Raw genomic sequence first — 144179 nt, forward strand, 5'->3', positions numbered from 1 at the left:
CACATTCCTCGGAATAAAAAAACGCTTTACTGTAATATTTTTGGACCATAAGTATTACCCATTACTTCATCTTTTAGCTCAATGTCAACACTAACTTTGAAACTGTTACTAAGTCCCTTAGTTTTAAGTTACTCAGCTGTAAAGCTTTTATGCTTAGGAAACGTCTTTCCCAGAAAATTAATGACATCCTCTGGAACGGTTTCACTTCTAACTCTGCTCAGGCGAAACCAAACCTTTTTTTCACCACAAAGCTGTCCTTATCTTGTACCAACTATTGCTTTAGCCATACTTTTATGAGTAGTTTTGGCATTTCTAGATGCAACCAATTTCTGTGATGGTGAGTTTGCATCCTAGAATATTTCACCACCAAGCTGTCCTTCTCTTGTACCAACTATTGCTTTAGCCATACTTTTGTGAGTAGTTTTGGCATTTCTAGATGCAACCAAATTCTGTGATGGCGAGTTTGCACCCTAGAATATTACTCAATTCTGTAGGACCTGTACGAAATAATGGGCGCTAAACATATACAAAGAGGGGCAAGATGTATAGCCACAAGGTTATTTGCCCATTGGGAGAGCATCAAAGAGATGCTGAAACACCTGAAGTGGCAGATTTTAATATTTTGTTTGTTGGATCTAAAATTTAAAAATACTTCTCTCACACCGGCCTGATTTAGCTTCACTGACCAGGATAGTAAAAACATGTGTATATTAAGGGAATTTGCATTCACAAAGAAAGCTTATCACATTCACACAGTTCAATACTGTTCTGTCCTGATTAAATTTAGCTTAACTTAAATTCCATAAGGCAGTGAAGCAATTTCGAAGTCTCGGTGCGACGAAAATTGTCAGTCGATCTCCTGAAAACATTTGTAATAATTATTGACTTTCGGTGATCACATGGGGAAGACCGGAGATCTATCGGTAAGACCGTGTTAGCCTATTTATTTGAACTGGACATCTTGAGCATACAAAACGGCTGGTTCGTCCAGTGTAAATCAGACGTTCTGCACTGATCCCGTGCAACACAGCGTAGTAAGCAGACACTGTCAATAATAATCAGTTAAATAATACGCGAACACCCTTACTTTAGTTTAGTTCATGTATTAAGTTCCTTCTCATACAGAATCTCATCAAGATGGCGACTAGCTCAACAATACATACATATACATCCTCCTTCTTCCACGGCTAATCTGCAAGAACTCCTTCATTCCTTTCATAAGAGGAAACATAGATAGCAGAGAAGCTATTCCATGGAGTAAATGGACGCTCCAAGGAATAATAGGACTTGAAACCACTTTGTATTGATAATCATCGTATATTAATGTTTAGGAATCTGTAAGATAAGAAGAGATATTTCGAGATATGTACTGAGTTATATAATTTATAAAATTTCTGAAAATATCACGGAGAGACTGCTGCAAGAGACATTACAAGATGCTTCAAGATAGACACAAATAATCATGCAAAAATCTGTTTACATGGTTTCAAGAACTAGCTTTAAGTGAAAAATATATGAATAATCTGTAACCTCCCTACATAGGGGGGAGGAAGGGGGCGAAAAGAGAAGTTTAGACTAATTACATGATACTCAGAGCTGTTTAAGCACTCTTCCTTCCTGTGCTCCATATGCAAATCGTATGGGATGATGCTCCAATAAAATGAGAAGTACAGTCTGCAAGACATTTCACAGTAGTTTGCAGAGTATAGCAGTAAATATAAGTATTATACAGCTCTCAGATGATTTAGATTCTCCATTCATGAATCTCAAAATGAAACAGTTTGTCTGAACTCTGTCACATGTGCACCAGACACTTTTCACGCAATTTATCATAAACATTCTCTGCAGAAAAATCATACAATTACATTAAAGCAAACGATACCCACCAAAGCGATGAACAGTATCAGACAGTGCAGAAAGACAATCTCTGCATTGTGGAAATACCTGGGTCGCTACTGGTGCCCAATATCTGAAAAGTCCCGGAGATCACTGGAGTATGAGATAGTCAAGAGATGGACAACCGCCAAGAATTCTATTAAGAAAAATGTATTGGGCATGCCTGATATTTTTAGTGTGTCAGAAAGTGAAGTATATTGTGGCAGCTCAGTTATTAATCATATCTTTTAACATGGAGACAAAATAAAAAAAAATTGCATTGTACTCTTAAGGCCATTTCACACTAGAACCATCAGCCTCAGTTTATACAGTTTTGTATCTTCACGATCCAGTGTCCTTCAGACCAGCTTTATGTTTGAAAGATCTGTCAATAATATATAACCCCCTCACATAAGAGGGACTAAAAAGAGAAGATTAGACTATTTATAATGCACTCAGAAGTATTTAAGCAATCCCAATTCCCATGCTCCACATACAAATGAAGAATAATGTTTTGTGTAGATAGAGAGAGTGTATACACACAAACATTGTAGCCATCATTCGCTTGACAGAGAAAAATGATGGTACCATATTTGTCTCCCTGTGCAGGAATCGCGAACTGTGCTAGTGTAAGGATACTGACTACTGACATATGGTAGTTTTGACTAGTCCTGGAGGCATGCTCGCATAGCTGAAGTGGTTAAGGTGCCTGCTTACAATAAATGAAAAATCCGGGTTCGAGTCCTGGTCTGGCACAAAGTGTTATTTGTCGCAAACAGCTGACATCAATGCATTGTCGCAAAATGCGTTTCTATTTCGTAATATCACAATGGACCAACACATCATTTCACTTCAACTTTAGGGTGTATTCACACTTGGTATCACTTCGTGGCAAGTCAATTCGTTTAGCCCAGTACTGAATAGTGTAAGTGAGATTGTGAGTTAACATCCGTAATGCAAAAGTTCGAACATAGTGGCAGAACTAACAATGATTTATTAATAGCAAAAGTGAGCTTCATATGTATGCTTTTGATTCGTTTTCTATGGTAAAGTGGAGAGAAGTGTCGCCAACACATCCAGTCATCGACATTTGTTTGGTAGCGAAATTTTGTACTTACAAGCCCATAAATAATTTAAATAATGGAATACAGTCAGACTGTTTACCTTATCCACGACGTTTATTTTTCTTATGTAACTAATAAAGTCATAAACGACTGCATTAATCTTCTTAATTAGAGATCACTTTTTCGGTTAAAGAGGTATTTGATGAAAATTCCTTCAACTTATGTTCTTATTTATATACAGTGTAGGTGTCAGCTCTGTTCCGTTATTATAAAATATAAGCATTTTTTTCGCTTTCAGATATCTAATCTCACTTGTGGAAGATTATTCAAGAAAAAATACCCAAGTCCTCATGGAACTACTGCAATTTGCCACCAAAATAAAGCAAAATAAAGATTAAAAAGACATAAAAGTACAAAATCGAAATCGGAACATCACAGAGCACGACGAAAACAGGTTAACTTCAGATGGCGACAGACAGCGATAAGTCAGAACTTCCTTCCTGAGATACCTTGACGTGATATAACGTGACCTGACAGTCCGTTGATGGCTGAAATATGCCGCCATTTGAAATGCTTTTTGGAATGTTTCAACGTGACCAGTGTGGACTGGCCTTTACAATAGAGTGCCGTTACTCCTACTGCCGTTGAAAATAATCTATTGCCGAACTGATTTTGCGAGGGTCCATGAAGTGCAAATTATTTAATAGGTTCCATTACAAATTTTTGTAGACATTCTCAGTATCTGTTCGAAAACGTTTTTCCTCACAAGGGACATATCATTTGGCTCAACCTTCATTTCCCTACCACCCTCATAAATTAATTTCTGTTCCTTGCGTTCTTGGTAAGACCTTTAAAAATAAATCTAAATCTAATGAGCGTGGAAGCGGGTTCTTTTCACTACTCGCTGTGATGCTTCCTGCGAACAGATTTTGCATTAGCGGCGACCCATCAGATTGGCGCCCCAAGCGACCGCGTGGGTCGCTTGGGTTTTAAGCCATCCCTGATTTTTTGACATGAGTACAGACCCAATACTCAAGAACGTATGCACTGCCTTTTGCATACTGAATCGGTCAAGTGAACGAAAACTTCAGAATGAAATGAGAGACACACCTAAAAAAATAGATCATTATATCAGCTGATGTACATAACGTAAGAGTACTCTAATATTCAACGTAAAAATGAAGGTACTGTGAAAGAGATGCAGCTTTCAGTATGTGTTATCAAGTTCATGCTCCAAGGTTCTGACAGTATATTTGTGAATAGCGTAAAGCCTTTGCCAAATTCGTGGAAATAGATTCACTGCAGTGCCGCTCTTTTCTTAATTGCAAGATTATTGATAAAGATAAGTACATCATTGTTTTGTATATCACCTTTGGCTGTGAAAGAGAGTAACGCAGCATCTGTTCTGTCAGCTTTAATTTTAATTCAATAAAAAATCTCGTTCCCTAATTAGTGCGAGATAAAAGGGTGACATTTTGAACAAAAGTGTAGTATCTCGTTCTTTGCTATCTTTGCATCCATCTGTCGAGTGACGTGGATAGTGAATGTTGGAGTGTGTATGGTGGTGGGAAGCTTCGTGTTTTATGTGTAGTGTTTCATGAGGCGTGTGTTTGTTGCAGAGTGATTGGTTGCCAAATAAACTCAAGTATTTGTACAGTACATTCATACCAAAGTGAGTAAAACTGTAAGATTTTGTTTGTAAACATATATTACAGGCTAATATTTCAGAAGGCATCTGTCAGAATGTGCCTTCCAGAAATCGTGCGTGAACACAATTGCAGTCTAAACACATTTTCAGCCAGAATCAAGAGCAAACTCATAGCTATGACAGAATATCTGTGTGCACTGTTTCTCTACGTAACAGCATACAGTTGTTATTTATAATTAACTGCGGATACACTGTGCAGCTCTAGTGTGGTTTTGTATCCCCTATGAAATCTTGGTTGTTACGACGGACTGTTGTGCAACGTAACACGAGGTCTAGGTTAGTTGTCACTGCTCAGTTATTGGGTTTGATTAACCATACAATGTCAGCACTGCAAAGCTTTTGTGTCTACATGTGCTGGTCCATAGCCAATGTCATGTATAAAGCATCAGAGCTGTCACAATAAGTAAATGATGACATCCGTGGGAATTTCAAGTGATTGTCATTTCTGGCCCTTCAGTGCCTAGGACATTGTGACGTATGATCTAGTGTGTTTACTGAGAACCCATTCATCAAAAACTACACATTATTAGGTTTCATCTCTTGGTAAACTTATTAGAGGGATAAAAATCTCAGGCCACAAATATTCTGTTGAACGCCTCAAATAATCTCAACCATGGTTTAATCTTGAAGATTTGCGTAAATATTTTGTTCATGAACTACATATGTAAGAATTAATGTTACTTCTTACATTTGATTGGTAAATTCTTTTTATGGTTTAAAATATTCCAGTCAGGAAATCACATTTTTACCTGTTAGTGGCATTTTTATATATAATCACCCATGGTTCATCTTACAAAGATAATGGATTTGTCATGATAATACAGTGACAGTACATAGTTCAAAAAATACACATAGACGTACACACAGAGTATGTCAGTATTCTTTATGGCAGCGGTAAGACAGGTGGTTGTATGTGGCCTTGACATGGAACTGCACTGCCATTTGCTTAAAATCATGTAGGAAACCTATATCAGGATGGCTGAATAAAACAGAACTCCATCCTCTCTGCTATAGGTCACCATAATTAACAGCTGCACTGTCTCATTCAGTTGGTTGCTATCATCCAGTATTGATTGACACAAACATAGATTCTCTTCATCTGTGCACACACAAAGTACACCCACTGGTGACTCCAGTACCATGAGCACCTGCATTAATTTTGGAAAACGGCAAAGAACAGTCATTTAAATTCATATAGAATGGACAGTTTTTGAAATTGGTAAATATAAATGAAACTGTATTTTATACTGATGACTTGGCACTTAAGTGCAGTGGATGTTGACACAAATTGTGTGATGAGTGGTTCACATTTTATTGTGCATAGCAGAAGTGCCAATAATGCTTGTTGTTCTTTATAGTGAATGTTAAACTGAGAACTGTAAGTGCTTTGTCTTTGGTGTTTATGACTCTTTTAAAATTACATTTGGAACAGCATTTTGTATGTCATGTAAACAAAATGACTCTTTCACATAAAACATCCAAGGGCATTGTTTGTTTGGGATGACTGTTGTCTACATATTTCAAAAGAAAAACAACAGATGCTTTCAAAAATGCCGGGGATGTCAGATGACAAATCTCAGTGGATGCTTTATGTGGACCCTATACTTTTCTGTTAGTGGGCGTGTGTGTCTTGATATTTTGTTTCTGAATAGATCTTCTTCTATTTTAGCTAGAGTATCAAAATGACCACATATGAAGAGTTCATTCAACAAAATGAAGATCGTGACGGTGTGCGATTTACATGGAATGTTTGGCCTTCAAGTCGGCTTGAGGCAACTCGTTTGGTAGTACCACTGGGATGTTTGTATCAACCATTGAAAGAAAGACCAGGTAAATATCCTTTTAACTGAAGTAGTTTGATCACTCCAAATCATTACTTAGTATGAGTATGAAATATCAAGGGTATAATAAATAGACCTTAAATTAAACAATGTCACAGTCTTTGAGACTGAATTCATCAGAATGTGCCACTCCCTTTCCCCCACCTGACACTTGCCCTGGCCCAGACCACATCCATTCCCAAATGCTTAAACATCTCACAGCGGAATCTCAGCACCACCTCCTTGCCGTCTTCAGCCACATCTGGAGCGATGGTGAATTCCTGTCACAATGGCAGGAAGGTATCATCGTGCCAGTGCTTAAGCTTGGTAAGAACCCATTAGATGGAGACAGGTATCATCCTATCAGTCTTACAAATGTTCTGTGCAAGCTAATTGAGCTTATGGTGAGCCATCACGTAGGTTGGTTCCTTGAGTCTCAGGGCCTTCAGTTCTTTCCCAGGGCAATTTTTGCCAAGGCCACTCTACCGACAATTTGCTCAACCAGAATCTGTCATTCGATTGGCCTTTACCCAGCGACAACGCCAGATTGCTGTCTTTTTTGACCAAACGAAGGCCTACAATACCACATGGTGACATCATACCCTCGCTGTTCTGCATGAGTGGGGTCTCTGGGACTGACTCTCGGTTTATATAAAGAGATTTTTCTTGCTCTACATTTTCCGAGTTCACAACAGTGCTTCCCACAGTACACCCCATATGCCACAGGGCTCTGTCCCGAGTGTCCCACTCTTTTTATTTGCTCTCAATGGCCTTGCATTAGCAGTAGGATTCTCAGTATCTCCCCTCCTATATGCTGATGATTTTTGTATTTCCTTCTGCTCCTCTTCTATTGGTGTGGCTGAATGCCAGCTGCAGGGAGCTATACGGATGGTGCAGTCGTGGCGTCTCACTCACGTCTTTCAGGTAGCTGTACAAAGCCCTCGTACAGTTCTGTATTGACTGGGAGCCCAGTGTACAGTGCAGCATCGCCCTCCACACTCCGTCTGCTGGACCCCTACTCACCACTGTGGAGTTAGGCTCATGATGGGAGCTTTTCGAATGACCCCAGTGAACAGTCTCCTCAGGGCAGCTGGTGTTCCTCCATTGCAGGTACGGTGGCACTGCTTGCCAGTTATACTGCCCACATTCACAGTTGGCCTTGCCATTAAAATTACCGTCTCGTTTTCCCCAACACGGCAATCCATCTGCCTCAAAGGTGGCTCTGAACTGGGAATCCCCTTGCCATCTATGTGTGGTCACTTCTTACTGAATTCGACACTCCCCCTCTACCACCTTTCCTGCGAGTCCACTTCTGTACACTTCCAGCAACCATACCTCAGCCACAGCTTTGGCTGAACCTATCACAAAGCCCAAAAGGCTCAGCTCCCCCTGAGGTCCTTTGCCAGCAATTCCTCTCTCTTCTCAGCAAGTTCAGGGGCTCAGAAATAGTCTACACGGATGAGCCAACGGTTGACAGTCTTGTGGCTTCACTTAGGCTCAAGTTGGCCAACTGTACAGCACTCCTTGCAAAATGGCGGCAGTGTTTTCACTGCAGAGTTAGTTTCCATTTATGCTGCTCTTGAGTATATCTGCTCCTGCACCAGTGAGTCCTTTGTCATCTGTAGTGACTCCTTAAGCAGACTACAAGCCCCAGGACATGTCGGGATACCGAGCAATGAACTTGTCTTTTACAGGCTGCTTGTAAACCAGTTCTTGAGATTGGCCTGCCGGAGACAGATTTGCGATTGATCTTCTGCCGGAAAGTTTTCATGATCCTTGATACCAAATGGCGCACCCTCAGTACACCAAATAAACTCTGTGTTATCAAGGAGACAATGAATGTGTGATGATCAGCCATGTGAGCTACTCGCAGGGAATCTATTGTCCTTTGCCAGCTTCACATCGGCCGTACATGGATAAAATTTGGTCACCACCTCCGTCACTGTGGCGTTCATCTGACTGTCGTTCACATCTTGTTGGACTGCCCAATTTTAACTGCTCTGAGACAGACTTTTAACCTCCCCAGTGCCGTACCTACGGTGTTGGGTGGCAATGTCTCAACAGCAGATTTAGTTTTACATTTTATTCGTGAGGGGTTTTTGTCATGCAATCTAAGGGTGGGCATCTGTCCTTATCTCCAAGTTCTCCACCCTCCCTCCATTTTATCTCTCTATCACCCTTTCTTTGCATTTTGTTTGTCTTTTCGCTACATGTGTTCATCTCGTCTTGTATTTTTAGGCTGGACATATTAGTGTGTTGCAGAGTGGCTGACCCATCATTTTTTATTCTTGTGATCAGCCAGCCCAGACCATCTGCTCTACGATTTTAATACCTTCATCTACTTTTCCTTGTGGTGTATGTTTTCCCCTTCTTTTTTGCTTCCTTTGTTTTCTCTTTCGGTGTGGTTCCCTACTACTTTCACACCCTATTACTTTCCCAGACTAATTTTGAGGGGCTGATGACCCTGCAGTTTGGTCCCTTTATACCCCAACCCAACCCCCCCCCCCCCCCCATCTCACACACTCACATTATTATTCCAGCACTGCTCTGACGACCCAGTCCTCTCTCTCTCTCTCTCTCTCTCTCTCTCTCTCTCTCTCTCTCTCTCTCTCTCTCTCTCTGTGTGTGTGTGCAAGAGAGAATAAGTCATGCTAGTGTTCAATTTCTTGTTCGTGGCTATTGGCTGCTCATGCATTGAAGTCCCTAGAAATGGTTGTCTTCACTCACTTAATTATTTATCATTGCTGTGCTTGTATTTTTATAGAAACAGTAATGTACCTTTCATTTAGAACTGCCCTGACATTTATTTTGCATGTGTTTTCTGTGTTAATAGATCTTCCGCCAATTCAGTATGATCCTGTTTTATGTACAAGGAATACATGCAGGGCAATTTTGAATCCTCTGTGTCAAGTTGATTATCGAGCAAAACTGTGGGTCTGTAACTTCTGTTTTCAGCGAAATCCGGTAAGTTGCTACTCAGTCTTTCATGTGTTTTGTGCAAAATATACAGATTATTTGTATTTAAACTTTGAAACCAGTTGCAAAAGCTAACAATCAAAAATTTCAATACTTGAGAAGAATTTAGTGTATATACTTCTTCTGCAGTTGTAATAATGGCTGTGTATGTAATTGACTATTAGCTAAACTTTGTAGATGAGAGTAAATTGTCAGAATATCAGGGTATGCTGAATGTTCACAGCGTTAGGTTTCACTTGTTCCTTCCGAATGTGACACTTGTGTGCATCATACACAGAATTAGGGGTCATCGTTCTGTTATTTTTGTAACCTAGTCTTCTTGTACCTGCTTCTGACCAAGGTGCTGCAGAGATTATGCCATGGAAACATCATGGTGGAGGAGCAGTTTCAAATGCCTGTCTTGCCATCTGGATTTAGCTTAACCATGTTTTCCATAAGTTATTGGAGGCAAATACTCAGATGGTTCCTTTGAGAGGAGCAGGACTTATTTTCTTCACTATCAGTGCCATCTCCATGTCCACAGTGTCCCAGGATAGAGTGCAGATAGTATAACATTGCAGTTGGCTATGAGCATAAGCAAATGAGAACTGGGGCTGTGTTAGGAGAAGGGAGAAGTAGAGTGGAATAGGGCAACATGTGCTGCCTTCTGTGCTCCAAAAGCAGAACTGAGGTAATGGTCACCACTCCTCTCTGGTGTTGTGTGAGGGTCATACTTGACCCCATCATGGACCAGGATTAGTGTCTTCAGTTATGTTAAAATTTGTTTTTGTGGAGACCTTGTTGTACCAGTGACGTTACTGACAGCAGCAGCAGTCACATGAGGTCACCACTTGATAACACCTGAGGATCACTCGGTCAAAAGCTTGTGGATTTTAAACCACTAGGCACAGCTGAAAGCCCAAGAGAATCTGATCAAGATTCACCGGTATATTTGGGAAAGCAGGGGAACCAGATCTGTCATTGACTATATAATAACAGATCAGGAATTCAGGAAGGCTGTGAGGGACACACGTGTATTCAGGGGATTCTTTGATGACACTGATCATTATTTAATCTGCAGTGAAATTGAGATTGTGAGGCCGAAAGAGCAGGAGGTCAGGTCCATATGTAGGAGGATAAGAGTGGAGAAACTTCAGGATAAGGTAGTCAGGCACAAGTACATAACAGCAATCTCAGAAAGGTACCGGTTGGTTGAATGTAGTCAATTACAGTCATTGGAAAAGGAATGGACAAGGTACAGGGACACAGTACTATAAGTGGCTAAAGAATGTCTTGGAACAGTAGTGTGTAAAAGTAGGACGAAGCAAACAGCTTGGTGGAAAGACACAGTCAAGGCAGCCTGTAAAAGGAAAAAGAAGGCGTATCAAAAATGGCTACATACTAGAACTCAGGTAGACAGAGAAAGTTATGTTGAAGAAAGAAACAAAGCCAAACAGATAATTGCAGCATCCAACAAGAAATTTTGGGAAGACTTTGGAAACAGGTTGGAGACTATGGGTCAAGCTGCTGGAAAACCATTCTGGAGTGTAATTAGCAGTCTTCGAAAGGGAGGTAAGAAGGAAATGTCAAGTATTTTGGGCAGGTCAGGAAAACTGCTGGTGAATCCTGTGGATGCCTTGGGCAGATGGAGGGAATATTTTGAAGAGTTGCTCAATGTAGGTGAAAATACGATCAGTAATGTTTCAGATTTCGAGGTAGAATGGGATAGGAATGATGATGGAAATAGGATCACATTTGAGGAAGTGGAGAAAATGGTCAATAGATTGCAGTGAATTAAAGCAACTGGGGTGGATGAAATTGGGTCGGAACTCATCAAATACAGTGGAATGTCAGGTCTTAAACGGCTGTACAGGATAATTGAAATGGCATGGGAGTCGGGACAGGTTCCGTCAGACTGGACAGAAGCAGTAATCACACCAATCTTTAAACATGGAAACAGAAAAGATTGTAACAACTACAGAGGTATCTCTTTAATCAGCTTTGTGGGTAAAATCTTCCCAGGCATTGTTGAAAGGAAAGTGCGAGTTTTAGTTGAGGACCAATTGGATGAAAATCATTGTGGGTTTAGGCCTCTTAGAGGTTGTCAGGACCAGATCTTTAGCTTACGGCAAATAATGGAGACGTGTTATGAGTGGAACAGGGAATTGTATCTATGCTTTATAGATCTAGAAAAGGCATATGATCAGGTCCCTAGGAGGAAGTTATTGTCTGTTCTACGAGATTATGGAATAGGAGGCAAACTTTTGCAAGCAATTAAAGGTCTTTACACGGATATTCAGGCAGCAGTTAGAGTTGACAGTAAATTGAGTTCATGGTTCAGAGTAGTTTTAGGGGTAAGACAAGGCTGCACCCTGTCTCCACTGTTGTTCATATTATTTATGGATCATATGTTGAAAACAATAGACTGGCTGGGTGAGATTAAGATATGTGAACACACAATAAGCAGTCTTGCATATGCAGATGACTTAGTTGTGATGGCAGATTCGATTGAAAGTTTGCAAAGTAATATTTCAGAGCTAGATCAGAAATGTAAGGACTATGGTATGAAGATTAGCATCTCCAAAACGAAAGTAATGTCAGTGGGAAAGAAATGTAAACGGATTGAGTGCCAAATAGGAGGAACAAAGTTAGAACAGGTGGACGGTTTCAAGTACTTAGGATGCATATTCTCACAGGATGGCAAAATAGTGAAAGAACTGGAAGTGAGGTGTAGCAAAGCTAATCCAGTGAGTGCTCAGCTACGATCTACTCTCTTCTGCAAGAAGGAAGTCAGTACCAAGACTAAGTTATCTGTGCACCGTTCAATCTTTCGACCAACTTTGTTGTATGGGAGTGAAAGCTGGGTGGATTCAGGGTACCTTATCAACAAGGTTGAGGTTACGGATATGAAAGTAGCTAGGATGATTGCAGGTACTAGTATATGGGAACAATGGCAGGAGGGTGTCCACAATGAGGAAATCAAAGAAAAACTGGGAATGAACTCTATAGATGTAGCAGTCAGGGCGAACAGGCTTAGATGGTGGGGTCATGTTACATGCATGGGAGAAGCAAGGTTACCCAAGAGACTCATGGGTTCAGCAGTAGAGGGTAGGAGGAGTCGGGGCAGACCAAGGAGAAGGTACCTGGATTTGGTTAAGAATGATTTTGAAGTAATAGGTTTAACATCCGGAGAGGCACCAATGTTAGCACTGAATAGGGGATCATGGAGGAATTTAATAAGGGGGCTATGCTCCAGACTGAACGCTGAAAGGCATAATCAGTCTTAAATGATGATGATGAAGATGTAGTAGTCTTTATGTACATTTTCCATAATTGATTTTGACTTGATGCTGGACAGTCTGAAACCAACAAGGTTATTCATCTAATTCTATATCTAGATTAAAAAGAAAAATGAAAATGCTAGTACTTCAACAGACTGGTTGAGAATTATGAATTATAAGGAGACAACACACTGAAAGGCAGAAGTGCTGTGTTATTGATAGGAGGTACACATACAGAAGTTACAGAGCTTTGCTAGCTTTTGGAATGCACTTCCTTTTTCAAGCTCGTAGGTAACACACATACACACACACACACACGCACGCACGCACACACACACACACACACACACACACACACACACACACACACACACACACACACACACACACACACACACACACACACACGTAGAGGGGGCTGCACTTTGACAACTGCCATCCCTTTCATACCAAAAAATCCCTCACATACAGCCTGGTCACCTGCAATAGACACATTTGCAGTGATAACTCCCTTACCCAGTATGCTGCTGGCATCACAAATGCCTTTGCATACAGGAAATACCCTCCAGACCTAATTCACAAATAGACCTCTTGTGCCATGTGCTCAAAGACACCTGATCATCATACCCATCCCGAGAACCAACCACAAAGAAAAGCCCCCCTTATCACCTGATACCATCCCAGGCTGGAATGGCTGAATCATGTCCTTCATCAGAGCTTTGATTATCTATCATCATGCCTTGAAATGAGGGACTTCCTTCCCAGGATACTTCCAACCCCTCCCAGAGGGGTGTTCCACCACCCACTCAACCTTCACAACATCCTAGTCCATCCCTATGCCACTCCCACCCCTAATCCCCTGCCACAGGGATCGTACACCTGCGGAAAACCCAGATGCAAGACCTGCCCAATCCACTAACCCAGCACCATCTATTCATGTCCCATCACTGGCTTGTTCTACCCCATCAGAGGCTGGACCACCTGCGAAAACATCCATGTTATATACCAACTCTGCTGCAAGCACTCCACAGCGTTTTACATTGGTATGATAACAAACAAACTGTCAGTCCAAATTAATGGCCACTGTCAAACTGTTGCCAAAAGCAAGGTAGACCACCCAGTGCCACAACATGCAGCAGATCACATGGAGATTTCATTTCAGGATCTGGATCCTCCCCACCACCACCAGCTTTCTGAGCTGCACAGATGGGAGCTATCCTTGCAGCACATCCTTTGCTCCTGTAACCTTCCTGACCTAATTGAACTGCTAGAAGCTTCCCCCTAACCTCCTCCCTGCATCCAGCAGCCTCTTTGTCCCTCAACCCACCTCACCTCCACCTGCACCTCATCCCAGTGCACTCACTGTGGGCCAGAAAATAGCTGGCAGTCAACATTTATGCTACATCCCTTGAGAAAGCAAGTGCATTCTAAAAGCTAGCAAAGCTCTGTACCTTCTGTTTGAGTACCTGTTGATGACAGAGTGAGTCAGCTCCTTTATTCCTAAATGATTCGTACTTCAGCAGACTGTTGTGTTAAATTACACCTGCTGGAGACTGAAGTATAAAAATATTTAATCTGGCTACTGAGAATTCATTATAAAAAACTATTGCACTGCATGTATTGTTATGACAAATCATCATACATTATAGATAGAACTTGTTTTACTGTTCGACTTATCACGTGTGTCTTCTAATTCCACCTGTACAGTGGAAACAGTTGAAGAACTATGTTAAAAGGAATGAAGTATATATATATATATATATATATATATATATATATATATATATATATATATATATATATATATATAAAACAGAAAGAAACTTCCACATGGGAAAAATATATTAAAAACAAAGATTCCAAGACTTACCAAGCGGGAAAGCGCCGGCAGACAGGCACATGAACAAAACACACAAACACACACACAGAATTACGAGCTTTCGCAACTGGCAGTTGCTTCGTCAGGAAAGAGGGAGGGAGAGGGAAAAATGAAAGGATGTGGGTTTTAAGGGAGAGGGTAAGGAGTCATTCCAATCCCGGGAGCGGAAAGACTTCCCTTAGGGGAAAAAAAGGACAGGTGTACACTCGCACACACACACACACACACATATCCATCCGCACATACACAGACACAAGCAGACCTATTTGGAATGTCTGCTTGTGTCTGTGTATGTGCGGATGGATATGTGTGTGTGTGTGTGCGAGTGTACACCTGTCCTTTTTTCCCCTAAGGGAAGTCTTTCCGCTCCCGGGATTGGAATGACTCCTTACCCTCTCCCTTAAAACCCACATCCTTTCATTTTTCCCTCTCCCTCCCTCTTTCCTGACGAAGCAACTGCCAGTTGCGAAAGCTCGTAATTCTGTGTGTGTGTTTGTGTGTTTTGTTCATGTGCCTGTCTGCCGGCGCTTTCCTGCTTGGTAAGTCTTGGAATCTTTGTTTTTAATATATATATGTGTGTGTGTGTGTGTGTGTGTGTGTGTGTGTGTAAATATTTTATTGACATGTTTGAAAGCTCAGGAGTTAAATTCCAATAAGCAAGATGTAGTTTAAGATTACAGAAACTTTAAATAAATTAAAAGAAGAAATATTTCAACTCTGATTTTTATGAAATTGTTGATTTATAGTGTTTCATCATTATGCTCAAATTCAGAGCCACTGAATGTTAGCCATTTTAATTCCATTAACAGTTACGACAATTTGTTTCAGTTTCCACCACAATATTCTGGAATATCAGAGCAGCAGCAGCCTGCTGAACTTATTCCAATGTTTTCAACTATAGAATACACTATCACGGTAAGTATTTATTTAAAATGTTTCGTTGTGATCTTGAGGTTATTGTATAACAGCCAAGTGTGTCTTGTAGACAAAGATGTAAGTAGATGAATTACGGACAGTAACTTCACTTAATGAAAGTTTATTCATCACTTGCACATACAAGAGTGTGGAGCGAACTGCCTCTGGCCAGAGCACGTATAGTATATATACAGCTACAGAACATCCAGTACAATGAGTCTTGACATTTGTGGATACTTCTAGAACGTACTTGAACTGAATATAGAAATTAAACTTGTAAAGTGCAGATGAGTTTTAACTCACGACCACCCATGCAACAGTTTGGTATCAGAACCTCTACACCACAGTGCTATTCAGCTTCTTCTGTGACATTGCTCCCTACTTAAGAGAACAACGTCTCAGTGTTACGTCCTCTTATTCTGGGAACGAGTCATCGGTCCTGCATACTCTCACTCCCGGTGACTGATTCTCACCCTGGCGGTGATATTCTTAGAACCGTTCCGTTTGTTGCCTGTCGCTGGAGCTTCAAATTTACCCTGGGTTGCAGGATGCTTATAGGGCTTCATTTGAAGGATATGGACCATATCTCTGATCTTTTGTCATCCTGTGTCAGGGTTGAAATCTTCAATTTCATAAGTAACATCAGACAACTGTCTCACAACCTTACAAGGTCCAAAGTAGTGCTTGGGGAGCTTCTCAGAGAGACCAAACTTCCAAACAGGAGTGAAGATCCAGACGAAGTCACCAGGCTGGTAGACAGCAGGGTGGTGGCTTGCATCATACCTTCAGCGATCATTTTCTTGAGCCTGCAGTGTGCGGAGTTGAGCTAACTGCTGAGCTTCCTCAGCTCTGGTTAACACCTGGCCGATGTAGTCGTCGTCCACGTCATCAGGATGTAACGGAAACACAGTGTCCATTGTCTTAGTCGTCTCATGTGCATGCACCAGGAAAAATGATGTAAATTCTGTGGTGTCTTATTTGGCAGTGTTGTATGCAAACATCACAAAAGGTAGCACCTAATCCCAGTTGCATGGCTCAACATTGACGAACATTGATAGCATGTCGGCCAAGGTCTTATTAAGGTGTTCAGTAAGCCTGTTAGTTTGTGAATGGTAGGCAGTCGTCATGTGATGAGTAATGTTGCACCGACTGTTTATCTCTCTCGCAAGATTCAATTGAAAAACTTTTTCTCGGTCCGTAATTAACAACCTTGGGGCACAGTGTTTCAGTACAATGTCTTTCACGATACATTTGGCTACCTCGGATGCTTCGGCTGTTTTCACAGCTTTTGTAATGGCACAGCGTGTCAGATAATAAGTGCAAACAATAATCCATCTGTTGCCACTAGCAGACGTCGGAAATTCCTAGGAGGTCAATCCCAATACACTGGAAAGGCGTTTCAGCTGGTGGAGTTGGTATGAGTCGGCCAGGTGGTTTCTGAGGAACTGCCTTTCTCCTCTGATACTCTCGGCAGTGCGACACACAGTGATGGACACGCCTAAATAAAACTGGCCAGAAAAATCTCTTGCAGATCCTATCGTATGTCTTAAGAAATCATAAATGTCTGGCCTCAGGTGTGTCTTGGAATTTCTGTAAAACATCTAAGCGCATGTGTTTAGCAATCGCTGGTAGCCACATGCTTCCAAACAGATGAAAGTTTTTCTTGCAAAGTAATCCATTAACTAGCTTAAATTGTCCTTTCACATCCTCTGACCAATTTAAGGCAAGCATAATTTGAGATATCTTGGCATCCTTCTTCTGCTCAGCAGAGAGATGCTGGAGTACAGTGAGACAGTTACTATCTTCATCAAAGTCTTTATGCTCTTGCACAGGGTTTCTTGAGAGACAGTCCGCATCTTGGTGTTTTCTTCCATTTTTGTACACCATGGTAATGTCATACTATTGAAGATGTAGTGCCCACCTGGTGAGTCATACTGTTGGATCCTTAAGACCTGTCAACCTGGTCTGTAACAACTGTGAACGGCTTTCTATAGAGATACTGTCGAAATTTGCACATGGCTCAGATCACAGCAAGACTTTCTCTTTCTGTAGTTGAGTAGTTTCTCTCGGCTTTTGTAAGTGTCCTAGAAGCATAGGCTATAACCTTCTCTTTTTTTCCCATCTGAAATTTGCACCAGAACAGCACCGATACCTCACTCACTGTCATCTGTGTGTAGTTATGTAGGTGCTCTCTCATCATACAGACCAAGTACAGGGTCAGTCGTCAGAGCCCTTCACAGCATATCGAAAGAATCTTGTTGAGCACCACCCCAGATGAATTTAGCATCGGCTTTTAACAATGCTTGGAGTGGCCTGGTTTTGATACAAAAGTTTTTGACAAAAAGACAGTAATAAGAACGTAATCCGAGAAAGCTTCACACATCTATAATACTTTCAGGAATAGGAAATTCCATTATAGATCTCACCTTTTCTGGATCTGGCCACACACCTTCATTTGCCATAAGGTGTCCAAGTATTTTGATTTCTTTTGCTCCAAAGAGACACTTTCTTGGATTAAGTTTCAGTCTGCAATGTAGGAGACACTTAAGAACAGCCCTCAGTCTTTTTATATGTTCATCAAGAGTCCCTGAGAACACTATAATGTCATCTAAATAACAAAGACACATCGTCCACATCAGATGCCTTAGAAGATTATCTATCATCCGTTCAAAAGTTGCTGGTGCATTACACAAACCAAATGGCATTACCTTAAACTTACACAGGCCCTAAGGGGTGATGAATGCAGTTTTCTCATGAATAGCCTCATCTACTTCGATTTGCCAGTATCCCGAGCACATGTCCATGCTTGAGAAAAACTTGGCCCCATTCAGATAATCTAGTGTATCGTCAGTTCATGGAAGAGGGTAAACATCCTTTTTAGTTATCTTATTATGCTTCCAGTAATAAACAAAAAAGTGCCAACTGCCATCCTTCTTCCCGATGAGGACCACTGGTGATGACCATGGGCTCTGCGAAGGCTGAATGATGTCATTCTTCATCATTTTCTCTTCCTCGTCATGAATTATTCAATGTTCCGTCGCTGACAAACGGTTGCTCTCTGGCTTATTGGTTGATGGTCTCCAGTGCGAATCTTGTGCTTCACAGTTGGTTTGTCTAATTTGCTCTTCACCTGTGGATTGAAGCATTCAGAGAACTCTTGAAGAATGCCAAGTAGCTTCTTCTGTTGTTCCTTAGTGAGATCTGGTGATAGTTGAACTAGAAGATCTTGTCTCGTAGTGGTAGTGCTAATTTCGCCCACAGACTCAGCATGGGAGGTTTCTATGATGCTCGGCTGTTCTTCAATTAATGGCTCAGCGTGCACATGTGCACATGTGTCTTGGGAGGATCTGTGGTTCTTGGCGACAGTTAACTATCCACAATTCACCGAATCTGTTCTTAAACAAGATGACAGAAGCTGGGATGACGAAGTTATTCTTTAGTGGTATGCTTCTCTTACATTCCACTACAAGATCCATTGACAGTTATCTTTCTAGTGCTGACTGCAGGAATGATCACTTCAACCAGCACACACAGTCTCCACACACTTGGGTGCACATCTTCCTGTCCACAGTATCTCATCTCGTCTAGCATAATCTTCGAGCAACCACTATCTGTAACTGCCTGAGAAGCTGTCAAAAAGTCCCATCCAAGAATGACGTCATGACTAACTCTTGTAAGATGATGAATTCTAAGGGTTGTATATGGCCACTTATATCCACACAATTGGTATATCTTCCTGTAGGTTTTACATATATCCCATTAGCCACCTTCAGCAGAGTTGTTTTGTTGTTGATGAATACGGTTTTCTGCAACTGGCGATGGCACTTCTCCAAAATGACTGAATATGATGCTCCATAGTCAACAAGAGCTTGGGCGGTTGGCCATCCATGAGGATATCAGTGTAGTTTCCTATCATTTTTGTAGTGGTTGACGGCAGAGGATTTTTCTCTTCGGCAGCCTGGCCTCCAAGGAAAGTCGCACTCTTTAGCTTTCCAGGTTGCGGCAGCTAGGTGATTGGCTGGAACTTATAAACGGCAATGGAGACCTTGATCGGCGTGCTTGGGAGCGTCCTCTCCAGCGGGCTATCTTGCAGCGATGGTGACCTATTTCATCCTGCACCCACATCATCTTGTTCATCTTCGTTGTCCCAGAGTTGGTGTTGGCTAAGATCGGTCTGCCGTCTTTTGGCACGGGTGTCATCAAATATCTGCCGCCTTTCTCGACAGTGGCACACCACATGTACTGGTTGGTTATCCTGGGTCCTCCAGACGTCAGTCTTCCTTGATGCCCAAACAGGTTTCTCATGTGGCATTGTAGGAACATAACTTCACCTGGGTCTCGACTTTATTGCCGTTTTAAAGAGAAATGAAGGATGAGAGACTGGGTTCAATGTCTGTTCCACTTCCTCTCTTATGACCTCTTGAAGCTCTTTTGCTCTCTGTGCAATCAAAGTGCCTTCTGAACTTCCTCTCTCACTATCTGACGAAGAAAACTTGTGAAATTAGTTTCTTCCTCCATCACAGACCTGGAAATGACTTATGGAAGCCGTTCTAACTTCTTGCGTGTAATTCTTTGTTGATGCATTTTCTCAATATACTGGCACCATTTTATGAAGTTATCTGCTGTCGAAGCCTCCTTCAGGAGTAGGGCTTGATATGTGTCCTCAGCAACACCCTTCTTGAGATGTGCAACTTTATCTTCCTCCTTCATTCTAGGATCCATTATTTTACACAGCTCCAAGATGTCTTGAATGTAGGATGTTGTAGTTTCTACTGGACGCTGTGTCCTGCACTTTAATTTATCTTCAGCCTTGCACTTCTGTCATTGTGTGTCGCCAAATACTTGCGCAGTTTCGTATGGAATACTTCTCAGCTTGTGAACTTCTCCTCGTTGTTCTCATACCATTTCTTGGCAGTGCTCTCCAAGTAGAAAAATATGATAGCCAAACAGGAGGTGTCATCCCATTTGTTAAATTTGGTTATATGCTCATATACATTCAGCCACTTGTTTGGCTCTTGGCCATCATCACCCGGAAGGATGTCTCATGTGGTGGCACACAGTTGCTGTCATCCTAATGTCGTCCTCTTCTTCTGTCTCCGATAGATTGCGATCTGTTGAATATGGCTCGAACTCAGGTTTCTCACCATGTAAACGGCGGTTCTGTCATGGCCTAATGGGAGCCACTGTGTCGTCGATAATGTGCGCTATCACAATTTCCAATACCTAGCATCTATGCCAGAATAATGTCATGTAAAAAAAGAAGGTGTAAGTAGATGAATGATGAATACTAACTTCACTTAACGAAGTTTATTCAGCAGTGCATTCCAGTGCAATGATTCTTTACATTGTGGGTAGGCTATTTCTAGAACGTACTCGAACCGAATATAGAAAATAAAATTGTACAGTCCAGGTGAGTTTTGAACTCGTGACCCTCCATTCAACAGTTTAGTATCATAACCTCTACACCACGGTTCTACCCAGCTTCTTCCATGACGATACGCGTAAAACTTGTCGTGATAGAAAAAGGTAACTTATAAAAAAAAAAAAAAGTTTGTAAAAATATACTTGCTTCTGGTCTAAAGGCAAATACACAAGAAAGTCTTTAGGTTTGTGTTTAAAATTTTTAATTTTTATTTAGTTCAGAAAGTGTGTAAAATTCTTATGATAATTGTTTGCATTAAAATAAATTTTGCACTGCATGATATGTGCAATCTTGTATTCATATTGTCTTGCATGTATATCAGACAAAGGTGACACTACAGTGAAGTGCAAGTTGTGTGGTTTTACACGTAATTTTGCAACACTCTCAAAGTGCTGGAGGTGCTGTATTCTATGATGCTTTTCACTTACTCTTAGCATAGTTTTTTATTCTGTTGTTTTTTGACTATTGCATACTCTGGTTGTCAGGTCAGTTCTACTTCCAGGTAAAACACCTTGATCTAACATTTGTCATTAACCACCTCTCTATGCATCTGTGTTACTGATTCTGATGCAAAGAGTCTCTTTCACTATATCAGCAGCTAATAGTATGCAGTAATTTGTTCAGGTAGCCACAGACATACAGCCGCTCCAACACTGGTGATGCCGGTGTGATAGAAACAGCCTCGTTGTATCACAGGGAGGATACACATTTGACATGATGGATGCATTGACGGAGCCCTTGCCTTCAGTCTCTTGACTCATTGTGTGTTTGCCACCCTTTTGGCTGCATAACCCAGCTTTATGATTTGTGCAGATGTAAGCGAGTTTTTTCAACGCTGGAATAACAGTAGATGCGATAAAATTTGCAATCGTTGTGAGTCAGCTGGGTAAGAGATACGCAGCGGAGATAGAAGATGTGACCACCTCTCTGTGTACAACGGATGCATATCGGAAGTTAAAAATGGAACTGATGCGATGAGTTTCCACTTCACAGGAAGAACGCATTGAACAAGTCCGAAACCGAGAAGACATTGGTGACAGAAGACCCCTCAATATTTGTGACACTTGCAGTATAAGGCAGATATGGGAACTGTGCCTGATATTTTTTTGTGCACACTGTGGAGCAATCAGTTGCCACTACAGGTGAAAGCTACTAATTTTTGCACCAGTGAGCACACTAGTGGCAGTGTGCAACAGCATGTCGTTGCAAACAGTAACATGGGCTGGCTGCGACATGCTGCCCACCAAAGTGGATTTACTGACCAAGAAGATGTAAGGATTATTGAGTTGGCATGACTGCAGCAGAGACAGGGGTCATTGTTGCGAACAGTTGAGGAGGCACTCGTCCACCACTTCCTTAACATCATGTACAAACCCGCCATTTGCTGCTATCATAGGAGTTTTGGGGAACATGCAGACAAGTGTATGATGCCCCGCTCACACCAAATGCCAGCGGCAATAGGATGTAGGCATGTCAGTCGATTGCTGGACACTGTCTCAGCGCCTATTTGTCAGTGACTATAAGTCTGGGCAGAAATACCTCCGAAACTTTGGTTCTGATTGATATATCTTTCTGTACATGAAATTGCACAGCAACAGCTGTGCATCCGCTTCTGTTTGGCAGCCACCAACAATTCAGCTATATCGACATACAGAACGCTGTGACTCAGCCCAGACCTTTGACTGTGGCGTGACTTTTTATGGTATTTCACCATTGCATATGTGTCACAACCCATAGTTGATGCGAATTTTTTTGGCACATTGTCAACTGCTTCTAAACATGGTGAATATGCAGCTTGTTGGCGGCATCACTGGATTAACAGCTGCAGGTTTTTGTCGAGTTACGGCAATGCTCATGGCTGAACGCGTGTGGCAGCTTTTAGTACGCCAACTTATTGAAGAGTTTCCCAGCACTGACAAGACCTCTAGGAACACCGAAGGAGGTATCCCATGACACAGTGCATCACTTACAGACTGCAGAAGGTCCACCACACTTGGCACGTGAGACCAGATCGACTTGCCACAGCAAAAACGGAATGTGACAGCATGATTCGTGAAAGTATTATGCAGCTGTCAAGTAGCAATGGTCATATCCACTACACTTGATACCAAAGAAGAACAGTGCATGGCGCCCTTGTGGTGATTATCAGGCTCCGAATGCTAGAAGTCTCCCCGATTGTTACCCTGTACCCTTACCCTTGCTTTGGGACTATAATCGTGCATTATGTGGCATGACAGTATTCGGTGTTTTAGACTGTGCAAAGGCATATACGCAGATTCTGGTGGCAGAAGCAGATACACAGAAGGAAACAGTAATCACTCCTTTTGGCCTTTGTGTGAATCAGTTCATGACATTTGGCCTATGAAACAGCGCAAACATCCCAAAGGTTCATCAGCTCCATGCTACAAGAGCTAAACTTTTGCTTTGCTTATGTTGATGACATTCATATCTTCTCTACCTCTCCAGAGCAACATCACCAGCATCTTACTTAAGTGTTCAGAAGATTGAAACAGTGTGGCACCACTCTAAATACTGCCTAGTGTGTCTTTGGTCAGGCACAACTTGATTTTTTGGGCTACGGGATCACATTGTCGGGTTTGCTACACTTGCCAGAGAAAGTTAAAGCCATTCTGCAGATGACCCAGCAAAGGCCTGTAAGGCATTATGTCATTTCGTTGGCATCCTCAATTTCTATTGCCAACTTCCAGCTTACATGATGGAGTAGAAAGTGTCATTAACAGCGGCACTCTCTGGCCTGAAAAACAAGGGAAACTCACTAGATTCATGGGTGCATGAAAAAATCTCAGCAGGTTACAGCGACACGGCATTACTCGCATGGCCAGAACCGAGCTCACATTTGGCATTGTTAGTAGATGGGAGTCAGATGGCAATTGGTGCAGTGTTCTGATGGAGCCTGGCAGCAGCTAGCATTCTTCATGTTCAAGCTGTCTCCGTCTCAGCAGGAATGGAGTTCCTACAACCAAGAGCTTTAAGCAATCTACGTAGCCATTAAATATTTCTGATCTCAATTGGAGGCCAGAGAATTTACCGCCTTTACTGACCACCAGCCACTCACATATGCCTTTCAACAAAATAACACCTTGGCAACACAACCAGTTGGCCTATATTTCTCATTTGGCACATATGTAAAACATGTTTTTGGACTAGACAATGCAGTGGCTGACTGCCTCTCCTGTGTTAGCAGCATCATTCGTTCGATGAATTTCACAGAACTTGCAGTGGTATAATAATCGTACCAGGAGCTGCATGACGTGCTTGAAGACTCTAAATCATTGTTGAAACTTGAGACAGTAGGGATTCCCAGCACTGAGGCCAAATTGTACTGTGGTGTGTCCAGTGGCAAACCTCGACTTTGCCTACCCATGGTGTTGAAGTGTGCGTTTTTGATAATATACATAACCTATGCCATCCAAGAGTTTGTGTGACAACACAACTAGTCTCCAATTGTTTTGTGCGGCTAGGAGTCAATAAAGAATGCCAAGACTGGGAATGGACGTGTATTAAATGGCACTGCAGCAACGTCAACAGACAAGTGCATGAGTCAGTGGGCCACTTTCTGGATACAAGTTTGATTTGCGTGGATTCATATTGATATGGTCATCCCTTACCTCCATTGAATGGTCAGTGCTATTTAGTTACAATGATAGACTGCTTCACCCACTGGCCAGAAGCTGCACCAGTAGACATCTCGGCGGAGGCATTAGCTTCTGCCTTTGTTTCTAGTTGGGTGTTACACTTTGGCTACTCTTCACGTATAATGATGTATTGCGGGTGTCAATTTGAGTGAGACCTATTTTCACAGCTGGCTACATTCTGTGGCATTGTGCATCATAAAACGATGAGGTATCATCCCACAAACAATGGAAAGGTAGAATGCTGGCACTGATCACTGAAAGTAGCCCTGATGTGCCATTATGCAAGTTGGACAACAGCCTTGCCAATTTTGCTCAGTCTGAGAAACACTTACAAGCTGTGTTCGGACGCTTCAACTGCTGAAATTGTGTACAGTGAAATGTTATGCCTGCCAGGAGAGTTTATGGATCCACAGTCCTTGCAGCTACCCAGCAGATAAATCTCTCACATCTGGCCCCGGGAAGTGACCATTCATATGTATGTACATCGAGACCTTCACAAGTGCACACACATAATGTTATGCTGTGACAGCATCAAACTCCTATTACAACCACCTTACTCAGGAATGCATAAAGTGGCATGATGAGGAGACTGAACGTATGACGTCATTGTTAATGGCAAAACCACTATTGTCATACTGGATTGTGTGAAACCTGCATACTTCTTTCAAGGAGAAATTCCACTGACTACAACACAACACTATCCCAACCCTGTTCCAACTGCTTTGTCACTGTTGGTTCTGACAACCATCAATGCGAAGGAGCCTTCTGGATGCACAACACAACTGGGTCAATGAGTCTATTTCTCTACAAGGTTTCTGGGCACCAGTCCGCTTTCCTGGCAGAGGCTGATGCAGAAAACAGAAGTGACACTACAGTGCAATGCAAGTCACATGGCTTTTATGTGTAATTCTGTAACACTGTCAAAGTGCATCTGCACCAGCCACCAAAGGTGCTGTATTCTATGACACTTGTGCTCTTACTCTTAGAATAGATTTTTATTCTGTAGTTTATTAGTTGCAGATTGCTGTTGACAATTGCATGTTCCAGGTGTTGGGTTGATTCTACTTCCATGTAAAATGCCTTGCTCTGACATTGATCATTAACAAACTCTCTGTGAATGTGACTAGTGTAATTGATTCTGACACAAAGAATTTCTTTTACTATATCAGCTGCTAATAGTACACAAACAATAATTTGATATGTGTGTGTGTGTGTGTGTGTGTGTGTGTGTGTGTGCGCGAGTGTACATCTGTCCTTTTTTTCCCCCAAGGGAAGTCTTTCCGCTCCCGGGATTGGAATGACTCCTTACCCTCTCCCTTAAAACCCACATCCTTTCGTCTTTCCCTCTCCTTCCTGAAGAAGCAACCATCGGTTGCGAAAGCTAGCAATTCTGTGTGTGTGTTTGTGTGTTTTGTTCATGTGCCTGTCTGCCGGCACTTTCCCGCTTGGTAAGTCTTGGAATCTTTGTTTTTAATATATTTGTCCCATGTGGAAGTTTCTTTCTATTTTATTTACAAACAGTAATTTGTTTGACAGCCACAGACAAGAGGCCACTCTGACGCATCTTTGTCTGAAAACTGCAAAATTTAATAGACTCTGACATGTACGGACAGCAGTATGTTATTTTACAAAATAATGGATTAGAAAGCAGATGATTTTTGTATGTGTCAATGTGTACATGGACATCTGCGGGATTGAACATGTATATTTCCTCTTCTCTTTTTTTGTTAAGAGTTTCAGTAGTGATTACCTCATCAAGACAGTCTTTCTAAAAAATATAGTTTATACTTCCACTTTAACAAATTCAATTTCTTAGGAAATTGGTTAGGTTAATCCCGAAGTCTTAGCTTAATTTCTGTGAAGTTATATATTGTAGAGTTTTTCCTACATTCATTAACCGTGCAATACCACTCTTCACAAGTGCACAATGTTTTCTTTCTATTTTTTTTTTCACGTTTTCAATGTGTGTAAAATTCTAATTGCATGATTAGTCACTGTGATCGTGTCCTGCCAAATGCTGAACAATTCCTAAATGTGCTTTTGTATTAACAAAAAAACCTGTACTGGTAAAATTGTTCTGTCATTGAAAAGGGTAAATCTTCATGAACATTTAGTTTTCATTGTAATATTTCAGACATGAGACCATTTCTTGTAATACATTTTAAAAATTAAATAGTACATTATATAAAACAGCTTTGTTGTTGTTGTTGTTGTCTTCAGCTCGAAGGCTGGTTCGATGGCGCTCTCCATGCTAAAGTATCCTGTGCAAGCATCATCATCTCTGCATAACTACTACAACGATGTAAATAAAACAGAAAGAAAATTCCACATGGGAAAAATATATTAAAAACAAAGATTCCAAGACTTACCAAGCGGGAAAGCGCCGGCAGACAGGCACATGAACAAAACACACAAACACACACACAGAATTACGAGCTCCAGTTGCGAAAGCTCGTAATTCTGTGTGTGTGTTTGTGTGTTTTGTTCATGTGCCTGTCTGCCGGCGCTTTCCCGCTTGGTAAGTCTTGGAATCTTTGTTTTTAATATAACTACTACAACGTATATCCATATGAACCTGCTTACTGTATCAAGCCTTGATCTTTCTCTGCAGTTTTTACCCCTCCCCTTCACTCCACCATTACTGATTCCTATATGTCTCAGGATGTGTCCTATTAAATAACTCCCTCTTTTAAACAAGTTGTGTCATAAATTTAATTTTTCCCAAGCACTCTGTTGGCTTCATATGAGCAGTTGTCACTGGGCATTCCATTCAGTTTATTAGTGCCTCCTAGAGGTAGGTGTTCATGAGACGGGTGTGCACCCATGCTCATGCAGCAAAATGTTGGTGGTAGGATCTGATAATAGATTGACTGAACTTTCCTCATAACTGCACATCCTCAAAGTACTCTATAGAAAGAAGAAGAAATTAGATTACGAAATCAGGCAGTAAAACTAGTACATGAGTTTTGCTATTTGGGCAGTAAAATAACTGATGGTGGCTGAATTAGAGAGGATACAGCATGAAGTCTGGCAAGAACACAAAAAGGATTTATGAAAAAATGGAGTTTGTTATCATCTAATATAAATTTAAGAGTTTGGAAGTATTTTTCTGGAGTGTAGCTTTGTACAGAAGTGAAATGTGGGCAACTAGTTGTTGAGACAAGAAGAGAAGCGGGCTTTTGAAATTTGGCACTGCAGAAGAATGCTGAAGATTAGATTGGCACGACAAACAGAGAACTGGCATTTGAGGCTGACTGCAGAATGATTCTGCTGCTGCCAACATACATTTTATGTAAGGACCACAAAGATAAGAGAAATTAGGGCTTGTACAGAGGCATACAGACTGTAATTTTTCCCTTGTTCCATTTGTGGGTGGAACAGGAAAGGAAAACATAGTGCTGGTATGAGGTACCCTCTGCCGTGCACTGTTCAGCAGCTTGCGGAGTATTTATGTAGGTGTTGCTGTTGCTGTAGGTGTAGATCAAGTATCTAATGAAGAGGCACCGGATTGAAATGGAAAAGGAAATTTATGGCACAACTTGATTAAAAGAATTAATCAGTTGACATGGCACATATGGGTAGCATGAAGGAATTATTTCGGTAATGGAGGGAAGTGTGGGAGGTAAAAATTACAGGCAGAGATCAAGGGACCATAGATTAAACAGGCTCAAATGGATGAAGGTTGTATTAATTAGTCAGAGAGAGAGAGAGAGAGAGAGAGAGAGAGAGAGAGAGTGAGTGAATGAGTTCGGCACAGGATAGGGTAGTGTGGAGAGCTGCATCACACCATTTTTGGACTGGAGACCAGAACATAACAACATTAATGAGAAGCATCCAACTTCTGTATATGATTTGATAGTCTGGTTTCCTCTCCACAGCTTGTACATATTTGTTGAAAAACAACTTGCTGTACACCATGGACCGCAATTATTTGATTGCCAAGCGTGTATATGGACATAGAGCCCATTGGTATTGGCATTGGTATATACGAGGGCATTTCGAAAAGTAAAGATAAAATGGCTCGCAGTCCTTAAATAGAACATTTATTTAGGAAATTTCAGTTACATCTTATTAACTGGATTATTTATATTAAAAACAAAGATTCCAAGACTTACCAAGCGGGAAAGTGCCGGCAGACAGGCACATGAACAAAACACACAAACACACACACAGAATTGCTAGCTTTCGCAACCGATGGTTGCTTCTTCAGGAAGGAGAGGGAAAGACGAAAGGATGTAGGTTTTAAGGGAGAGGGTAAGGAGTCATTCCAATCCCGGGAGCGGAAAGACTTCCCTTAGGGGAAAAAAAGGACAGATGTACACTCGCGCACACACACACACACACACACACACACACACACACACACACACACACACACACACACACATCCATCCGCACATACACAAGCGCTTGTGTCTGTGTATGTGCGGATGGATATGTGTGTGTGTGCGCCAGTGTACATCTGTCCTTTTTCTCCCCTAAGGGAAGTCTTTCCGCTCCCGGGATTGGAATGACTCCTTACCCTCTCCCTTTAAACCTACATCCTTTCATCTTTCCCTCTCCTTCCTGAAGAAGCAACCATCGGTTGCGAAAGCTAGCAATTCTGTGTGTGTGTTTGTGTGTTTTGTTCATGTGCCTGTCTGCCGGCGCTTTCCCGCTTGGTAAGTCTTGGAATCTTTGTTTTTAATATATTTTTCCCATGTGGAAGTTTCTTTCTATTTTATTTACATCATCATTAACTGGATTATTTGTTATTTTTCGACATAATCAACCCCGTTATCCAAACATTTGTTAAGTGGGTGCACAACCTTTTGTATCCCAGAGTCATAGGCGGTTACCGCCTGTGATCGGAACCACATTTCAGCTTCATCTTTGATCTCTTCATCGTCATGGAATGATTTTCCACCAAGATGTGCCTTCAGGTAACAGAAGACATGGAAGTCCGTGGGCGCAAGGTCCGGGCTGTATGGAGGATGGTCCAATACGTTCGGTTTGAATTGTTTGAGTAGTGCTTTGGTTACGAGCACTGTGTGAAGCATTGTCATGAAGCAAGCAGACTCCACTGCACTTGTTTTGAATTGCCCTTCGAAGACGTTTCAGAGTCTGACAATTTGCAGCAGCATTAATTGTCGTTCCAGGAGGCATAAATTCCAACAGAAGAATGCCTTGCTGTCCAAAAAAAACAGAAGCCATGATTTTCTTTGCTGAAATCGACGTTTTGCATTTCTTGGCTTTTGGTGAATTCGAATGGCACCATTGCATCGATTGTTGCTTGGATTCAGGTGTATGGTGATAAACCCACGTCTCGTCACCTGTCTCAATGTGACCAAGGAACTCATCACCTGCTTCGGAATAGCCTATCCTTTTCTTTTTGTGTTCTTCCGTTAACAGTTTTGGAACCCAGCATGCACACAATTTCCTGTGCCCTAACTTGACAGTTACAACGTCATAAAGAGTTGTCATTGACACGTCCGGTATGATCTGATGCAATTCTTTCAATGTGGGACGTCTATTCACATGAATTGCTTCCTCCGTTCTCCGAAGAAGGGCATCAAAGATCACATACGGCTGACCTGTCTTTGTTTGTCATGAACATCGGTTCTACCTTCAGAGAAATGATGACACCATTTCGTTACATTTTGTTGATTCATAATGTTCCCATAAACAGAAAAAATTTCTTTATGAGTATCCGCTGGTCACTGACCTTTTGCATGAAGAAAACATATGACAGAGTGCACTTTGCATTTGGCGGGTTTCTTAATCGGCGCAGCCATTTTAAACATGACCTACTCCAACCAGAAGCAATGTTCACCTGCCGAACGACCGTGAGGAGAAAGTAACGGTTCAAGGTTAACACCAGTGTTGCCAACTTGCTCGCCAAAACTCTTTTGTTCCTCTGGCATACGGTGTATCTTTACTTTCTGAAATACCCTCGTATTATGCATGTCCATATCAAATGATGGGTATGTTGATTGTAAAATTTCCATAACATCAAAACTGATATGGATTTCACAGTGCACAGGTTGTCTGGCGTATACATTACAGTCGTCGAACATTGAATGACCATACTTTCTGCTCACAGTGGCTTTTGACTATACATTGTTACCCATTTTTCCCTTTACTGTTTCACTTTGCCATGTTTGTTACCATTGTTCTGTTAGTATTTTTTTTTGTTTTGTATTTATCTCTGCTTATCAGACTTCCATTCAGTTCTATGTTGTAAAGAATGATTTCTGACAGCAGTTATCTTGTTTGTAAGCACAGTAGATTTCGTTACCTTTTAGCCCTTTATATTTTATTGTTGTTGTCTTGTATTTCATGTTTAAAACAGAAATACAAATTTTTCACCTTATTAGTAAAAAATATTTGTTATTGGGTATATACAGCTTAACATCTTATTCCATCCATATCCGCCGCGCGGAGTGGCCGTGCGGTCTAGGGCGCCATGCCACGGACTGCGCAGCCCCTCCCGCTGGAGGTTAGTGTCCTCCCTCAGGCATGGGTGTGTGTGGTGTTCTTAGCATAAGTTAGTTTAAGTAGTGTGTAAGACTAGGGACCGATGACCTCAGCAGTTTGGTCCCTTAGAAATTCACAGACATTTGAACATTTGAACATCCGTACTCAGAAAGTCCCATAATTATGAAATTCCACACCCTCTACTAATTTTTATGTCTTCTATACTTTGCCAACAGAGAGCACAGTGTCTCCCACCAATTTTCCTGTTGGTTGTGGACACATGTGTAGATGATGAAGAACTTGGAGCATTGAAAGATTCACTACAGATGTCACTGAGCTTACTGCCACCAAATGCACTCATCGGTCTCATCACATTTGGAAAGATGGTGCAGGTGCATGAACTTGGATGTGAAGGCTGTTCAAAAAGTTACGTTTTCAGAGGCACTAAAGATCTGTCAGCAAAACAAATACAAGACATGTTGGGTATTGGGAGGTTTGCAAATGCACCACAACAACCACAGCAACAGCCACGTGGCCCAAGTGGTCAACCATTGCCTCCTGCTAACAGGTATGCTTAACTGTAGAAGTGCATTGGAACTTTAATATATTTAAAAGAAAAGTGATAGTTTGGTTGAGATAAAACTTCTGAATGGTGCATGTACACAATTCACTTTTTTGCATTTACACTTTCAAGAAGTAGATTAGATTAGATTAGATTTACTTTCAGTCCAATTGATCCATAGTGAGGAGGTCCTCCAGGGTGTAGAACATGTCAGAAAAACAACAATACATGACAAATATTTACAACTAAAACAAATAAGCTAATGTACCATTCCACAGGTCCCAAGTGGAATGATTGTCATTTTTTAATGAACCTATATGAAAGTCATTTTACAAACACTAATGCACTGAATTTAAAATAAAAAAGTTTTTTTATTTATTTATAAGGTAATAAATGTGTAATACAACTACTATAATACTTATTTACAATGAACACATTACTGCACTGAAATGGTGCAGAAGTTAGATTGTACTTACACACACACACACACACACACACACACACACACACATTTACAATGAACACATTACTGCACTGAAATTGTGCAGAAGTTATAATATCACACACACAAATCAGTTAGTTCTACTGAGAAATTCGTCAATGGAGTAGAAGGAGTTGGCCACCAATAAATCTTTTAGGCTTCTCTTAAACTGAATTTCATTGGTTGTTAAGCTTTTTATGGCTGATGGCAAGTTATTGAAAATGTGTGTTCCTGAATAATGCACACCTTTTTGCACAAGAGTAAGTGACTTTAAATCTTTGTGAAGATTATTCTTGTTTCTAGTATTGATTCCATGAATTGAGATGTTGCTTTGAAAAAGTGATCTATTTTTAATGGCAAATTTCATTAAGGAATAAATATATTGGGAAGCAGTAGTTAGTATCCCTAGTTCCCTAAACAGGCTTCTGCAGGATGACCACTGGAACTGAACCACATCCATCTGCAAGATAACCAAGCAAAAAGAGTTATTGTGCAGCATTAATTACATACACCAAGAAATTGATGGAACAATTATGAATTCTGATTTAACTGTAAGTGAAATATTTCTCTTGACGATAATACTGAGTTTAATCGTTACCATACCATGATTTTGATACTTTGAAAAAAGGAGTTCTAATATCCCTCCACATCAGTGACATAAGATACAGTCTCAAAGTGTGCCTAGATTGCATCAGGCTAAAACACTAAGGGGATAATCAATCAGAATGTATAGAAATCTTATCCAGTGTTCTCTGTACAAGTTACAAGGCTTGCATGTGGAATTCCAGCATTGTTGCCAGAAGTATCAGCAACAGTATTCAGTCATATTATTTCTCTTTCTTTGTTTTGTTAATCTTGGCTTAATGGCGACTAGTTTTAAACATATGGAAAGAACTTCTCTGAAAAACAAACCCCTGTAGGATGAAATGGGTGGTAAAACCTGGACGTTCTTGTAGTCCATAAAGTTGCTTGCCTGTAGGCAGTGCGTAGGTATGACAGATTTACCAGGCTGTAGCAGACGGATATAGTACCAACGTTCTGTGCAGCATTCTTGAACTGTATGTGATATGAGAAACCACTCTGACAGTGAATCTAATACATGATTTCTTCCATACAAACAAATCGCCTTTCACAGAGCGAATGAGTGTGGCTATCTTTGATGCTGGAAGAAAAATAACCTTGATTTTTTGTTTAGAAAGGATACAACCTATTTTAGAAGAAAGACTCCCTACTTTACATAAGATGACCAGGGACCTGAACATTTCCTCTTCAACGTCTTGCAGTGGGACACGTATCTTCGGTATGAATTGCAAAGCCTTGTGGATCTTCCATGCTAAATAGCCTTTTTCTTCAAGAACGTATCTGAGATTATATCAAGTTCTGCTACAGTTGATCCTTATCAGCAGTCATATCTGCCCTGTGGACAGGTGTGTTTAGGACATCATTGGTCTGTGCAGAATAACTGCTGTATGCTTGCAGGTACAAATCTGTATGTGTTGGCTTGCGAAAAACAGTGTCCCAGAGTGCCATCAGTTTTACGGTGAACAAAGGTGTGCAAGAAAGTGGGGCATCTGTTCTTTTCCAGGTGCATGGTACAGTGGATGTTCCAATGAATGGAATTCATATGTTGCAAGGAGTGATGTTCCTTCTCACCATGGCCTCAGGCTACAAAAGAGTCATCCCCAGTACCTTCAAAAGATGACAGGCTTAAATCTTGCAGAGTCCAATGTCTGCTCCTCAAAACCTTGTATACAATTTCTCCATCAAGGGAGACAAGGAAATTACCATAGCAGCCATGTCTATTTGTTCATGAAAGCTGTTTTTTTTTTAAGTAAGTTGAGAGTAGCACATGCTGAAACAAGGTTTATCAAAATGTCTTGCAATCAAGGATAAAGCCTCTGTGAGTGGAACTTTGGTAAATTATAACTCAGTGGAAAAAAACAGCAAATTTGAGTTGCAGAGCTGTTGATAAAATCTGCGTAATTTGGGGTGTAGTGAGGACTCCTCCCATCAAGAGGTCTAAAGAGTGAGATTAAATACTTACCCACACCATAAATAGGAGTGTGGCATAAAGACAAAAAGAAACTTAATCAATCCTTGGACCATCTGAATTCAGCTATTGAAATATATTTGTAGAATGATTTAATCAATAATAATGATGGTTTTAACCTTGAAAACGTGGAATACAACCTTGTCAGTAGTTAACTGTTGTAGATATTTAATAGTGATACTGTCTCCATGTCAGCCAGAATTTGTGAAACAATTCCTTTCATGGAATTGTCACCCCTGTGGTCTTTCTTGCATTAGGATTTGCATGTAGCCATACGTGCCTGGCTCACGCAACCAGTATATAAGTCTGAGGGGAGCACTTTACTGCCAGTCTTTCCAGTTTGCCTCTAAGATGTGTGAATGCTTTACAGTCAGTAATAGCAGCAGATAATGTTGGGTTATAACTGAAATTGTGCAGTTTTATTGATCATATGTCCCCGTTTTTAGATTCAGGTAGCACTAGGCTAATTATTTTGAGATCGATGATAGTAGTATTTCTTTATCCCTTTTGGGAAAAGTAGATAATACTTTTTTCAAAAGTGTCACTTAACTGATTGTACATAAGTTTCTTAATTATTTTAGAAAATATTGAAAAAGCTAAAAGAGTTGTAATTTTGCGACATCAGTATATCAGCTATTTTAAAACTAGTACCATTTAGAAATTTTGAATACATAAATGGAAACCTTAAATTCTGAACCTGTCTCCAAAATGATTGAAAATAGTTTATAAATGAAATGTTATTTTCTATAAATTTTGTTAGGATATTTGGGAGCCAAAACCACCTCTCTGTAGTTCAAGAATTTTGAAACAACTATTGTAGTATATGTTCATGTGATATCATTCCAATAGAAAGCCTTATTCCCAAGAAATCACACTTGAGCTTTCTTTCTTTTTTATGTTTTTGGTGTGCTTTTTCCCACTTTTACACTTGGGCATAAGTTACTAAGTATTCATTGGAAAAAAAAAATGTGGATTTAGCCTAAGGTCTATATGTATTAAGTTTCACGAAATGTATTAGCAACTGTTAAGTACCAAGGCATGCTAACGTCTTTGTGGTACATTTAGTCTCTTGTGAATATTATTGGTCACAATTGAAAATAGGTGCACTGTTTAAAAAATAACATTAGAAATGAAAAAAATTACTTCCATTTCTGATGAGTGATTCAGAGTCAGGGGGTAGTTACATAGCCGCAAGTATATTGGACTACTCCTCTGTTGAATTAATTGTCCTCTTAACCAATAAGAACAGTTAAAAAAAAATCAAGAGCCATTTGGGTTTCATAGCTACACCTAGCCCATTGAGGACTTTTTTCCTGGTTAATTATTTCAGCAAACAGTGATCTAATCGCATATAGCTCATGACAAAGCTGTTAATCGTGCTTCTGGTGTTACAAGCTGTATGTCTAATTTTCATAATCAGAAAAGATTTTCCATGAGAAAGTAAGTATTACTGTTAGTTTTTATTTTCGTTTGCTGATTACTGCAGGTGTTGAAATAGTTCACTATTTTTTCAAACAGATTTCTGCAACCTGTTCACAAGTGTGATGTCAGCCTGACAGATATGTTGGGTGAGCTTCAGCGTGATCCATGGCCAGTTCCGCAAGGAAAACGGCCGCTCCGATCAACTGGTGTTGCCTTGTCTGTGGCAGTTGGTCTTCTGGAGGTATGGTTATGATTGGCTTTTTTAATATGCTACTTATTTTTCGATTTCTAATTTTTGCCCCTCACTATTTATTTATAAAGCTTTTTGAATTGTTTTTGTTTCTATTTTTCTCCTAAACTATTTTGCCTTACAAATTTACACTTACTGCGCATTTCATTGTATTCTTTCTACTCAGGTGTCTCTTGGGTTGACTACTGATCTTAAAGAGGGCGTGAAACGGGTAACTAGCATTTGTGTGGTGATTTAGTAGCCCCGAATTTGCTGCTGATGCAGTTTTTCCATTTTCTGATTGTAGATCCAAAATATACCCAGTCAGTAAAAGAAAACTAACATAAACGTCACTAACAATGGTATTCTTGTGTTTTTCATTTCTCACTGTCACTTATATAATTATTTTGAAATAAATGTGGCAGTGCCCCCTTCCTTTTTTCCAAAACAAAAACTTAGAGAGAAATACCACAGAAGAAAGAGACAAGAATGGTATTTCACATTGTTTCCAAAATTAAGATAACTATGTGGTATTGGCCACATTTTTGAATGATGTTAGTAATATGAACATTCTTTCATTTGTTCATTTGTTTATTTGGTCACCATTAGTGGTGGTAACAAGAAGAGGAACATGATCCGCTGGTCTGATGGGCAGTAATATATTAATATGTTTGGAACTTTGAATGTTGATTAGATGAGTGGCTGAAACAATGGCATTTACATTTTTGTTATCTGTTTGTGAGGCTGTGGCCCAGCATGAAAAATTATTTTAATGCAACATAGGTTTCTACCAAGCTGATTTGGTTAGATTTTTACAGGGAAGCTAAAACAGCTTAGGTCTAACCAGCCACAACCCACACTGAAACCAAGTTTATTGTGCGTTATCACTCCCTGTGTATCTAGTAAAGCCAACCAATGTCCTTAAATAGTACAAGGAGTCCCTTTACCAGTTTTTCATTAGACACAATTTCTTCAGGTCTAGTTGTTCCGAGATTCTGTATCTTTTACTCTCAAATGCCATGCATTTGAAGATTAGGTGTGATGCAGTTTCTTCACCCTCACCACAGATCCTACATTTAGGGTCTTCTTCCATTATACCCATTGTGTGTAGGTGTTTTTTTGAAATTCCCATGGTCAGTCATCTGTCAGTCATGTGTTTGATCTCTTTTCTGTTCAATCCCAGGATTACAGAGCTTCTTGTAAAACACGTCTTGGGCATCACTACCTTAACCTGTTTTTGTTTGTGGACCTTGGTCCAATATTCTACGTGCTGTATCCTGAACCAGTTCTGTAGTTCTAGTTTGATCATAGCCGTGATGATTGTCAGGACAGGTTCTGCTCCAATAACTGGAGTCGTTGCCCCCATCCTGGCCAAACTGTTGGCTTGTTCATTGCCACAGATCCCTGAGAGGCCAGGAACCCACACTAGGTTTACTCTATTACTTTCCCCTAGCTCCACCAGAGCCCTGTGGCATTTTGCAGCAATCTTAGATCTCGTTGCAGGAGCTGCCAGTGATTTCAGGGCTGCCTGGCTGTCTGAATAGATGTAGTTATGGTCCTTGTAGCCCCTACGCATATTCTGCTCCACACATGCGCTGATTGCAGTAATTTCAGCTTGGAATACAGTGACCAGTTTTCCTAGAGAGAGATGATGCCCTTCAGTCTGGGCTGAACCCTGTACACCCCTGCTCCAACACCTTGGTCTGATTTCGACCCATCGGTGAACCAAACAATGTCCCCTTTATGGTGTTGAACTGTTTTTTCCACCCTACTGGGGCTGTGCCAAGTTTACCTCTATGAATTGTAACACTACTCTTCATTTCGTAATGAAGTTACCCGTTTTTTTGTTACAGTGCTGTAGTATTTCCGCTGTAGTCCTATTGTTATAATAATCTTAATATGACATAAGTTTCTGTTTAATGGCTATCCTTGCTACAAAGTTGAAATGAACATAAAAAAGTGTGTAAATACTTAATGTAAGTTTACCCATTCAGAGATACTTTTTTGTCAGACTACACTTGTCTGAATATTTCATTTACACATTACAAACAACCCATGAACTCTCAAATTATTCGTGTTCCACTGATGCTCCAGTATAGTTTGTCATTATCCAGTACATTTTTGTTTTAGTTTACTGTATCAGCAGTAAGCATCAGAAGATCCCCAGTTTGGTAGTTTAAATTAATTTTATAGTAATCTCATTAGAGATGACAATACGAGATCTCATTATTAGCTCATTGTCTTTTTTTCCCAAAGTCAATCCTTTTGTCATAGCCTCAAATGACAGTAAAGACTGTCTTCCAACAAAAGTTAAATTCATTAGCATTTTTTTCTAATAGGGTAAAACTATTTAGTAATTTCATGAGTTTGTCTAAATTTGATCACTTTTTGTCTTCATTATTTTCTTTTCTACTGACTGATATTTGATTCACATTACGTTAACACAGTGGCCTTTTATTTTCAACAATTCATTATGTTAAATTTTATTACAAGATTGAGTGTAGAGCCAGGTATCTCGTGGAAAAAAATAGATTTTGGATGTTAGGAATAAAGATTCATTTATCTTCATTTTAATTATTAATTATTTCAACAAAATAATCAATTTTTGAAAAAAATATGATGTAATTGGATAGATAAAAGATCTATTCGCCAAGTGGCAGCAGAACAACACACATATAAAGCTATTTAAGTTTGCAAGATTTTTGAGCCAATGGCTTCTTCTGGCAGAAGGTATGAAGGGAAAGGAAAAGAGTGAAGGAAAAGAAGTGGCGGGGTTTAGGAAAACAGGCAGAGTTCAGAAAAGTCGTCCACAACCCCAGGTCATGGGGAAATTGCCAGGCAGGGTGAGAAGGAAAGACTGATTGTTGGGGCTGCATTGTAAGACATTTGTAAAACTGAGAGCATAAGGTAGAAGATGGGTAATGTGCAAGACAGAGATTACTGGCAAACTGTCGTAAACAAGTTAATAGAGAGGAAAGCCAAGTGCATTGGATGTGATACATCTGTGGGAGTGCAAGGGGGAAATAGACAGGTCACAAAGTGAAAAATACAGAAAACTAAAAGGGCATGAAGAAAGGAATAGCTACTGTGAAGAAATGCTGAGACCGAAGAAATTAATGTGAATTAATCCCAGGTGTGTGGCTCGAATAGACAGGTTGTAGCACTAGTTCCTACCTGCAGAGTTCTGAGAAACTGGTCTCTGGGGGAAGACTCCGGATGTCACATGTGGTGAAAAAGGCACCGAGGTGACGACTGTGATGTTGTAGAGCATACTCTGCAACAGGATATTGTGTGTTACAAGTATACATCCCCTGCCTATGCCCATTCATCCTAACTGGTAACCTGGTGGTGGTCATGCTGTTGTAAAAGGCTAAGCAGTGTTTACATAACAGCTGGTAGATGACATGTCATTCCACAGATCTCCCTTTGATAGTATATGTTTTTTCCAGTTACAGGGCTGGTATAGATGGTGGTAGGAGGGTACATAGGGCAAGTGTTACAGTGGGGACAGTCACAGTGGTAGGGAGATGGTTGGAGAAAGAGCATAGGATCTGACAAGGATATTGCAGAGATTGGGAGGGTGACAAAAGCTATTCTATGTGTGGTGGGCAAAATGTTGGACAGAATGTATCTCATTTCAGAGCATGAGTTCAGGAAGTCATAGCCATATCGAAGTAGCTGGTTAATAATATAAGACCAGGATGATATTGATTGACAAGAGTTGTGCTCCTAAGTGTTTTTTTGAGGGATCAGTAGTACAAGGATTGGATGTGATGGTCCAGGAAGTCAGCTTTTGAACTACGCTGGTAGAGTTATTACATCCAGTTAAGGTTGGTGTGAGAATGGCAGCATATTTCTGTAGAGTTTGCACTGAACAAATATGTTTGCCTTGAATGCCAAGGCTGCTTGGTAGAGAACATTTGACATGGATAGGATGGAAACAGTCAAAACTTAGTAGCAACTGTTGAAATGTAAGTACTGTTGTTTGTTAGTAGATTTAAGGTGAACAGAAATGTGTAGCTGACCTTTGGTGAGGATGAGATCAATGCGAAGGAAAGTGGCATAGGATTCAGAATAGGATCATGTGAAATTTGAATGGGAGAATTATTTAGAGATTACAAGAATTTTAGCAAGTCAATTTTAGCAAGTCAGCCCCAAGTTGTTGGTTAGTAGGCTTAATGTGAACAGAAAAGTGTAACTGATCTTCAGTGATCATGGGATCAATGTGAAGAAAAGTGGCATGGGTCACTGGGAGGGTTTTTTCCTGGGATCTTGAAAACCTTCAGCCACTGGTTTGGTTTAGATAAATTGATGACACCTTTGCCATATTGTTTCATAGTGAGGCTGACTTGCTAAAATTCTTGTAATCTCTAAAGAATTCTCACATTTAAATTTCAGAGGATCCTATTCTGAATCCTATGCCACTTTCCTTGGCATTGATCTCACCCTTACCAAAGGTCAGCTACACATTTCTGTTCACCTTAAATGTACTAACAAACAACAGTACTTACATTTTGACAGTTGCTATCCTTTTCATGTCAAATGTTGCCATCCATACAGACTTGACATTCAAGGCAAACATATTTGTTCAGGTGCAGGCTCCCTACAGCAATGAACCAACAGTCTCACCTTAGCCTTCACTGAACATAATTACCTCACCAGCCTAGTTCAAAAGCTGATTTCCCAGGCCATCACATCCAATCCTGGTACTATTGATCCCTCCAAAAAATAACTTAGGAGTATGCCACTTGTCACTCAGTATTATCCTGGTCTTGAATGTATTAATCAGCTACTTCGACACATCTGTGACTTATTAAAATCATGCTCTGAAATCATATACATTCTGTCAAACATTTTGTCCACCACAAGTAGAATAGCTTTTCATTGCCCTCCCAATCTCCACAATATCCTTGTCAGACCCTATGCTCTTTCTGCACTTATCACCCTATCCTTACCTACTACCCCTGTGACCGTCCCCTCGGTAAGACTTGCCGTACGCACCCCCTAACACCACCTATACCAGATCAGTAGCTGGAAAAACTTATACTATCAAAGGGAGAGCCACCTGTGGAACAACACAAGGCATGTACCAGCTTTTTATGTAAACATTCTTGGCCTTGTACATTAGCATGACTACCACCAACTTATCAGTTAGGAAGAATGGGCAATAGGCAGAGGGTGTATACAAGCAACACACAATATCCTGTTGCAAAAACGCTCTACAACGTGACAGTCATGACCTTCGTACCATTTTCACCATATGTGCCATCCGGATTCTTTCCCCAGAGGTCAGTTCTCAGAACTCCGCAGATGGAAACTGGCACTGCAGGATGTCAATTATTACTGCACCCTTGGCATTAATTAACATCAGTTTCTTCGGTCTCAGCATCTCTTCACAGTAAATATTCCTTACTTCAATCCTCTTAAATTTTCTACGTCTTTCACTTTCTGACATGTCTATTTTTCCGTGCCTCCCCCCCCCCCCCCCCCCTCTCCAGCTGTATCATACAGAATGAATTTAGCTTTCCTCTCTTATTAGCTCAAGCACTATGTTTTGTGAGTAATCTGTTTCTTGCATTTTATCCTGTCTTCCATCTTCAAGGTCTCAGGTTTTCAAATCTCATCTGGTGCAGTCCCCCAATGATCAGTCTTTAATTCTCATCCTGTGTGCTAAGTTTCCCCTAACCTGGGGCTCTGGGTAACTTTTCAGAACTCTTCCCATTTTCCTAAACCTCACCAATCCTTTTAACTCACTCCTCTTCCTTCTCCATCAGCCCTTTTGCAGAAGGAGGAGCCACAGACTCTGAAAGGTTGCAAACTTAAATACCTTTATATGTATGTTCTCTGGCAGCCACAAGGTGAAGAGATTTCTTGATTTTAAATTATTTCAAATATATACAGTCATTTCTCAATAACACTGTGAACACCTAGGCAAAGAATAACTGTTATTCCTTGTTACTGTTCATACTTTTACCATCTGCAGAAGTAATTATTGAATTCCTGTAGCAATTGTCACAGGCTAAAGTAATTACAGCATGCACACAGGCATTTAAGCAGTTATTCTTCTTGTGCTTCTTACATGAGTGGAATGGGAAGGAACGGTAATGTGTGATGAAATGGGATATACTCAGTCATGCATTTCTACATGTACATCTACATCTATACCCAGCAAGCCACCTTGTGGTGTGTGGCCAATGGTACTTTGTGTATCTCTGTCAGTTCACCTCTTTCCTGTTCCAGTCATGAATAGTTTGCAGTAAGAATGATTGCTGGTGGACCTGTATCTCTCTAATTTTATCTTCATGGCCTTTTTACAGGATATGTGGTGGGGGAATCAATATTTTTGTTAAATCTTCTAGGAACATTGGGTTGAACAAGGGTTTTGTAAGCTACTTACTTACTTGAGGGACTAAATTTCCTGAGCATTCTTTCAGTGAATCTGTCTGCCACCTGCTTTACTCAGTTAATTTTATGTAGCCATTTCACTTCAAATCGCTCCATACGCATCCTCCTAGACATCTTATGGAAGTAACTGCTTCCAGTGACTGTTCAGCAAACAGTGTAATCGTACAATAAGAGTCATTCTGTTTATGTATTTGCAGTACTTCACAGTGTTCTGCAGAGTGTAGCTGTAACTATTAATGATATATTCAAACTGCCTATTCAGTATAAGCCACAGGTTCTCGTATGAACATTATTGTTGCCAATATGACAGTTATGTTTGATTTGTGGACTCTCAGCAGCCAGGCAACATTGCAACTGTTAACGTGAAGCACTGCTTCTTGATATTAGTATGCCCAGATTTTCTCTTGTACAGATAGTGATGATGATGATGATGATGATGATGATGATGATGATGATATGCAGATGGTTAATGTTGGAACTCATTCAGTCTTAATCAATCTTACAGTTACCCTAATAATCTTGTAATTCTTTAATTTAGCTAAGCACAATTTTGTGTTATTAAACTTTTTGATTATTTTGTCACTCTTCTGGGATTTTCTGAAATGTCAAGCTTCATATTTCCTGTCCTTTAATTGAATAGTGTTTCTCAACCAAATATTTAATGTCGGTGGTGATGCCTTTATTCTCTCTTTTTCACTACTAGTAGTGTTCCTGGTGACACTATCTTTTTCCTACGTCCTGAATCAATAATAAGCTACCTTAACCACAGATCCAGTTTGCATGGATACTGTATTTTGCTCTTCTTAAAAACTGAATGAAAGTGATGGAACATGTCACAATAATGCACAAATAAGTGATAGAACCTACTTCTGTATATTGTAAGGAAGTTATGCAAAGGTAGATAAAATATGGTGCATCACAAGCATCATATCACTTCCTCAAAGAAATCTCAAAGATGATATATGATATAAACAAAAAAATCAAGAAAGACAATCAGCTGTCTACAGTTGATTGATGTGTTGTGCGACAGGTACATTTTGCAGCTTTGAACTACACGTCTTTTCTCTAGTACACTCTTCCACACAAGTACACAAACGCTGTCACTGACGATGGCTGAAATTGTGTTCTGTGTAGTTAGTACGAGTTAGTGTGTACATAAACTAGCCCGAAAGCCGTCCAATTCTTTGTTTTTTCACTCATGAATGTCTACCGTGCATCAATCGTATGCAGGTGAGTGGTTGCCTTTCTTCTTGTTTTTCACAGTTTCTATCTAGGAATTTCCATTATCAAAATGTATGGTATAAAGCATCACAGCCATGGGATGTTGCAAACTGGGATCATTGTGCACTGATAAGTATTGGGAACGTCTTCAGGCTTGATGATATGACAGTCACAAAAGTTTTCAAAATATAGGAACTACTCTGAGATAATTGCAGATATATTTCAGCATAATTAAATGACTTGATGATGTGACAGTCATAAAAGTTTTCAAAATATGGGAACTACTTTGAGATAATTACAGATATATCTCAGCATAAGTGAATGACCATGCTATCAAGCCTTTATATGGAGATATGGAGCACATCATTTTTGAGTCATTTCTGTGGCTACATTTACGTCTTTGTTCATTTTTTTAATGTAATTAGCACAAGAATGAGGAAACCAATGAGAAATTTGGAAAGCACCTTAAGATCAATGACAAGAAATAAAAACTTGGAGGTTTGCTGATAACATTGTAATTCTGTCCGATACAGCAAAGGACATAGTGAAAAACCAGTTCAATGAAGTTGATAGTTTGAATAGAGCTCATAGGTTGTGCATTAACAGAAATAAAACAAGGGCAGTGGAATGTAGCCAGATTATATCAGGTGTCACTGAGGGAATGAATTAGAAAATGAGATACTAAAAATAGTGAATGAGTTTTTATGCATAAAATAAAGGAAAGGCAACCACTTATCTACAGCAGACTAATGTATGACACATAGACACTGACTGTGTCCTTGTGAGTGAGTGTAAATGTGTGTACTTCTGTCAGGAAAAAAAAAAAAAAAAAAAAAAAAACTATGCATGTCTATGTGCCACACACTAGTCAGCTGTAAGTGAGGGTTACCTTTTCCTTATTTTACATATTGTTAAGCCCAGGAATTTATATTATTGGTATACAGCGAGTGACAAAAGTCATGGGATACCCCTTAATATGGTGACAAAAGTCATGGGATACCCCCTAATATCGTTTTGGGCCTCATTTTGCCTGGCATAGTGTAGCAGCTCTACATGGCATGGTCTCCACAAGTTATGAGAAATCCCATGTTGAAATATTGAGCCACACTGCCTGTGTTGCAGGTGCAGAGTTTTGTGCACAAACTGACCTCTCGAATTGTCCCCTGAATCTTTGATGGGATTCTTGTCAGGTGCTCTGAGTGGCCAAGTCATTCGCTCGAATCATTCAGAATTTTCTTCAAACCATTCACAAACAATTGTGGTGCAGTGACATGGTGCATTGTAATCCGTAAACATTCCATAGTGGTTTGAGAAGATAAAATCCATGGATGGCTTCAAATGGTCTTCAACTAGCCAGACATAACAATTTCCAGTCAATGATCGGTCCAAGTGGACCAAAGGACCCAGTTAATTCCATGTAAACACAGCCCCCATGTAAACACAGCCCACACCATTATGGAGCCACCACCAACATGCACAGTACCTTGTTGACAACTTGGGCCCATGGCTTTGTGGGGTCTGCGCCACTCTCAAACCCTATCATCAGCTCTTACCCATTGAAATCGGGACTCATCTGACCAGGCCACAGTTTTCCAGTGTCTGGGGTCGAACTGATATGGTCACAAGCCCAGGAGAGGCACTGCAGGCAATGTTGTGTTGGTAACACAGGCACTCGTGTCTGTCATCTGCTGCCATGGCCCATTGACAACAAATGTTGTTGCACTGTCCTAACAGATATGTTTGTCCTACATCCCACATTGATTTCTGTGGTTATTTCATGCAGTGTTGCTTGTCTGTTAACATTGACTGTGCAGACATCACTGCTATTGCTCATTAAGTGAAGGCCGTCGACCACTGCTTTGCCCGTGGTGAGAGGTAATGTCTGAAATATTTTATTCTCACCACACTCTTGATACTGTGGATCTCGGAATATTGAATTCCTTATCAGATCCAAAATAGAATGTTCCACGTGTCTAGCTATAACTACCGTTCGACATTCAGTGTGTGTTAGTTCCCATGGATTGGCCATAATCGCGTCGAAAACATATTCGTTTGGATTACTTGAGTACAAATAACAGCTCTGCCAGTGCACTGCCCTTTTATGCCATGTGTACACCATACTACTGCCATCTTTATGAACCTATTGCTATCCCATGACTTTTGTCACCTGAGTGTATGAAGTCAGCCAAATAACTGTCCTTGACATAACAAAAAAGGATACAAAATGTAAACTGCCATTAGTACGAAAAGCTATTTTGTAAAAAAGATGTTATATAACAACAAATATAAATTCAATTGCTGACATGTTTTATCTGAAATTGTGTGGAGTGTAGCCTTATGTGGATGTGAAATGTACATGTAGTACAGACCTAAGGAGAACAGAAACTTTGGAAGTGCTAAATGTGGTGTCAGAGAAGAATTCTAGAGATTAGATGAGAATAATTAATGAAAACTTACTGAATTGGAGAGAAGAGGCTCTTTACGTTACAACCTGATAAAAAGAATAGATACTTTGGTAGGACAAATTATAAGGTATCAGGGATAATTAACTTGGTGCTGAAGACAAGTGCGTGGGGTGAAAAATGTAGAGTGAGACCAAGAGTTAAAGTTGATGTTGGTTGCAGTAGTTACTAACAGTGGAGATTCACACAGGATAGCTACATCAAACCAGTCTTCAGACTGAAGACTGTAACAACAATTAGACTGGTGTTGAAAGGCACATCTTGTGCTTTGCTCGAATATAATAGCTACAAATCTTCTCCATTGTATCTTTTTGGCTTTAGTTATAGAAGTTAATTATCATCCTTGCCGTTTATGTCTGCATGCATTAGTATTGCTTAGTGCTTGCTTATCAGTTGTATTGTCTTTTGCTGTCTACTTTGTTTCTGACATTATTAACTAATGCACATCTTCTTTTTATTTATATCTTAATTTACATTCTTATTCCATCCTGGTTGTTCTGTTTTTTTATTGAATGCACTTTTCCATATTTAATTCACATTTTGCATGTTATTTTTAGATTTAATTTATCATCTGTTTTCATTCTTTAAGTACATAAGTAATGTAATATTGTTTAATTTCTTCTGAGTGTCTGTAATCTTATGAAGTACAGAGAAATTTGAACTGGTGCACTCAATTTCATACTTCTGTATTTTATAACTATGCATGACGTGCAAGTAATGCAACTTAAGTATGATTATACTGATGTGGATATTTGTAAATTTTCGTTGTGGCTTCCTCCAACAACATAGTCATTATTGAGACAGAAGATTAATTTCTGGGAAGAAGTCATTTTCTTATGTTAGGCTGTTTTTTTGTTTTTTTTTTGTTTTTTGTTTTTTAACCACTTTACTTGGCTACAAAGTCTTTGTGATGGAATGCTTGATAAATGGTTCTGGTAAACTAGTTACATCATCAGAGTTTGATAAAACCCCAAGCTTTCAACAAAGTTGTCAATGTCATCCTCAGGCACTGAGTCTGAGATTATCACCAGAAAGTTGGTGTGTTGTTCAAAATTGATGATGCAGCAATTTAACAAAGAACTTTTCATCTAAAAATGAGAAGCGCTGTCTTACCTGTGATGATGATGGTAGAAAATATTGTCAAAATCGTGGTATTTTACCTGAGTCCGACACAGTAAGTTAATCAGTAATTTCATCCAGACACTTTGGTGTGTTGGCAGTAAGCTAATTTCTTTCCCTTTGGCATCGTCAAACAAAAATTCTGGAACCTTGTCCACAAAATTTTTCTGCATTTACCTTTTATGTATTGTGCATGGTATCCTTCAATACTTTCTTCCACAATTGATACACCACTTCCAATGCCAGTTCCACTTCCAGAAGTGGTCTTGGTATGCCTCTTGCTGGATTGCCAGAAGTATCATCTGTGAATTTTCTTTTACCTCATCTTTTGTTGCAAATCTTTGTCCTTTCAATGAGGCTTCCAACTTTGGAAATAAAAAAGTCCACAGGGACCAGGTCTTCTCTTAAGAACATCTAGTTCTCATTTGTGCAATCCACAGATTAAGGCGAAGGTCTTTCTGGAATTGACTCACGAGCCATGAGACGAACATGGCGGTAACACAATGCATTCCAAGATGCTGTGTCAAGATTTCATGACATGATCCAACTGAAATGTTACATTCTTTTGTGATCTCATGGACAGTCATTCTTTGATTGGCACACACAATTTCGTTGATGTTCTAGACATGGGTGTCGTTGGTAGACGTCGAAGGGCATCCTGAATGTGGGTCATCTTTAACTTCCATCTGGCCATTTTTAAACCATGTGAACCATTCATAACACCGAATATGGCTTCAGCTCTCATCACCATAGGCTTTCTGCATCATTCGGTGTGTTTCTGTATAGGTTTTTTTAAAGCTTCATACAAAATTTAATGCACACACATTGCTCGTCTAACTCTGCTATCTTGAAATTCACAAACTGTGTGCCACAGCGGTGTACTCAATACAGCACTGAACAATAATTGAATGAAACTTCCAGCAGTTACACATTAAACATAGACATGCACAGGATGCCAACTGCACTGTCACTCAAAAAGGAATGCACATTTTTTTCCCCAAATCCATATTTAGTAGCATCTTTGTTATTCTTGGAGGTTGTAGAACCATTATTCTCACCTGTATTCAAGTTTAATTCAACCCATTGCAACAAGATGGCTGCTGCACTTGATGTTTGTTTGAACGAATGTCCTATTACGAAATTCCTGTGTTGTGAGAACAAGGCAGTGAGAAATATTCATAGGAGATTGAAGAAGGTGTACGGGGTTTATGTTGTATAGTTAATGATTTACGAAGCAGGTTATCTGGTGGAAATGGACATGCCAGTACAGGAGACCTCTCATACAGTAGCAGTATTCAGACTCCAGACAGTGTGTCTGCATCTATATCTATATACCCTGCAAACCACTGTGAGGTGCATGGCAGATGGTATCCTCATGATCCCTCTGTGAGAGAATTGTAGTATATTCGTAGAGTCGTCATTTAAAGGTGGTTCCTGAAATTTTGTTAGCGGACTTTCTTGGGATAGTTTACATCTATTGTCAAGAGTCTTAAAGTCCAATTTCTTCAGTATATCTGACACTTTCCCATGGCTTAAACAAACCTGTGACCATACGTGCTATCATTGTCTGTATGCTTTCAATATATCCCCTGTTAGTCCTATCTGGTATGGGTTCCACACGCTTGAGCAATATTCTAGAAATGGTTGCATCAGTGATTTGTACGCAATCTTCTTTGCAGATTGATTGCACTTCCCGAGTATTCTCCCGATAAACCAAAGTATACCACCTGCTTTGCCCACAACTGAACCTATATGATCATTCGATTTCATATCCCTGTAAAATGTTACACTCGGGTAGAATTTGCTGATTCCAACTGTGACTCATTGATATTATGGACATAGGATAGTACATTTTTTTGTTTTTTTGAAGTGAAAAATTGTACAATTGTGAACATTTAAAGCAAGTTTCCAGTCTCTGCACCACTTTGAAACTTATCAAGATCTGACTGAATATTTATGCAGCTTCTTTCAGATATTATTTTATTACAGGTAAGTGTATTGCCTGCAAAAAGCCTGATTTTACTATTAATATTGTCTAGAATGTCATTAATATATAACAAGAGTAGCATGGGTTCCACACACTCCCCTGAGGCACACCTGAAGTTACTTGTACAACTGACGATGACTCTCCATCCACGATAAAATGCCACATCCTCTCTACCAAAAAATCCTCAATCTAGTCACAAATTTCACTTGATACTGCATATGATCATACTTTTGACAATAAGCATAGGTGGGGTACAGAGGCAAATGCTTTTCAGAAATCAAGAAATACTGCACCTACCTGATTGCCATGATCTAAAGCTTTCAGTATGTCATGTGAGAAAAGTGAGAGTCGAGTTTCACATGATCGATATTTTTGAAATCCTGGTTGGTTGGCATTGAGGAGGTAATTCTGTTCAAGACAACTCATTATGTTTGAGCTCAGAATATGTCCTATGATTATACAGCAAACTATTGTCAGGGATATTGAACAGTAGTTTTGTGGATCTCTTCTACTACCCTTCTTGTAGATGGGTGTGACCTGTGCCTTTTTCTAAGAACTGTTCAAGGTTTTTTGTTCAAGGGATCTATGATAGATTATAGTTAGAAGAGGGGATAACTCAGCCAACAAATTCAATATAGAAACTGACAGGGATTCCATTGGGCCCTGGAGCTTTGTTAAGTTTTAATGATTACAGCTGCTTCTCAACACCACTGACATTAATACTTAATTCATTCATCAGCTCAGTGGTACGTGGATTAAATTGGAGGTGCTCTCCTGGGGTTTTCCTGTGTAAAGGAACATTTGAAAACAGTAGAGCATTTCAGCTCTTGCTTTGCTACCCTCGATTTCAGTTTATGTCTCATTCACAAGGACTGTACACTAACTTTGGTGCCACTAACAGCCTGTACGTACGACCAGAATTTCTTTGTGGACAATGAAAGATTACTTGACAATATTCTGCTATGGTAGTTATTGAAGACATCCTGCATTGCTCACTTGTCAGCCATACAAGTTTCATTCAGCATCATTCTATCTATAGTCCTATATTTCGTTTTACACCTATTGTGCAGTAATCTCTGCTTTTTAGGTGTTTCTTTACAGTGACTGTGTACCATAGAGGTTCCTTCTCATAATGAATGGTTCTATGTGTACATATCTATCCAGTGCATGGTCATGGCTATACTTGAGCCAGAGTTCCTGTAAGTGCTCCTGCCCTGTGCTGAAAGTTTCAAGTTCCTTGTTGAGATATGGCACCACTTATTTTTTATCTAATTTCCTGAACATACATATCTTCCTCCTTGTTTTAGTTGTCCCATGCATATTGGTAATCATTGTTGCCACAGCCACATCATGGTCACTGATACTAGTCTCAGTGTGGACATCTTCAAAGAGTGCAGGTCTATTTGTTGCCATTAGATCCACTATATTTCCGTCTTGAGGGGTTTCCTAACTATTTGTCCAGGTAGTTTTCAGAGAAGGCATTTAGTACTGTTTCACAAGGAGTCGTATCATGCTAGCCACGAACAAAACTGTAACTTTCCCAATTAACTGTTGGATGAGTAACTCATCTCCACCAATGTTTACAGTATGATTGGGGAACTCACGTACAACTGAGCTGAGGTTTTCACTAAAGTTTTGGGTTACATCAGGAGATGAGTCTGGTGGAGAATAGAAGGATCCAATTATCATTTTATACCCACCCCTGATACTGAGTCTTTCCCAAACAATCTCACATCCAGCTTCAATTTCTTTCTTTGTGGATTTGAGTTTCTTGTCTACTGCAACAAATGCATCACCTCCATTTCCGATATGCCAATCCTTTTGTTATACACTTCAATTTTCCCCAAAAATCTCACTGTTATCAATTTCAGATTTCAATCTGCTTTCTGTACCTAATATTATGTAAGCTTTACTGGTTTTCATGAGTGCTTCAAACTGTGCCACTTTGTTGCAAATGGTTAGGAGTTTACCATGAAAATTTTAATACTCTCACCTATGGAAGGCACTCCTTTCGATTGTGCACTGATATTTCTAGGTTTCCTACAGCTATTGTTACCTGGATTGGCTGGAGAGTCACCTAATCTAAAAGGAATACTTTGTGTACTCTCTCCAAACAGTCAGCTACCTTAGTAACAGCCTCTGATGTGTAGTGTACACCTGACCCATTTAGGAGGACCCTACAGTTCTCAAACCTATGGTGCAAGTCCAGGAATTGCAGCCTAGGTTGTCACAGAATCTTTGAAGTTTCTAGTTCAGTCCTTCTACCTGATTCAGAACCAAAGGGCCATGATCAGTTCTGGGGAGAGTGTTGCAAATTGTGGGTTTCGTTAAAACTCCATGCACAAGGCTGGTCTTCTCACCCTTCATTGTCAGTCACTGGAATGACCTCAAACATGACCTCAGAGCCAAGATGACAGGCATTATTTGTTCCAATGAGTGCTACAGTTGGCAGTTGGTTGCACCCTATTCCCTCAGTGGCTGCTGGAATAGTCTCTTCAACATGTTGAATGTGGCCCCAGGCATACACACTGAATGCACGAGGTGTCCTTTCCTGCCCCTTGATGGCATTTTTCTAAGGGGTACCATCATTTGTCATATGTTTAAACTGCTGATGATTAATAGACGTCTATCCTTTTGCATTTACCTTCTCCTGACACTGTACAAAACAGGTTTCCCCGAAGAAGGTGAAGTGAGTCCCACTGGCTCAGTTTCAGTCAAAGACAGCCACTAGCAGTGAAGTGGACGAGTAATGACAGATTCTGTGCCTTCTGCAGAGGGGCAGGATCCACAGGAGAGGAATAGTACCTGAGGTTATCTGGTACTGGTATCACAGGTGCACGACTCCTGAGAGCTCTTCCAACACACTGATTTTCAGCAGTTGCCAATAGTTTGACAGTAGTCAGAGCGATTTCCAGCTGCTTGCGAATGTCAACCAACTCATCCTGTGAACATCATTCACAGTGGTACTATATTTTGGCTAATGCAATATTTTATAATGCAGTGAACACTTATATTGGTAACTTACAAAAATATAGTTTTGTAAACATCTGAAAATTCTCAGAGTAACCTATTTCTCATGTAATTGTACAATGAAATTAGAGAACAAAGAAAAGTACCTAAGTGTGCTTTTATGTATAAATAAATGTGCACGTTGCACAGACTTTTCACTCAGCTGATTCGGTACACTCTTCTACATTGGCGGGCCGAAGAACAACACTGCAGTGTGTTTATCTTGATCAAAATTGCTAAAATGTGCAGCACCAACAAAGCACACACAATATGCAGCATAATCACAATCTGATTTTGGCTGATAGATGCACAACAGTGAAGTGACTGTCCATGTAAGTAGGGGTAGAAGAAGTGAGTGTGTGCAGAATATTGACACAGTTGGAAGCTAAAAAGGTATGTGCCAGGTGGGTTCTGAGAATGGATAAGATTGGATCATCCACCCTACAGCCCTGATCTGACACTATATGATTGCCACCTCTTTTGGTGAATTGAAGGAATCCTTTCACAGAATGATATTGGCAGGCATGCCAAGTGTGGTTTCCCCTTGTTACCTATTCAGTGGTTGTACTGAATATATGAATGCAAAAATTCTTGCACACGATTCTAGTGTTCTTCCTCACAATTGGAACTCATGAGTGCTTTAATGATCGAAACTTCACAGTTGTTTTAGGGACTGAAACTCTAAAAGATGTCTAGCAGTGGTTTTTGAATTTTAGTGCAGTGTTTGTAAAGTTTGATGCAATGTTCATTTGGTCATATATCCATCTCCAAAGAAACAGACACTTCTGACAATTGACATCCATATTAAATCATGAAATGTTTTTGCAAATTGCAAATGCGGTACCACCACAGGTATACAATTTACTGTGAACAAATGAAAATTTGTGCTGGGTCAGGATTCGAACCCGGATTTTCCTCTTTACATGAGCGGTCTCTGTAATTGTTTCAGCTACCTGAGCATACTTCGTAGACAGACTCAAACTTCCATATGTCCCAATGGTAGATACTTCTCGTAGTGCTCACAGGACATTGTGATTCCTGCATAGGGAAGGCTTATTTAAGTTTCTCGTCAGATTGCCATGAGTTTTGCATGAAATACATAAGTGCAGAACCTGTAAAGTTTGATGCAGTGTCTGTTCTTTTGAACTTATATGGATTTCTGAAGGAACCTTGCACCAAATTTACAGACTCTTATCAAATACCATCCCTGAACTACTGTACTTGTTGTGAAAGCCAAGGCAGTCTGATGAGAAAATCAGATAATCCTCTCCCTGTGTGGGAATCACATCATTGTGTGAGCACTGTGGGAAGCAGACACTGGAACATGTGGAAGTTAGGGTCTGTCTGTTAATTGCACTCGGATAGCTGAAGCAACTGTGATGACCACTTGCATAAAGTGGGAAATAAGGGTTTGAGTTCCAGTCTGACATAAATTTTCATTTGCTCCCTGTAAACTGTATAGTTGTGATGGTGCCATTTTTACAATTTGCAAATAAATTACATGACTGAGTTTTAGGATACTGATTTTGATGAGTTGTAATTTATTCAGATTTGGTTAAGATTTTGTGGATGTGGCCATTTGACTTTTAGTTTACCTTTCTGAATCAACCTCTATAATAATGATAATAGTAATAATAATAATAATAATAATAATAATAATAATAGTAATAATAATAATATTTACAATGTTGCTTTAATTTCAAAACTGTAAATAACTTTCATGTTGGAGGATTCCACATGTTACTGAGCTTTCTGCTTGCTTTAATCATGGTTCAAACCATCGAAAACCAAGGCACATCTCCTTCATCTGCCTCTTTGCGGTTCAGTTACTTGTGCTTCTTTGATATTTTTTTCTAGTATAGTCTCTTGTGTGTTCTTTATAAATAATCATTTACAAAGTTCAAAAACATTTATTCTGAAATTTTATTTTGATTTACATGTAAAAAGTTGTCATGGATGAAGACATTTATTTCGTTTAACTTCTGTACAGTGGTTGTGTTTTTGCTTACTGTCCTGCACTGACAAAGGTAAAATACACTGATGGAAAAAAATCACAGCCAAAAAATAATTCATGTAGAGTAATGAAATTTTGGAAATACATTTGTCTAGGTAAAAATCAAACAGTGGAAAATCCAGGATGGATTGTAACTATAACTATGTTGTGAAAAGGAAAGTTGAAACTCACCATATAGCAGAGATGTTGAGTCACAGATAGACACAACAAAAGACTGTCACTAACATAGCTTTTGGCCAGTAAGGCCTTTGTCAAAATTAGACGACAAACACACACACATACACTCATGCAAACACAACTCACACTCACATGACTGCAGTTGTCTAGGTAACATATTTAAGTGATTAACATTGCAAGATTACAGGTTAATGTAAGTGCAAGGTAAGCCATTGCAAATGTCTGTTCATGAATGGCAGCACAACAGGTTGACTCACCAGACTGATGTATGGATTTGCAGTCAGGGTGCTTGGGATAACTACAGGAATGCTCCTGCTGTCTTACTAAATCCACCTCAGACGATAACTCCACTATAGGTCCAGAGTGTGTAGCATGCAAACAGGTTGGTTGCAGGTCCTTAACAGACCTCCTCTTAACCAGCACACTGCCATCATCAGCATTGAGGCAGAACCAGCTTAGGTGGGGAAACACAACAGATCTCCATGCTGCCCTCCAATGAGCTCCTGCTTGACGCAACTGAAGTCACAAATGATGGTGGTTTGGGGTCAGTGAAATGGCTAAAGGACATCTGGTTTAGAGCTGTCCTTGAAGTAACCAATCGGTAACAGTTAATTGTGTCACTGTGTTGCCAACTACTGCTCAAATTGCTGCTGCAGTTGCAATTATGATGCACCAAAGCCATATGCTGAGCTTGATGGTCTTCCCTCTTGGTAGTGCCATGTGGCCGTCCAGAGCCTGGTCTTCTTGTGACCATAAATTCTCATGATCACCACTGCCAGCAATTGTGTACAGTGGTCACATTCCTGCCATGTCTTTCTGCAGTATTGCAGAAGGAACATCCAGCTTGTTGTAGCCCTATTACATGACAGTGGTCACATTCCTGCCATGTCTTTCTGCAGTATTGCAGAAGGAACATCCAGCTTGTTGTAGCCCTATTACATGACCTCGTTCAGTCTATGTGAGGTGTTGATAATGGTGTATTTGTTGTCTTAAAGGTATTCTTGACTGACATCAACTCACTACATCAAGTCTCAAGGGTAACTAATGCACCAACCGTTACAGCGAGTGTTTAAAGCAAACCTGATTACCAACTTCTACATGTATTGCACAACTTGGTGTTGCAATTTTTTTTTCTATCAGTGTATTTCTCAGTTACAGTGGAGTTAGAACAATACTGCTTCCTTGTGCATGAAGAATAACAAGTTTTGTTAATATTGTGAGTGTATCCTTGGCTGGAAGAAAATGAAAGTTGTCAGTGATGGCATCCACAGGTGACTTGGCATTACGGCCAGGGAACAATATTCAGAAATACTTTAATTTGCAGAGGGGTGCACAGCCAAGCAAGTCTTCCAAGAGATTGTAATTGTAGTTTATGTTGGGACTTGAATCTTGATCCTTATAGTTTGAAGATCCAGAGGCAGTTTGTTGTCCACTGGCAATGCTGTTATTTTCAAGGTGGATAAAATATTTGTATTGAAGAAAGACTTGTATCACATAACTTGCTTTGGTTAAACCAAAATATCTGAGAAATGACATGATTACCAAAGGCTGTTGTCAGAATATATGTATTTACTGTGTGATTGGTTTCAGTTGGAGATTATTGTCTGGTATCTTTAGTACAAGTTTAAAAAAAAAAAAATACAAGGAAGTACAGATGAGAAATGTATCTTCTTAGAAAGTGTAGACTATTATTAGCATTACTCACATTATAACTAATTCACAGTTGGTTATGATGACCTACAATGTGTCATTTCTCAATTTTATATACCACAACCAGCAGAAAATATTTTGAAAATATTTCAGGTATGTTGGCAATCTGATGAGCTCGTCATTTAATGTAGTGTTGCACCGCCATTGCAAATTTCCCCCTCTCCTTTTCCATCTTGTTCTGTACCTGCATTCTTGTCCCACCAACTTCCCTCCCCCTCCCATTTTTCATATTGAAACATTTCTTTTTTTTACGTGTGCTCTCAAATCAGCAAAATAAAAACACCCTCTAGTTATTGGCTTGAGTGTTTTCTTGGTGTGTGGCAGTGTGTTTGACAGTCTGTTTATTTTTTTCTCAGTGCACTTACCCAAACACGGGAGGGAGGATAATGCTTTTTGTTGGTGGACCTTGCTCCCAAGGTCCTGGTCAAGTTGTGAATGATGATCTTCGGCAGCCTATTAGGTCTCATCACGATATCCAGAAAGATAATGCAAAATATATGAAAAAGGCAATCAAACATTATGAAGGGCTTGCTGGTCGAGCGGCAATAAATGGGCATGCAATTGATATTTATTCTTGTGCTCTGGACCAAACTGGTTTATTAGAAATGAAACAGTGTTGCAATTCCACAGGGTATGTATGTTGTGGCAGAAATTATCATTTCTTTTAACACTTTTCAACATTTATAATAACAATTGTGAAAAAATTCTATCACTTGCATTTTATTTGCTTCTTAGCCAAACATTTTTTTTGAAAGAAATGTGTTTTATGTAAGTTTAGCCAGTACAGTTCAGTATTTGCCATTTGAAACAGAATATGGTAACTAAAAATCAAATCTGAGTATTGAGAAGAGACTTTGATAAGAATTAAGAAAGGAAGGTAAGTTTTGACAGTAATTGTCACATGCAGATATCTGTTGCAGAAACTAATAGTAACTGTTTGAGAAATGCTGTGAATTGGAATTGCATAAAATCTTGAATTACCTACCTTTACCGAAATGAAGTTGTAATATTTTGTTGAATATATACTGATGAGTTAAAACATTATAACAACTGATCCTTGTGAAGTTCAGTGATATCTGATGGCATAGTGTGTATGTCACATAGTAAGGAAAGTATATAAGTGGAGCAGAGTCAAACTGAGAATCATGTAATTGATGATATAGACTGTGCATAGGAAAATCCACTGATATAAGTGACTTGGACAAAAGACAGTTTGTTACGGCCTGGCACCTGTGAAAGAGCATCTTTGAAGTGGTGAATCGGGTTGGCTTTTCGTGTGCTACTGTCGCAACCGTCTATGGAAAGTGGTTGAAGGGTGGCGAAATAATGAGTAGACAAGGTGTTGGAAGTCCCTCTGGATTTCAGAGGCTTACTCACTCCGTAAAGCAGGATGGCAGTGATACGTGACAGATCTGGTGACAAAATACAGTGCTGGTGCAGGAGAAAGTATTACAGAGCACATTGTTCAATGCACACTGATGAAAATGGGATTCTGCAGCTAACAACCCATATCCATGGCACAGCTACTCTGGCATTGGATAATATATTATGGAAATGTGTTGTCTGATTGGCTGACAAACATTTCTTGTTACACCAGGATGATGGCGATGTCTATATATGGCATCCTGCAGGTGAATGGTTGTTGAAATGTGCACAGGGATTCAGGCTGGTGGGTGCATTATTATGCTATGGAGGACATTCAATTTGTCCTCCTTGGGACCTGCGGTGGTACTTGAAGGTGTCGTGACAGCTGTGCAATATGTAATCATTATTGCAGACTTCCTGCACCCCTTCTTGTTTGATGCCTTCCCCAATGGTGATGGCACCTTTGCCTGTGTCACAAGGCCGTAATAATGCTACAGAAGTTTCAGGAGCATGATAGTGAACTAACATTGATGTCTTGTCCCACATATTTGCCAGACATGAACCCGATGGAACATATCTGTGATGCTGTTGTGTGCCAGCTCCATGCCCACAAACCACCAGCCACAATAATTGTGTGAACTGTCTGTAAACATATGTTGCCACACGTCACCAGAAAAATACCAAGGTCTTCTCTAATTCATGCCATGCAGAATCACTGCTGTACTGCATTCCAAAGATGGACAAGCCCACAATGTTAAAAAATGGTCATCATCTTTGTATCGTCAGTGTATGCTATGTTGATTTATTTGACAAGCCAAAGCTGTGTCAGACTGCAACTCAAATTAAGAGTACTAAAATAGGTATTTTCAGAGAAAAGGCAGTCTTAGTCTCTCATATCCTGTTAGGTAAATTTACAGAACCTTTATTCAAGGACGATTGTGTGGAAATTCTCTTAACAACCTTTGTGTATCTTGTGTAGGGATCACCGAGAAACAATACTGAGTGAGTAGCAAAACACAAATGTTCCATGAGAGATAAAAAACTGTCTAGAATATCTTATGCATTTCATAAGGACACAAAATTAGCATTGTTGTACTACAATGATGTTCCAGATCATAACAAAAAGTGAAACAAAGAAAATACTCTTTAGGAAGCTTAATTATAGCAGATACGCAGAATTGTCTGGGTGAAAATGAAGCCTGTGAAAGCCAGTGGCCCAGATGACCTTCCAGCAGAGTTATGGTGTTCCCATCATTGGAAGGCAGCTGAATGGTTAACGGAACTCTTCAACAAGATCATTGACGAGGGGCAAACATGAACTGATTGGCAGAAGAGCATCACCATGCCTATCTTTAAGAAGGAGGGAAATCCCGCTGAGTTCACCAACTACCGTCCGGTTTAACTTCTCTGCCATGTCATGAAAATCTGTGAGCATGTTCTGGACCAAAGGATCCATGAGATCACACAGATTCCCAAAACCAAATTGGATTTGTGAAGAACTGTGGCACAACTGATGCGATTCATGCTGCAAGACTCTTAGTCAAGAAACATCATGAGAAAGCCTGTTGGCACAATACGGTTTGTGCCTTAATTTGAAGAAAACCGAGTACATGTCATCAAACAGACATGAAATGGGAACCATCACAATTAATGGTGAAGATCTGACTTGTGTGAGTAATTTTAAGTACTTTGGTTCCACGGCCATTGTAAACGGCTGACTCACCGAAAAGGTCTACACCAGAACTCAAGCAGCCTGAATGAAGTGGTGAACAACCATCGGAGTCACTTGCGGCCGCAGGATGAAAGATAGTTTAAAATAAAAAATCTTTTGCACTGTCATTTGACCAGTCGCCTTGTATGGTTGTGAGTGCTGGCCAACTACAGTTGAGACAGAACACCACCTAAGTGTAATGGAAACGAAGATGCTTAGGTGGACAGCAGGCCTCACTAAGTTAGATCACGTTTCTAATGACAGCATTATGAAACAGTTTAGTGCACCAATCCAAGACAAGATGTGTGAGAGTCGTCTTTGATGGTTTGGGCATGTTTTATGGGGATGACTCTATTGCCAAGGTAGGTTACACACTTGAAGTCGTCGGCAGTAGACCCAAAGGGCGACCTAAGCAACGTTGGGCTGATACTATTCCCCAAAGACCTTAAATGCATGAACATCCACCCAGAGGCAGCCCGTGATAGAGCGAAATGGAGACAACGGACCCAAGTAGCGGTCCATGCAGGCACGTGGGGCAAACGCTGAAGGAGAAGAAGAAGAAGAAGAAGAAGAAGAAGAAGAAGAATTGTCTCGTTATTTATGGAAGCGAAATGTTATTTACGCCATATTTGTTTGTCAATCTCTTGTACAACTTACCACTTTTATGATGTTTTTGGTTCTGAAAAAACAGTAACATAATCACTTTGGAAAGACTTTATTGAAAGACTTCACGGAAACATCTCCAAATATACATATGGTTCACATATGTCTAATAATGTCCGTAGATTTCTTCAAGAAAAACCTGCCGAACAAAGAACTATACCGCACTTCACTCCTCAAAAAATAACATCCAAGATGATGATCATTTGTAAGGAATGTTGTCATAATAGCAATGACAATCCTTAGGAACAATGGCTTTAAGTTTTTGTAAATGATCTTGTATGGTTTTCTTGATTTTCAGTCCTCCTTTGTACAATTTTGGAAGTTAAACTCTTCCAGAAGTTTTTCTCATACATCTTGCTATTTCTTGCCATGTTTCATTGAAACTGAACTTGTAGTAAACAATGCTGTTTGGATGGTGCTGTATCGCTGTCAGGTCCATAACTGTTGGCTCATTCTTTGCAGCTCCTCCGGCCCTAATTTGAGTCATACAGTCACAAACTTTTCTCTGGATAGTTAGTGAAAAACGAGTAATCTAGATAATAAATTTTGTTAAGTCATGGCTTTCTTCTCTCCTCTTTTGATATCAAGGCATATTGGCTAGGAAGTGTAACTCAATGGAAGTGGGAATGGAGCCACATTTCATCTGAGTATGACCTTTCTCCAGAAATTTTTGCGTAATCAGTAATCCTGAATCAGTTGCTAATCATAAAAGAGTGTTTTATAATATCACATTTCTATTGTGATATGAGCAGCCATCAGAATACAAAATGACTGGTGCAGGTTTATCCTTAACTGTTTTGGACAGTGTGTACATGATACACGAGACAAAATGAGATGCAGCCGATTCACATTGTGTTTCATCAAATCAGTAACACAATGCATCATGCCGTTCTAAATTATACATTGTAAAGTTACGGACAGCCAATTTTGTTGTGTAATAAGTACTTGTCTATAAAAGTGGCGCTACTTTCACGGCTTATAAGTCCATGATGAAGAGAGTGCAGAGCTTCCACTGGGCATATTTCTTATCTAGATTTCTGCGACCTTGCCTGCTCTTTCTGTTTTATGTACTACTTCCACATGTCTTCACTCAAGTTTACGAGCCTGTAACTTCAACACAAATCACACTGATCTTTCTTTGGGGAAAATAAGCTGAAGTAATCCTCTTCGAAAATCAAGTTCAAGGTGACTCGACTTAATGGTGAAAACCGTTCCTTACTACACTTTCCGGTGTAAAGTTCATATAGCTGTTGTTTACTTTGTGCTATGGGCTCAAGATACAGTTTGGAGGAGTTCTTGCAGTAATGTGATGGCAGTTTCGCAAGGCAGTCCAGGAATTCTTTTACGAAGTTTTTCCTCATCTTTCTTCTTTCTTTGTTTTATTTTGGAACATGACGATTCTGAATCAGGGTTCATCCCATGTGTGAAATTATCCAGCCAATATCTCACTGTCCATTCTTAAATGCCAAGAGCATTGGGAAGCTCTTTTTTTTTTTTTTTTTTTACATGCTTGGTGTTTTCCCGTATCATTTCACAGGTAATAAACTAGTGTGCCTTTTCTACTGGATTCACCTGTGATCTTCCATGGATGTATGTTTGGCGTTATGTCCACAAGATTCATTACATAAATATTTCTGTGATCCCATAACGTTGTTTCTCAGAAAGTGTTAAAATTGACTGCTTGTCACCTGTGCAGAAGTTTGATGACACTTCCTTTAAATGGATTTCTGACACATCTTGAAAGTACACGCCAGACCTAATTTTCTTGCCTCTCTTGGACTATTATGAGTAATTTTGCCACTATGACTTCTTTTATATCCAATATACACTTTTCCAAACGTTCTCAGAGTTTTGTTGGTGTTTTTCTTCCAATCTTCAGGGCAGGTTTTATATTTCTGTTTCCTGTCACTGCTTAGGTAACCACAAAACTCTTGCCCTCCACTTTCAACATCCTTGCTTCTGATAAGTTATCTGAATCGCCTGGTAAAAAATCAGCTGTCATGTAGCAATAAATTTGAAGAAGCACTGTCATCTCCACTAGCAAGTGTGACTGTTGTATCAATTTGAGCATTCTTGGATGCAGTCAGCAAAGCTTCTAAACAAGAAGTGCTTGTCACTCAACTTAGAAGACCAAGTTGAATTTCAAATTCTAATGCTAATGATGATTACAATATCATTAATAACCCTAATAGTCACAATAAAAATTACCTGCATCATTATATGTCCCAGGAAAAGTGACTGACAACCTCCACACACAAAATTAATTATTCTTCTGTGCATGCAACTTCACTGTTACTACTATTCTTACTTGTTGTTCGTTCTGGATTTACATGAGAACCTATGAGCAAGTAGGTATTCAAATCGAAGCATTTGAGATGTGGTGTTACAGATGAATGTTAAAAATTAGGTGGACTGATAAAGTAATGAATGAGGAGGTTCTTTGTAGAATCGGCGAGGAAAGGAATATATGTTAAGACATCAGGGCATAACTTCTTTTGTACTAGAGGGAGCTGTAGAGGGTAAAAACTGTAGAGGAAGACAGAGATTGGACTACATCCAGAACATAATTGAGGACATAGGTTGTAAGTACTACTCTGAGATTAAGAGGTTGGCACAGGAGAGCAATTTATGACTCAAGTAAAACACCAGCACCAGGCAGATGGCCCATGAGTGTGAGGTAAGCGTGGAGCACTCTCTTTGACAATTGCCACTGTCCATATCAGGCCTTATTACCTACGAATTTGTTTTTGTGGCTATGGGTTTGTTTTTGGTTAGCCTCACAGGCCACCACAATACTAGGATTTCTGTGATCTGTCTTACTAGCAGATGAGGCTATCTTAATGAGGGCTGATCATATACCATCCACACAAGGCCCACTTGAGGGCTTAGAGTATCCCCGAGGTTTGATGGCAGTGAATCAACAACACTGGTTCAGCCTCACTGTGTGGGTGGGGATTATTGTGACCAGATCGTGGGTCCAGTCATTCTTCTACAATGCTTCACAGGCGAGGCATTTCCTGTGGGTGATCCTGCTGGCATATGTGCTTTTGGTAGATATTCCATGATGATGCTCCAGCTCACTTCCACATTTTCATCCAGGAATACCTCAACGACATCTATCCCAGCCTAAATTGGATGAGGTGGTCCAGTCACATGGCCTCCCTGGTCATTGGACCCCAACCCTTTAGATTTCTACCTGTATAAAAGATGTCATGTATGTGGGGGCCATGCCAGATGTACATACACTGGAACAATGCATTCATACTGCCTCTGATGCTATTTGGTTGCAGGATGGCACATTTGAATCTTTGCTCCAGTTGCTGCTGATATGTTTTTGCTCATGCTTAGAGACCCACTTCGGGCATCTTGTCTAACAGTGGTCTCATCACAACATGTTATTTTTACTGGTTTGTACTGTATAGACATGATAAATTAATAAATACCTTTTTGTATATACATCAAGAATATGTGGCTATATGTCCATATGACCTCCTTTGCTCCTTATCGTTTCCTGAAGTTTGTTCCCTATAACTCAACTCTTGGACATGATTCACAAATATTTAAAGTTGTTGTAAATATGAAATTAGAATTAATAGTCTTGAATTATTACATAAGTAACATGCAATACATGTCCAGGAGTTGTATAAGAAACTAAAAGAAGATGCTCTTTGGGTAATGTAATATATGTATAATAAGCATCCGCCCGCGCGCGCGCGCGCGCGCGCGTGTGTGTGTGTGTGTGTGTGTGTGTGTGTGTGTGTGTGTGTGTGTGTGTGTGTGTGTGTACGCATGAGTATATGAACCTCTGATAAAAGAGTTACAGCTTAATGTGTAGTTAAATCTCTTTGCTATTATGTATCTTATATGCTACAAATCAGCATGTTGCATCTGAATATTTTTTCAAGGGAGATTCATGGAAAGTGCAAGGCATCTTTAAGGTGTTAAATGGTGACTGATGGAGACAAATCTCCCCCCCCCCCCCCCCCCCCAGTCCCTTAAAGAAAAAGATGGTTGCCTTTGCTGCTGTGAGATTTTGTTGTTCTACACACACACACACACACACACACACACACACACACACACACACACACACACACAATTGCACATTCACTCACTCACTCACATTTCAAGGTAAGGTAAGTAAGGTGAGGTAAGTGCTGATCACTCTTCAAATCATTATTTCATTCCATCAGAATTTTTGCAATACCTCAAGATCGGGCAGGAAATAGTCATTTTACTCTATAAACAATAGTAATTTCATTTTTTGTAGATTTTATATTTAATTCTTGCCAGCTGTGTATTTTTTCTATTGCCTTATTTTTCCATTTGGATGAATACTGTGTATCTTTGTTAATTATAAATTGAGTGTTCCATTTCTTATCAACTCTTTTGCACATAAGATGCATTTATTTGATGCTTTGAAAGGCATTTAATGAGAAATAAATCTTAGTCATGGAAAAGTTTTACATTGCAAGTTTCTTGTATTTAATTTTTTTTAAAATTTCCTGATACTCTGATAATGTGAAATGTGCCATTACAGAGGCCACATGGTAATGGGAGACTCATTCAACTCGTCACTTTTCAAGCAAACATTTCAAAGAGTTTTTGCAAAAGATCAGAAAGGTGAATTTAAAATGGCATTCAATGGTACCCTGGAAATCAAAACTTCTCGTGAACTGAAAGGTGAGCTTTGAACTGTTTTTTTAAGTGATACCTACAAATGTACTGCATTTTTATTTTGATTGGTTAAGTCATGGTGCTTTGTGATACTGTGAGAAAGAATTCATAGAATCATAACAACATTTCCCAGCTGGAATGGCATTAGGAACTGTATTTGCTCGCCTTTCTTTATTATATTCTTGAGTTTCCAACTACAACCATTGTAGATGATGTCATTGAAAAGGCATGACATAGTAATAAGTGTAATCTTCTGATGGATTGTTGAGATGCCATCAGTTGCTGCAATAAGTCTGCCAGCTCAAAGTGCCAAGGGGGCTGGGAGGCGATTAAGAGGTCATGCTCGAATTCTGGTGGGATTAGCCAGGTTTCGCTTCACATGCGTCTTGGGTGTCTCTTAACTGGGCATGATCACAGTTTATTGTGACAAGTTAAAGTAGAGCTCTGCTGGTAACCTCTGTCTCTGTTTACAATGCCATCATTGTTCCTAATTTCAGTAGCCTCATTTATTATGCTCTCACAAATCCAGTGGTTCAGCACAGCAGTTTAATCCATTCAAAATACAATGCATGCTGGATAGAAACAATCTTGTACATCCAATCATTGCTTGGAACTTGCTAGGTATGTTTACCTTGGGCAGAAGGACAAACCAGGGCAAAAGTAAATGTGAATCAATTATCAGTGACTGTAGCTTTCTCCATGACATTAACATTCACCAAAATAACAAAAGACCTTGTTGCCCATTATGTCCTGACCTACCTTGATACAAAAGGTGTTCGACTGTTCTTTGGTCAGCAAGTTTCTTTGCATAGCTCACCCACAGAAAACATCTGGCCATGGTTTGCCGAGATTCTGGCTCACCACCACTCGTCAGCCATAATGATTGATGGACTATAGTTGAAGCAGCTCTGTCAATTGAGCTCAGGTTGACTCAATACCCAGCTGGGTTGAAGCCAGTGTTGCTGTCAGAGATGAAGACTCTTTGTAATAAATTGCACAGACACTATAATCCTAAATGACCTACAAGCATAGTCATGCATTTTTTCCTACTGTACACGATTATTAAAATTTTATTATTTGTTATCCTTCATGATATTGCAATTTTAGTGGCCAATAGTGTATTTGGCAGAGGAAACAAAGTTGGTATGGGTATGCCTGTATCTGGCAGTACGCTTTTGAAAGACAAAGTTGGTGGATTTTAGAGCTTTATGGTGTCTCAGTAGCTGAATGTTTCTGTTTGAAAATTTTTTTTGCCATGTGAGACAAATTTTATGGTGAAACCATCGTGTGAATCCCATGGGCAAGACTTAATTTCATAAACAACCAAGGTAGTTTGGTTTTGGTCACCCTTCATAAAGTGTTTCTGTATTTCAGAAGTAGGACAACTAAAGACTTTTGATAAGGTGCAAAAGAGGTCGTGAAAAGAAAAAGTAGACTGGGAAAAAGTCTTTCCTCATACCATATTTTTACGTTTCATATAGAAATTAATAGTATCATAGTTTTATAATTTCTATTTTTATTGTTTTCTGCAGTTTCTGGAGCCATTGGACCATGTGTGTCTTTGAACATGAAAAGTCCTAGTGTATCGGACACTGAGATTGGATTGGGTGGTACTTGTCAGTGGAAATTTTGTACATTCAATCCAAATACTGCTGTTGCACTGTTCTATGAAGTAGTCAATCAGGTAGGTACATGTCATTATTTTATCATTGTTGCATGGAAGTGATTTAGTAATTTTGAAAAAAAAAACAATTGTTCTTTGCATGTTATGATAATTTTCATTTTTTTATGCATAATATTTGAGCCATTTTGCTGAGTTTCGTAATCTCTAATTACTGTTTTGTCATCTAATGCTTTACACTAAATGAATGAAGCATACACTTTTATGGGTTTTAATTAGAGAACAATTCTATGTATATAATTGCTTATTAAACATTTAATTGTTTAGTTAAAATCTATTTTTAACTCATCTTGTTAAGCCAGTTTTTACCTTAAGTGGTTCGCAGTTTGACACACGTTGTTTAACTTGTACACATCTCTTTCAACCAAATGTCTTAACTAATATGTCAGAGTCACCTCTACTGGTACATTAGATTCATTTTGAATTTTCTGCATCTCGTTTCTCTGGATGACTAGCTTGATGATTTTAGTGTCCATGAACTCTTTATCCGGTGGAATATTTCACATAACAGTCTGATGATCAACGGCCATTTCTATGAAATATCCTAAAAAAGTTTGATTAGAAGCCACTTACCTTTTTTCACTTTGTGCCAGACATCAATGAGACATGCTGGTGTGTTTAGGCCACATGCGTAATATAGTGTGTAAAAATATAGTGTGTAAAAAATGTTCTGTTACAAATAATTTCAAATAAAATAATATTACTGTCAAATAATGGAAACTCCAGGTAGGAATATCAGCAGTGTAGGAAAAGACAGATTGTTACATACCCGTAAAGAAGACACACTAAGTTTTAGACAGGCACAATGAAAAGACACTTACATAAAGCTTTCAGCTGCAACCTTCATGAGTAAAAGTGGGACATACGCCATTCATACACACAAGCAAGCACATCTCATGCACACATGGCCGCAGCCTTCAGCATCTTGGGCCGGAATGCAACTGTGTTACGCTGACTGCTCTATTATGACTGATGTTAAGCCTGAAATTGGGTTATGTTCATTGTCATTACTGGTGGCAGTAACAGAAGAAACTATTGCACCACACTGTGTCCAAAGATAGACTATGTAGTCAATTTTACATCACCCTTTATAATTTTTAAATTGGTGTTTCAGTAGTAAAAACTTTGTTAATGTCATAGTGTGACAGCTGTTTAGTTTATTTAATATATTTTTAAATAATGTCTAACTGCATAACAATTTACAACTTTTTTTCCCCTCTCTCTCTCTTTCTCAATAACGCAATCATTTCCAGCATGCAGCCCCCATTCCTCAGGGAGGCAGAGGATGTATACAGATGATAACTCAGTACCAACATTCAAGTGGACAGCGAAGGATTAGAGTGACGACAATAGCCAGGAAGTAATATTTCATTGTATTTATTTATTTTTATTGATGTTACCAAGCGAGCATATATCTCTGCTCCTGGAAGATTGTCATTGTCATTGTCTTTGCGTTACATACTGCACATTCATCTTCTTGCCCTGCTTTGCTATTTCATCATTAGCTAATGACAGAGCTTCCCCTTAAAATTGTCTTAATGTCATTTATTGTAGCAAATACATTAAAATTTTGTTCCTGTATGGATCTGTAGCCTCTAAATGCTTAATTAAAGAAAACATGGGCCATAGTAGGCTGTAATGTAAACAGCCTTTACATAAATCGTGCGATTAGCTAATTCTGACCATAAATCATTTTCAAATGTGTGTGGTTTTATTATTTACATTGCAATTATCAAATTATTTTACTTTACATGTACAAAGTAGATGTCATATTCCATCATTATATTGGAAATGGGGCCATATCACAAATGTTAATGTCACTTCTCATATTGGTCTGTGCTTAGAACACAGTCACCAGTATGACCTGTGAGATTGTAAAATAATTTGATAATTACGGCATATAATATGTAATATCACCCATGTGCTTCAAATGACTTCTTGTTGAAATTAGCTAATCACATGATTTAAATAAAGATCATTTACATTGCAACCTACTATGGACAATGTTTCTTCTTTTTTTAGCAAATACATGCTATATTATTTGAATTAGATCTTGTTGAGCTAGATGATTACTGTTACCAGTTCCACCACACACTTTTAAAAACCATACCCATCATATTCTGTTACTTCTTATCAACTTCAGTGAAACTGCATACCACTTACTGCATACCAGAATTGTTTGTTGCCACACAGTTTGTGTATTAGCTTTGCTCTAGAATTTCTCCACACATCTCTCTAGAAAACTATAGAATAGTCAGTATTTCTAATTTTGAGGAAGTACACAGTACACATCCCATTATTAAACTCCCTTTTAAAAGTAATGATTTCTGTCACACACCTCTGAATATGTTTGAGATATGTTTCCTTATTTCTTTCTCCATTCTGATAATCTTTTATTTTGTGTTCGTCATACTATTTTATTACTGTCTGTATTATTACCTTGAATGGGAGGTGGGCATGTTCTGAACTCCTGTTATCTGAACTAGTGAACATAATGTTTCATAAAGTGTCTTCCCCCCCGGTGATCACTTGTCCATTTATCATTGATGAGTATATCACAATAATATTCATGTTTTAGTTTTATATGGTGTGTTTTCTGTAATCATTATGAGTAATAAAGGTATATTATTTTTTAAGCTGGGCAGATGCTACAGCCAATTTGCACCACATAAGTGCTGGATTTGATCAAGAAGCAGCAGCAGTTTTGATGGCAAGAATGGTAGTTTTCAGAGCAGAGACTGATGATGGCCCTGATATGCTGCGCTGGATAGACCGGATGCTCATTAGATTAGTAAGTTATTTAACTCTTGAACATGTCAACATTGTCAACAATACACAATAATTATGATCTGAAAATGAATTTTAAAATATAAATTAAAAATTCTTTGGCTTATGTTACTGATGTTTGCTTCCATTGCAGTGCCAGAAATTTGGAGAATATGCAAAAGACGATCCAAATAGTTTCCGACTTTCTGAAAATTTTACTCTTTACCCACAATTTATGTTCCACTTAAGACGTTCACATTTCCTTCAAGTTTTCAACAATAGTCCTGATGAAACTACATTTTACAGGTAAAATATCTCAAAGCACCATGAAATACGTAAATGTTCCAATTGAAAAGATTATTACTCTTATTTTTTTTTGTGTTTCGACAGGCATATGCTAATGAGAGAAGATTTAACGCAATCCCTTATCATGATACAACCTATTCTGTACAGCTATAGCTTTAATGGGCCTCCAGAGCCAGTGCTTCTAGATACAAGCAGTATACAGCCAGACAGAATCCTGCTGATGGACACATTTTTTCAGATACTGATCTTCCATGGGGAGGTAAGAACCTATGCTGATCATACTAGCTGAATGAATTTAATTTTTACTGTTGTCTCTTGTCACAAAAAAATAGCAATAAAAGGATTTAACTTTCACAAGTTTTCGGAGTCAGGGGCTCCTCTTTCTGGCAGAAGAGTTGAAGGGGAAGGAAGAGGGATGAAGGAAAAGGACTGGAGAGGTTTAGCGAAAGGGGTACTGTTTATGGAAGTTACCCAGAAACCCGAATTTGGGGAGACTTACCAGATAGGATGACATGATTTCGTTTTTATATTTGCCTGAACCATTTACTTAGTAAACAGTGACATTATTGGTGTTTTATGAAATTGTGTGACAGAATTGTTGGCCAATAGTTACTCAGGAAGGATCTTATGCGTCCGAAAACCAGAGTAGTGTTGTGCCTGTGCCCGTGTGCTAGCCAGCAATTCTCTTTCATAATTTTCAAGTTAGTCGTTTTAAATTACTGGAGGCTTAAAAATTGGTTGTTTGCAGGACATCAACTTATTTGATGTCATCCAACTTTTCTACTTTTTAAGTCACAGACTTATCATTATACAGGAAGTAGGAATAATAACTTCTTCAGTCACAGTTCTCTCTCTCTCTCTCTCTCTCTCTCTCTCTCTCTCTCTCTCTCTCTCTCTCTCTCTCTCTCTCTCTCTCTCCCTCTCCTTTTTTTTTTTTACAGTGCATTGCAGAACCTGTGGGTCCATCTTCAGGTTCAAAACAATTTAATGTACTACCTTATTTACCCAGTCATAAGATGGGATTTCCTCCCAGATTCGTCATTCGAAAAATACAGGATCATCTTTTATTCATAGATCAAACCATTGCTGCTGAGATCAACATTTTTTTGTTGGTTAATGGAGTAGTATAAGGGTTTTGTTACATTTGCAGATGGAGCTTTTGGTGTGATTTAGATTCAGATTTATTTTGAAGAATTCAGAAGGGTAGGGATGCGCATACGATATTGCGTATGCTCAGGATTTCCCGATAAGCCAAAAAGCTCAATACAGTTTCAACCTTACTCAATCAGTGATGTTACATTTCACTCATGCGGTGCTAGTGAACAGGATATGCAAGAAACTGTGAACTTCTCACTACAACAGTCTATTGCTCTGCTTAGAGTTTGACAATTTCATGAAATGTAGTAAGAAATAGCATTAAATTCTATCATCTTACAAACATTTGTTGTATTTGAACAGGTTTTGCAATAAAATTACTCACACTTACGAAGTAAAAGTCTAGAAGGGGGCAATGGTGTATTTACCTATGTGTTTCATGCATCAGTGTTGTTGTAGCTGATGAAGAAAAATAGTGATAGTACATCCGACAGGCTTAGTAATCAAAAAAGGCTGTGGAAATAAAAATTAATGTACTGGTAAAACCGTTTCTTTTTACTGGCAAAACAATTTCGTTTTGTTTATTTGATTTCTCCGCATATAGTAAAACTTGCTCAAAATGTTTATTTACTGCATATTGTACAATAGAACACTAGACTATTACACTAAATGATAAATAATATGGCATTTCTGTATTTTTACTCTAACTTTAAATTGGTTTATTGCTGTATGTACATATAGGTATTCCTATGTTTATTCATTTTTCATTTCACTTTTTTCACCACATATCAATGACGGAAACCTATTTAAATTTCCTGTTCAGAATCTTTTTTTCTACGCAGTTTTTTGTATTATATGATAGTTGCAATTTGCATGTGCTGCAAATTGCATAGCATTGTTTCTGTGTGCAGTAGCTACTTCAGGCATATTAATTTTTCTAAGGACATCATTTAGCTCCTCCTCCTTCTTATTCCTTGGTTTTTTCTGATCATATTCTGTGTTGTGGATTTCTATTAAATATGTTTCTAAAGTAAAAGTGGAGTGAGTTGGTAAAAAGTCATCACTTCAAATGTAGTCATCTGCACTACATGAAATGTTTCACATTTTCATTAATTCAGCAATCACTGCTGCATTTTCTTGTACTTCAGTGGCCACTGAGCTTTGATGGCTACAGAATTCTTGTTCTTAACCTCCAAACCCCACTTTGTATGAGCACTTGGTATCAGTTTCAGGCTTTATTTCCCTTTCTGCCAAGTCAATCCAAATTACTGCTTCCAGGATAACTACTGACATTACGAGAATAAATGCACTTTTAGCTTCTTCAACACTAAGAATAAGAGTGTGCATCAATAATCACCTGTAATTAGACTTGAATTTGTGAAGAATAACCCCTTGGTTCATGGATTATATGAGACTGGTTGAACCTGTTGGGAACCAAGTCAGTTTCACATTTGATAACTTGACCTTCTTGTGGCAGGTTGTTTTGTCTAGGAAAAGGAGAACTTGGTGATTTTCATTCTTCCATAAGACCATTCACCATCCACACCTTTTTACTGCTGCACGGTGTTAATGGAAGCCTGTTGACATCTGTTTTTTAAACAACACAGTCTTGCAACATTTCAAATCACCAGTGGCTTCTCCACTTCATCTAATATGTTTTCGCACAACAGTACAGTGGGCGTTTCCTTTGGCATTTTTCTGCCAGTGTCGAAATGCTAGAAATTTTGAAGGCAAATCATGACAGAACAGTCGTGTTTCATCGACACTGAATATGTCTTTAGAGTTGTAATTTGCTATTAGGTTGTACAGTATTGTCTTCCATTCATTGCTATACTTCCCTGCACATCTTTTGCTTCCACTCACTTCATTCCACACAATACAGTGCCTAGCTTGAGAGTGCCCAGCCATGCTGTGGATGCCTTAAACTCTGTATTTCCAAGCTCTTTAGTGAATTTCAGAACCTCACACGGCTGCATGGGTCCAGGCAAAGATAAGCTTTTTCCCTCGCACACTTATAAGAACCATTCCCACACTACCTCATTAATTTCTTTGTTTCCTGTCTTCTTCACATTTCTTTTCATTTGTGTGTTTCCTTTCATCCTGTATCCAACCTTGTTTCTTAAAGCATCATAAACTTTTGTTTTACTCCGCTTGAAATGCAACACTATTTTATGCACAGAGAGTTTGTCTTTCTAACTCGCCACGATGACCTTAATCTTTTTGTTAAGTGTTAGTGACGTACTTTTTGTTTGACATCATGTTACCACTTATTGCTACTAGTCAACTGAAAATGGCAGAAAATAATGCAAGGAGTGCATTTCTTTGGAATGCTTGACCTCGCTGGGTAAAGCAATTGTTTACAGGAACCGTGCAGATGGCAGCAGAGTGTTTGTAAGTGAGAAACAATGTTCCAGCATGCACCTGTATGCATCAGTAATAATTGTAAATGAGAAACGCTGACAGATTGCTCACAAACAAAACATTTCTTTCGATGCACCGACATTGCGTACAACCTGTTCATTGCTGCACAGAGGGGTGTAGTTTTATGCCCACAGTGCTGTGCCAAACCTCTTTTCTTGGTTTTGTGTCACTTTACAGCATTGCCAGACTGTACAGACTTTGTGCCAAAAGTAGTGGCCCTCTAGAGTCATCAATAACTGATGTATATTGTAATACAATAGTACTGTATAAACTCTTTTCCACATTATACAGTGAATTATTAATTAAGTCTTAAAATTTGCATTCTGCTTCCACATTAGGCACATTGCATTTTTTTACAAAAATTTAGCATATGAAAGTGTGTTGAATGCATTGAGACTGAAATAATTGTAAAATTTGGGTAGATTTCCAAATTAGTTCCACTTTGATCAAGTTTTACTGCATTATCAAAATGTAGATAAGCAATATAAGGAAGTTTGGAGTAGGCATAATATTAACTTTTTAGGCAGATATTTTTTGAATTAAACAGTTTATAATTTTGCTTAGTCAAAACATATTAAAAATAATTTTTTCTCGTGGAGCTTCCTCAATAAATGGGGTCATCTTATAATAATAATAATAATAATAATAATAATAATAATAATAATCGTTATCATCATCATCATCATCATCATCTTATTATTACACTTGGGTAAATACCACATTTAGTTTGTGCTTGAGTGAGGTGATGAGAAATGTGTGTTCCTGTTGTGAGAAGGTAGTATGCAAGGTCCTGTAAGTCACGAATACTGTGACGGAAAATATGATGAGAAACAATGGCAAATTTACAGAAAATCCGGGAGGAGCATTCTAATTTCAGGTGATGTTAATTTATCCGTTCTGTAATGACACAACATATCGCTCAAGGGATACACTTGTTTGCACATTTCAAAACATTTCACAGGTGCAGTTTAATATGAGCCAACCCAAGATGTTTATTGTGTAGTGTCGTGTATCTGAAATTTAAATAAAATGACATATGTAAAGAAATAAATTTAAAATATGTGTTTAAAATTACCAAAATAACTGTATCTAGTGAAACCTGTCTGTTCATTTAACATGAGCTCAGGCTTTGTGATTTTGTGGCTGTATACTTCCAGTTGTTCTAAAAGGCCTAGGGTCTTACCATTGGCTTCACTGTGTAGCACTACCACCAGATTGTTTTTTATACTGTTGATTACATGTTTAGTTTCCAGCATGTGGTGTCTAATAACTGATTTTTCAAAGTGGTTAAGTCTGAATGCATTCACGTGTTCTGCAAACAAATTTAGAGAGAGAGAGAGAGAGAGAGAGAGAGAGAGAGAGAGAGAGGGGGGGGGGGGGGGGGGAGGGGCGTAAGAAGCAGAACAAACTGCTCAGCTTAACAAAGAAGAAAAGAAAATTGATCACTGTCTCCCTGATAAGTATGCAACAGTCTGTGCAGTTCACCATGGGCTTTTATTTTAAAATGTGGTCTATACTGCAAGTTTTACATAATTTTGCATACTCTTCCATACCAAACTGCTGCTATAAAGAAGCATGGAAACAGATGTTAGTAAACAGCATTGTATTACGTTTTGGCACTGTACCTTTACCTCAGTATGCATGCAAAATCTGATAATGAAACTTTGCAAATATAAATTCAAAGTTTTCTTCTAGGGAGTAAAAATTCTTTGTAACTATGATGAAACTACCTTGTTTTCAGACAATTGCACAATGGCGGGCTCAGCGCTACCAAGACATGCCGGAATATGAAAATTTCCGACAACTTCTGCAGGCACCTGTTGATGATGCTCAAGAGATATTACAGACACGTTTCCCAATGCCTCGGTACATTGATACAGAGCAGGGTGGATCTCAGGTAAATAGGATGAAACTTGAGCACTATTATAGCTTTCAAAACTGTGTTACTCTTTTACTACCAAAGAAATTGTATTTTGCAGGCAAGATTTCTTCTATCAAAAGTAAATCCCTCGCAGACCCACAACAACATGTATGCATATGGTGGGGTAAGTTATCAAAGTTTTGTGTGTTGTTTTCTAGTTATATAGCAGTTTAAAACATATTACATTCATTTGATTTTCTTTAATCTGTAACTGCCATAACACAAAATCCATCTGTCTCAAACAATAGTAGTATTTGTACTAAGCACAGTATGTAATTGGAATGTACTGACTATACAGTGTGGGCAAATATGGTGTGATCATATTTGTTCCCTTTTGTTTTTAAGAATTACTCCAGCTAAACAATGTAGGAGAACATTCAGGGATGTTATTGTCATTTGCATGTAGACCCTGCTGGACCACATACCCCTTTTGTGATTTGTCTTATGATCTTCTGTCCATGGGCTATTTTTATTTGTAAATTCTATTTTTTTTCTAGCCCCTTCACAACCTAAATCTGTGGCTGTACTAAGCAACAGTTTACCTTTTGACTGAAAATGTTCATATCTGTAACTTACATTGTTTTTATATGGGCTTCCTCCAGCCAATTTTTAAGTTTCCAGAATGAGGAGACGAGATGCTGGCAGAATAGAAGCTGTGAGGGTAGGTTGTGAGTCATACTGGGGTAGCTCAGATGGTAGAACACTTGCCAGCAAAAGGCAAAGGTCCTAAGTTTGAGTCTCGTTCCAGCACACAGTTTTAATCTGCCAGGAGGTTTCAGTTTTTAACTTGTTTCACCCACTGTGTACTCTTTAATTTTCTGATGTATACCATGATATTTTTGTGTAATCCTCAATGTTGGGAGTCTCTGACTTCGTCCATAACATTTTAGTCTCCATTTTCTGCTGGTAGGTTAGACAGTGTGATGGGATGTCAGATGGATTGAAGTTCTGCTCAAATGTAGAGCTCCATATTTGACAGTGGGTGTCTTAATGTTTTGTATGTAGACATGCACCTTTAGGTGTAGATGCCCATGTTCTACCATACACTTCCTTCACTTTCCATAATCTAAACAAAACAGGTGACCTTAACATCTTTTGTTTGTTCAGGTTTTAATAGGTTTCCTCTGTTTTTCACTTTTAGTTCTTTTTTTCAGTTCTGTAATAATTTTATCTCAAATGAGATTGGAGAGGTGTGGCAACGCCCCCTGCCCCTGTAAATCCCTTCTCAATTTAAAGGGCCACCAATATTTCACCCACATATTTTACTTCAAATTTTATGTCTATGAATGTATTATTATTATTATTATTATTATTATTATTACTACTATCATCATCATCATCATCATCTGTTTTTCACATGAGAGGTTAAATTATTGGCTATGAGATCTATCTGCTGCAGATTACTACCTTCTTCCTCAGCATTAGGCATGGTGTTTTAAGTCATTTTAAAATACATTACAAAAACTGCTATGGCTTGTGTTTCACCATATTTATTACATACACAGATTCTAGACAGCTCTCCAAGCTATGTGGTATTGATTTCAGAGCATGAATGATGACAGGGCTGACAACAGCTGACCTTGATGCTCTGATCCTTGTATTTCAGTTTCTTGCTAGCCACCTTATCACTAATGTTCCCATTACATTGATGTAAGACATCAGTTAAGGGGCATAATTCTTCATCTGGCTGATGTGCAACATCAGGCTTGTTAGTTGCAAGCATTGAGTTGATATGTATTTGTTGAACATATAGAATTGTTTTACATCCAGTTGATGTGAATGCTTTAGCTGAGTGATCATACAGTTCGTTGGAGTGATCTGGTACTCGTAGAGCTCCTCATACTTGCCAAAAATGGTAGGAATACACCTAATTGTGGCTCTTGGTATTCATTCTTTGCCAAGATGGGTAATCTTATAGTATGTGGTCTGTAGTCTCAGAGTGTATTCTACCAAGTCGACATCTATCATCTTGATGCTGAGTTTCATAATTACTCTTTCACAGTTCTTTTCCCTCAAGGCATGATCTTGTGTTTCCACTATTAGAGCTTCAGACCCTGTTCTCATTCTTCTGTGTTTAAGCCACAATGTGTGTGGTATATGTCATTATAAAATATCTCCAGCCGGCTTGGGTACTAACCATGCATGGATTTGTCTCCAGGTTTTTTCTATTTTATTCTGAGCCTCAGTTCTGATTTTACAAGACTTAGCAGAAGTGAGTCAGTGTCAGTACCTTCTGCATTCTGCAAGATCTTTCTTGCAGGCTTCTTAGTCTGGGCAATAATTTCTCTTTTTCCATTTGTTGTCTTTTGTTATTTGATACACTGATCATTCATGTGCTGGATCACATACCTACTGAAAACAAATAAGACATTATAATATGTGGCCTCTGTTTGTACCAGTCCTTGCATTCTTTTCTTGAAATGTCACATATAGTCTTTACTATTATTGCTTATTACTTCACTTACATTTACCATCCTTACTTTTTAAGATAATAAATTGTATTACCTGAACAAAAGGCTAATATTTTGACGTAATTTCTAATGCAGAAATGTAATAAATACTGGTATGTGCTGGTAAATTGTAAGTAATAAACCACATTGTAAGTAATAAACTACATCAAAAGCATCAGGTGACTGACTCTTAGATAAGTAATAGAAATATGACTGAGTCAGAATAATTTAGCTTGTAAATTCTATATTTCATATGTGTATTATTTTGGAGACTTCTATAGTAGCTATTTTGTTGTACTAAGTTTGTTTTGGATTTTGTATGATACTTCTAAATTTTGACTTAAATATCAGTATTGTAATTCTAGTGTATTATTTATTCTCAGCAGGCGACGCAGATCCCAAATGCGGTAGAGTCACGTTTTCATTATTATTATTTGGTGTTGGGGAAACTCACTGAATTTATGGGAATTTGGAGCATTCTAGTTTTTGGTCTCATTTACAATTGTTCATAAATGCTAAACTTTAACTCCATCAGAATATCCTTGCACTTAACATGTCTGTTAATTTTTGTGCCATCTCATGCCTAGTTAGTGTTAGGTGGATAGAAGTGGAATTTGTCACTATTAGAGTGAAATGTTCCTGACTGTGTTTGGCTGCTAGAAACAATTCTCTTTTGTCTTGTGCACATATGATTTCCACATGACACCAATAGAATAGAGCAGAAAAACGTATTCATGTTTGTCACTTTCAGTGCCTTGGATGTCAAATTCACATTACCTTAGAGAAAATTATCTGCCCATTTGTTGAAACATTTCTGCCTCCATTATACAGCTAACAATAAGGTTTCTTTGTATTTTTTTTTTTTTACAAATTATGGGTACTAACTGGAAAAAATCTATCACAGGAATACCAGAACAAAAGTCTGATTGTAAAATGCCAGATAAAGTAATAAAAGGAGAACTGCTGGAATGACTTCACTATAGGGATGGATGAAGACTTTCGAGGAAATAGGAAGCTCCCATATAAAGTAATGAAGAATAAAAGAAGTGAATACCATATTTTTGATAATATAGGCTGCATTTTTTTCCTAAATTTTGGCTTGAAAAATCATGGTGCAGCCAATAATCGAGATTTTTCACCCTCAGCTCATAGATTGTCAGTTTCAAAGTGACATATACACGTCCATTGTATTTTGAAATAAATACCATGTAAGTGGTGCAGTGTAGAGTTATGAGCACTCACAAAAATACCAGCTGAGAAGCTTTCTCCCTTGAGGAGTGTTTTCTGATTAAAAACCACAATAGTGGCAGTTTTTATCCATCAGCCGTAATGTTCCTCACTCCACTGTGCACCACTGCTTTTCAGCAGCATATGTACTTATTTGCACACTTTTTTCCTGTACATTTTTACTGTAATGCTGATTGGCATAGCAGAATAGACCGGCACTAGGTCTGCATACCCTACTTGTGAATCTAAATAAAATCTTTTGTGTTGTAGTCGGATCACATAAAACTGAAAAGGTGTCAAACCGCTTTTGTAAGCCTGAGGTAGTTTTTGTACAGTTATAGTTCTGTGAAAAACAGACCGATTATTTTGTGTTGTAAATAGCTGTACTCACCTATTTGAAACTTTAAATTCCATTGGCAAAATGTTTCTTTTACGTACTGTTCATTTCCGTATGGTCCCAAATCACAAAGTCTAACATTGATGCTCTGCACTGCTCAATTGTTATATGCAGTTGTCAACATAATTTAATGCCTGTATCATGTACTTCTTGGCAGTACTTCGTAATTGAAGGTATATTGCTGTTTTATCTGCAGCTCAAGCCACAGAATATGCTTAACAAAAATGATAATAACAAGGGCTATGAAATATTGGAACAGGTCATAACTGTGTATGTGTGATGAGTTACTCTTACTCTTAGTTATACAGAAGTTGAAGAGGAGAGGGAATGAGATGCATTTCAAAGTATTGTCTAATTGAACTTTCTAGTAAATTTAGTAGTGTGGCATATATTTGAGATTTACATTTTACTTTAATCTCATGTCAAAAGTTGAGGTGTGGCCTATATTTGCATGCAGCCTAAATTCGTGCAAATATGGTATGTAAATGCCCTTGCTTCAAAAACAGACAATGGAAGCTTAATAAGAACAGTGAAAGAAATCAGAGGTGAAATGGAGAGACATTTTGATATGTTGCTAAATGGAGAATGACCCATCAGTAAGATACACACAAAATAGGAAATATTCATTAACCTGGCTTGAAGTTAATAGAAAAGTTATGGGGAACATGGAAAGAATATTGTCATTGAATTTTGGACATTGAAAAAGTCCATGATAGTTTCCTTCGAAACAAATTCTGGGAATGCTTGGAACATCTCAAGATGCCAAAGTATTTAATTGGTAAATTAAAGATGTTACATCAGAACTGCTATGGCTGTGTTCGGATAGGTAGTGGATGGTCGATATGGATCTATGCAAATAGAGCTGTCCAGCAAGGAAGTGCCCCATCATCCCTGTTCATAATAGTAAGGGACAAGATTGAAAAATCTATGTATGAAATGGGCAGTGAACCCAGTGTCCTAGTATTCACAGATGATGTTTTACGGGGAAAAGCAGAAACTGAGGTGCAGAAAAAGCTGACAGAATGTAACAGTTTGTTTAAAACTTTTGAACTGAAGATACGCAACACCTAGACCATAGAAATTACCATCAAATAGGGAAGGAACAAACTCAGACTTATATTTAAAAGAGACAATATTAGAATCAGTTTTCCATTTCAAATACATGCGAAGCCTAACTTCCAAAACAACAATATTAATCAGGAAATAGTCAGTAGGACACACACAGAACCTAGTTTTTAACCATACTTCATGCCAGTTCTCACTTAGTGTACCCTACTGAAAAAAGCTACAGCAGAATTCGGGTGACAAGAGAGATTGATCAGAACTATGAACCAAAGTGCTAGAAAGGACACGGTGAAAAATCAGGTGAGCAAGAGTATAGCTGGCAGCAAAGTGCCTGTTATTAATGTAATAAAGAAACATAGCTTGCAGTGATAAAAGCACATTACAAGAATGGATGAAAAATGATCTGCCAGAAAATATTTCAGAATAAATATCCAAACCGAAAGATCACATAGAAGGATCATAAAATGCTGAGTAGATACTGTCAAAGCAGATGAGGAGGAGAGAGAATTCTAGAGGGCTTGAAATGAAATAAACTTCCAGTGGGAAGATGTCCAGGAACAGAATATCTATGAAGACAGCAGGATATGGTGAGTGCATGTAACTATACCCAGGAAACTAGAGCTGGGAAATGGTGATGAGGAAGATGATGAACTGGAAATAAAAATTAAGCCACATTGTTCAGTGTGTACCCCTATACTGCTGCCACTTACAAAACAAAATTTCATTTAGGATATTTTTGTACATTGATAGTCCTTAATAAAGTAGTTTATTTCTAGAGTGGCGCCAGAAAGCTGTGTTTCTGAGACACATGGTTCATGCGCAGAACATTTTAGAACATTATGAGTGAACTAGAATGCTCCAACAAATATGGAAATCTGAATTACTTCTGTCATGCACAGTGATGGTGGGACCTTGTTTCATTGTAGTTTTTGGGGAATTATTTGAGGCTGTTTTTGAGTGGTAGCTCTCTTCTTGTCTTTCTAAAGTAGTGCTAGTTATTGAACTGAACGTAATAATTCTACTAACATCAACTTTTTTCCATTATTCATTATGTTAGGATCATTCTAATCTGTTTTTTCCCTTCTCATACTTAAGTTTTGGCAATGCTGTACATAGCTTCAGAGGCCTGTTTTGGATTTTGTGGGGGTTATGGTGTTTTTTTTTTTTTTTTTTTTTTTTTTTTTTTTTTTTTTTTTTTTTTTTTTAAGAATATATTTAACAGTTTTTGAGCATTGTATTATATGCAACCATGGACGGTGGTGAACACTGCTTACAAACCATGTGAGAGTTGTTGAGCTCCTTTTGAACAAAGGTTTTGGACAGTACACTATGTGTAAAAGTGGGACAGTCTTAGTCTGTCCTTGAAGTGCACAAATTAAAATTGGCCTTTGTTCTCATATTGAATTTAAATTTGAAATGCCATGGCTAGAAAGATTTAAATGCAAATGGAATAAAAATTGAGCTAATTACTTATTATTTAAATGAAACAAATTAATTAAATGCACGAACATCAGATGAGTGGATTGATGGGGATGAAACCAGTGAAGATGTAGTGATATGAAATGATACGATGCGAACCATTAACATATGCTGGTTCTGTAGTCTGATGGATCCGTAGTGACACTTGAAAATTTGTGTAAGACTGGGACTCGAATCCAGACTTTTCTGCTCATTGTTATCAGTCATCCTAACTGTTAGGCTATCTGTGCCATCAGAAATGATAGGTGAGAACATCAACAGCGATGAAATTTGAATGTGGCCTGGAGCTGCGCTCAGGTAACGTGATGGTGTTAAGGACTGCATGCAATAAGTGGAAATTCTTGTTAGAGTTCTGGTCTCTCTTACATTTTCAGTTGTAACTATAGTTTCAACTTTTATTGCTTAATTTTATTATTATGCTACCAGTTCTGAATGAGACAACACATATTTGGGTGTTAGTGCTTTATGGAAGTCTGAATTGTACATGTGATACTTGGATCATATTATTTAGTGTCTGTGCCTCATTTATTTTTTTGTTATGTAAGAGGAAATATTGTAACTGCTAACATGACACATATTTTTAAAGAAAGTGTGGCACAGTTATTTAGATGCCAATCATGACATTATCAATTCTGGAATACTCAGTGATACCAGTACTTAAAATGCTATTGCAAACGCAAATGCACAATTGGAACAGTGTGTTACATGGAAACTTGTGATATACTACTGGAAAGTTGAGTGCTATGTTTACCAGTTCAAATTCTGCAAACATATCAGTAAATGGCTTTTTACTAATGTGTCACCCAGTTGATTTTGATGAAGCCAACAAGAGATAGTTTTGAATTAGGGACAGAAAGTGCAAAGAAGAGGAAGTAGAGTTAGAAGAATGGATAAAGGCTTATGAGCAGAGGTTCAGCTCAAACATGTAACATGTCACCATTGGTGGGTTACAAATTACAGAAAGAAAATAACAGTTCCTACTTGAACCAGTGTATTGATCCAGTCACAGTTTATTCCCACAGGAACAAGTATATTAGAAGGAGGCCTTTTGGCCAAAACCACAAACGTATACCAATCTCTTTGCTGTCTGTCTGCGACTCCTCTATGAGGGGAGTAGCATTCTACCCTCCTTCGTAATATTACCATACTGGGACTAAACCTCTCCACCCAGGTTGACCTGCAGTGGTACGACCAGCTATACTGGTAGCATTCTTTACATCTGGAGGATGAGTAGGGTGACAGTTCGGGGTAGTCCATCTCATTATGTTCATAGCTCCTTTACCCTGGTTTCCTTCAATATGTGGTAAGGAAGGATGTCCACTTGTAGAAGAACACTGTATCCACTCCAGATCTTCAGTGGTCTGCAGGTGTTCGTAATTGAATGGAACCAGAAGGAACAGTAGGTACTCTTTACACCACTTCCAAAAGTCCATGGTTATTTTCTGCTGAAACTATAATTACCATTCCAGGTTCATTATCTTTGGTTGCACAGGCCTTGTTGGTAGGGTAATAAGTTTTTCTCCAACAATAAAGTACAGTGGGATGAATATTTCATCCACAATTTGTGTTGTAGGTCTCAGGTACAGGGTAGCTTATGTGTTCACGAGTATTCTTTGTAGGCCTGCCTTGTTCATGGTGCAGCAGTCAAACAATTTGTGGATAATTCATTTTGTGGAGTCTACTATCTATTCTCCCAGTCCTGCCCACCAAGATGCATGTGGTGCTATGAAGTCACACTTGATATGTCATTGTGTGATGAACTGGTTAGTTCTTTCAGCGGAGATAGCAAGCTGTCCATAGTTCTGCTATCTCTCAGTTACTGCAGGAAACATTTGGACATTACACTGTAGATACTGTGTGAAATGCCGTGCCAACCTATGAACCATTGAAGAGTTAATAAGAACCTGTCGGTAGTTGCGTTTGCAGAAATAGACATTTTGTCCGTGGAGAACATCCATTATCACTTGGTGAAAAAACTGATTCTTTGGACTGCTTCAGTATGTTGTAAATGAAGACTTTCAATGCACTGGAATCATCCTCAGATCTATTGGCAAAAGTAAAATAACTAATCAATATCTACTCTACGATACACTACACTGCCATTGTGCCGTAACATCAGATATCAAATGTACCAAATTGAAGCGGACTGTATTAGTTACAAAAGTAATCCATACAGCTTACATGCAAAATTTACGTGCTATGTCACAGGATAGAATAGTGGTGTGGTAGAATCCACATTGTTCATAAAACCTGAGAGAAAACTGCCAACTGGTGGTAACTGGTACATTTGTCATATATAAATGACAAATGCATTTGCATAAATAATTAAAAATAACTTTTTTGTTTGATAAAAATGTTGTTTTGTAAGTAAACTTGTAGTCACTCAGGGGTAAAAACATTACAAAAAGTCACAAAAAATATATAATTCATTACGGATAGCATGCATATCCATGGTATTGCCATAGGCCTGCCTCCATTGTGGTATGCTCACTCTCGTGGTCACTGCTTTAATGATGAGCCAAACAGTCATCTGCTAACCATAACCATGGGCAGAGGGGTATGCGGGAGGGCTTCTTAACTGAATTCAGAATTGTTCCAGCTGCCCCACCCCACTCCCTCTATCCTTCCTCCCCCCAATCACCTTGACGTCTGTAAGCAACAATCACCAACTAAGTAACTCTTCATGCATGTTAAAATACGCATTGTATTGAATTTTCTCTGTTCATTCAGGACTAGATTTGGATCTTGCTTTCTGTAATGATAAATTTAAAGTTCTTTCAAGATGTCAAGCAGTTGACCCCTTTTGAGTTCTGTATGGGCTGTCTAGATTTGACAGTGTGTTTAAAAGTTTCTTTGTGTGCCTCAAAAATGGTTCTGTTTTGACAATAAGTATGGTCCTGGAATCAAGTTTTAAAGCTTCTCCCCATTTGCCCTATACACTGTCACTGCAGTCATTTTATTTAATCATTGCACACCTAAATCCCAAAATTTATTCATACTTTTACAGACTTTATGTTGGAGCCACAAATTTAGCATGTTATTTGTACAAAAAAATATTTTTACATTTTGTTAAGGAAACATTTATCAATTTTGTCAGACGTCTTTCCATTGTTTGTCACAGCCACATACTTTTTGTTATTCTGTCCTATGATATGACCTTCACTTATTTGTTTTAGTTTTTTCCTCTTCATTGTGCTATAAATTTTCATTATGTCCCTGTTTCTACATACAGACTGTCACCAGAAGTAAAAGTAATGTATGATATTGTGACAATGAGTAAATATGAACAAATCAGCCCAGCACTTAAATTAAGGAAGTTAATCATAAGTGAACTGCTCTCCGCTCATGAGAACGAAAAAGAGTTGCATGTACTGAAGGATATAAATAAGAAGCTAGAATTACAGAAGGCAGATAAGGGCATTACGTGATTGTAATACATGATATGGACTATATTGAGGAAACTAAGAAGTTGTTGTTGTTACGGATAATATGTTTCAACAAAAAGAAACCTTAGACATATAGTTATGAACCCATGAATCCCAGAAATATTCTCATGAAATAAAGCTGCGTAAAGAGGAAAAATCTATACATCTAATTATGAATAATACATGTTGCCCAAATTATAAACCAAAGAAGCAGATGTACACCTCGTCAATCTTAATATTATTAAGAACAGTTATAAACTTGCTGATGAAATCAAAGATGTAGTCTGTACCACAGAGAGCATCAGTAGCATTATTACAAATTACCAATCTATATACAAACATCCCATAAAATTACAATCACCTCACATACAAAAAAATGGCAATAGGAGAAGCGACTGCACTAGTAGAAGTGTTGGACCTAATACAGTCTTTCAAGTATTTCACTTTTAATTGAAAAATTTATCAATAGAATGATGGATTGGCATTTGGTAACAGCTTGGATGCGGCTTGTCCGATATTTTTGTAAATAATCAGAAAAACAATTTTTTCAAGGTAAATCCTGATATAAAATGGAAAAATCATATATTGTGGACAGCATGTGGATGCTTCATTTTTATTATACATGGGAGACAAAAATGACATTGAAAACTTAGCATAATAATTGTGTTCCCAGCACCTGAAGATTAAGCTTACTATGAAGTTTGAGGTAGACAAATCATATAAGCTACCTAGATTTAATTCTAGCAAAAGATAGAAAGAAAGGATGTACCATACTTATGAAATCTACAGGTTGAGATATCGTTATCAATAAGCACTTGTGCCATCCTTCATGTGTGTTTTAATGCAGTGGTGTAGAGGTCATTAAGTGTGCTGTTCTGCCATTGTCACATTGGAAGAGAACTGAACATTTTAAATCAAGTAGTCATGGTAAAAATGTGTAATAAGATAAAGAAAGAAGAACTAAAACAAATAAACAGAGGTCACATCACAGGTGGGGAAAAACCAAGAACAAAAGATGTGTGCCTATTACCTACAACAGAAATACTTATGACAAAATCGATAGACACTTGTGTAAAGCAAATGTAACAATAGGTTTTAAACAAAAAGTAGGCTAAAATTCTTGCTCCATCAAAAAGTCTGTAATAGTAGGAATAAATTTTGGGTTTCAGGTGTGTATAGGATTAAGTGCAATACTGCAGTAAATAGTACGCAGGGCAAATGGGGAGGAACTTTGAAACTAGATGCAGGAAGTGTGCACACACTATCAAAACAAAATGATCTTTGAGGAACATATGACAATTTTAAGGACCCTGTTTTGAATATTGATCAAAATTTGGGCAGCCTAGGCAGAACTCATAAAGGCTGGTTGTCTGACATCTTGGATGAAACCAAAATTTACCGCTGCAAAAACCGAGATCTGATTCTAACCATGAATAACCAGAGCAGATTGAGTCAGAATGCCTATTGTAAGACACATGAAGACTTACTAATCTGATGAATGTTACTTATGGATGGAGAGTTTATGGCGGGATAGCTGGAACATAACTGAATCGGTGAAGAGCCCCTCCTGTGCAGCCCTCTATGCATGGCAGTGGTTAGCTTGTGTTTGGCTTGTGGCACAACACCAAAGCGGTTACTATGAGAGCAAGCATACTGCATCGGAAGCAGGCTGAATCAACTCCTTGTATACAGATGCTATCTGTGCTTTTAAATCAAATAATGTTGTGAGTTGTTAATGATGCTTTTATGCTTGACAAGCCACAAGTTTTAAACGTGTATTTGCAAGATTATTATTCTGAACAAACAAACAATTATTAGTTCAGTTAGGAAATGTTTTCGTCATTCACATGTGAGAAATGTATGTGATGCAACATGCTGGCAGTTGTCTTAGGGTTATTTGAATAATATGAACTCTTCCAGACCCCTATTATAGCCTATAACATAGCATGTAAATTTTGCTGATAAGTTGTACAGGTTACTTTTGTAAATTATGTAGTCAGGTATGTTCTTTTACCTTTGATGTTTGATGGTGTTATAGTACCAATGTTGTATGTTGTAGAGTAGATACTGATTAGTTACAATTATGTTCAGAAAAAACAGAACACCATGAATGACTAGAGATAGGATGTTCATATTCACCAGACATGTACGTTAGTTCTTCTGTAGAGATGATTAGCATTTGAACCATGTTGACTCACAGGTTCTAAGTCAGCATTGATATCGCTGCACACCACCACCACCACCTACCAGTTAAATGCACCTATGGCTCTCTTTGTTGCTATAAACCAAAGGTAATGAATCAGTGTGACTTGAGAAGATGTGCAGGATGACTAGCAGATGTATGTGTGAACTGCACCATCAAATCACTGAGTTAGAAAGAGGGCGCATTATTGGCATGAGAGAAAAATCCGGAAAGTTGCTGTTCGTGTGAAATTAAGTGTTTTGTCAGTGTGAGGGTGTGTGCAGAATTGTACATGGAAGGCCATAGCACATGATGAGATGGGTCAGGTTGCACAGTGAGACCACCCCTCCCTCCCTTCCCCTCCACCCAAGAAGACTGGAACCTTATCAGAATGGCATTGCAGGACACACATGTGTCCTCCTTCACTCTTGCGCAACAGTGGAGCAGTGTGACACATCATACTCCGTCAGGGGTGACAGTCCATCGCTGTTTATTATGGCATGCGTTACATGCATGTTGTCCACTTCTCTGCTTACCTTTGATGAATGTGCAGAAACATGGGTGACAGTCCATCGCTGTTTATTATGGCATGCGTTACATGCATGTTGTCCACTTCTCTGCTTACCTTTGATGAATGTGCAGAAACATGGTAGATGGCAATTGTGTAAGGACAGGAATGCCATCTGACTGTTTTTTGACTGGCCATTAAAAAAATTGAAAGCGATCTAGACAGACAATTAAAAAAGAAAGTTGAGTTGGTTGTTAGCTCTTGGACAGCTGTAGTTGCAGCACAGATGAATACACAGATATAGGACTGTACAACACTTGTTTGTAACACTTCATATTTTTGAGTATAGGGGTCCAGCAAGATCTAATCTACGTCTATACTCTGCAAACCATGGTGAAGTGCATACCAGATGGTATATACTGTTGTACCAGTTATCAGGGTTTTTTCTTCACACATGGAGTACAGGAGGAATAATTGTGCAAATGCCTCCATGTGTGCTGTAATTAATCTAATCTTGTCCTTACAGTTCATATGGGAGTGATATGAATGGGATTGTAGTATATTCCTAGAGTCATTACTTAAAGCTGGTTTTTAAAACTTTCCAGTCAGGCTTTCTTGGGGTAGTCCACATTTGTTTTCAAAATTGTGCAAATTCAGTTTCTTCAGTATCTCTGTGGCACTCTCCCACAGATCAAACAAACCTGTGATCATTGCACTCTACAACGGGTCACGTGAGTGATTTGTAAATAATCTCCCTTATATCCTACCTGTAAACCAAAGTCTGCCACTGCCAGAAACTTCAAATGGCTTGTGACACTTCACTCTTATAGTTTGGCAGTGATGCTTCCATGTGTTGGCCAGCAAAGCTATGTGCAATTTTACAGGTAATATGACAAAACAGGGACGATAAATAGATTGGACAGGAAGAGAATAGAAGCTTTCGAAATGTGGTGCTACAGAAGAATGCTGAAGATTAGATGGGTAGATCACATAACTAATGAGGAGGTATTGAATAGAATTGGGGAGAAGAGGAGTTTGTGGCACAACTTGACGAGAAGAAGGGACCGGTTTGTAGGACATGTTCTGAGGCATCAAGGGATCACAAATTTAGCATTGGAGGGCAGCGCGGAGGGTAAAAATCGTAGAGGGACACCAAGAGATGAATACACTAAGCAGATTCAGAAGGATGTAGATTGCAGTAGGTACTGGGAGATGAAGAAACTTGCACAGGATAGAGTAGCATGGATAGCTGCATCAAACCAGTCTCAGGACTGAAGGCCACAACAACAACAACAACAACAACAACAACATGACAAAACAGAATCTTTTGGATGAGACATGTTGCATGTAATATCCAGACTATTCTCTTAGGTTCAAAAGAACCACTTGTATTTCCAAATAGTGTAGATTGATATGAGTGTACATGATGAGGAGTTTAGTAAATTGGTGGGGAAATAAGGGGTGAGGGGTGGCAATTTGGCATATTGCAAGCAACCTCCCAAATGTAACAAATCACTATCTGAGGAGTATGTGTTCAGACACCCTTATCTTTGATGTGCTAGGTAGACATTGCTCTTTGATTAAAGCATTGACTTCCCAAAACAAGCACATGCCAAGTGTCTGCAACCTGAGGTGTGTTCCACTCAAAAGAAAATCTGCCAGCTAGTCTTTTCTGTTGCCACTGATGCGATGATGAGGATGATAGGATTTCTCTAACACACAAACATTTTCCCAGTTGAAGGATTGTCATTTATCAGTCCAAGAGTTATGACAGAATCAGTCCAGATTATTGCTTTGCGAAGGCCAGAGGTTGCGTAATATGTGAAAGTATTTGATAATCTAATATGCATGGGAAGTGGATCACAGTAATAGGTAAAGGAATAGAAGGAAGATTTATGGGAGAACATGGGATTGATAGTAGGAGTGAGAGAGGAGAAAGACAAATTGTGTTCTGAAATAAATATCTGTTTGTAACAGTAAATAAACTGTTCGAAAATGAGAAGAGGAAGTGGTACATGTGGTAAAGGCCTGGAGATACACAAGGTTTCCAGCTTGATTACATCATTGTCAGATAGGGATTCCAAAATAAGATATCAGATGTAAAGCACACACAGGAGCACAATTTGGTGATGATGAAGAACAGAGTCAAGTAAAAGAAAAGTTGGGAACCAATGTGAAAAGAAGTGGGATACTGGAGAATCGAGGGGGAAAAGGTGCATTTGAAGTTCTCTAAGGCTGTAGATACTATGATAATGAATACCACAGCAGGTCTGTCAGTGGAAGAGGGATGGACAATTCTAAAAGGGGCAGTCACAGAAGTTGGACAGACAATTATTAGTACAAGGAAGGTAACTCAAAAGAAACCTCGAATAATGGGAGAAATACTTGAATGATGAAAGATGGCAGTACAAATATGTGCAGAGAATTTCAGGACTACAGAAATTTAAATCGTTTATGAATGAAATAAACAGGAAGTGCAAGGAAGTCAAGGCGAAATGGGGACAAAGAAAATGTGAAGAAATTGAAAAAGACGTGGAAGGACACGTTCAGCATACAGAAAACTCGAAATGACCTTCGATGAAACTAAAATTATAGGTTTCAACATTAAGAGTGCTATGGTAATTCCGAGGAAAGAATGGATAGTTGGAAAGAGTACATTGAAGATGTCTGTGAGGGAGAGGACTTCTCTGATGACAAAGGGGATCCAGTATTAGAATCAGAGTTTAATAGAGCTGTGGAAGACTACTGATCAAATAAGGCAGAAAGGACAGATAATATTTCTTTGGAATTTCGGAACGCATTGGGAGAAGTGGCAATTAAATGGTTATTCAAGTCAAATCAGTGAGTCAGGAGATGTATCACCAGGTTTTGTAAAAAATATCATCCATATAATCCCCAAAATGACAAAGGCACATAAGTGTGAGAACTATCACATAATCAGCTTAATGGCTCATGCAAACAGGCTGCTGACAAGATTAATATGCGGTGGAAAGGAAAATAAAATTGAGGAGCTGCTAGGCATCAATGAGTTTGGATTTTGGAAAGGTAAAAGCACCAGAGATTGATAATGGAAGCAAGACCTGAGAAAAATCAAGATAAATACTTCTGTAGGATTTGCACCTTGAAGAGCTTTTGATGGTATAAAATGGATCAGGGTGCTAGAAATTCTGAGAGAAATTCATGTAAGCTACAGGGAAAGATGGATAATACACAAAAAGAGAGAGCAATAAGTATAGAAGACCAAGAACAAAGTGCTAGAATTTAAAAAAATGTGTAAGACAGGTATGTAATCTTTTGCCTCCTACTGTTCAGTCTTCGCATCAAAGAAGCAATGATGAAAAAAAAAGCATCATGAGGGGCATTAACATTCAGGGCAAAAGCATTTCAGTGATACGATGCCGTTGCTATGGTCAGTGAAAGCGAAGAAGAATTACAGTATATTTTGAATGAGTGCAGAACATGGATTGCGAGTAAACTGAAGAAAGATGAAAGTAATGAGAACTATTGGGAATGAGATTGGTCTTAAATTTGATGTCAAAACTGGGGACCATGAAGTAGATAAAGTTAGGGAATTCTGCTACCTTGGGAGATAGAATAACACATGATGGATGAAGCAAGGAGGATATAAACAGCAAATTTGGACAGCAAAGAGATTATTCCTGGCCAAGAAAATCAGCTAGTATCAAATGTCAACCTTAATGTGAGCAAGAAATTTCTGGGAAAATAGGTATTGTATGGTAGTGAAACATAGATTGTCAGTAAACCAGAAAAGAACAGAATCAAGGTATTTGAGAGTGGTGGTATAGAGGGATGATGAAAATTAGATGGCCTGATAAGATAATGAGTGAGGTGGTTCTCTGCAGAATTGGTGTAGAAAGGAACACATGGGAAACACTGACAAGAAGAAGGGACAGAATGAAGGGCATTTTTTAAAACATCAGGGGATAACTTTCATGGTAGTAGAGGGAGCTGTAGAGGATAAAAACTGTAGAGGAAGACGGAGATTGGAGTTCATCCAATAGATAATTGATGAAGTAGGGTGCAAGAGCTACTCTGAGATGATGAAATTGTACAAGAGAGGATTTTATGATGGGCCACATCAAACCAGTCAGTAGTCTGATCAATGTATCCTCTGTCAGAACTGCTAACAGTAAAAAATGCGGGAGTGTTGTTCTCTTTATGGGTGCTAACTGCTCTTGCTTCACATTAGCGGAGGACAGTTATCCATAAAAGTTATGTACAAGTCTTTGGCATATGCTCACTACGATGTGTCACATCAGACATGAATATGAGTGTTCCCTTGTTCCATCATTTGGACTCAGGTTGGAACAGTAGTTCGAAATAGTTCAGGATGGATTGACATCCAGGTGTGCCGTCTAACACCTGGACTATGGGGGCAGGACTTTTTCCCACCATAGTCCACCAGCCAGTCCTAGTCTTGAACTAGGATTTGTCATAAAATGGGTATTGGTGTTACTAATCCCAGACGCTCCTGAATGTGTGCTGCAAACCATAATATATTTCTTTTAGTTGCTATTGTGTCCAAGATTTGTCACTATCTTTTGGAAAAATCTGTCTCCTTCATGGATCCAAGTACCATGGTGTTCGATTGGATAACCTGTCCTTTAGTCCCCCAGATCATATATAACTGCCATGAATTAATGAGTCACTTAGACAGTGGCAGTTGTATTTGCTTCAACAGCAAAGGCAACTCTTAATTTATTAAGACTAGGCTGACTTCCATTTTAGTTTCTCCAGCAAATCATTCATCTGGGACTTATAAGAGACTGTAAGTACACGAAAGATGGCTGAAAAAAGAAACGGGCTGCATGTGAGGCCGAATGGAAGATGTTTCAATCAATAAGCTGTTTGAATTAATTTATTCCCCAGCTTTATTAGCTAACAGTTCTCAAAACCCCTCAGTCACCTCGGGTAGCAAGTTAGGCTCAATTTGCAAAGTATCATTAAGAGTGGGAACACCTCGTTCATGTGAAGATCAATCAAAGACTGTGCACTCTTGCCTCTCTCTCTTGAGTAAATGATGCGGCAAATAAAACCAGTCAAGATTCTTCCATTGGAGTCAACTCGGCATGGCCATTTGTAATATATTTCAACATTAATTGTCATAAACTCATTTAAGGTTATCATTTCTCAATAATCTCCTTTTCAAGGCAATGAAATGCCTCTCAGCATTGTGAATGTTGTGTAGAATGACAGAGGATTTTCGAGAGGGATAAACTACTTGCCTCTGGTCTTCAAGTATGCAGAACACTTGAAATTATCCAAATACCACAAAGTTTTTTTTTCTGTGGATTAAATGTTCTTCATTGTTCCTGATTCCAGTTGCTTTGAAGCCTGAGAATCTATGAATTGTGTGGTCATTCAACACTCCAAAAGCTCGGTTAATGATATACTAGTGGTGTGCTTTGCTAAGGTTCCTGGGTGGCATCCACTGAGATACTACCCAAGTTTGGAGGACAATAATGCTAGAGACTGGGTAATATGTATTGGTTATGCGTCATCCACTACCTCTCAGTGATGATCCGCTCCATTAAGTAAATTTATAGGAATGTCACATTCTCCTCCAGTGGGATCTACCAGCTATAAGATTTTGATGTGTTAAGTTAACTTGACATTCCTGGGTGCACTTCCATGTGCTTCTTAGCTAGAGAAGTACAAGTCAGCAAGATATGGATCTGAAAGATGATTCGAGTGCTTTACTTGCAAAGGCATGGTGTCAATCACATTTAAGTATTGTTCCGTCTTTGGCTACTGAAGACTGATTTGCTGCTGGCATCCAGAATACAGCATGCAAGTCTATTCTCACCTGCAGGCCACATCAAATATCCACGTCTCATCTGAAGGGGAGTGACACTTAAGCTTCCTGTGATGATACCGTTTGCTGAAATGATGGGGACCTTGGAAGGATCAGATGGTTTCAAGCTGCCACAGACTGAGGGTAATGCCTCCTTTTGCAGTAAGGACAGGCAGCTCTTTCTGAATTTGAACAATCTCTGACAGTAATCCTGATTAAGACAGAGAGAACACTGATTATTATCTTAAGATATTAAGATGTTCCAGAACATCTTTTAATGTTTTGCAGTCTTGAATTGAGTGGCTGCATTGAACACAAATTACATAGTAAGGCTCCATGGTATGCCTAATGCTGCACTTCAAATGACCTCACTTGGAATGAACATTAAGAGCTGTGGCGACAGGTAGTCTGCAGGGATGAGCTTTCTTAGCAAATCTTTTGTGTAGTGAGCATTTCATTGACCTATTCCCCTGAAAATTCCATTAATTTTAGTATGTTTTCTTTGTATTGTTTCAGTCTTTTGACATGGATTTTCCAGCAGCAGCAAGTGTCTATGGGAGGGTACACAAAATTTTTGATGCGAGAATCTTGCCTTAGGCATTTCCATTCTTGCCCCTAGTATTTCCGGTCTTGGATCTATCCCTTGCATTCTATGGATGTTGAATTACGACTTTCAGGACATTCAGACCGAATGTATTTTATCTCCTCTAAGTAATTAATCATAGCTAACACTTGGTTTAAGAATCACGAAAGAGCCAGCTGGAGTGGTTGTGCGGTTCTAGGCGTTACAGTCTGGAGCCAAGCGACCGCTATGGTCGCAGGTTCGAATCCTGCCTCGGGCATGGATGTGTGTGATGTCCTTAGGTTAGTTAGGTTTAATTACTTCTAAGTTCTAGGCGACTGATGACCTCAGAAGTTAAGTTGCATAGTGCTCAGAGCCATTTGAACCAATCATGAAAGAAGGCTGTATACGTGGAAGAGGCCTGGAGACATTGGAAGGTTTCGCATAGATTATATAATGGAAAGACAGAGATTTAGGAACCAGGTTTTAAATTGTAAGACATTTCCAGGGGCAGATGTGGACTCTGAACACAATCTTATGGTTATAAACTGTAGTTTAAAACTGAAGAAACTGCGAAAAGACGGGAATTTAAGGAGAGTTGACCAGGGTAACCTGAAGGAACCAGAGGTTATAGAGAGTTTCAGAGAGAGCATTAGGGAACGATTGACAAGAGCAGGGGAAAGAAATGCAGTAGAAGAAGAATGGGTAGCATTGAGCTATGAAATAGTGAAGGCAGCAGAGGATCAAGTATGTAAAAAGACAAGGGCTGGTAGAAATCCGTGGGTAACAGAAAAGATATTGAATTTAAATGATGAGAGGAGAAAATATAAAAATCCAGTAAATGAAGAACGCAAAAAGGAATACAAACATCTCAAAAGTGAGATTGACAGGAAGTGCAAAATGGCTAAGAAGGGCTGGCTAGATACAAGGGTAAGGATGTAGAGGCCTATATCACTAGTGGTAGGATAGATACTGCCTACAGGACAATTAGAGAGACCTTTGGAGGAAAGAGAAACACATGTATGAATATCAAGATCTAAGATGGAAAACCAGTTCTAAGCAAAGAAGGGAAAGCAGAAAAGTTAAAGGAGTATATAGAGGGTCTATACAAGTGCGATGTACTTGAGGACAATATTATGGAAATGGAAGAAGACATAGATCTAGATGATATGGGAGATATGATACTGCATGAAGAATTTAACAGAGCACTGAAAGACCTAAGTCAAAACAGGGCCCCGGGAGTAGAGAATGTTCCATTAGAACTACTGATGGCCTTGGTAGAGCCAGCCTTGACAATACACTACCATCTGGTGAGGAAAACATATGAGACAGGCGAAATACCCTCGGACTTCAAGAAGAATATAATAATTCCAGTCCCGAAGGAAGTAGGTGTTGACAGGTTGAAAATTATCAGCTATCAGTTTAATAAGTCACAGTCGCAAAATACTAATGTGATTTTTTTACAGTTGAATGGAAAAACTGGTAGAAGCCAACCTCAGGGAAGAGCGGTTTGGATTCCGTAGATATGTTGGAATACGTGAGGCAATACTGACCCTACGACTTATCTTGGAAAGTAGATTAAGGAAAGGCAAATATACATTTCTAGCATTTGTATATTTAGAAAAAGCTTTTGACAAAGTTGACTGGAATACTCTCTTTCAAATTCTGAAGGTGGCAGGGGTCAAATACAGGGAGTGAAAGGCTATTTACTATTTGTACAGAAACCAGATGGCAGTTATAAGAGTCAAGGGACATGAAAGGGAAGCAGTGGTTGGGAAGGGAGTGAGAGGGGGTTGTAGCCTCTCCCCAATGTTATTCAATCTGTATATCGAGCAAGCAGTAAAGGAAACAAAAGAAAAATTAGGAGTAGGTATTAAAATTCCTGCAGAAGAAATAAAAACTTTGAGGTTCGCCGATGACATTGTAATTCTATCAGAGACAGCAAAGGACTTGGAAGAGCTGTTGAACGGAATGGGCAGTGTCTTGAAAGGAGGATATAAGATGAACATCAAAAAAAGCAAAACGAGGATAATGGAGTGTAGTCAAATTAAAGCGGGTTATGCTGAGGGAATTAGATTAGGAAATGAGACACTTAAAGTAGGAGATGAGTTCTGCTATTTCGGGAGCAAAATAACTGATGATGGTCGAAGCAGAGAGGATACAAAATGTAGACTGGCAATTGCAAGGAAATGATTTCTGAAGAGGAGAAATTTGTTAACGTCAGTCGTAGATTTAAGTGTGAGGAAGTCGTTTCTGAAAGTATTTGTATGGAGTGTAGCCATGTATGGAAGTGAAACGTGGGCAATAAATAGTTTAGATAAGAAGAGAATAAAGCTTTCGAAATGTGGTCCTACAGAAGAATGCTGAAGATTGGATGGGTAGATCACATAACTAATGAGGAGATACTGAATAGAATTGGAGGTAAGAGTAATTTGTGGCACTACTTGACTAATTTGTGGCACTACGTGACTAATTTGTGGCACTACGTGACTAATTTGTGGCACTATGTGACTAAAAGAAGGGATCGATCGGTAGGACATGTTGTGAGGCATCAAGTAATCGTAGAGAGAGACCAAGAGATGACTACACTAAGCAGATTCAGAAGGCTGTAGGGTGCAGTATTTACTTGGAGATCAAGAAGCTGGCACCGGATAGAGAAGCATGGAGAGCTGCATCAAACCAGTCTCTGGACTGAAGACCGCAACAACAACAAGTAAATTGCAGTGAGCCAATATTTTATGGCTGTGATCTCCATATGTTACCTAAAGAATTAGCCTACTGCTCTTATAAGTAGAAGCAATCACTGCAATGCCATTGACTATGTGTTTGGGCTTACCTTCCAGACATCCTCAAAGGAATAAGCATTCATTGATAACTGGCACAAATAAATTACTGTTGATAGAACATTTAAACTGTTCTCAATATCTGGATGAGCTCTCAGTGTCTCCAGGGTAGTGTTAAAGCCTATTAGCTGACTACTGAAAAATAGTAGTGATTTTGCGTATGACTGGTTCATTCAGAAGGCTGTGGCTGTGACAGACAGTATTTTCTTGATACCATGTTGGGCTTTAAAAATTGTGGCTCTCACCTTGTCAAGATATTCACTATAGAGAGCTAAATCTGTGGTACTCTCCTTGTCTGGCAGAAGGTTGTGCAGCAGAATGTGCTTATGGTCTGGTTCTTGACTTGTCCTTGCCTATTGTTTGGCAGCTCAGTTGTTGGAAGTTGGTGGCAATGTGCACACAGTACTATCATTGCAAAGGTGGCACTGACATAGTATAAAGCACAGCTTTGACTCTAGTGTGATATAATTTTCTGCTGACAGGCTTATGTAGTATTTATACAGACGTAGATTTAACTCATTCACAGGAATGTTGATATAGTCGACAAGTTATTATATACAGTGTCTGCATAGAAGAATATTGTTTTGGAAGCGGTAGAAAGTATGTTTCTCATGTTAGTGATTCATTCATTTCCGTGTCTGGTCATCATTTCCAGGAGGTAGCAACTCCGATGGCCTTGTTGTTTCCCTTGATCAGGTCGTGTGTTGTGCAGGGTTGTTCAAGCTGAGGCCAAATTAGCAGGTGGGCTGGGTCTTATGTTGTTCCCCACTTGCTGGATGTATCTCCATCAGCTGGAAGAATGCCCCATTTTTGCATGTTGGTCTTGCAAAGAGGAACACCCACCCTAAGACGATTGAGTAATCTCCAAATAGGCTAGGGCAAGTCATTTCCTGGGGATTGCTCTTCCTTTACAGGGATATCGGTTGGTAGATTGCTCTTCCACCTGGTGATGCGGTTAGACTCTGGTGTTCCATGTAGCGGTTGAGACCTGGCAATGAAGCACTTTCTCAACTTCAGTCAATGGTACAGTCTGATGATTGTGCAGTGGATGTTGGGGATCATAAGTTTGCTTAGCCCTCTCTACATCAGCAGCAACAGCCCGTCTAATAGTAGGGGGAGCTATTCCAACAATCAAGTAGATTTTATCGACTGGAGTTGGCTTCGTACATCCTGACAAGATTCAGACGGTCTCATTGATTGCAATATCAACCTGTTTGGTGTGAGTGGATGCAGTCCACACAGGTGAAGTGTACTCTGCAGCGGACACACACAAGCAAGAGCCGAAATTCTCAGGACAGGAGGACTTGCTCCCCAGGTAGTGGATGTGAGCTTCCTCAAGATGTTATTCTGTGAACTAACTTTCAGCCTGGTGTTATGGCAATGTTTCTTGAAGGACAGAGTTCGGTCAAGGGTAACATCCAGATATACTGGTGTTTAACAATGCTCCAGTCATTTGCCTGGCCATGTAATATCCAGTTCTTGCCGAGCTTCCCTATTCTTCATGTGAAATGCGCACACTTGAGTCTTGTTATGATTTGGCTTTAGATGATTGGCTTTGTAGTAGAAGCCAAGCATATCTAATGCAGGAGTCAACTTTTCCTCTACTTCTTCAAACGTCTTTCCTTGAGCAGCCATTGCAGTATCCTCAGTGTAGATGAAAAGCCTGGAATTTTCCGTTATGGGCTGGCCATTAATGTAAACATTGAAGAGCTCAGGGGCGAGTACACTGCCTTGAGGTAAGCCATTCTTTTGTATGCACCATCTGCTCTTCTTACCATAGAGAGAGAGAGACTTGGAATCTTCTGTTCTGCAGGAAAGTACCAATAAGGGATGTTAGTTGGTAATCCTTGATGAGTTTGTAGATTTTCCTCAGTAACTTTCTGTGGTTGGTAGTGTCGTATGCAGCTGTTAGGTCGATAAAGGCAACTCCTGTTATCTTATCATGTTCAAAACCATCTTCAATGTGTTGAGTGAGTATCAGTATCTGACTACAGGACGACTTTCCAAGTCGAAAGGATAAGATGCTCGAAGACCTTGAAACAGTGGCATAACAGTGATACTGGGCAAAAGTTTTTAGGTTTGTTTGGTTCCTGACCAGGCTCTAGTAGTGCAACCACACGAGCTTTCCTCTAGAGCTTGGGAATATATATAACCTTGATACACATTCATTAAACATTCTAAGCAGCCATTGCAGAGTGGTATTGCCGAACTTCTTGATCTGTTCTACTTTGATGTCATTGATGCCAGCAGCTTTGTTCAATTTCAAGGTGGAGATGACAGAGTCTACCTGGGGTTTGTTCTAGTTGCTCCTGTGTACTCCGGCCTTTAGTCTTCCTGTTCATTAGTAACTGTGTTGCAACCTGGTCTGCTGTTATTGCGGTGATGTTTCTAGATTTCATTGGGTCACTACTCAGGTTTTTCAGGAGATTCGAAGCCCACCTACTATTTAATTTCATGTGGAGCTTCTCTACCAACGAGGTCCACTTAGCTTTGCGATTTGCTGAGATAGTTTGCAGCAGTTCCTCGCCAACCTGGATAGTTTCATCAGCAAATGTGTCTACCTCAAAAAGGTCTTTTTAGTGGTTCATTAGCTTTTTGCTGTCATCAGTCAGTCCTGGTATGTAACTTGTTCTACAGCCTCTTGGGGTGGTCCTTATTGAAACTGTCAGGACACATTTGACAAATGCATCATACATCTCAGGTTGCGGTGGAATCTTGGCAATTTCTGTGTCGAGCTCGTTGATGAATCTTTCCCAGTTGGCCTTCTGAAAATTAAATCTTCATATGAAAGGCACTTCCTCTGGCATTACCATGGCATTCACTTTGCAGATTACAGGTCTATGTTATATGGATGGGATGGACTTACCCATCATCTTGACACAGCTCCCAGCAACTTTTGGTGACACAAATATATTATCAGGCTTGTAGCCTCTCCTCCACCGTCTGCTGTTGGAGGATGCCGACAGCTTTGGATCCTGAATTAACTGTAGGTCATAACTCTCTGTCCAGGTCTCTAGTTTCTCACCATTGGTATCTGAATTTGGGTATCTGCATGATGTGCTTCGGCAGAAGTAATCACCAAGGGTGAAGTTTACGTCCTGGCAGTTAAAGTTGTTAGGTGCTTCAAACGTGAAGTTGACACTGGGGGGCTTGTATATAGAAGTAGCACAGAAGTGTGGCATACCTACTGAAAGAATTTCGGTGTCATCCCTCTCGGTCAGAGAAGTTGATGTGACATTTATGTTTGGTCCGCTGAAAATGGCACTACCGTATTTATTATGGGACTGTTCCAGAACAAGTTCCGTGACTGCAATTTTGGGCCAATGGCTATTGTAGCCTTGGTGAGTCTTTTGTACTGAAAGGATGTCACATTTATGTTCTGCACATAAATCAGCCAGTAAGGTCTCTTTGGGACACAAAAATCCCCCAGTATTTATCGAGATTATAACAAGTGGTCTTAAAAAAGACCTTTTAGGAAGATTGCTACTTCTGTGTTAGTAATGACCAAATTGGATGAAAACTTTATGGAGGATGTAATAGGTCTGGATAAATTTGGGACGGTACTGCACACCAGTGCTGGGAATGCATGAGGTGGAGGGGAGTGGTTATTTGCAGCCCGTTGATAGTGGTATTGGAAATTTCAGAAGGGTTTACAGTATAGTTAGGAAAATTGATGAATATTGTGGGAACTTTGGTGGAATTTTACATTTAACCATTTTCTAACTGGTTGGTTGCCCCAAGTAAGCGTATCTCATTGTGACTACTTTTGTCTTTTGTATATTTTGCACACTTATTTTTTAAAGTACAAAAAATTATGTAAATTGATTAGAACTGTGTGTATAGTATAGAGGAACCAGCCTTACATTTGATGGGCTATTAAAGAAAGTGGAATTTATATTTCTGAAAAATGGTATATAGTTTTCTGATAAATGTTGTTATTCTTGTGTTTTTTGTTGATACCATACATTGGGGTATTAGTTTTAGATACTGAATGTTGGATATCGTAATGTCAGGTTGTGTGGGAACAGTTTTTCTAATTACAAATGTGGTGTTGGTGTTTTGACTAGAATAAGTAGTAAGAATTCACTATATACAGCAGCTGGTATTTAAAATACATTTTATAACAGCTGAATATATAATTCTTATGACGCATGTTTATGGAATATTCCATTGGTATGTGAAGGAACATAGACATATAAAAAACTGAAATACACAATATTAATATCCCATAATAATATTTGTTTTACAGTTTGTTGTGAACCAGCTTTCGGTGTTTTAGGCCATTGTCAGATGACTTTAATCTTAAGTTGTCCCGAGGATGGCTTAAAAAGCCAAATCTGGTGCACAACTGTTCATCTTCATGCCTGTGTGATCATTGTGGCTATGCTATGTGAAGGAACCCTGCCGTGACGGAGATTTTATCCACTCAAGGACTAGGTATTGTGTTATCCACATCATCATTGAAATGCCAGTCACCGAAATGGTGCCAAATAAAAAGATTTATTTGCATCAGGAAATCAAATCCTTGAAAGGGAACTCCTAGCCAAAATATGCCATACACACATTAGCATTTGGTTCACAATGAACTATACAATAAATATTATTGTGGAACGTAAATACAGTGCAGTGTGTTTCAGTTTTTAACTGATATATGTCTACTTGACTACTGTGCAATTCACACTTAAATGTTTTGCACTGCTTTCACTCTATTTCTCTGTCGTTTCACTCTCAAACAGAGCATGGGGAAAAATGAACTCTTAAATCTTTCCGTGCAAGCTGTGATTTCTCTTACTTTGTTACAGTGATCATTATTTCCTATGTAGGTGGGTATCGACAATATATTTTTACATTCAGAGGTGCATGTGGCAGAAATTTTGTGAAAAGATCTTGCAGCAATGCAAAATGCATTTGTTTTAGTGATTGCCACCCCATGTTGCATATTATATCTGTGACAATCTCGCCCAAGTCTCCCAACGATACAAAACAAGCTGCCCTGCTTTGAAGTTTCAAATGTTATTCAGCAATCCTATCTGGTAAGAATCCCATACCATGCAGTGATATTCTAGGTGAGGACCGACAATCATAGTGTTGGCAGTCTACTGAAGGGATTTGTTTCATCTTCTAAGTGTCCTGCTAATAAAATGTGGTCTTCGATTTATTTTACCACAACATTATCTATGTGACAGTACCAATTTAAGTCATTCATAGTTGTAATTCTGAGATGTTTAATTGAATTGACAGCCTTTATATTTGTGTGATTTATCTTGTAACTGAAATTAAATGGATTCCTGTTAGTACTTATGTGGATGACCCCACACTTTTCATTATTTAGTGTCACTTGCCATATTTCCCACCATATGGATTTGTTGTTTAAATCTAAATGACATTATTTGTGAAAATGGTAGAAAGACAGGTTAGGAAGAATACTGGATTTTACTCTTGATTTTGGAATATAACTGTGAAAAAACTAATAGCAATGTGTAATATGACATGAATGAATAAGGGTGTAGATAAATGGGTGGGAGATTTTGAGTTTCTTTCATAATGGGCATTAGATTTCTCTCTTAAAATTTGATAAATTCGTTCAGACATGGAATATGAGGAGATGAGTAGTAATGGGAACAACCAAATGAAAACAGTTGAATCGGCTGAATTATTGATTCATTCTTTTGAAAACCAGTGCTGGGAATGTATGAATGAAAGCAATCAACACAGGCCATTGTAATTTTGGATACTGGAATTATTCATTCTTTCTTTTCAATTGAAACCAGTATGGAGTTTTTCTGTCAGTTGAATCGTGTGTGTGTTCTTTCAACAATAACCATTCTTTGCTGTTTTGGTTTGTCTGAGAAATTCATTCATTCTTCTTAGAGTCTGTACTACTTTCATTAGTTTAACAAAGCATTTATATGAAACAGGGCACACAGTCCCAGAGGGTAGCTCTACCTCTGGTGGTACTTGTAGATATTTCAAAGGGTACACCAAAGTTAAAATTTAACCTTACACATGTTCAGTTAATTATGTACTGAATAGACTCATTCTGCTTTTCATCATTTAAAACCGATAAATATATTGCTGTGGATGGAGTATGTAACTGACATATAACTAATTAAGTTGAAGTGCCACTGGTGGTATAAAGTTGAGTACAAAAGGCCCCTTAGCAGTAAGTGGAGAAAAAAGGAACATTGTCAACTTCTTGTGACTGTTTGCATTCTGTTTTTGTAAAAAGGTGTGATGATGTCCATTAATTAAAAATTGTTTTAATCTAGCCCTCAAACACTTAGTCAGCTATTTATTTTGTGTGCAAAATAAATATGTTGTGCTGAAGATTATGTTACCGGCTGCATAGGTACAAATCGTACCCTGCGCACAAACCTGTTTACATTTCACAGCCTTTGAAAAGTAGCTGGTACTGGTTTAGTATTCCAAGAGTATGAAGTAGCACAATTCACAGTTAAAAAACATCTCTAGCCATCACTGTTCTGAGCAGAAACATTTGATCTTTTTGACGTGGTTAAATCATTATTGTTGGCTGAGCACTGTTATTACATGTCATCACTGTTATTATTGTTGAGTGCCAATAAGTAGCTCTTAGTTCAGTTTTTCATCCGTGTTTATGAATAGCTATTTACTTAATACTGAAAAGACAGAGCTTTCATAAATTTGAATACAAATATAGCTTTTCGTTTGTAGAGTATCACCACTTATTAACCTTTGACAACAAACCAGAAATCCATATTTAATGCAGGAAATATGAAAAATTGATATTTAAGTAAATAAATACATAAATTTTGAAAATACATTTTTACAAATATATTTTTTATTCAGCTAACCTTGACTAAGGTATGTTATTTGCCCATAAAAGAAAAGCTGGCACCTTGCTTCATGTAAACCAAAAACCCTGAAAAATTATGTAAGTGAAATCATTCCAACTGGAGACTGAGTGAAAACACTCATACAACTGATGTAACTGTTGGAGATTGTAAGTTGGTTGCCTCATATTGAGTGAAATCACTCAGTGAGTGAAAATATTCGTACAGTTGACTTGGCTGCAGAGTCTAGTTTCATTCAGTTGTGTAATTAGACTGAAAGAAACTGGCCAGTCAGCTGTTAAAACCAGTTGGTTGCCCTGTCATCAGTGATGAGAGATGGGTGCAAGGTGGTGATGGATGTGAGATAATGAGAGTTAGATGTGAAGACTTACGGCAGAACTGTACTGGAGCAACAGGACAATTTCATTAGATACCCGACTAAAAGAGCAAGTTTTACTGGATGTGAGATAAGGGTGAATATGGATAGAGTGAAGAAAAGAGTATTTGAAACAAAAGGGAGGACAAGAGGAAAGATAGTAATGGAACTAAGTAATTGGTTGATAATTGGTTGAGCTCAAGAATGACTGGTTGTAATTGGGTTTAAAGTGGAATCAAAGAAAAATTGGAGAAGCAAGCACATACCAACCAGCATGCCAGAGATTGACAACATAGGAGGAGATAAGGAAAAGATAGTCACCAGTGGAGCAGACAAGAGGGTACTGAAGATTTCAGGAGGACTCGAGAAAAGGAGGGAGATGATGATGATGAGTTTCTGGGAGGAGAAGAGGAAAATGCAATCCGTGAACCTACAGAGGCTATAATGAAAGAATGCTCATTCGAGGCAATAGACTTCCTGCTCCTGTAAATGAAAATCTGTATTCGTTTATCATTTGCAGTATCTCTTGAAGAGATCATTGGAGTAGTTCTTTCAACAAGAACATGAACAGCTCACTAATTATGCTTTGTTACATCCTTGCTGATGTTTTGCTGCACAATTATCTCGGTGTGAGCAGGGATAAAAGTCAAAGTAGAAGAAATATGAAATTCAGAATACTTGAACACCTGTACCACTAATAAAAAGAAAAAAAAAACTCAAAATTAATGAAATGCTGTGAATCCCCTCAGAGATTTTTAATTTGATAGAACACTAGGAATACTGCCCCCCCTCCCTCCCTTTGTCTTGGAGATAGAAGAGATTACATTATTTGATTGTGTGATGACATGAGTAACATGATAAAATCTGGTTTCAGAACAAGTTATTGTGATACACTTGTGTTAAAGAGATGAAATGTCAGACTGAAAATAAAATCAACAACAACAAGAACAGGGAGGCACACAAAAAGAGTGTGAGGTATACAATACACAGAGAACTAGAGTGTGAAAATATGTTAGGTTTACTCAGTGCAAATTCTGAAGAAAGAAAAGTGACATGAAAAAAATGAGGACATCTGAATTTATGTTCTCAGTGTGTGAACAATGCTTCATCCTACCTCATGATAGCCAGCCTTGACACCATCTGGTCATTTTGGATTCCCTCACCCCCTCTCCCCCAGTACACACCTCAGGCCTGAAACTTGGGCATCCAGTACTCCTTTTCATTGCCTTCTCCTTAAAATGTTTTCTTTTGTATCAGATACTAGAAATCATACTTCTGGATTAAAAAAAGTTTGTTGTTGAATATCAAGTAAAACAACTGTTTATAATACAATGGGGATGCAGAGTCGCAGATTTAAGGCTGTCACAAATAACGGTTTCGACCTGCAAGGCCTTCTTCAAACAGTGTCTGTCTGTCTGTTTTTGCCAAAGGACTTGTGGGCCAAAAGCTATTTGTGACAATCTTTTTGTTGTACCTATCTGCGACTCACCATCTCTGCTATATGGTGAGTAGCAACTTTCCTTTTCATAATGTTATTACATTCCATAGTGGATTTTTCATTGTTTGATTTTTAACTGTTTGTTATTTCACTTTTAATAAACTTCTGTGAAAGAAAGGATTAAAGGTAATTTTTGTAAATGTATTGTGTTTTTTAATGAAACTGAGATTAGTCAGCTCTGTGTAGTCAGTTTTAGTAGATATTTGTACAGCATTGTCCTTAGAAAAATACTGCCTGCTTAAATCTTGTTGGAAATATTCAATTGTGTAACATTTCTTTGAAAGTGAATCATTTTGAAACTGGAAAAAAACTGCAAATGTTACAGTGGCTTTGTGAGTGACACAGAATTATATATTTTTTAAAATTTAAATTAACAGCTACATTTTTAATTTTAATTAACACCCACAGTTCTCACAATGTGATCCATAATGGATCTTGAATTTTGGTTGGAGTACTTTGTATATAAGTAAAATAGAAAGAAACTTCCACATGGGAAAAATGTATTAAAAACAAAGATTCCAAGACTTACCAAGCGGGAAAGCGCCGGCAGACAGGCACAATGAACAAAACACACAAACACATACACAGAATTACTAGCTTTCCCAACCGATGGTTGCTTCTTCAGGAAGGAGAGGGAAAGACGAAAGGATGTGGGTTTTAAGGGAGAGGGTAAGGAGTGATTCCAATCCCGGGAGCGGAAAGACTTCCCTTAGGTGTACACTCGCGCGCGCACACACACACACACACACACACACACACACACACACACACACACACATCCATCCGCACATACACAGACACAAGCAGACATATTTAAAGGCAAAGAGTAAGGGCAGAGATGTCAGTCGAGGCGGAAGTACAGAGGCAAAGAAGTTGTTGAAAGACAGGTGAGGTATGAGCGGCGGCAACTTGAAATTAGCGGAGGTTGAGGCCTGGCGGATATCGAGAAGAGAGGATATACTGAAGGGCGAGTTCCCATCTCCGGAGTTCGGATAGGTTGGTGTTGGTGGGAAGTATCCAGATAACTCGGACGGTGTAACACTGTGCCAAGATGTGCTGGCCGTGCATCAAGGCATGTTTAGCCACAGGGTGATCCTCATTACCAACAAACACTGTCTGCCTGTGTCCATTCATGTGAATGGACAGTTTGTTGCTGGTCATTCCCACATAGAAAGCGTCACAGTGCAGGCAGGTCAGTTGGTAAATCACGTGGGTGCTTTCACACGTGGCTCTCCCTTTGATCGTGTACACCTTCCGGGTTAAAGGACTGGAGTAGGTGGTGGTGGGAGGGTGCATAGGACAGGTTTTACACCGGGGGCGGTTGCAAGGGTAGCAGCCAGAGGGTAGGGAAGGTGGTTTGGGGATTTCATAGGGATGAACCAAGAGGTTACGAAGGTTAGGTGGACGGCGGAAAGACACTCTTGGTGGACCTTTGCCTTTAAATATGTCTGCTTGTGTCTGTGTATGTGCGGATGGATGTGTGTGTGTGTGTGTGTGTGTGTGTGTGTGTGTGTGTGTGTGTGTGTGTACACCTGTCCTTTTTTTCCCCTAAGGGAAGTCTTTCCGCTCCCGGGATTGGAATGACTCCTTACCCTCTCCCTTAAAACCCACATCCTTTCGTCTTTCCCTCTCCTTCCTGAAGAAGCAACCATCGGTTGCGAAAGCTAGTAATTCTGTGTGTGTGTTAGTGTGTTTTGTTCATGTGCCTGTCTGCTGGCGCTTTCCCGCTTGGTAAGTCTTGGAATCTTTGTTTTTAATATATATATATATATGTGTGTGTGTGTTCTATAGGACTGTTTAACTACCTTGCATAATAATTATGTACTCTTTTTTGTCTTTGTAGGAAAGTGGTGCTCCTGTTCTCACTGATGATGTCAGCCTGCAGTTATTTATGGAACACTTGAAGAAGCTAGCTGTGTCCTCTTCTTAACAACAGCTAGCATCATAACTCTATTGTGTTCCAGATATGGACTAATTCATAAATGTTTACATTATTTGTTGCTGTAATACCACTAAAGATATTTAGTGATGTACTTTTTGTAATATACATATAATGAGCATTGGGTACATCAAATCATATACATATTCCAAGAAATTTGTCAATTATTGTAAATAATTTTTGCCCTTTAAAATAAATAGCTAGATTTTTATTGTATTGTAGGTGCTTTTATGGCTGTTTAGTTTGTTGTAAACTTTAGGGGCTCAGTTTAGAACGCCATATACGAAGTATGTTATTCGTATATGATAGGAACATGTGAAAGTTTTCTGAACTATATTCCGTGCATAACAGGATTTTCTTTTTATGCTGCACATGTTACAATCATTGTCACTACCACTATATGTCTGCAACAAGAACATCAGTTCAAATGTGTCCACCTCTCCTGATTCAGTATTTCCATGATTTTCTTAAATCACTGAAGGCAGGATGGTTCATGCGAGAAATGTGTGGAAGATTTCCTTTCCCAACACCAGTTTGTGTTGCCTCTTATAACCTTATAACCTCATCATTGATGGGGATGGTAAACCCTGATCTTACTTCCTTCTTTGAAATTCACAAGTCATTTGCAAGTGGGATTGACTGATTCCTGAGATCAACATCTAAAGACATTTATATGCATTGAAAAAGACGTTTTACAAAATTAAAAGAATACTTCTAATTTTTTGCCTGTTCTAAATAGTCCAGTGGTTCAATCAGAAATTATATTTAATTCTGTAGAATTGTGCAAAATTATAAAAAAAAGGACTTGGGCTGTTGGAGGGGTAGAGAACACTCATGAGGAAGAGATTTAGGGATTATGCTGTTTATCCTAAACTGCCAAAATACAGTTTAAATGGCAGTGTCATCTCTCTCGAACAGATCTAAAGATCCCACTATCACGAGAGGGTTTCAAAAAGTAAGTTACATATTATTATGGCAGGCCATGTAAAAACTTTTATTGAATGCAACACTATATGTCAATGTGAGATAGATAGACATTTTTTCCTTTATATGGTAGTTACCAAGTTTGTGTGACCAATGTTGGGAATGTTGTACCAGTTGTTCAGTTCAATGACAGTAGATATCTGTGTCTTGGTCATGGGGTCAATCAAGTGCTGTGTGAATGTTCTCATCATCAGAACCCCCTCCCAGATGTTCTTCCAGCTTGCCAAAAAAGTGGACATGACTCCCAATCAGTTATCACCCAGGCCTGTATGGACTTGGTCAAGTTATTGCCACCATTTCACTATGACTAAATGTGACATTGCATTCAGTCCTTATTTTGCCAGATATCCATGGTGAATCTCTGTGGAGTTTAGATGTTCCATCCACAAGAATCATAATGTCTCACATACTTCAGTTTTGGAGTTCATTTCTGGGTACCACACCACATCCATTGCACACTGTTAAGTGTCAGTTATTGGTACTGCAGGAGATATGTATCTGCATAAAACTGGAAATGTACTTTCTTCGGACAATGTACCACTCTTGTTAAGCAATGTGTAATTATTTTCTGAAGTTCTTGCTACAAGTGCTCCACCTCTAGTGCTGCTGACACTTAAAACTGAAATTAAACAGTGTTCCAAAATCATACTATTAGTAATGATCAAAGAGAAACCAATGTTTGAATAAAGTTTATTTCTTATCAAACAATGGAAATTCCAGGATGGAATAATGTCAGGATAGATAGATACTCACTGTATAGCAGAGATTTTTAGTCACAGGGAGGGTTCCCACCTGCGTATTTCAGAAACGTTGGTGTCAGTAGGAAGAATCCATTTGGCATACTCTGTGAAGCAGTCATTAAAAGGAAGAATGTTGTGTTCGGCAGCATGCTCGGCGATGGGGTCATCCAGTTGTTTCTAGGCCACAGTCTGTCAGTGGCCATTCATGCAGACAGACAGCTTATGGGTTGTCATGCCCATGCAGAACACAGCACAGTGATTGCAGTTTAGCTTGCAGATCACACGACTGGTTTCCTAGGTAGCCCTCACTTTCCTGAGATAGTTGTTATGATGATGATGATGATTGGTTTGTGGGGCACTCAACTGCATGGTTATCAATGCCCCTACAAATTCCCTACCTTTGCTCAGCCCAATCTCGCCACTTTCATGAATGATGATGAAATGATGAGGACAACATAAACACCCAGTCATCTCGAGGCAAGTGAAAATCACTGACCCTGCTGTGAATCAAACTCGGGACCCTGTGCTTATGACCAGAATAGAGTAGGTGGTGATGGAAGGATGTACATAAGTCTATTACAGGGATACAAGCCCTGAGGCAAGGGGTTGGGGAGCAGAGATTGTGTAGGGATGTACGACGATACTGAGTAGGTTCGGTGGGTGGCGTTATATCATTGTGGGAGGAAATGAGAAGGATAGTGGGTAGGTCATTCCTCATTTCAGGTCACAATGAGAGGTAGTTGAAACCTTGGCAGAGAATGTGATTCAGTTGCTTCAGTTCTGGATGAGTCACAAGGGGAATGCTTTTCTGTGCCTGCACAGGGGGCTTTGGAAGTTGGGGGGGGGGGGGGGGGGGGGGTGACTGGAGAGATCTGTTTCTGTACATGATTGGGAGGGTAAATACAGTCTGTGAAAGCCTCAGTGAAACCCCTTGCCGGCCGATGTGGCTGTGCGGTTCTAGGCGCTTCAGTTTGGAACCGCGCGACCGATACGGTCGCAGGTTCGAATCCTTCCTCGGGCATGGATGTGTGTGATGTCCTTAGGTTAGTTAGGTTTAAGTAGTTCTAAGTTCTAGGGGACTGATGACCACAGATGTTAAGTCCCATGGTGCTCAGAGCCATTTGAACCATTTTTGAAACCCCTTGACATACTTCGAGAGGGATTGCTCATCACTACAGATGACTGATCATCAGTACAGATGCGGTGGCCATGGGCAACTAGACTCTATGAAAGAGACGTCTTGATATGAAATGGGTGGCAGCGGTCGAAGTGGAGGTATTGCTGGTGATTGGTAAGTTTGATGTGGACAGAGGTTCTGACGTAGCCATCTTTGAGGTGGTCAACATTGAGGAAGGGGGCTTGTTGGCTTGAGTAGAACTAGGTGAAGGGAATGGGGGAGAAGGTGTTGAGGTGCTGGAGGAATATGGATAGGGTGTCCTCATCCTTGATCCAGATCATGAAGATGTCATCAGTGAATCTGAACCAGGTGAAGGGTTTGGGATTTTTGATGTTTAGCGAAGACTCCTCTAGATGGGTTGTGAATAGTTTGGCATAGTAGTGTCCATAACCATATCCCGTATGTATTTGTAGGTAATGCCATCAAAGGAGAAGTAATTCTGGGTGAGGATATAGTTGGTCATGGTAGCCAGGAAGAAAATTGTAGGTTTGGAATGTGTCAGCCATAGGGAAAGGCAGTGTTCATTAATTAGTGACAAAAGCCAAGGGCATTAGGGATGTGAGTGTAAAGGGAAGTAGCATCAATAGTGACGAGCAGGGCACCATGTGGTAAAGGAATAGGAACTGCGGAGAGTCGGTGGAGGAAATGGTGGAGATTTTGTATAGGAGAATAGGCTGCAGGTAATAGGCTGAAAGTGTTGGTATATTACAGCAGAAATTCTCTCAGTGGGGCCACAGTTTATATCTTATCATCAGATTTATAAAGCTAACTGTAACCTGTGAAAGTGAATCAATGCGGAAAAGTTTGGAACTTAGCAAAAACAAGAATAAAAACTGTGTTGAAACTGTTTCCATGGCAGTGGAAGTCATTGCATCACTTCTAACATATATACATTGTTAATACAGTAGCACAGACATAGCTGTGACCAGTCTGATCGGGATGCAAAAATGGATCAAACTAGAATGCTAGAAATGTCTCACTTGTTACCTTTGAGGCTTCCACAGTGGAAAACTTAAAATAACATAAAATAAGTAAACCAGAGAACAAACTGCAATCAGACAATGCTGGTATCAGTTACATTAATGAAATAATTGGTGAAAATAAGTGTTTGCTTGTGATAGCTGGCCTATTGACCTGAGAAACTGTTACACATGCAATACTCCCATGGTTCTAAAAAAGGGTTATAAATTTACTGTTTGCTATTTCACTCAAATTCAGTCACCAGACAGCAGTCTTTGAAATTAAAATGACATCTTTCTCATCATGTCGCACTTGTTAACAACACACAACAGACTGTGATAAATATTGCTAATAGGTAAATGGACAATGCAAAAGTAATGGTTTCAAAGAAAAGTTTAAACCACATGTCCACTATGAGGAGTCTACACTTTGCAAAATATTTCTGGTCTGTGGAACAAACAGTTTCCGTCCTCCCAGAGGACTGAACTGAAGAAATCAGGTGAGAGGTGCCTCAAACATCGTAACAGGCACCATCACTGTTGTATAATGTTTTTGCTAGAGAAGGGGCAGCCATGTGCTGATTTTCAGCAGATGAAATGAAATGAAATGTCATGTGATGAGGGCCTCCCGTCGGGTAGACCGTTCGCCTGGTGCAAGTCTTTCGATTTGACGCCACTTCGGCGACTTGCGCGTCGGATAAAAATATAGTTGGTGGACGAATTAATGCCACATTACTCTTTGAACGTGTGGATTATAATAGCAAAATGGATTTTTTACTTGACACAGCTAATTGAAAACTACAGAGTACCCACTGATAGGATAAAACATAGGACACTCTCACATTTGCAAAAGAGAGGCTCCTACCTGAAGATATGCTCAAGTTTGGGTGTCTTTGTAGTTGTGTGTGAGAATGTGTGTACCTTTAATAGAAAAAGAGCATGAGCTCAGTAGCTAGTAACTATTTTCTATAAAGTGTTTGTGCGTACCATGCACCAATTCTCTGTAGGTAAGTAGTTGCTTTTCCCTTATTTTACATATTGATCAAGAAAATTCATCTGAGTATAGCAGTACCACCAAGGTTATATGACACAATAATCCACAATTAAGGGGTGCCATTACATCCCATTGTACCCTTCAGCTTTGTGAAGTATTCATATGGCAGCTGCAGTCTTTATTCCTGGATCTGTCAAATATTCTTGTGAACTTTTTATTTGAAGAATCCTTGAACCTAATCTGTGAAAAGTTGGCTGTGGGAATGATGAAGCCCCACTGTCATGTTTTGACTTCAACCTACTTTGTTTAGTGACCAGGTTTCTGAACCAACTGATGGAGTGGCTATTGAATGTCCACTATCATCTATAGTTGCGAACTTATTTATGAAACATTTTAATGATACAGCTTTGACTACAGCAGCTTTGAAACCAATTTTGAAGGTGCAGAGACATCTCTCAGATGATCTAGCCATATGAAGTGGTTACTCTTAATTGATTCCTGCAACACTTGAATTCTCTTCATACCGACCTTAAGTTTACAATGAGGTAAAAGTGATGGATAGCTCCATTTCTTGTGTGTGTTTGTTTATAAAAGGAATGGGAAACTATAGGATATGGATTTTACTGCAAACCGACTCACACCTGATGATATCTGCATGCAGTGAACTACCAGCTGCCATATCAACGAGATGGAATCTTCTTACCAGAAGAAATTGGACATTCAGAGCCCGTGTTCAAGCAGAATGGTTACCCGTATGAGCACGATTTACTGTATCTTGGAGTTTGGACCATTTCCAGAAGCACAAGAGTGGATGTTCATCTGTCTATTTCCTGCCAAATGCTCCAAATTTTAATGTCAAGATGTTATCTCATCTGCCGCCCAAGATCAGAGCACTCCTCAACTCTCTCAACTGTGACTTGGGTCTAAGATAGTCCATCATATACAAAATTCTGTATTCCTGTGGGAAAGAATGCATGGATGTCAGACAAGTCATATGGTAGCTAAGCACTGTTGCACTGAATTCACTGGATGAATTACGAGGACACAGTTGTAGTCGTTGGTGCATCTTAGTTTTGGGACTGTCGTTAAGTAGGTCATACAGATTAATTATTAGGTTATCTCATTAACACAGACAGCATGTGCTTTAACCCATTCTTCTCAGTGTGTAGATGCAACACAAAGTTTAACTTCCAAAAATGCAGTCTGTGTGAATATATTATACAAAACTCATGCAAATCTTGAAAGGCCTACACAAGATCTCTGTCTACTATTTTTGTATTTCAAAATTAGTCTAAACCCTTGTGAAAGAAATAAATTACAGAAAACTTCATGCTACATAAACGCAACACTGTGAATAAGAGGGTTAGGCGGGACATGGTAATGTGTATTGCCTCACAGTACTTGTGGCATGGTCAACTGTGTATCCTGGCGACAACTGTCTCAGGTGCAACATGTCACTCCTCCCAGCATTCATCAATAGTGGTGCTGCCACATGTATTGCCTCCCAATACTTGTGGCATGGTCAGCTGCATAGCCTGGCAGCAACTGTGATACATCACTCCTTCCAACATTCATCAATGGTGGTGCTGCATGTACTCTTTCCTAAGGTGGGCTTTATGGGGGCAACTGTTCTGACTTCTCAGCAGTTCTAAAGCTGAAGATGATGGCTATTTGGAACACCAACATATTGTGTGCAACAATACCAGAGAAGGAAAGTTGCTACTCACCATACAGCAGAGATGCTGAGTCGCAATAGGCACAACAAAAAGATTCACACATTTCTGTGCACTTGATCTGAGGATCCAGCTGCAAACCCAACAAACGTACTGTCAATCACTTCAACAGGACAGTGTAACCAATCACAGTATACAGCATTACTATTGAAGGATAGATTCTTGATGTTGTCTAAACGTTTTTTCAATACGCAGAACATTATCACTGTGAAATCCCCAATTGGAGTTTTCTGTGTGCTGTTTTACTACTATGTATACAGACCTCCAATTATGCAAAAGATTCAAAATGGCTGTGAATAATGTATTGCAGGATGGCAACAAGTGGAACCATTTGCTGGAGTGTATGTGAAATGTTCACAAACTTATGTCTAAGTAACCTAACTGAATCCTTAAGAAGATCACTCATTTGGAACCAGGGCAAGATCAAATTAAGGTTTCCTCTGCACATTTCTCATAGGCATTGGTGATGTGAAATTAAAGAATATAGTTGTAAATCTAGGCGTTGGTATTTTTTGGAAAAATCATTCAGCAATAGAAAAAGGGAAAAGAGACGAACATTCTTCCTCAGAATGAAATAATTTAACAGGGTGAAATTTTCATTTATTTGACATGGTTGTGAAGAATGCAACTGTGGCTGCAGTACATGGTGTGAGTTCACACTGTGAAATAATTACACCAATTTAGGTGAAGAAATGTTTTTAGTGCATCTGGATTTACTTCCACACTCCTGTTCTAGTGTAGTGGTTACTACGAGGGGTGTTCAGAAAGAAACAAGACAGAGTCTGGAATGCACAAACCGGTGACAAGAGGCTAATATCATGGCGTGTGTAACAAGGTGTGGTTCTGACCAGAGCGTGGAAGTTCACAACCTGTTGCTAGAGGGCATGTGTGCACATCATGCGACTATACAGAGCTAGCAGCAGCATGCATCAATCGTCCAACACTGCCAGTCGCATTGCAAACAGTGACATGGAGGTGTCAAAAGAAGAGCATAGAGGTGGTGTTCATTTTCTGACAGCGGGAGGAGGAGGAGGAGGAGGGGGAGGAAAGGACATTCATGGATGACTGTCACAAGTGTACTGCAGACACTGCATGACTCTTGCAAGGGCCAAGGCATGGCACAAGCGCTTCAGGGAAGGATGGGTGGTGTTAGCTGATGATGCACGGTCTGGAGCACCATACTGCATTACCAGCGACATCGTCCAGCTGGTGAGTACACTCATTACCCAGGACTGCTGAGTGAAAGTGAAAGCCATAGCCACCGCAGTCGGATTGAGCGTTGGAAGTGATCACACCATCAAGAAGGAATGACTGCACATGTGCAAAGTGTGTGGCCAACGGGTGCCCCCCCCCCCCCCCCCCCCCACCCACAGTCTTCGACCACACCAGGAAGCATGTCGAACAGCCCAAAGTCTCGCTCATCTGCAGCACTATGCTTGGGTCAGGGAATGTGTTCCTGGCATGAGTGGTAGCTGTAGATGAGTCATTGTGTCATCACTTCAAACCAGAATCAAAACGACAAAGTCTCCAGTGGAAGCATCCAAGTTGGTCACCACCACCACAAAAAGCAAAGGCCATCCACACGAGTGCAGGAAAGGTGCTGACGTTCTTCTTTCATCCCAAGATGGCTCCTTCTGAGTCATTTCCTACAGCACAGGACAATAGTGAATGCCCCATGCTACTTGCAAACCTTGACCACCCTTCACCAAGAGATCAAATCAAAATGACCAGGCAATCTCACCCATGGGGTCATTCTGCTCCACAACAATACAAAGCTTCATACGTCCAACAGTTGCAACACTGCTGCAGAAATTCAAATGGGAGGTTGTCGATTACCCTCCATACAGTTCAGACCTCTTTTTCCCTGCCATTACGCCATTTTTGGTCCCCTTAAAAAGGCTCTGAGGGGGCTAATGATGCACATCGGATGATGACACCCAGCTGTACGTGCGGAACTGGTTAACATCACGGCCCCAGGAATTTTATGAGAGAGGCATTCACTGCCTTAGGTCACAGTGGGACAAGTGTCTCACCAGCCAGGGACAATATTTCTAACATGCAGGTACTAGTTTCTGTAATTATGCCTGTGGATCGTTTCTTTTTGAACGCCCCTTATAAATTATGGTCCATAGCAGACACAGCCAGTAAAGTAGTGGAACAGGCTTGCAACTGGTTCACAATAAACAGCTTAATTTTAAATTCTACAAAATCTCTATTATGCTAGTCAAGAGAAATGAAAATAACTTCCAGGTACCGGAAATAGAGATAAGTAAGTACACACTAAATGAAACGCCATGTATGAAACTTGGAGGCATCCAGATGGATAACAAGCTGAGATGTCACCATCCCTTGGGTAAGGTAAGCAACATGCTCACAAGGCAATGGTACAATCCAATATGTTGACACCTACTCTGGAATTTTTCAGCAGGGAAAATACACTGACAGAAATGTACTGCCAAAATTTTACCTGCTAAGGTGCACTGTGAGGTGGTGGTTTCTTTTTTAAATAGTTTTGCCGCACAAAGAACCACTTATGATAGTGGTTTTCACAGGTCTTCCTGCCTAGTGTGTGATCCGGTGAATAATCAGACACAGCTGTAATGAGACACCTTAGTGCCACATCTCCAAAGTGCATACATGCAAATTTTAAGCACTTACACATACCAAAAATGTCACAACTTGTTAATTTTCTGAATAACTTGCAGTTCATATTGACAGCTAAACTGTTGCTGATGTAAGTCTTGCACAAGTGAGCTGCAGAGGAAACAAAATTAAGGCAGTATATTATATTACATACAGGTAACATCAGACGGGACTTTAATTTGTTGACATTAAATGTTTTATAACATTTCTGCAGCACAGTTCTTACGACAAATTTTGAATAACACAAATTTTATTAGCATGATAAGTTTCTTGTTTATTACCTGTAGCAGTCAGAAAAATGCGTAGTATATGTTGCATGACGAAAACAAACCCTTCCTTACACTATCAGTTTTTGAGAAAATAATTTAATTGGATAGATAAAAAATCTACTAACCAAGTGGCAGCAGAAAACACACACAAAATAGGGTTGTAATTAGGCAAGCTTTCAGAGCCAGTGGCTCCTTCAGGAAGAAGGGTAAGGAAGAGGGGTGAAGGAAAAGGACTGGAGAGGTCTAGGACAAAGGGAAGCTTTCGGGAAAGGCACCCAGAACTGCAGGTCTTGGGAGACTTACTGTATGGGGTGACAAGGAAAGAGTGATTATTGGGGATTGCACTGGACGAGATTTGAAAATCTGAGAGCTTAAAGGTGGAAGACAGGGTAATGTGCAAGACAGAGATTACTGCTTAAACATCAAGCGTAAGTTAATAAGAGTGAGAAGTTTGTGTATTGTATGTAATGGGGGGAGGGGGCAGTGAAAAATAGACGGATAAGACAATGAAAGATGTAGCAAACTAAAATGTAGTGAAGAAAAGTATAGTTACCGTGAAGGAATGCCAAGACAGAAGAAATTAATGTAAATTAAGGCTATGTGGGCGGTAAGAACCAAGGACGTGTAGCACTAGTTCCCTCCTGTGTTCTGAGAAACTCAATTTGGGGGGGAATCCAGATGGCACGTGTGGTGAAACAGGCACCGAGGTCACAATTGTCATGCTGTAGAGCATGCTCTGCAACAGGATATTGCATGTGGCAAGTATACACCCTCTGCCCATTTCCATTAATCCTAATTGATAATTTGGTGGTAGTCATGCCGATGTAAAAGGCCAAACAGTGTTAATATAACAGCTGGTATATGACGTGGTTCTCCCTTTGATAGTACATGTTTTGCCAGTTGCAGGGCTGCTACAGGGTGGTGGTGGTGGGTGCATAGGGCAAGTCTTGCAGCAGGGATGATCATCAAATTGATGACATTTTTACCATATAGACTCATGGTGTGCCACCCTATCACACATATATATATATATATGTGTGTGTGTGTGCGCGCGCGCGAGAGTGTACACCTGTCCTTTTTTTCCCCTAAGGGAAGTCTTTCCGCTCCCGGGATTGGAATGACTCCTTACCCTCTCCCTTAAAACCCACATCCTTTCATTTTTCCCTCTCCTTCCTTCCTGACGAAGCAACTGCCAGTTGCGAAAGCTCGTAATTCTGTGTGTGTGTGTTTGTGTGTTTTGTTCATGTGCCTGTCTGCCGGCGCTTTCCCGCTTGGTAAGTCTTGGAATCTTTGTTTTTAATATATATATATATTCCTGGAAGGTTCTCTTGTGTATTCTGGGATATTTGTATAAAGAGCACCACTCTTCATCCAGGAGTTCAGTTCTGTTCTGGCTGTGTGTTGGTGTCCATAATAAATGTGCTTTCAGTACAGTGTGTTGTACTCAACTGAGGACCCTCCTTTCAGATTTGGCCTTTATTCTAGTTACAATGTGACACTGGTGAAGCACTTCAAAACATTTACATGCAAGTTTGAAAAATCAATATAACAAGATATAACAAAAGCCAACAAGGTCTGGCACTTGATGAATGGGGTTGCAGAAGACATACACCAAGCTTTTATGGTAAACAAGGTCACAACACTTGAAGAGGTCATCTGACTACTTTCATATATGGCTTTCCGGACGTCATGTCAGCAAACCTCAGGTGAGCCGAGTTGATCACCTCTTCCCCGTGTCTCCCATTCCTTCAGTCTGTATACCCTCCTCAGTTCACATCACGTCATTGTACACTGCAATACTAGTGCTTGTGTTACAATAATGCCCCGTGTTCCAGCTGCATTCCTTTTTACCACACACCAGCTGCCTTCCTCCAGCCTAACAGCTTGTCTGAACACCTGGAAGCACATCATTGTATTGACAAAGCTGCCTTAGGGATTGCACTACAGTCAGTAACTGGTGATATATATGTAGAACATGGACATTTCACTATGGACTCTTCATTTCTTTTGATGAAAATAATACTTACTATAATTTTTAAAAAATACTCTTACATAATAACTAGTACAATGAGGGAAGAACAGGTGCACTAGAACTTGTATTCTACCTCAGCAGCCATTTATTGATTCTTCACAATGTAGCTCACTTTAAGATAGATGATTTTCTTTTGATGAAAGTTTACAAGTCTCAGTATACAGGTAGTCAAGTCAAAATGTCTGCACTTCATAGTGTTTCACTCTCCCAATCAACTGCAGCCACTAAAGTGTATGCAATAATACAGCACTGACTAGCCACAGTTTGGAATCTAACACTTGTTGAGTTCCTGAGATGTCTAGCATTAGCACCACCTTAGCTTATAGAACAATACAAATGTGACATTACCTTACAGCTTGTTGCTGAAGTCTAGATTACCTACAGCTGCCAGGGTCCAATGCTAACAGAAATAACAATAAGGAAACATTCAGCCCGTAGTAAATCTGAGTGGAAAAGGCCTAAAAATAGTGTGTGGTCAGATGTGGTTGTGTGGCAGCAGGCTCATATAGCTATTACAATGAAATACGAGCAGTCTTAAAAACCAACAGAATAAAGGAGCTAAAGGAAGACACTGCAATCCCCCGTATTTTGTGAGTCAACTAGCAAAATGAAATACCCATCTGGGGGTCTATGCTCTGAATGATGGCAATTAATACCTAGTAGGTGATGAAAGAACCCACTGAATTCTGGCTGTGGCATGAGAGTAATCTGTAACATAGCACACGGTCTACGTATGTTTGAAGGGGATAATTTGATCGAGTCAGTGACAGACCGATTGCAACCATAGCCTGGTGACTATGTACGCACCAATACTTAATGCATTCTGCCATTTTTAACACACTTTTTCGTTGCACAAACTAAAGCTGCAACTTCTACCCAGTTAACAAGAAATCCATATTCCACTTATGTTGCACATTAGTGTTTAATACTATCACATACTCAGAATTATTGTCATTGTGTAACTGCCCAAAGAAGCATATGAAGACACTAATAGTACTGCAGAACCAATTTTTAGAGAGAGAAAATTTTAAAATGTTAGTAGTTTTTGTTCAAAAGAGTAAAATAAACACACAACATTTTATAGAACTTTATATATCAAACAGCCTATTTCACAATTACATACCAGTAATACATTGTTCCCTCAGCTGGTCACTATGACCCTCTTATTACATATTAATGTACACTATATTACATTTATTCTGGTGCAACATTTAAATAAAATATTTGTACTGGATCTATAGCTACAACACAATCTTTACTACAAGATAAGATATAAATAACAATTCTATTGACAAGAAATTAAGTCATTAAGACTTAACTGAGTGTATATAGCATGTGTTACCCAGAAGACAACAAGAAAATCAAACCTATCCCAAAATTATTAAACAAAGTTACATATTCTCAGATGTTAAATGCACTGCATTTTTATGATCTCAATTAAGAAATCTAATCGACATCTTCTGTTCCACATCTGTCCGCTCCAAAGCCTTACAGAATTCTTCAAATGATATCATTTGGTCACCATTTTGATCAGCTTCTAAAATTGTACGTTCAGCAATACTTGTCAGTTGCTCTTCACTGCAAAATAAATTAAGTCAACATAAATGTCATGTAAACATAACAAATACTCTAAAGTCCATCATCACAGATTCCTGAAAGAAATCTTTATGCTTTAAGTATTATTTGTTAGCATGTTAAAGTAATATTTCCTTCTCTCATTGTTTGCAATATAAGTTTTTTACGTTAGAAGAGTAAATATTCTTATTTTACAGTACATGACCTGATCATGTCTCCTGGTGGGAAAGTACTCTGAAATGTAACTGATGAAAATAGTTTTCGTACAGATAGTTATTACTATTATAAATTATTAGGCAGTCAGCAACTATAATCCACATTCCTTAAATTCAATGAACAAATCTCTGAAAGTAGGTCATTGGTATCCTTAATTTTGGAGAGTGTATTTCGATCTATAAAGAAACAGCATAATTTATTATGACAAAGACAAGATGAGTAACTTTAAAGGCGAACTATAAGCTCATATGTAACTCTGGGCAACACCTTACTAACACTGAGTTAGAGACTAACACAAATTAATGATTCAGATGTCAGGAATATATGGAACTTGTGCACTTGCTATACTGAACCTAAATCAGAGAGTAATTAATAATAAAGCTACAAATTTCGATTAAACAATAGCTGAAAGGGAGTGCAGTGTACTGAGGAGGTGATGTGTGTCACAAAATAACACTGAGGATGATAAATACATACTTTTATGACAATAAGAAGCCCTCAACAACTCAAAACACGTGTCTCTGAAGACAAAGAACTATGGAATATTTAGTACAGTGAAGAATTAATAGACAGAAATGAAATGGGGCAGGGGAGGGGGTGGTTTGCAAGTGTGGTTGGTAAGGCTAATGAAATTTAACACATCAGGGGAAATAAGAATGTACTAAACTACAAATGCACCACAGACGTAAACATTATTACATTTTTTCAGTAAACAATGTGAGAAAGAGAATCATATATGCCATTGATGATCTCATCTTTAACCCCATTATCTTTTCGGTGCCAACATTTGAGGACCACATCACATTGGCAAAGGGAGTTACCCTAAATAAGGAAATCATTACTATGAAAGTGAGTGCGGAATGTGTTGTGTCCACAGAGCACTATGAAGAAATGAATAACTAGAACTGAACACACAAAACATACCTGGCAGTATATCAAATTCTTGTTGGGTTTCCAGCCAGATCAAATTTATCTGAGCACAATATTTCAGCAGTCCACTTGGCCACCATCATCAGGTGAGAAAAGCTACACTGCTCTCACCGATATCACTCGCAAATGACTGCACCTTTAACTGCATCAGAAGTACAACAGTGCATGCGCTAGATGCAGTGCGCACGAGCTCAGTCATTCCTGCTGCCCCCTGGTGCAAAAAGAGTTGTAGCACCTCCGATGGCGAATACTGTCAAAAACAATATGTCATTACAAATGATTATTCATAGCGGACCGATTCAGAAGCGGTTTTTTCTTATATCTGATAAAACAGGTTTCCACGTTTTACTTAGCGGGTATCTATTATTACGATTAATGATACTATCTGCTAGTCTGATTTTGACAGATTCTTTTAGAACACAATCACAATACCGCGAAGCATTTGCAACTACTTGCGCCTCATTATATAGCATCCTGTGTCCCTCTGTAATGCAATGCTCAGCCACCACAGATTCATCTGGTTGTAACCATTGTGTATGGCGATGATGTTCAATACACCTATAGTCATTGACGGTATGAATAGTTTGGTCAATGTAAATTTTACTGCACTCTCATGGTATTTTGTAAACACCAGACTTACTCAAACCTAAATCATCTTTGACAGAGCCAAGAAGTGCTCGAATCTTAGCTGGAGGACAAAAAACACATCTGATCTCATTTTTCTTCAAAAGTCTACCTAGTGGCGGACACATTCTCAGGAGACGGAATAAAAGACACAGACCTAAAGTTTGCTTCAGAAGGTTCGGGTAGAGGTCCAAACTCAAAAGCACATTGAATTTGTTGGTCCGTATAGCTGTTGTTATTGAACTCTTCCTTAAGATGTTGCGTCTCCAGTGGTAAATTTTCAGCATCCGAGACAGCATATGCTCGTTTAACCAAGGTCCAGACAACTCCTGTACATTGAAAAGGTGGATGGCAACAGGTAGCATCTAAATACCTGTCGGTATGAGCCAGTTTCCTGTAAACATTGCGTCTTGAGTTCCGTCTTCTTTCAATTAACTAGTACATCCAAAAAAGGTAACTTCCCCTCCTTTTCAATTTCCATCATGAAGTTGATGTTCACATGAAGACAATTAAAATAGTCCAATAACTGGTGCAAAGAGTCTATTCCATGTGGCCAAACAACAAACATATCGTCAACATATCTTGGGAAACATGAAGGTTTCAAAAAAGATATTTTCAAGGCCATATCCTCAAAGTCCTCCATAAAAATACTGTGTGAGTGCGGGAAAATTTACATTGGCCAAACTATTTGCTGTCAATGACAGGTGCATTGATCATCATCACCATATGCAATTACTCCAACCAGATAAATCTGCGTTGGCTGAGCATTGCCTTACAGAGGGACAGACGCAAGTAGTTGCAAATGCTTCGGAGTATTGGGATTGTGTTCTAAAAGAATCTTTCGAAATCAGACTAGCATATTTCGTCATTAATCATGATAATGGATACTCTCTAAGTAAAATAGTGGAATCCTGTTTTATCAGACATGAAGAAACAACGGCTTCCGAATCAGCTGGCTATGAATAATCATTTGTAACGATATATTGTCTTCAATTGCATTCACTACAAGAGGCGCTGCAACTCTCTGTGCGCCAGGGTGCAGCAGGAATGATTGAGTGCGTGCCCACTGCATCTAGCGCATGCGCTGTTTTACTTCCGATGCATATAAAGGTGCAGTCATTTGCGAGTGCTATCAGTTATATGTGACAGCAGTATAGCTTTTCTCATCTGATGATGGCGGCCAGGTGGACCGCTGAAATATTGTGCTCAGATTACAGTTTGATCCAGCTAGAAACCCGACATTTTAATGCATAGGGAAAGTCTACATAGTCACATACCTGGCAGTGTTGGTACTCTAAACTTCTTGTAAACATAAATGCTAAGGGACAGCTTCAGTGGCCCAAAAGAGAGCAACATGGGAACAGTAACAGCAGCCCAATGAGTCTACTTTTACACGGTTTCTTATCACATGAGTAACTCGTCTGAAGAGCAAAGGATCATGTAACTTTGACCATTTTTCTTTCTGCCGTAAAGCTCGCTCAAGGTCTTGTAACTACCATAACCTGACTTAACTCTCAGCGATCCCTGAAGCAATTAGCCTAGCTGAAAATAAATTCAGCAATGAAATACTTACTGGAATGAAGTCTATAGTTTTGTGATTAACTGTTTTCAGTTAATTATAACTGAAACAAGTGAAATATTTGTAGTGACCATGTTTGTGGTAAGAGTCATGCGCAAAACATAACAAACCTGACCATTGTTTTCAACCCCCTACTCCCCCACCATCAGTCAGTGAAACCAATTGTACATACAAAATACAGCATTTATTAATAAATGACAATACATCTTACAACAGGCTGCACAGTGACTTGTCTCCTACCTAATACCTGAAGGTGTAGCATCAAATCACCCTTATTTATTACCATTAGATCGTTGTAAAACCAGTAGTTATTTGTTAAGCTTGCTTGTAACCATTCCAATGCATACACTACAGTGAATTGTACTACAACAATTTACAACATTTAGCACCATCCAGCACTACAAAAGTTCCCAAACATTTAATTCAGAATCAAATGCCAAATAGTCATTCTGAAATTCTTTTTGCAAGCAATAACAGAAAATGTGGTTTATTGTTTGCATGTAAAATCCAGATTTACAGCCTGCCACATATATAAGAATAACTTAAAAAATTATGTTAGCTACAGCTGACATGCCACACTGGTTATGTTGTGTTGATTCTGTTAATTTCAATTAAAGACTAAGGCTTCAAATGGAGAAGAAAGCATAATAAACCTGAGAATTAACCACAACTCACCTTATGTTTGCTCCTACCATCATATGAAGAATGGCTAGTAATTCATCCCTAGATATTTTTTCATCATTATCTAAATCGTACATTTTGAAGGCAACTGAAAATCAACAAACATTACAAAAATTAGCATTCCAAAAGTAAAATCTTATTTTGATTCTAAAATGTGGTACATGTCATTTCTGACAACAATTTACAAACATTACCCTAATATTTAATCAAACATTTTAGTATCGCTGAGTTTCTAACAATCATAACTACAGGATTACCGCAAAGTCAGATCCCACCCACCAGCTTTGACCAATGATATCAGCCTTAATTAACAATCATAGTAAACTCAAAATTAATTTAGGTTGCTACCCTCCCCTCCACAAACACAAAAATCACTCCAAAAAACCACACCACCCAAACCAATGCTCCCCTCTTCCAACCACCACCATCCTCCAATACTCATCCCTGACAAAGTACCCAGATAAAAAAAAAACCAAATAAAACATATACACAACATTCACCACTTCAGAACAACACAAACCACAAAAATGAATAAAACCTACACACCCACACTAACCTTACATCCCCTCCCCCTCCTGCCAAAAAACCACCCGAGCCCCATGCAACACAACTAGGCAACCCCCCTATGCCACCCCCCCCAAAAAAAAAAAACAACCTTCAGCCTATACATTTTACCTACCAACTTCACGAAAGCTTTGGAAGGACAGTAATTATTACACAGTTTTTCACCAACAATACTTATCACGATGAGACTGCAGAGTCTAAATGCATCCGTTTTTCCTTCCTACAACAGATTTAACAGCCCACAATGACCCTCTACTGTGTTAGTACATGCCCCCAGCACATAATATTTAAATTCCAAACTGATTAGCTGTCATACCTACAACCCCTATGACCCACATCCTTGCCAGCAGAGAAACAGTCAAATTATTTCAGACTACTCAACACATTGCTCAATTACCCCACCAAAACTTCTTTAGCCTGTTGGTCCACAATCCTAAAAGTAACATCCAAACCTGTCCTTCACCCCTCCTGCTGAAACAACATACCTCCCTCCTTCCCATCCCCGATACCCATAAATGCTCCCTCCAATGCTCCACCTTACTGAACTGTGACACAATGATTTCAACACCCACCTTCCACCCCAAAGACCACTACACTTAAACTCACTAGATACTGCATGACAGAACATATACCACTCCAACACACCTCTCTCTCTCTCTCTCTCTCTCTCTCTCTCTCTCTCTCTCACACACACACACACACACACACACACACTTGAGCCAGGAACCTCCTGTTATAGATAACTGCATATTATCTTTCTAGCCCCTGGTCCAAGAAACTCAACAACATTAGTTGCCCACCTTAGCAATCAGCCCAAACAAAAATGTAATGATACAACATGGAGCTTAATTTCACAGTTGGATACATATCTATAAAAAACGATGAAAACATAAAATTCAATTTAACAGAAGAACAAATAGCAAATAAACTGACAACTCAGAAACCAAAACCAGATAGCCTTCAACTACCAAAATTCAAAATACTCACTCATAAAACAACAAACTCTGAAACAACAGACTGCAAGCAACGAAATATTTCACCATGGCAAACCTCCAAGAATTCAATACATCGTTACATATCACAGACTCAATCCCATACAACTGTAACATTACTACAAACCAAATCACAAAAACATCCAATACCAGCGCGCGCCACCCCTTACTACAACACGCCCCCTACAAACAATCTACTTCAAATACGCCACAACACAAGACAGTTATGTTACAGGCCAAAGTTGATGAGTAGAATTGCAGGAAACGATTGATCCAAAACTACTCAGCCTGTAAACACTAACATATCACTTAATGTCTAAAGGATATAGCATCTGATGAAGGTCCACCTGAGTTTATCGCAAAACAAACAGTTGTGCATGAAATTACCAAAGATGTTTTAATTAGTCTTCTGAAGAGAGAAAAAAAGAGGTTGGAGTAAATAATTCACTTAGCAGCCATGGTTTGCTGGAAAAGGTAAGGTCCAATAATTCGTCTTGCACTAAAGAAGCACCACACCTGTTTTCACATGTTAATGGATAGTCTTTTGTAATAACTAAAGAAGATTTTCAGAACTGCCATTAATTTTTCTACTTTCTTACATACCCAACCATACTTCAGAGGAAAATACTATTCCCACAAACTCCTAATCAAGGACATACAAAAACCAGTTGCAATTCTAATATCTATCAGACCGTCTCTGAATTCACTGAATGACGAACTACCGTCACTTAGTAAGGTTTCAGTTTGCGTTTGTGCACTGTTGTGATCAGTGTCCACTGACACCATACTGTAGAACTAAGTAGTGTAAAGTGATTTTCTCTGACATCCAAAGCCACCTCTAACTGGTGTAATTCAGCTAACACTGACAACATTTGCCAATCTGAAGCCCAAGCCACAGTGCAATTGGCATTCGGAGTCTGCGTCCCTGGCTATAGCACTTGTGGCTTGTGCGAAACACTCCGCATACCACACTAATAATCCAAGACTATCAAGCATCTTTACCTTTTGTGGTCACAACACTTCACCTCTGGTTATCTAAAAAATAACATGGGCTTAACAGCCATTGACCCTATTTAAAATTTCAGTTAAAAAATTAAATCATTTTGCCAATGTTATGGCACAATATATGAATACTTATTCTAACCTTTTCACACTTAATTGTGAATTGTGTGCGGAAATGGCAAAATGAACTATCGTAACTTTCAAAGTAACTAATTTTCCACAGTTCCTCTGCCATTCATTCAATGCAGTTTTCAGCATGCCTACTGTAGCTAAAAGCAGGGGGTGTGGGCTCAGAAGATTATGCAAGAGGAAAGTAGTCCTACAAAGATTTCAGCAAATAGTTAATAATTCACTCTTCATAGAACTGTTGGACCTGGTTCCTCATTTCAACTGAACTGTAAGAATGAGTCTTGAGGAAGTTCATTTCTAATTGCTGTATTATTTTGCTGAAAGATAAAGGTGGAAGCTTCCAAGAGCAGATACAACATTATTGTAATGATCCAGCTAAAAAACCTGTCACTGTCTACAGGCTTATTTTTGTCATTAATCATGTGAATGTCATTTAGGACATCCATAGTCTGACAGAAAATTTTCAAGAATGAATTAATATAACTTACACTACTGCAAGATTACTGCTTGTTAGTCTGCTTGGCAGATGGAAATACAGCTAGAGTTGTGTGTCCAAGAAACCCTGAGTACAGATCAAAAGTTTCTGTGGGCTCCCCAATTCCTAAAGATTCTCAAACACTTCTAGAGAAACTAACTTAGGTCTAGGAAGTGAAACATTATGTATCATAAAACTTATTTCGATACTTTTCAGTCAATGAGCCACATTCAGTTGTAAGCAATGTTTTCATTACGACAGTCAAGTTGTACAGGCACAGTAATCAAACTACGAATATATGAGACATTCACACAGACTGCAGGATTATATGCCTTTTTCTAGAAATATACTCCTTATTGCCTTATGAGCCTATACGCCACTAGGTTACTCACACTTCAGCTTCTGCTCTCTCGAATTTAGCTTATTGTCTCGACCTTTTTTAATCGGCCGGAAGTGTGCTAGAACTTGCATGAACTGCAGAAAATTGACGCGATCGCTGCAGCCCTCTTCAAAAAATGCATGCACGATTCTGTCGCCAAGAGGATTGATTGCCAATTCCGGTATTCGAAGAAAGTCTTCCCTGCTTAATGTTCCGCAGTCACCGCGGTCTAAACTTGTGAACCTGCTGTACAATCTCTCAATCTGGTGGGGAGTAACTGAAACATAAAGGAAATTAAATTAGATTGCGATAGCAAATTAGCGGGAATTATCAAAATATGATGTAGAGGTGTGAACTCCATGACAAACATACTCACATCCAGTTTCTTCTTGTATCTGCGCGATCTCCTCTTCCCTCAAAAGAAGCGAAGATCTGTTACCCATGACTAGCTGATGGCAGACGACACAAACAAACAGAAAGATGTAGAGATATTATAGTCGACTATTCCAAATCTTACTAAAGAAAAGTGGAACCTCTAGCCCTTCATAACGGCACATTAAAATGACAAAAAAACTGAAACAAAAAAAACTCTACTAACCACACCTCCACAGCACACAGTTTAAATGCCACTCTCACAAATTGTGCCAAAAACAAAGATGATCTGCAGTCGACACACTTACACTTTGACTAAGTCGATCGTATAGTGTAAGGTCGATAGACGCCGGATTATACCCTTCGACCATAAATATCTATGGTCGAAGGTTATACCACGACAGCATGTTTGGGAGCCACATTGGCTTCACAGTAGCGACACTCCGTCTGGTTTTTCTTATCTACAGACATAGCATCACGCCAAGCGGCCAGCAAGTAACACTTCTGAGTACGATAGTGGATGAAGGTTAATACAATCGTTTATACTAATTTTCAACATAGTTTTAACTATTAGGAACGTGTGTACTGCCATAAAAATCGACAATGACTAAAAATGACACTACATTTGTCGTTTTTTAATTTCCTAAGAACTACGGGAGGTATGGACTGTACATTACAGGGCAGTTTATACACTTTTTTCTTGTAAGATACGGGTACCTGCTGAAGAATATAATTTTCCTTTAATAACAATAAAATAATATCTGACCTTTTGCAGAAAGTAGTCTTATATACCGACATAACAACGTGAAGTTTTGTCCGCTACACATAAAACTCAATTCACTGAATGTGGAGCATATGAAACTTACATGGAATGTAATATGTACTGCATAAGTCACCACACCTGTAGTGGAAGGAAAAATCGCACATACGTCACAATAAAACATCAAAAAGCAATAAAAAATGTTTCGCATCTGAGTACCACAAATGGCGATAATTTCCAACATACTTGCTTTGAAAGGAAAATCAGTTACATTTACAAAAATATCTGTCTATCAAAAAGTCGATTGAAGTATAAGAGTGTATGAATCATTAGACTCCATAAAATAATTTTTATGTGTCAGGGAAAGTACCTATCACAGTAAGAGACAAGAACAGAAATATATGCTGTACGAAATATGTACACATTTTCTCTCGCTGTAAGCGAAGTAAGCTGCAATTATGCACATATTCAAAAGCATTTCTTCATGAATAAGTTGTACCTTATGTCACTGAATCAGTGAAATTCAGGTGGTTTTACATTTATTTCACGACAGTTCATGAGCCTTGGTAACTCACTAATGCAAAGAACGCAAAAATGTAACATTTATTTCATTAATTAAGTAGAAAAAATAATTAAAACTTTCATTATCCTAACGACACATATCACTGTCCGCTTTCTTACTGCTTGGAGTGCAAGTATCGCTCCATCTGTCAAACGGTAACAACTTTTACACCAGACAGTGTAGTGACTGTTATGTTAGACTGTGATGGGGGCCATGATTGTACCATAACCTATCTACACAAGCAAATATACCACAACTTTGCACTGGTTGGTCTCGCAGACTGAACATCTCATTGCACAATAAAAACGAAGCTGTTTTTCTCTCTAAAATCCAGTTGTCCATTTAACACAAGCACATAAGAATGAATCACTGATATTCCCATTTAAAATGCCACAAATTAAATTTTACCAAGTGTGGTATATTATAAAACTCGGAAATGCAACATTGTGCAGAAAGCAGAAATCAAATGTGTAGTGCTGAACTGTATAGGCAGTGATGAAGATGAATAATCATAAAATACAAACACAATATAGCATACTTTTATCAACGAAAGGAGCGTACACTTCAGAAGCCTCCAAACCCAACAAAGTCTTAAGGCAAACTAACAGTCAGAAAGTTTTGCATGAGGTCCTTGTCAACTCCCAGTGATGAAACTGCACAGAGATGGGGAGGTCTTTCGGGCTTCTTGTCATCTGCAGCAGAGTAGTGATTGGGAGGTGATGTATGCAGGATGGCGTACAGGTGGCAGTCATGGAAGCAGGCCAGAAGGCAGTGCGGGTGGCTGTAGCCTGTGTGTGTGGTGAGGTCTGAGGTTGAGGAGTGGTGGATATGTCACCAGAGCCAGAAGCTGCCAGTGAAGATATGAGATCTGTCAGAGGCAAGTGTGGGGCCATGATAGTGATGATACCTATAACAGAAAAGTTGCAGGGAAAAGTGGCAGTATCAGTGTCGTGTGGTAATATGATGCTCTTAAGGAAATGCACTACAATGGAGCCATCTGCAGTCTGACAATCTGCATGCTGACATTCAATGAGAAGTTAATTGTCTGTGAGCTGTATTTAGATTCTTTGGGAAGGAAATTGCGGACATCCAGTCACAATTCAGAGGCTGGCGCTGGTAGTGGGAGGGTTGAAATAGGTAGATCTACAGGGTACAGGAGATATTTATGATGAATAATCTCTCAATCCATATACTCTTTATAACACTTTTATTGATGATATAAACCAACACTGTTCAACAACTGAACCCTGCAAAACCATCAGACCAACTGTCAGTCAAGGAATTTCCTGTGTGGGACTCAGGATCATAACCAGAAAAGTTACTTCATGGAGCATTGTTCCCGTGCAGCACAGTCAGGGAAGCTGCATGAAGTATCGAGACAGTGAGATTGCATGGACACAAGGAGACTTCCTGGGTGCAATGTCATCTTCAGTGATGAGGATGTCGGGCAGTGAGATATGCTGGATGATTTATAGATGATACTCATAGAGCTGAGCAAGTACGCAGTCGGGCTGGCCAAAGGGTGAGTGTGTGGTGGCTTCAGGGTGAGCTCAACTGAAATGTGCATTGCAACGGCAGGATGGCTGTCGGTGGTGGCGTGGGGTTCATCAGAAGTAAAAGTGGTGCTATAGTTGTGAGGATACCTTCACTAAAAATGCGAGATGTGAGGGAGGCAGCATTGACATCATGTGGCAACCTTGGGAGTTGAATGGAGGGGAGGATGTAGGGCATGTGACACTGTGTCATCTCTTAAATTATAAAGTGTTGATCTGCAAGATCATTGTGAACAAAGACTCTATGTAAGGAGTGTGGGAGGGTTGGTGGTATATTGAGGCATGCTATGAGGCTAATGGAACAAAGTCACATAGGTCTGAGGGTTTTTGAAGTACGAAGTCTGCTAGGAGTTATAGCGTCTTCAGTCTAGAATTTCGACCAATGAGGCTCCCAGGTATTGTTTGTGTGCTGTGCAAACTCCCAGGAGAACCCACAGAAGCGCCTCTGCCTGCTCTGGTATGTTGGGTGTACATGGGGCAGCCAAAGCATGAGATCCATGCTCTGGCAGTAGATTTTAGTTGTGTTGCTTTGACCCATCATGTGACCTGATCAGTCACTGAGAGGACATAGTGAAAGCCATCGGAGATGGGTAGTCGGTCAATGACATCAACATGTACGTATTAAAAGTGCCCTTTTGGAAATTGGAGGTTGCACGTGACACAGGATACACACACAAGACCAAACTATACAGTGTCTCTTTACATTCGATCACATCGACCTGTTGGTCACTAGTTGAGTGGTTGGGCGAATTCTTGGATGCGCTAAATTATGGACATATTCGAATATAACACAGAGAGATCGTTGAAGTACGCGAGGCTGTATTCGATTTTTTTGTGAGACAGCTTAAAGTATAGTGTGGGTCACTCCCAGAATAGGCTGAGATTCAATCCATAGTTTCGTGGACGATTCGTGAATGAGTGCTTGTAGTTGTTCATTGTGTTCTTGTGCCTCAACAAACTGATCGTATTTGAGGGTAGATGACAAGGCGCAGATGTGTGAAAATTAGTCTGACACTAGGTTCTCTGCATCTTTGACATGGCTGAGGTCCTTGTTAAACTAGGCAACATATTATAAATGCTGAAATGGTTGGGAGTAGGCATTTCTGAGTGGGTTTCAGGCAGAACCAATGAGTGGATTGTGATCAATGTAGGTAAGTGGAGGGATTCTTCTACATTCTGTCATGTACACATGCTGTGCTGTGGGACGATCAGTATAGTTGACAATTATCACAATTCATATGCCACAATACAGACACATTAATTGTCCCAAGACGACCAGTTTCAACAATCTTATGCTGTTGTCATCTAATCTAAGAGAAAAACAGAGATAATAAGGGGAGGGCGGTGGTGGGAGACTACAATTCATATAATGGATATATGAAATATACAACATTCCACATACCTTCTGGAAATTGCTTTAAAACTGCTGTGTTACATTACATGAAGTCAAAGCATAAAAAGTAACTGGTAAAACTGTGTGTATTTATCGACTGGATTTTTGTCAAGGTATGTATACATGGAGAGTGATTTTTATGCATTGACTCCATGTAATGTAACATGGAAATTTATAGCAATTCCCAGAAGTTACTTGGAATATTGTATAGTTTATGCATCTGCTGTGTGAATTGTATTATCTCCCCATCCACTTGTTATCTTTAGTTTCCTGTTAGGTCAGATGATGGCAGCATAAGACTGTTGAAACGAATCGTCTTGGAGCAATAAATGTGTCTGCACTGTGATTGCGGTGTACGAATTGTGTCCATTGTGTTCTACATATTGTATGAAGTAGCATACTGCTTGGTAGAGCGCCAGTAACTCCCTGTCATGGGCAGACCCCTTGGTTTGTGGTGACGTTAGCTTGCATGAAAAGAAACAGGGTGGCTGCTGCACAATCCACACTTCTTGTTGCGGCACAGTTCTAATAGCGCTGTCGCTAATGTCTGCTGTTATGAAGAGCTAGGCATCAGGGAGTGGGTGTCCCAAAGTGAAGGCCTGGGAAAGGCAGTCTTTAATGCTATAGAAAACGGATTTCATCTCGTTCATCAACGTGAGTTTGCGTTTGCTGATGGTATTCTCGCCAACTAGGGCTTGTGTTAGGGTGCTTGCATGAAGCTGCTTGTGGGAGGTGTCTTCTGTAGAAATTTATCATACCTAAGAACCGACGTAGATTTGATATAGATTTGTGGAGCAGGCAGTTGTTGGATTGTCTCTATACATTGTGGTGTGCGGTGGATGCCTATTGCACTGACTGAGTGTCCAAGGAAAATGATTTCTTTGAATCGAATTTGACATTTGTTTTCATTTATTATGATGCCATCGTTAGAGAGGGTGTCGAAAACTTGAGGTGCTTTTTGTGAGATTCATAATCTGGTGAGAAAATTAAAATGTCATAGCAGAATGAGAATTTGAAGAGTAAACCATCAACAAAGGGTTGTCATATTTATGATGTATTCTTAAATCTGTAAGGCAGAAACATGGATTCGGACAGACTGTTTTGTATACGTTAACTGGACACAAAAGTAATTGTAGGTAAGCTACTGTACAGTCAATGACACTAAAAACAGAGGCGTTTACTAAATGATGGAGAAGTCCTAGATATTTGGTACCAGGTAGCTGTCCCTAATGGTACAAGCATTGATGATTCTGTATCAGCATAAAACCTGAGGGATCTGTTCTTTCTTGGGACCAGTTTTATGGGAGAAGACCAGGAATTTTTGGAGGGGCGAACTATCTCCTTGTAAGAGCTCATACACTGCCGATTTGGCGGCTCCAAGTTGGTCTGGCATTAGTTGACGTGGTCTATGTGGTGATGCTCTTGTGGACTGTTCCATTCATAATAGCTCACTGTCTGAACCATTCTGGTGGGAGGCCACATGATTTGGTAATAGGTGGGCAAGTGAATAGTGCAGTACTGACCTCTCTAGTGGTTTCCAGAAGCTGTAGTTGTGAGTATCTCTGTGGATAGTGATAGAGATGTCGGCAAGATGATAGAAATGGGTGTAGGTTATTTATCTAGCCAGTTGAGGTGTTGCTGCTTTGCGCAGACTTCATGCTTGCCATCTTGAATCCTATGTTGGATGATGTTGTTATCATATCATAGATGAAAGTTTGTTTCACACATCTCAGAGCAGAACTGTCGAACAAGTTTAATATGGTTGATAGTGTGGAAGCCTTACTGAAGGAGCTGTTGACCATTGGATGTGTCTATGGGAAGTGGGGGTTGGTGCGAGAAGTAGATCATATCGTTACATTGGGCTGCTGAAGGGGCATGGCTGACAGTGGCTGCAGTGGAGGAGGTGCAGCCTATTTGAGAATGCCGTTTGTAAGGTCTAGGATCAAATGGAAGTGCCAGAGAAAGTCTGATTCAGCTACATTCACAATCATAAGTGTACAAGTGAATTTTTCATTGAGACCGAGGTCTACCATGCAGACTTGTGAACTGTAAACTCCGATTGTGGATTTATTTGCTTCACAAAGCTGAAAGGAAACATGGGATGGTGTTTGAGCTGGTGAGGGGGGCAGCAGTGCTGTACAAAAAGTCTGTTTTCGTGGAGCGGCAGGGAGAATGCAGTTCGTCGATGATGTCATGGGTATCGAGGTGACTTATAAACCTTGCGTGGGAGTAGTTTGGGAAACTCTATGGAGGACGGCAGCTACAGATGGAATCGGCGTATGTTGTATGATACCAACCAAAATGATTTTGTGGAAGATAGAGTGATCGGTGACATGTTGCAGAGTAATAGAAGGAACATAGTTGACCATGTTTTATGCAGGCATGGGTGTGGCGTTGATGACATTGACATTGACATTGACATTGCCAGATACAGAGCAACCATATACAATAATCATGATAGTCTGTCTGTGGCTGCTGGCTTTTCTCGTTTTGTTCTTTCCATTTCCCACACCACTTGTGCCAAGGTCATCCATACAAACACATGTTGAAAACCCAAAGTGGATTCCCAACTTTCTTAGGTACCTTGTCACAAGGAATTTACAGTTTTAAAGAACCTATGAATATTATAGTCCATAAGACAATAAAAAACATTCATTACAGTGCTCCACAATATCTACCTCTTAATTTACTTTTTACAGATTGTCAAAAACGCTTAAAACAGCCATACAAATAGCTAATTATAATGTAATTTTGAAAACGTCGATATTTTTATTAATCGATTTTAGCAGCCACTGATTAATTGAAAAAACATTAAATTTTTTTGATGAAATTTATGCTATTATGTTACATATGCCCCACATTTCGTTGAACCATCCTTTAAGAAACACTTCAAAGAAATATTTCTTTGGACAACATGGAATCATTAGTTACTTTAAATCATGTCACATTTTCCAAGGCAATATACAAAGAAAAAAACATATTAGCTAATACTTTTTAAATGTAACATATATGTTTGTCATTACATAATGTAAAATTTGGTGCACAGAAGTTATTTATCACTTATGAAACGTACTTACTAATTTACTAAGTGACTTCTCTTTTTACTTATTTATTAACACAACTAATTTAAAAAAAATAATAATTATTTTGATAATTTTTAAGAGGGCAATGTGCCCTAGAGTGTCCCTTGCTTCATTTTTTTTCTTTATCTCATACTGAATTCAGTGAATCTTTTATCAGTCTCTTTGACATCCACTTTCTGACTGTTTTATGAGTCCTTCTTCACAACCCACTTTCTTGTTTTTCATATTTACGGTAGTTTTATAAAAGCACAGTGCTTTTTTTATAGTTTATGTGAAATGTGGTTTTCTGTGAAACTTGTAAAACTCTATTTAGACTTTGCCTTTTATCATTAACATAACATACAAAATTATTATATTTAAGGAACAATAACTAATTTAATTATTATTGTTTTGTGTCTTTTAAATACTTTTATCTTTCTGACTATGTTTTGCATCTGTTCATCTTTGTTTTAACCAAGACAGTGGCAATGGCAGTCAACAGAGATCGACAGCCAGAAAGTGTAAAACTATGAGACCATAAACTATAGTGTGTGGACAGTTTCCTTATCTTGGAAGTGTAATCTCCAGTGATACTTTGGTCAGAAATGAAATCACCAACAGAGTGCAAAAAGGATCTGAATTCCACCAACAAGTAAGATCACTTTCATGGGATGACTTGGCTGCTAATCCGGCGAAACTGATGATGTTTAATAGCTTGTTCATACCAATATTGACCTATGGTATTGAAACATGTACCCTCACAAAAAGAGAATCATCAGGACTGCAAGCATCAGAGTTGAAATTTCTTAGATCGACCACCCAGAAGACCAAGATGGACAAGTTAAGGAATGAGGAGGCGAGGAAAGAAGCCATAATAAAGGCATCCCTATTAGATCGAATTGGCGCATCTAGACTTCGATGGTATGGGCGTGTGATGAGAATGGAGCCAATTAGAACAGCCAAAATAAATTTGGAAAGACAGGTAGATGGGAAACACCTCAAGGAAGACCGCAAACTCGATGGACAGACTTGATTAAGGCTGATCTAGTGACCTGAGGATGGACAGTGGATGACGTTCTCTGTGAACAGGTGTATTTGAACAGGACAAAGTGGAAGAAACTCATTACCTTCACCTGTAAAACTGGAACTGTTAAAATGATGATAGTGAATCTTTGTTTTAACTCTTGGTTCAGATTTTCTTATATTTATTATGCTTCTTATACCTAGATTCTTTCTTGAAACTGGATATTCTAAAAAATAAATATTATCATGAGATTGCCAATTTTGTAAGGTCAATTAAAAATAAATTCCAATTTGCTAATTTCGTCTTAAAATTTCACTTTATTTCTCATGAGTCTTACTGGGAACCAAATCCCCTATTTTGAAATTTGAAAATTTCATATTTTCATCGTGCCAACGAATCTTAGCTTCAGCTTGTTTTGACTTATTGTTTGGAAGGAGACGGTTTTTTTCTCATCTAGAGTGACTTCCTTACATGGAGGAAACTCGGGTAAGTTTTCCACTAGACTCTTCGATTTCAACCTTTTTACTGTCGAGGGCAGAGTCTCTTCTAGGCCATTACCTGTCGTATACTGCTGGAATTTCCTATTCATCCAATCATGTATTTGATAAAGTTCCCTAACCTAAAAAACCTAACCTCTGACCCATCTACTAAATTGCGTTTATTGATACCTTCCACAATAATACGCCCCCCTTCAGTACTTCCGATTGTTCCTCTTTCTTGTGCACAATCTCCATTTCTCTTCCTCTCTCTACATCCTGAACTGCTTAAATATCTTCAACTTCATCTGCATCCTTAACAATTGTTCCTTCTGTAACACCATGTGTCTGTACTCTGGTGCCTACCCTTTCATTGCCTCAGTTTGCTAAAATACTTTAAATACTTTCCAACAAGACTGTCCTGTACCTTTGTGCTCCTATCTTCATGCTGATAGTATTCTCACTGTTGTCCTTTCTTGGGAAAGTTTCTTTTTTCCTCATCCGACAGCCCACAATTTACAAGGACGTTAGTTTTCCTCATCTCTGTATCTCCTACATTTGTTGAAGTTATCTCTATGATGGTTACCAACATCTCCTCTACTTCGTCCTCTCATATTATTTATTTGGTGGCCATTGTGGCTTCCTCTTCCAAGTCCATTCTGGATCCTGAAAGTTCTTTGGTCACATGTATTATGCCACAGATCTTCGTCTTCGACTTTCTGTAAGTCGACCATTTTGTGATTGTTACTCTCTTAAACTTTCGAATCATCAGACAGTTTCTTCCATAACTCTTACTCTATCTGTGATTCTGAACGTTCATCTTTCAAATATTCCAACCTCTTAAACAATGGCTCACAGCAGTTCTTCATGATACTACATTCATAATTGTTTGGCATTTTTATATGACGAAGAACTCTCTCTACAACTTATCTTGTTTGTGAACACACGAAAACTTCTCTAAAAACTTCTCTTTGAACTGAAATAACGCCATATTCGACGTGTCTATATTCAACTCCCATGTTTTTGCACTTCCAGTCATAGCATCAATTGCTAAACTGACCTTTTCCCGATCTTTCATGTCCTTTGTCAGCATTTGTTTTCAGTTCTTTATTAAATCCGCCAGATGGCAACCTCATTTTTGTGTTTGAGGTTTGTATTTTGCCTCTTTATTCAATAGCTGTGATTTTTGCATAACCAGGGAAGTACTACTAGCTTTATTTTGTACTTAATGGACTGCACCAAATAAGAACTGGACTCCAAAAGCACACACCATATTAATGTGACAATAGGTGGCTCATATGATGGTCAACAGTAATTCTGCTCTGGCTGTGGGCAGGAGTGCCAAGTCCGAATTGACTGTCTTCAGCGACGTCTCGTACAGTTAACATGGGACATCCAGCATGAGCCACAGCAGATGACATCTCTGCTATGGAGCAAAGTGGGCGACGCGCATGACAGGCCATTGCCCATAGACTCTATGAGTACACCCCCGATCCCACATCACTGATGGCGCAAATGACCTTGTCACACCATCAGCCAGACGACCCACGACAGCTGCGGAGCTGCGGTCCTACCACGCTCCAGTCGAACCCATCTTAGATATGGAGGCGGATCAGCAAGAAGAACGCACTGAACAGCATCCCTCATCAGACGTGAAGGATCCACCACGAAAACACGGTCGAATAAGCGAAAGAAGAGGCAGCTGTCCACAGAAGACGAACACCACAACTGAGGCGATGAACAAGATAGTGGGAACGATAATGATTCATTTCCACCGACTTACCAGGATGATGTCACACCCGTAGTGTCTGAGCTACAGTCCATGGAGAAGCCGGAATATCAGAGGCCATGGATACAATTATGCAACACGGTGAAGTCCAACGTGAAGATGAATTCCCATGAACAGTAGGAGTCCTCACCAATGCATTAGGACATTGGGCACAAGAAATGGAACAAAGTAATCAGGTACAGGATGTCGACATTCAGTTAATGGCTCCCACTGACAACGAGTCGTGAAGGAACCTTGTCCATGGAGGTCAATGAGGCCGTGTCGTGTGGTCCCGGTCCAGGAAGAATACTCCATAGATAGCTGATTCGTAGGTGCGTCAGGCGCTTCAGTCTGGAGCCGCGCGACCGCTAAGGTCGCAAGTTCGAATCCTGCCTCGGGCATGGATGTGTGTCGTGTCCTTAGGTTGGTTAGGTTTAAGTAGTTCTAAGTTCTAGGGGACTGATGACCTCAGATGTTAAGTCCCGTAGTGCTCAGAGTCATTTGAACCTAGTTGCGTGACTACCCAGAAGGTTCCATGGAATACTACTCTCAGACAGGGATGTTAAATTGACTATAAGAACGGAATTGGATATTTAGCTTTGTGAAAGTAAAGGTGTACGAAGTATGAATGACTGTATCAAAGCAAAGTGATGGAACATAGTCTTTGCTATAATATCTTTGAGTGGCGAACTATAAAAATCGCGGACATTTTAGTTGCTGTAATTGCTGAGAGTATTTGTCGGATCAACCTTCCTTTTCCCTATACACAAAACACAATCATTTAAGATCATTTAATTATCATTAAATGTTGTTACTAAAAAACTAAAGTGATTTCCATAATAGCGTGTGTATTAGTCAATGGCAATCATAGGCAAGCTGCATACTGTATCTCTGGATGACGGAAGGTTCGATTAAGAAATATTACAAAGTTAACTTGTGACTTAAAAACTATTTAACGTTTCGTTTCCAATAGGACAGAAGTAGTACAACATCGGAAACAGTGTGAACAACTCGTATCGTCGGAAATAGGAAGTTGAATAATAACTTGGTGAAAGGTGCTAACTCAGAACTTATCACGATACAGCATTCAGTGCGACTACGTTGCTCCCTTTTGGCCATCTTATTTGCAGTCACTCTTGAACCTGCACTACACGGCCTCAAAAGGCATCATGAAGACGACCAACTATTGACCGCCTCTTTCCAATGCCAGACATCTGCTGACGACATCCTTCTTTGGGTCAAGTCAGGAGATGGAACCCAGGTGGCTTCAGCAGTATGGAACAGTGAACAGTGGCCGGTATTGTCATCAACATACGAAAGACCCAATGTATGGAAGTGGGCAGAGGGCTTCCACTAGAGACAGCAGTGCCCATCACCAAAGTCACCACTCTCAAGTGTTCGGGAGAGGTATTCCACGGAAACATATGACTTACAGTGGCTGATAGTTATAGATGGCTACTGCGACAGATTCACACATCAGTACGACAACACACACTGCGTGCCACAGATGTGTTCCAGTGGGCACATTATGTCAACGTCTATTTGTCACCAAAAATAAGTCATTTGGCACACATACTGCCGTTGCCCACAACGCTCGCGTCAAGACTACAGTCGGCCTTCGGACATTTCGTAAGTGCTAACCTCCTCTTCAAAGTCCGCTACAATACCTTCACGCTGTCACCGAACGGAGGAGGCATCGGACCCTTAAACGTGAGGAACAGGGAGCGTGTATTATTTCTTAGTACTATGCAATGCTATTAGAGAACCCTTAATCGGTGCTATAATCAAAACGTGGCTCCCCATTCACTCTGTCCACCAGTCATTGTTGGCTACATCACGGCACTGTCCGCACACCATCAGAATTTCTTTGTCCATTACAGTTACATTCCGGACAGTTTACCAGAGGCCAGGCTGCCCACAATGAAAGATATCTATCGAAGCTTCCTTTAGTAACAATCTAACAATGTGGTCGGACAGAAGTATCTAGCGATACAGTGGCATAGAATACGGAAAGCAGTTCATCTTCACTCTCTCTCTACAGAGGTACGTGCGTTGTGGTATGTAGTGCTGAACTGCAGATTCCCGAACCGTCAACGACTGCGTTCTATATGCCTGGTCAACACGTCGATATGCCCTCACTGCGCGGTCGTCGACTCCGACGAGCACCGTTTGGTTTGTGCCAAGGCAATCGACTGTTGGCTTCTGAGGAAAATGCCGGCCATTTTACTGTGTACGGCGCACACAGCGATCAAACCTAACGACTTAGTGTTCCTGGACAAAATATTCTTTCTCACACCAGGACAAACGCCGAAAACTGGATACACAGGATGGCGATGCATTATCTGTACTGCACCGATAACATGAACATCATGGAGTTCTGATACATACTGCAAGAGCAACATGTGATCTTGCGGCGACACGTGAAATATACGAGGTGCGACAATAAAGTAGTGAGACAGATCTGAAAAAAAAGTTGCTTACTTTTTAGTGAAGTTTAGTGTTGTCTCCTTCAAAGTAGATCCCTTCTGATTGCACACACTTTTTCCAGCGCTTCTGCCATTGATGGCAACATTTATGGAACCCATCTTCTGTAATATCCTCCAAGACCCTCGTCACAGCTTTTTAAACATCTAGTATTGTTTGAAAATGGTGTCCCTTGACCGCCGTTTTCACTCTTGGAAAGAGAAAAAAGTCTGGTAGATAAGGTGGCTGTGGTAGTACTGAAATTTGTTTTGAGGTTAAAAATAACTGTACTAATAATAATGGCGTGTGACGAGGGCCTTCTGTCGGGTAGACCGTTCGCCTGGTGCAGGTTTTTCGATTTGACGCCACTCCGGCGACTTGCGCGTCCATGGGGATGAAATGATGATGATTAGGACAACACAACACCGAGTCCCTGAGCGGAGAAAATCTCCGACCCAGCCGGGAATCGAACCCGGGCCCTTCGGATTGACAGTCCGTCGCGCTGACTGACAGAGGAATATGGGATGGCGCATTATCGTGATGCACAGTCCAAATATCAGCAATGTTGGCACGGACACAAAGAACTCTTTTACGAAGTCTTTCTAAAATTTCTTTGTTGTAATATTGGTTAACTGTTTAAACAGGAGGCATCCACACTTTATGAACAATTCCCTTGGAATCAAAGAAGCACACAAGCATCCATTTCAGTTTTGGCTTTGACATACGAGCTTTTTTTGGTCTGGGTGATCCCTTTGAGCACCATTGCGAACTTTGGCATCTTTCTCTGGATCGTACTGAAAAAACCAACTTTCATCACCAGTGATAACACGGCTAAACTGTTCGGGATTGATTTCCATTTGCTCTAACAGATAGGATGCCACATTTTTCCGTGTTTCCCGCTGTTGTGGTGTGAGATTTTTGGGTACAATTTTTGCACAAATCTTACTCATATCAAGAGCTTCAGTTATTATTACACGAACGGTTTCTCGATTGATGTTCTGTTCCTCTGCAATCATTTTCATGGATAATCTTCGATCAGATCGTACCCTAGCGAAGTTGACATCCGTCCGTGAGGTTGATGGTCGTCCACTGCGGTCTTCATCTTCAACATTGCCTCTCCCTTCACAAAACAATTTATGCCAACGAAAAACTTGAGCACTTGACATAACCTCCTCTCCAAAAGCCTTCTGAAGCTTACCGTAAGCTGTCGTCGCGTTTTCACCCAATATAACGCAAAAAGAAATGGAATACCGTTGCGCAATATTATGCGGTTCCATTTCCGTGACGAGAGACACAAACACGTCTTAACTTATTACAGCGCAAGTAACGACTGATCACTTGCATCGATGTGCTGCTTTGACTACAAGCAGCTTATAGACCACGGTCAAAGATATTGTGCCTATGCAAGCCTGCACAGTTGCCACATCTTGCAAAGAAAATCAGTCTCATTACTTAATTGTCGCACCTTGTGTGCACGCCTCTTCTCCTGTTTTCACCGGTCTAGTTAGTATTTCCACCCCTGTTATCCAGACACGTACAAAAATTTACATACTAATCTTCAGTTGAATGTCTTGGATTTTCCTCATTTTCTCATCGCATTTTGAATTCACTACACAGGAATGACGGGTCGATTCCTACCTCTGTCATGCTACCCTCGATGTCAAACCTTCTTCCTCTCCTTTCCTCCTCCACTGCTATTTTTGCGCAGAAGTCAAAACTGTGTTCATCACAGTTTTCTTGCCATGTAAGCTGTGGTGTGCAGGTTATTACTTATTTCGGAGTAATCGAATTCATCTAAGTAATTAATTTCGTAGTCATTCGTTTTTATTGTAAACGGGTAGTCGGATGAAAAACGAACACCCGCCACAATGATACCACCGAATGGCTCTATTCAAAAGTAGTAATCACCACACGTGCTAGCCGTTCTGTCCACTAGAACACCGAAGCAACTGCGCAAACACCGATACTGCAGACCAATAACTCTACATGGACTCCCAATACCTTTCCGCAAGAAAGTCAAATCCTTGGTGTCTGAGGGGACAGGAAATTACTCAGGGGGGACCACATACAACACATGACCAACAGAGCAAGTGCGAGGCTCAAACAGCTCTACCCTATGCTCAACAGGCGTAGCAAACTGAACAGAACAGACGGGTGTCGAGGTCCATGTACGTGACACTTATTCGACCCATGATGTACGCAGACCCTGTCTGGGGATACCCTGCGCCCACACGCCTGCGCCGTCTGCAGATCATACAGAACAAAGTACTCAAAATCATAAGCAATGCTCCACGATACACACGCATCGCGGATCTTCACCGGGAATACAGACTTGAGACTCTCATGGAGGTAATCCACAAACTCACCACAACACTATACAGAAACTCCAGACATTTTTCAGAACATTCTGATTCTGGGGAACTACGACCACAGCCTTAGGTGGAAACATAACAGAGCAAAAGACATACTTGCAAGGACCTAACATCTACATCTACGGCCAAGTACACGCAAACACAACGGTACAGGTGAGCCGCTGTTTGTCAGCCACCATTACTGGATATCCAGTTGGAACACACTTGCCGAATAACTGGCACCACACAGGGAAGCCATATCGTACATGCATTCTGGCAAGGTACTGGGAACTACTTTGCACCTCGACGCTTCGAACTGCAGACACAAAGGTAGGCCCCATATGGGAATTGAAGTGCGTGGCGGTGAGACGTTGTTAATGCAGCAAGAACGAATAGTGTAGCTGCAAATTTTTTGAATATCACATATTTCACACTTGTACTACAAAAATAAAGGCGACTCCCTGTTCTTCGACTGCTGCAGATAGTGGATGTCATGACTATTCGAAGCGTCACATTGTCCACGACCCATTCTGCAAAGCGCGTACACTAACTTCTTAACTACGCTGATTTCTTATGGCTGACACTTCCGCACAGATACATTAGTTACGTGACAGATGCGTAAACCTTCTCTTGCGATTTTCTCGGAATTGCAAGA

The 144179-nt window shown here is 39.5% G+C and overlaps 2 protein-coding genes across 5 annotated transcripts; one reads left to right on the top strand and one right to left on the bottom strand.

Moving 5' to 3' along the window:
- Positions 1-4292: 4292 nt before the first annotated feature.
- LOC126276587 (protein transport protein Sec23A) lies at positions 4293-107279 on the top strand. Of its 4 annotated transcripts, none has more exons than XM_049977288.1 (17): positions 4313-4611; positions 6317-6477; positions 9301-9431; positions 15411-15497; positions 31268-31599; positions 35643-35787; positions 56236-56510; positions 64159-64301; positions 65828-65979; positions 67230-67336; positions 68614-68767; positions 68897-69048; positions 69133-69307; positions 74306-74461; positions 74544-74609; positions 77319-77342; positions 106968-107279. In XM_049977288.1, exons 2-17 carry the CDS (start codon positions 6330-6332, stop codon positions 107052-107054), a joined length of 2334 nt encoding a protein of 777 aa, XP_049833245.1. In that variant the 5' UTR covers positions 4313-4611; positions 6317-6329; the 3' UTR covers positions 107055-107279. The 4 variants fall into 4 exon arrangements, with proteins under 4 accessions (XP_049833247.1, XP_049833245.1, XP_049833244.1 ...); XM_049977289.1 differs by having other exon boundaries at positions 4431-4611; positions 77322-77342; XM_049977290.1 differs by lacking the exon at positions 77319-77342 and having other exon boundaries at positions 4293-4611.
- A 12386-nt stretch (positions 107280-119665) lies between these two features.
- LOC126276633 (calcineurin B homologous protein 1) lies at positions 119666-128447 on the bottom strand. The gene is made up of 5 exons (XM_049977292.1): positions 128339-128447; positions 128117-128189; positions 127754-128017; positions 124194-124287; positions 119666-120172 (listed from the first exon to the last, which is right to left on the bottom strand). Exons 2-5 carry the CDS (start codon positions 128181-128183, stop codon positions 120028-120030), a joined length of 570 nt encoding a protein of 189 aa, XP_049833249.1. The 5' UTR covers positions 128184-128189; positions 128339-128447; the 3' UTR covers positions 119666-120027.
- Positions 128448-144179: the final 15732 nt, after the last annotated feature.

Source organism: Schistocerca gregaria, chromosome 1 (genome assembly GCF_023897955.1).
Source record: "Schistocerca gregaria isolate iqSchGreg1 chromosome 1, iqSchGreg1.2, whole genome shotgun sequence".
Taxonomy (NCBI): Eukaryota; Metazoa; Arthropoda; class Insecta; order Orthoptera; family Acrididae; genus Schistocerca; species Schistocerca gregaria.

Bases quoted from the DNA above. Each gene is read 5' to 3' on its own strand.
- LOC126276633 (XM_049977292.1), bottom strand. From the start codon at position 128,183: ATGGGTAACAGATCTTCGCTTCTTTTGAGGGAAGAGGAGATCGCGCAG. The intron at 128,018-128,116 runs GTGAGTATGTTT...TTTATGTTTCAG, and splicing joins GATACAAGAAGAAACTGGAT to TTACTCCCCACCAGATTGAG. The intron at 120,173-124,193 runs GTGAGTTGTGGT...TTTATTTTGCAG, and splicing joins ATGGTAGGAGCAAACATAAG to TGAAGAGCAACTGACAAGTA.
- LOC126276587 (XM_049977287.1), top strand. From the start codon at position 6,330: ATGACCACATATGAAGAGTTCATTCAACAAAATGAAGATCGTGACGGT. The intron at 9,432-15,410 runs GTAAGTTGCTAC...AATTTGTTTCAG, and splicing joins TCTGTTTTCAGCGAAATCCG to TTTCCACCACAATATTCTGG. The intron at 74,610-77,318 runs GTAAGTTATCAA...ATTTATTCTCAG, and splicing joins ACATGTATGCATATGGTGGG to CAGGCGACGCAGATCCCAAA.